The following is a 137386-nucleotide window of genomic DNA, read 5'->3' as shown; positions in this document are numbered from 1 at the left end:
AAAAAAAAAACATTCCATTTCTGCAACATTTGTATATCACTATTATCGCATTAGAAATAAACCACGTTTGAATTTTATTAGGGGGGCAACTGCCCCAAGTCCCCCCCCCCCACCATTACGCTAGTGCGAGGGAGCATAGTGAACGGGAGGGCGAAGGTGACGGAAGTGACTACCCTTTCACAGGTTTATGTAGTTTCGTTGTATTGTATTAAAAGAATTACATTCCTTAGCAAAACTAAAGTACAAAAAACAAACATTTATACTTTTCAAAACTTCACTTTTTCTAAAACATTTATTTATTTTTATTTATTTTAATTAGAATTGTAACAACAACAGAACACGATGTTACAAATGTATTCAAGTGGGTAAGAAACAAAAAACAAAAAAATGTCGTAGGCCTATACATATCCGGGTTACACAGAAAAAGAAAATATCATAGTTGAACCATAATTATGTACAAATTAAATTAATCATTATATCACGTCATATCAAACCTGTGAATCAGCTTTACTTAATAATACGTAGACATTTTGTGGCTGGAATTGAAATCACAGAGTTTCAATAGCGTATAAGTGATTCAAATAAAGGATATTTTTAAACTTAAAAATTTAAATGTTGTAAAGGGTCGAGAACCAAAAGTTAGCACGAGTGCTAGTCAGGATTGGTTCTCCGAGTTTTTAAAACTGTATATATGCAAATCCATATTAATATTTATTTTGTCTTAATATCATATTATTTGATCTTTATGATTCATCTTGCTTAGGAGTTTCATTCTGAGATTTTGACGAAATGATGATCTTGTTTTTCTTCTCTTACATTATTTCATGAGCAAATTATATTCACAGCTTTGCTCCAATGAAAGAATTGAAAAAGTACCATGTGTCGTACTAATTTGAGTTAATCGTAGCATTAAACGTTTTCTCCTTCTTATTCTATACATGTGATTCATTAAAACAAAGCAATCTTAGGAGCGTGGGAAATCATGTATTAATGAAGGAAAAACACTGTAACTCACTAACCATCATTACAAAAATAAAAAAAACGAGAGATTGATTATATTGGTATTTTCTACACGATTCGAAGCATGAATACTTGGATTGCAGAGAACCTTTAACGAATGTGGTAATGTCCTTTCTGCAGGTCATATACAAATGTCGATACTGAATGCTCGAACAGATCATGCACATCTAATATAGACGCACGAGCGATGCCTTTGAACTATTCTAAATGGGGGAATGTTATTACACGCATGGCCATTTTCTGTGCAAATAGTATGCAATTTAAATGACTTTTATAGCAACTCCCCAAACTTCAATACCATAAAGTAGTGCGGCTGGATAAAGGATTTATACAAGAGCATGATAATGTGCTTAGGAACATAGTGTCTCAACTTACACAGCAGTCCATCTTCCTCCGTATACACTTATTAATTTTCTGAATTTGCTCCTTCCACATCAAGGTTTCATCACTTGAATTCCTACGAAAGATGCTACACTGACTCTATCTATCACTGTATCACTGAGTTTTAAATACTCCTAATTTCACCAGATTGTTTTCTTTAAGTTTATTGTCAACTTGTTAACAAAACACCATTTTGGACTTCCACAAATTTGATATTTACTTCATTCATATCTATTTCTTTCTGTCTTTTATCAAAAGTAACTATGAAATAGGTTTTGAATCATTAGCAAATAATCTAAATCAAAAATAGTAGAGATGGTAAATAATTAATATATAATAAAAACAAAGTGGGCCCGAGGACTGAACCTTGAGGGACACCATACGTTATCCTTGTCCTACTTGATATTATTTCCTTGTAGCATAAGACTTGCGATCGATTTGAAAGGTAACTTTGAAACCATTGTAAACTATGCCTCGTATACCATAATTTGTTAACTTTCCTACAAAGATTTCATGATCAATAGTATCGAATGCTTTTTAAAGTCTATAAATACCTAGCGTTGGTTTACTTTATCCATTGATTTTATAAGTGTTTCTACATATTTATCAATTATAACTTCGTACTATATCGCTTGCGAAAACCGACTGGTGTTCATACAAAATCGTGTTAGTTTCTAAGAAATTAATTAGACGACCATTAGCTAATTTCTCAAAAACTTTTACAATGACCCGTAGAACAGAAATGGGTCTGTAATTTCCAGGGTCGGTCTTGGTCCTTTTTTTGTATGAAGGAGTCACTTTTGCTGTCTTCAATGCATCTGGGAACTCTCCCTTTCTAATGACAAATTGAACATGTACGTCAGTAGCGCAACAATTATAGGGTGTTGCATCCTCAATTAATCTTACTGGCAATTTGTCATATCCATGGGATTTCTTAGCATCAAGAGCATTTAGATTATCAAAAACTTCAGTTTCTTTTATGGGTTTCTCCAAAGAAGGAGTTTTCCTATCTTCTAGCTAAATAGTTTTCAAAATCAAGATTAACAGTTGGAGTCTTTTTTGCTTATGTTGATCCAATAGAAACAAAATTATTATTAAGTTCATTAGCTATGCCCTCATCTGAAGACACAACTTTATTCGTTCCCTCATCACAAATAACTAACTGTTCAATCTCTGTTTTCTTGTTTTTATCATTTCTACTATTATTAACTCTTTGATAATTCCCCAGGTCTTCCTCATATTATTTCTATTTTCGCTAAAGGAATCGCTGTAATACATTCTTTCAGCATTCTTTATAATAGTTACTAACATATTTCTATATTCTTGAATTCATATCCATACTCTTCATTAAAATTTGATGACCTATATTTGTTGTTATACAAATTATGCTTCTTCTTGATAGATTTTACAATACTGTTGATATCCAAGCTTTTTTGGTGTAGATCTCTTTGCTTTGAAGTGATAAATGTCAGAGTCGGTGCATGTTTATCACACACATTTACAAACATGTTATAAAAAATTCTCATAAAATACATTCACATTTTCATATATCTATATGCTCCCAATATATTTTTGACAGATCTTCTTGAAATAGACAGACCAGTGGCGGATCCAGGGGGGAGAGGGGGGGGGAGCGGGAAAAAAACGTGTAAAAACACGTGATTTTTACTTTTTTGGGAGGATGCCCCCCCCCCTGGCGCTCAAGGGGGGGGGGGGGGTGTGAAAATTTTCAAATTTTCGAGGCCAAAAAACAAAAAAATCTGCTCACTACCCCCTCCCACCTCCCCACCCCCCCCCCTCCCCCTCCACCCCCCCCCCCCCCCCCCCCTCCCCCCCCCCCCCACCCCCCCCCCCCCCCCCCCCCCCCACCACACTGAGCGACTTTTTGGCCGGCGCGATTTTCAATTTTTCGGGAGCAAAAAAAAAAATTTAAAAAAATGGGCCCCCTCCCCTTAGAAATCCTGAATCCGCGCCTGAGACAGACGTTGTACTTTCTATAATTAGGATCGAGTAACCTTCCTTACCAAAAAAGCTCTTTCCTGAACCATTTTTACCTTTAAAATAACAAAATGGGAAAATGATCTGAAACATCACTTTCAATAACGCCTGAATATGAATGGCGTAATTATGAACATTAGTATACACATGATCAATGAGAGACGAAGTCAAATTTGTTATCCTGGTTGGTGACGAAATAATCTGCTGCATTCTGTAGATTCTATTGCGCTCAAAAATCAGATATCTTTGGCGTACCTGTTAGTGAAAGATCAATATTGTAATCACCTATTAAACTACATTTGCTCTTCCAATATTTATATTTTCTAATACACCAAGTAAGCCATTTAGAAATCATGATCAATGTTCATATATTTGGTTTCCTATAAATCACACCTCCCAAAGTATCAATATTATTCTTAGACACTTTTAACCACAAACTTTCTGCATGAGGCAACGTTAAATTCAAGTATTTCATAATTCACTTGTTTGTGAATGTATGCTCCTACTCCACCTCCTCTCTCATTCCCCTGGCGACAGTTAACCTCCAAAACATAATCTGTCAATGGGAATGTGTCTACACTAGTAACATTCCAAAACTCTGAAAGGGAAATTATATCAAATTTGTGCTTTATAGAATGTAAATGCAATTCATTTATGTTTTATTCAATGATCTAATATTATTACGTGAGTGATGCTAAAAGAATTTTCAAATACATTTTGCAATGTACCGTCAATTTACTTGCACACTTTGAACGTACGAGAGGGAGCGTAGCTCGCGAGCGAGAAGATTGTTGCATTTTATTTGTCTAAACGCTGCACTATTCGGCCTTCAGAGCCTAAAAGTTTGTTGCAGTCTTTAGTCAGTATTTACTATACACTTTAATTTAGCACTTTTTCAAATTATCGGGGGGGGGGGGGACGATCCCCCTAAAAAAGTGAGGGGGAAGTGTTCCCCCCCCCCCCCCCCGCCCCGGATCTCCGCCTCGGGCCGCGGAGAATATTTTGTTCAACCTTTGAGAAAAAAATGCAAAAGGGAGGACAGCAGTGAGGAACCTTGATTTTAAGCTACGCAATCATTGTTCTGCCATTTCCTTTCAAATTGTATTTATTTGATAAAGCTGTTGCACTTGTTTGCATTAAATTCTATCGTAACTTATACATCAGTATCCCAAAGCATTCGCTTTGATTCAGCTGAAGCACGGGATTTTCATTGTTCAAACTCACTGCCCCATCTCCCTGCCCCAACAAAGGAATGAATAAAATTATGTGCATGTCACCGAATCCACTGTATCCATGGTCTAACAGATAATTAAGGCATCGTTCTAAGCCAGTGGTCCGGCGGAGACATTGTTGACATTTTGCAAACATTTCAAAAAGGAGGACAGCAATGGCGCACTTTGACTAAATATAGACAATTCAATTCAATTTATTTCAACCATATAAAAATACATATTCAACAATAATTCATGGCAATATAAAAACATGGGGTAAGGAGCCCCTAAAGAATTGTCAATACAAACTCATGGTTGGGGCAACAACCATGACACATTATTTATCGAGAAATTAGAGAAATCAACAAAAACAAAATTAACGGAAAAAACAAGAAAAAGATTATAAAGACCTATTATGTGAGCATAAAATATTTACAGCAAAGCACAAACGATGAGCGCACATAGGACACGGCGTCAAATTGTATTCGAATTATTAATATTATAAGCTCATTTCCTTTCGCATGATATATATAATTATGTATTAATTATATATACATATGAATTATATATGGTGTTTTTTTTTCCTTCTTTTTCCTTTGTCTTTTCTTTCATTTTCTTTAGGGGCGCGGATTTTTTTTCCAGTGATTTTAATGTACAGTGCTATTGTTGAGTCTGCATCAATTTCCTGATACACACAGATTCACATGGATTTATCAATTTTGATATTCAAAGTATCAATCTCCAAATATGATTTCAAGATAGTCATCATACTTCTGAAGTTTTAACGATCAAAACGTAAAATGCTGTTACTCTTTTACAAATTCTGGTTATTGAAGAACTTGTCGGGTAGTTTAAGCACTTGTGGTTCGATCCTCGACACGGCACTAATGTCCTTTGGTAAGGCATTAATCTACACATGCCACTCCAGGCGCGGATCCACGGGGAGAGGGCCGACGGGCCCGCCCCCCGCCCCCTAGCCCAAAAAATCCCGTTAAAACATAAGATGGTAACGTTAATTTTACCTTTTTTAAACCAAAAACTAAAGCGGCCCTCCCCTGGCAAAAAATAAAGTTTTTCCCCCCCCCCCCCCCGCTTATTCACTGGCTGGATGATTTGCTGCTAAATTTCCTCACAATTTGGACCCTCCCCCCCAAAAAAAAAGTGCTTAGAGACGATATACGGATCAAACCGCTATATAAATCCAAAATTAGTAGTAATTATTATCATTAACCCCACTGAAGCTCCACTGGGGCACTGTCGGAAACACACTAGCGAAACATTGTTCTGTGGTTTGTGTAAATACTAAATAGGCTAATACAACTTTGACAAAAGTTACAATCGAATATTCAATGAAAGATTGAGCAATATCCGATAAAAAATAGGAAAGAGTTGTTAAAGTTGTCATAAAATACAAATTGGCAATAATCAAATTCATGGGAAAATGTAATCAACTTTTAGTCACAAGGGCAAACGGGAGGGGAGGTCGTAAAATGCGTTTGTACAGAGCCGTTTTATTTTCTGATTGAATGAAAACCAATTCAGGGTGGACTCCCAGATTATCTTTAATTGTACATCTAGCATTGAAGTCAATACCACTTTCTCTCATCTGAACAATGCTATCTATACGCGTACTCATCTTTGTATACAATATATATACTTTAAAAACATATAAATATAATTACAAAAGAACATTTAAATATAAAACAAATATAATTACAAAAGAACATTTAAATATAAAACATATAAATGTAATTACAAAAGAACATTTAAATATAAACCATATAAATATAATTACAAAAGAACATTTATTATCATTTCACAGCATCATATCGACAAATCAAGCACAGAATCTAACCGATTTATCTCATGCAGTTAAGGCGTGCACATGAGGCTCTGTGTATGACTCATTCATCACTCAAACGACTTGCCCACAATCAACGTGCACATAATATCATACAGAGTCTCATACAGAGCTCTAATTTGAGACAAATTAAATTAACTGGCACAATTGTTAGTTGCCTTATCAAACCGATCACTTTAACATTGATGTAAAAAAACTCACCTCAGGTACTTTCTAGATAAATGTGTTGTAATATGATACAGAATGGGCGAAAACCGCAGGAAACAAACATTGGTTGAATTCTTTGTAGCAGCATGCTGTCTCTGTCTCTTAATTGAACTCGTATATTCATCTCACTATACGTACATTGTGAGCGTGTATGATGCCCATGCATATAGTATGCATATGAGACTCGTACAAGGCTCAACAGGATGGTTTGTGTGTGTGTGTCTGCTGTGTGGGGAGCATGGAGCACACACAAAATATCCGGTGTGGTTTCGATTGCGTGCGAGCGAACTCAAAGTGAGTGAAGTGTGCATAATGCATGATCAAGCACTCAGATTACGAGCGAGCTGCTCAAATAATTTATCGTACGGTCGTGGGGTGCTCGGAGTCTCGAAGCACCGATAATAGTCTTGATTTCCACACCTTTTAGTCTGAGGGCAAACAAATTCATCCAAGGAAGTAAGTTTGTCGGCAATACAATTATTAAACAGCGCATATTTAGGGAGATCGACACCATTTAATTTTAGGAGATATACTTCATAAGCGATAATATTAATAATAACGAAAATTAGTTTAATGTTACTTCTTGTAATAATAATAATAGTAATAATAATGAAACTATTTCATATCACAAACACCGGGCGCAAATATTAGCAAGGTGCCTATAGAATTATAATCTGTCTTAGGTAGCTTTGGAGAGAAAATCTGATGACATAATTATATCGACGGCATCCGGAGTTAAACTGTAAGCTTATCAACCGAGAGCTAGAGACGAGCAGAGTAGGCCTAAATACTTTGTTAATTATTAACTGAGTTTCTCGAAATGGGCATCGAATTACAAGAATATGGCGCCATGGACGTACGTATACGTGCGATGGCACCACTCTGTGAACATAATGGGACTAATTAGATGGGAATAGAATCTAGATAAAGGGAGTAATTATTACATTAAAGCCATGATCGAGAATGGCAATTAAGGGGTGATCAATGAGCCTACTCTCTAAAAAAAATCGAGTGATCACGGACGTCACTCCTCTAGAGAGTGAAAATGTAGTGAAAATAGAGTGAACATTCACTCTTTTCTTCTTAGAGAGCATTCTAAAATCAATCGATTTTCACTCCTAAACAAGTGATCACGGACGTCACTCCCAAGAAAGTGAAAATAAAGTGAAAATTCACTCTTTTTTTAAAGAGAGTATAAAGAGAGAGAGAGAGAGAGAGAGAGAGAGAGAGCTACATAGTCTCCATCTCTTCCCCGCTTCTATAGAAGAGGTATATTAAGCTTATAATCTCCATGGTCTCATTCTCTTACCGTTCTCCCTCCTATAATTGGCTTCATAATTTATATACCATAATCTCTCCTTTGATTCTCACTCTCTATATTTCCGATTATCTCCGTATCTCTGTATATATACCCCTCTCAATCTATTCCTGATCCCTCGATCCTCTCCCTTTCTCTTCTTCTTCTTCTTCTCTTCTTCTATACTTCTCTCTCCCTTCCCAGTCGTTCTTTCGATACCCCCCCCCCCTCTCTCTCTATCTCTTTTCCAGGTGAGGTTCTCGATGTGATCATTAAGATCGCACCTCAGAGAAAGGGTCTCGAGACGGAGAAATTTAAGAGAGAAAGAGACATACAGAGAGATAGAGAGTGTGAGAGAGAGAGGGAGAGAGATAGAGCGAGATAGAGAGAGAGAGAGAGGGAGCGAGAGAGAGTGAGAGGGGGAGGGAGGGAGGGGGAAGGGAATAATGCGTCTGATTTTGATTATACATGCGGTCTGATTGGAGGAACTTTTTTCTCTCGAAGATTTTCAATTTCAGGATTATGTATTTGGGAATGATCACAGAGCATTCCAACAATATACATCTTTTTTTAAAGACCAATTAAACGGGGAAAACTTAAATTATCCATAGGCCTACTTTTTTTTAAACGGTATTCTTTTCATTGCAGTTTGTTTTCACTAATGAGATGCTTCGAATAATTATGATTTGCTGAGTTTGATGCTCCGACCCTGTGCGTCTTTAGGATACCTTATAAAGACCTGGGCCCCGCCTTATAAAGAGTTGAAATTGATCGATCGCAACTTATTTGCGATTGATATCAATTATTGTAATCAATCGTAACAATTAATGTACATCAGAGATAGGGGACTGCAAACTTGCAATTGATTAGAGGATTTACGATTGTTTCGGATCAATCGCAACTCTTTGTACGACGGGGTCCAGTTTACTTATATATCTTAACGACTTCAGAGCTTTCCGGTTGCTCGCCTGATATAGCAACAACCGATGTTACATGTATGCATGTTAGATTATAATGCAAGTGATATCCCATCTTAATTAATTGCCATAAAGGATTCTTGGGAGAAATCTTCACAATTTAACAAAAATCTGAGTAATTAGGTGAAATTGAAGGAATGTCAATTCAAACTAAGAAAACAGGTGGTTATATCAACACTGTATAAATGAACTACATAATTATACTTTGTAAACATACTTATCGTTACTACGATCATCGACAGTCAATTACTCGTTCTTCTTTTTTTTAATTAGAGGGGGGGGGGGGGGGGGGCGGGGCTTCCCTGTCACCACACATCCTTCACAAATGAATCAAACCTCTCTTGTATCCGCCCCCCCCCCCGTCATTTTCCCTCTTTAATCTTGCCTGGAACACATCTCATTTCCTTGTCATATTCATTATTATGCTTACCATGTTTATTTTATTTCTACATATTCACTTTCCCTCATCTTTTCTTCCTTATTTCCCTATTTGGTACACACTCTTTAATCTGATCACAGTTCTTTCTCTCTTTTCCTCTTTCATTCCTCCTTTCAGCTCATATGTTTAATTCATTCAATTCATTCACCAATCAATTGATTATTATACAAATAATGAATGGTTATGAGTTCAATAGTGCGAATATGTTCATGAGTTGAAAGATTAACATTCTATTCAACGAGGCGTCAGCCGAGTTGAATAGAATTAACGTTAATCTTTCAACGAATGAAAATATTTGCACTATTAAACGAATGAAAAACATTCATTATTTGTTTTATACAACATCGAAGAAGACCTAATAGAACGTTAATCAACAAATAGTTCGAGTCAAGCCTTCTCAATTACATGCAGATTGCCTTCGCGTCAGATACACGCAGGGATACGCGCGCGCACATGCAGCAGAGAGGTACGCAGTCTGCATATAATTAACCAAAAATGCACGGCGCATATAACCAAAAATGCACGACCGTGCAATATACCATCTATTGAATATCATGTGACCAACAATCGTCCAATCAAATGACAAGGATCCACGTAGGTGTTGTATAACAATCAATCACTTAATTCATCTATTTGTTTATTTTCAACAAATATTTTCTACCCACGAGAATGTCCCTTTCACATCAATACAGAGTAACTCCTTCAAACATACATTCTTTCATATAACAAAGATCATATGTATTTGAAAACGAGTACAGTACCGTTATTTAACATATTTACATCTGATTAATATATTTATGTACAACAATAGAATAAAAAAGAACATTGTCATGGTAATATACAAAGGCAAAAACTATGTTGGCTTAAGACTCCCAACAATTTTAAAATCAATCTCAGTATAAAATACACATTGTTACAGTATGTAAAGCTATTCAAGGAACTATTTGAAGGTATGTTCCATTTAACATTCAACAGTTTTCCTTTTTCCTAATACTGTTTAGCAAACATAAAGAAACAAAACATGCTGAATTTACCTACACATTTTATATTTTAAACATAAAAAAGTGCTACATATTTCAGTGACCCTTCTATTCATCTTTGTAGTGCAGTATTCTATTACACTCACATCATGACATAAAAGCTTGAGGAATATCCATCTTGAGGAGCCACTTCGACCATGTTTCATGTTGTCACTGCAGGGTCTTTCGTGAAACATGGTAGCTCAGGGTAAGATTTAAAAGCTATTTTCATCTACACGAATCACTGAGAACTTTAATCTCTATGATACCGAAAACTCATTGTATGACACTGGTCATCTACAGGACTATCTGAAGTGTTTACTCTCTGGTTATGTGTTGACAGAATTTTTATGAAACTTGTTAAAGGTACTATGTCCCATTTGCAGGCCAAAAAAAATGAAAAAGTTAAATTCCAACTGCATTTGAAAGATAATACTAATTTAGAACTTCCCTAAAAAAGGTGGGGCTTGAAAATGTCTTCAAGTGGGAAAATAACGACTATTAGTTGTCAAATCGACTTTAGGGCTATAGAGCCCAAAAGTAATAGTCTTGATTTTCAGACAATAATTGTACCGAATGGTCATACGTTTTATGCTGCGCAAAGATTCAATCAGTTTAATCTTGGCCATCACAAGAAGTGGGTTATTGATGTAGACAAATGCTCATGTACCCTTTACAACTCTTTTCATGTATGTTATTACCAAAGAAGAAAAAAAGCCAGTCAGTCACTCAATAGTGTCTGACAGTGAAGTCTAGCAAGTAAACGGGTTTCCTTGCATAATTTGAATATGAGGACACTGCTAACGTTTAAATTTCACAGAAAGGACATACATGACATATTCATAATCCCTGCAAAGTTCTACAGCATTTGAGGTTGGCTATGCCGCTGCAAAAGGGACATAGTACCTTTAACTTAACCCTTTCGCGACAATCATTCCACATTGTACTTTTGATTCTGAGCCCTAAAAATATGCCACATGCATGAGAAGAAAGGGCAAAATGCACACATTCGAAAATAAACGATTATATTCTGTTTGACGCTAGGAATTTGAAAAAGGAAAATAAGCTGAACAATCCTTGAATTGGCAACCAGTTGAAAGATTCAAAGTCATTGTTTTTTTATCAAAATTGACAATTTTTTCAACTTTTTGATAACATTCTCGCCCAGGTATATTGTTTTGAGAGATATTGCATAATATTTGACCAATGTAGCAATAAAAGGAAAATATAAATAATTTTGAAGGACAGTGTATGATAAATTAAGCCCTAAATATAAATCCTGTCCTGGAAGGATGTTAAAGTATGACTTCAGAGCAGTGTTCATCTAAAAGAGTCACTGAGGACTTTACTGTCTGACCATGTCATGATCACTTTGTCGCTCCATGATACTGAAAACTCATTACAAAGAGTCATTATGACGCTGGTATTTGTCAGCTCACAGCATGACTTCTGAGCAACAATCATCTGAAGGTATCACTGAGGAATCTACTCTCTGATCATGTATCCTGTTGTCTCTACATTTAATGTCTATGAAAACTAAGTCAGACTCAGAGCCACTATATGTCTTAAGCAAAATGTTTCTGCCTAGAGTCTTTTATGAAGCTTATTAGCTCAGAGTAAAAGCTATTTCCATCGTGACAACTCACTGACAAGTCTATACTCTGACAATGTATCATGTTATCTCTGCATAGAGTCTCATACAATATTTAACTTGCAGTATGGCATCTGAACACTGCTCATCGAAAGGAATCACTGAGGACTTTACTTTCTGACCAAGTGTTATGTTGACGTTTCATGGAGTCTTCCATGATACTTACAAACTCACTGTAGGACTTCAGAGCAGAGCGACTCACTGAGGCTATAAGACAATATAGGAAAATGATTACATGTCAAGAAATCCATTGTTGAAAGCAAATTGTAGAGATATCTACATATGATCCTTGAGACAATGTGGTAATTTCATGGTTCTTTGTTTATCAACACTCAACTGAACTGCAACCATTTCCATACACCGGAATGTACAAAGTAGCAATAGTAGTAGTAGTTTAGTAGGTAAAACAAAGTTTTCCTTCCTTGAATCCGTGCCCACATCATATCATATCTGTAGTTTTCATGTGACAAGCCTAGCTACGTTTGTACAACAATTCCAGTCAATCTACGGTATCCTCAAAACAAAAACTAAATTTGGCTTCTTATATCTTTCCCCCCAGTTGCAGCTAGAGGATGCAACGATTAACATCTATTTAACCAAAACTTAATTGTCCACCACTGATGTACATTAACAAAATACCAACTGTTATCTACATGTATTATCAAATGTTTACAACCATTTTCTATATATTGTCTCATAACCTAGGTAAAATTAAATTCAAACATTTTCTATTTATATAATACCTAATTGTTTCCAAAACAGATCATAATCACAATGAGATGTAACACTTATTTCTCTATACTCTGCCAATTTCTACTATCTAAATGCACAGAATACACTAAATTCTGCAAAATCAAGCTTTATCCCTGGATTACTATAAACATTCCTGTATCAACTCAACAAAAGCATCCAATACAAGATAATCATGAATTAATGATAACTTTAAATCAAAATCAATGTTTACTCATAGCTGTCAAACTTTTGTCAAAATGTAATACCTCAAATTATCAAGAACACCATTTTCGTTATAATTGCCTTTCAAAAAATAACTCTGGAAATAAACCAGTAATATAAAATCCAAACACAAGAATTGTTCTTCCAAAAGAAGAATAATTAGTGGCTGTATTTACTACCTTTAACATTTTTCCTTTTGTTTTTACTCAAACATAAAACAATTTCTGAACACCTTCAATTGAACTGAACTGATGTACATGTACATCAACATAAAAGGAACATCGAAATAACGTAGATGCACATGTACTTTCAAACAATAGAGAAAAGGAAATATTTAGCATTGTGCATAATACCATCTTCATACATGTAATACATGACTCTTGTACTTCGACTTGAACATTAACCTTGTTCTTTCTATTTGTATATCAACCTGTCCAAAGTTTACCTGCATGTCTGAAGTCACATTGTGGATTGACTACTAAGCACATGCAAATATCCTTGCCATTTGCACATAAAACTAAATAACATTCCTTACTTCACTTAAACATGTTAATCCGGCCTCAATTTAAATATAACACAATCTGAACTTCCTTATAATGCTCTACACTGCAGAATGCAGACACATATATTTAAATCTTTTCATTCATGTTAATGTTCTGAACACCTAATGAAATGAAATTTCTAACTTTCTATGTGAACAAATACACTGTTTTCAAAACACTTTCTCCCTTTAACCCTATTTGAGTTCTCTCTTTCTGGTATGTTTTATATTAACAAAATGTATCTGATTTTAACTCTGAGGCTAATTCAATCATTACCTTGAACAAATTTTAAACAAAATATTCTCTTTTAATTATTTGTGTACATGTATGTTCAATCATCCTCAATTTTAACATCCCAATTGTGATAACACAAAAGAAATATTGAAACTCAACAAACTTACATATGTACATGTACATGTATGATTATAAAACATCAAATTTCAAAACAAACATTTCAGTCATGAATAGCATTTCACAGAGTTCAACTTAAACAGTTTGAAAGTTCACTAGTTCGTTCCAGTTCATGTTCATATCCTTTATCGTTCTTGCAAAGCATTAACAATATTCGGTGCTGACTTATCATAATTCAATGTCTTAAATTGACATCCTTTCATGGAAGTGTCCTCTCTTGAAATCGCGTAAAACTTTGCTCTCTTGCAATTCGCGTGTTGACAAAATCATCCTGTGTAAATTCGCGATATGACATGTGTTGATCCAATCCAAATTCGTGATTAAACATGTGTTGATCTAATCCAAATTCGCGATTAAACATGTGTTGATCCAATGCAAATTCGCGATTAAACATGTGTTGATCCAATGCAAATTCGTGATTAAACATGTGTTGATCCAATGCAAATTCGCAATTAAAGATGTGTTGATCAGATCCAAATTCACTATTAAACATGATTTGATCCTGTATTGGCTCATTATCACAAATGATTACCAATTATTAGCCAAAGGGCTATTAATATTTTACTTTTCACTTTAGCACAAACACAAATTTTCACTGGCGCTCTGAATTCCACTTGTTCGCTTGATCCAAACACAATTTGCTTCATTTGCTTGATATCCTCCTCCAATAATGATTCAAAGCACATCCACTTAAATGCACTTTCACATATTATACATGTAGATCCTTTCATAAATTTGAGACAAACTCCATTCAAATTTCCTGCTCCAGTAGAATACACAACTTGGTTACTGGCCTTACTAGCGATGTTGTTGCAGTTTTCACTTTCGCTCTGCGGAGGAACCCCTTGTGGTCTGGCATAACCTCTTGCACTCGGGCCATGGACCAGGAACATCTGTGCGCTGTTTCGTCTATGATGAGTACAATGTCCCCCACCTGAAGGTTACGACTTGGCTGCAGCCACTTTTGTCGGCGTTGTAGAGAAGGCAGGTACTCTCGTACCCACCTCTTCCAGAATAGGTCTGCCAAGTACTGCATCTGTTTCCACCTCTTCTTTGCGTAAATGTCCTTGTCGTCGAGGATCCCTGGAGGTAGCGTTGCTGAACCCTTCATAGTCAGCAAGCTGTTTGGTGAGATTACATCCAGATCATTTGGGTTGTCTGAACATAGGGTAAGAGGCCTACTATTTATGACGGCCTCCACTTCACACATGAATGTATGGAGCTGCTCCTCGTTCTGGTAGGACTTTAGATACTGCTCTCTCATGACTGCACACAGTATCTTTCTGACTGTTCTAATTTGGCGTTCCCATACTCCCCCCTGATGGGAAGCAGCAGGAGGATTGAAATGCCATTTCATGCCATGGTTTGCATGAAAGTTGATTAGCTGGTCTTGATTCAGCTCCTTTAATGCCTGCTTCAGTTCCCTAATTCAGTTCCCTTTCAGCTCCTACTAAATTTGTACCATTATCCGAGAACATCTCTTTCACAGGTCCTTGGCAGCTGATGAAGCAACGAATAGCCTCAATACAGGAGCTTGTGTCTAGACTCGATGCAACTTCAATGTGCACCCCTCTGCAGGACAGGCATGTGAAAATTACGCCATATCTTTTCCTTATGTTTCTTCCACACTTTATTTCAAAAGGACCAAAATAGTCCATGCCAACTCTGGTGAACGCCAGCTCGTCACTCTGAACTCTACTTCTTGGAAGTTCTGCCATTTTCTGATGACCAGCCTTTCCTTGGTTCTTTCTACAAATGATGCATTTCCTTGCTATGTTTCGTGCTAAAACTCCAGCCCCTACCACCCAGAATTTCTGTCGTAATTCAGCTACCACGGGATTTTGTCCCTGATGACCAACTCTCCTATGGATGTATTGCATTAAAAGAGTGGTTACATGGTGCTTCTTTGGTAGGATGTATTGATGTTTAGCACTGCTTGGAATCTGGGCATTCTGCAACCTTCCACCTACTTGAAGTAACCCATTGCTCAATTCTGGATCAAGTTTACTAAGGGTAGAGCGTTTTGGTACTCCTTTCTCTTCTCCGTGACCAGCCAGTCGTTTCATTTCCTCTGGGAATGATTCAAGTTACAATTGCGACTTCGGCATCTTCAACGTCCTTATTTGTCAGGCTGAACATTTCACTGGAATTGCCATCTACTCCTTTCCCCTTTCCTTGTAGCATTTTCTTGAACTTCAATATCCAGGCAACTCCTCGTTTCAGCTTATCCCAATCAGAATAGTGCGACAGGAGTGCACTTATTGGATCCTCTTTGTTTATCATTGTGGCATGAATGTGAGTCTCATCCAAATCTCCTGACATAGTATCATCAGCTTTCTCCATTCTTACTGGAGCTTTCACACCCTCAGATGGCCATATTTCTTCAGACTGCTTTAGGAATTCTGGGCCTTCAAACCATTCCTTCTTCTTGGTTAGTTCACTGGCATCCAATCCTCTGGATGCATGATCTGCCAGGTTTAACTTGGTAGGAATGTACTTCCACTGATTTGTCTCTGATCCATCTCGGATGATACTCAGTCTGTTTGTCACAAATACTGGATATCTGGCAGTTTCGTTGGCAATGTATTTCAGAACTGTTTGACTGTCCGTCCAAAATACTGTCTCATCCAACTCCATATTCATTTCCCTCTTGATCATACTGTCTTGCTTTACTGCGAGTGTTGCAGCAGTTAACTCCATCTTAACAATAGTGTGAGGCTTCAGTGGGGCAACCCTGGCTTTAGCTGTCAAAAATGCCACATGAACCTCTTCATTCTCATCTGTCTGTCTCAAGTAGGTCACAACACCATAGCCATCCATGCTAGCATCGGCAAAGTGGTGCAGCTGTCTGTTTGTCACTATACCAAAGTTCTTTGGTTTTAGACATCTTTCAGTCTTCACCTGGTCAAGATTTTGTAGCTCATTCATCCAATGTTCCCATTCCATTTTCTGCTTTTCAGGGATTGACTGGTCCCAGTCCAATTTAGCTTGGCACAATTCTTGCAGAATTATCTTAGCCTTCAGAACGAATGGTGCTGCTAGCCCGAAGGGATCATAGACTGAGCTCATTACTGATAGGATGTTTCGGCGAGTAGCCTTTTTTGACATTTCTTTCAGTTTGAAGCCTAACTGGTCATTTTCTGGATCCCATCTTACACCAAGAGCTCGTTCAATTGGAAGAACTTCCCTTTGTAAGTCCATATCCTTCAATTCCACGGCATGCTCCTCCTTTGGAATGGAATCCAAGACATCTCGTCTGTTGCTTGACCATTTGGTTAACTTGAAGCCTCCCTTGGACAACACTTGTCTTAATGATTCAGCTAGATCAATGCCTTCTTGGGGTGTTGATACTGACTTAAGAAAATCATCAACGTAGAAGTCTTTCTGTATGGCATCTCGGACTTCTTCCTTTGCACAACCTTCATTGTCCTTTGCTGTTCTTTTCAGGGCATAATTCGAACAACTGGGAGAAGATGTAGCCCCAAAAAGATGGACTAGCATTCTGTAGGCTACTGGCTCTTTGGTGATATCCCCCTCAGGACACCACAATTAACGCAGCATGTCGCATTGGTCTGGTGTAACTTTCACCTGATAGAACATAGACTGTATATCTGCCATTATAGCCACTTTCTCTTTCCTCCGCCTGAGGAGAACACCAAGCAATCTGTTGGTTAGATCTGGTCCTTGTAGGAGTTCCTGATTAAGAGACTTTCCTTTGTAGCTGATAGGACAATTGAAGGCTACTCTAATCTCTCTTGGCTTTTGGGGATGATACACCCCATGGTGAGGGATATACCATACCTTCCTATCATGTCTGTCCAAGTCTATCTCCTGATCGTATCTGCTCCCAGGCAATTGCCCTTTCCTTGTATGCATTTATTATGATACTCTGCTTTCCATAGTGTCTGTGAAGCATGGACTTGGCTGTCTCATATGCCCTGTTACTTGGTTGAATGTGGGGGCATTCTCGAATAAGCTCATGCGCTTCTCCTTGTGTGTATTTTAGTAGAAGCTCTAGTCTTCTGAAAGGTTCATCAGTTCTTTTTTCAACCACATAGTCGAAATTCCTTATAAAGGTAAGGTAATCAAGTGGATCCCCATTGAACGGCTCGAGATCTGGCGATGGTAGACTGTTTTCCGCAGTGAATCTAATCATCTCCCTAAGCATCTGTTTGGTGGTTCCTTCTTCATCACCCACAGGTTCCTTGCGAAAGGCTTGTTCTTGTTCTTGTTCTTGTCCACGATCACCGACAAAATCACCTCTAACTCGTTCTCGTTCTTGTCCACGATCACAGAAAGAATCACCTCTAACTTGTTCTCGTTCTTGTCCACGATCACGGAAAGAATCACCTATTACTTGTTCTCGTTCTTGTCCACGATCACGGAAAGAGTCACCTGTTACTCGTTCTCGTTCTTGTCCACGATCACGGAAAGAGTCACCTCTAACTTGATCTCGTTCTTGTCCACGATCACCGACAAAATCACCTCTAACTCGTTCTCGTTCTTGTCCACGATCACGGAAAGAGTCACCTCTAACTTGTCCTCGTTCTTGTCCACGATCACGGAAAGAGTCACCTCTAACTTGATCTCGTTCTTGTCCACGATCACGGAAAGAATCACCTCTTACTTGTTCTCGTTCTTGTCCACAATCACGGAAAGAATCACCTCTTACTTGTTCTCGTTCTTGTCCACGATCACGGAAAGAATCACCTTCCACTTTCCATTTCTGTAGCTCTTCCTCTGAGTCTTGTTGTAGAAGCTTTAATTCTGCTTGCAAGAGAATAGCAGTCTTTTGTCTTTCAATCTCCGCTTCTTCATCCTTCAAAAGCTGACTCTTTCTCAAATTCTCAGCCTGTTCTTTTGCAATTTGTATTTCTTGTTCGGCTTGTTCCATTTCATGTTGTTTTTGAAATGTTCTCAGTTTCTTCTCAAGTTCACTCGTTTGATGTAAGGCTATCAACTTTGCTTTAAGTTGTCTTTCCTTCTTTCTCTCTCTCTCTCTCTTCTTTGCAGTACTGGTAGAAGAGGCCGATGATCCACATAATGACAATGTGGATTCTGAGTCATCTCGATTATCTTTCCCATTCTCTAGATCTCTTTCTCTAGTAAAGCTCCTTGTTGCACCACTCTCCTTATCATCAACATGATTAATATCATTGCCATTGGCATTGCTCAGTTCCTTATCTTTCACGACATGATCAATACCATTGCCATTGGCATTGCTCAGTTCCTTATCTTTCACGACATGATCAATTTCATTGCCATTGGCATTGCTCAGTTCCTTATCTTTCCCATCTGGGGATTTGGGAGTAGTATTCCCATCCATAATTGCAATTTACTTGATAAACATTCCTTTCAAATCAGCAGTAACGTGTAGAGTCTAGCTGATTTCACTTCAAAGTTTCATTTCATTCAGCCGATTTCACTTCTGAGTTTCATTTCATTGAATTACTCACTGTGTCACGTCACGTCAGACTTTAGTACTTGTGCAGTGTTCGCGAGTATCACGCCCGGGGGCTTTGCCGTGTCGAATTCCTTCATCCATGCAGTATCCGTTGGAGAATCAACTTTGTTTTACTAATGTAGAGATATCTACATATGATCCTTGAGACAATGTGGTAATTTCATGGTTCTTTGTTTATTAACACTCAACTGAACTGCAACCATTTCCATACACCGGAATGTACAAAGTAGCAATAGTAGTAGTAGTTTAGTAGGTAATACAAAGTTTTCCTTCCTTGAATCCGTGCCCACATCATATCATATCTGTAGTTTTCATGTGACAAGCCTAGCTACGTTTGTACAACAATTCCAGTCAATCTACGGTATCCTCAAAACAAAAACTAAATTTGGCTTCTTATATCTTGATCCTTACACAAATATTTATGTGTCATCTACATATAATATGTGTATATTTTTTGACAAATGGCAAGACTTCTTTTTTTTACCGTAAATATATATTTAGTGGATCTTAAAAAATAGTATGTATTTATACAACTAATAACAAATCTATTTCCTCCCCCGCCTCCTTGTTCCTAACACACAACATTGGGATGTATAAATCTATGGTGTAGATGTCCAGTGGATAATTTCTTAATTAAGGGGAAGATTTGGGGGGGGGGGGGGAGGGGAAGGTAAATAGTCATGGGGTTAGTAGTACAGGAGGTAGTCGTCTGTGTCCAGGGGTGAGTAGTCAAGCCAGTGGTTAGTTTTCCAGGGATCTAGATGGAAGGTGTCCTAGAAACCTACTAAATGACTACTTCTTACCCATGAGATCTGCAGGTCGACTCTCTTCCGACTGGATCCCCTTGGTATTAACAATACTGTAGTAGGATGTGTGCATGGACTGTAGACTGGTCAGGAGCTACATCAAACAATTAATAAAAAGAACAAAAATAAAAATACATATAAATACGAACTGTACTATATATAGATATATCCTAAATTATCTTTACCTGTCTACAGAAGTGACAGGGCTTTACATGAAATGAAACTGTGGCTTAGCAGAAGACACAATTTAGTTAAAGTTTGAATTTCTAAATAAATGACTACCCTCCCCCCCCCCCCCCCAACATTGGTTATCATTACCAATGATTATTTGGCCCTCTCCTGGATCTGATATGGAAAACACATTCAAAATGAATGTCACTCTGGTGCCTTTGCACCATAACTAGTTGAAAAATACATATTTGCAAACTACGTCCATGAGACTTTCATCTTACTCCTTACAAAGAGTGTAGTGTTTCATGATTTGCATTAGGAGCATCTTTCAATACAGATGACTTCAATAACATGTGTACGAGAGACAAACCTTTGATCATAGTCTGGATACAATTCAGAGATGAAAAAAAATATGAGTGATTCAGACAGAGGAAAGAACGAGAGAGATCCTTACCCCTGAGAACTGTTGAAGCAGAGTGTGAACCCTCTTGATGGCTGGTCCTAGTTGAGTCAGCTGAGGCGGAGCCTTGTTGCAGAACTGACGCATCTCACTCTCAAACATGAAGGTGAAGCTTGTCACCAGCTGGACGAGCTCTGAGAGAACCAGCTTCATGGTCTGACAGACCTTGTTCAATGCCTTAGGATCAGGCGTGGGATAAGGATACTGCGAAAGGAGAAAGCAAAGGAGACAAAGTGGCTCAGTGAATACAGGAGTTGTCTCAAGAGAGCAAGAGGTCTCAGCTTCAAACCCAAGCCTATGTGCTAGAGAAGCAAAGATTATTTAGAACAAGGACAAACAAAAATGAACAATCAGTATGCACATAGGTCAGCAGGTCATATTTCTGAAGCTATGATATGAAAATAGAGCGATACTACTGGATGTTCTTCTTTCCAAAGTATCAGGTTTAGGTCTGAATTTAGACACAAACTGATACTGCAAATGGGCAGATGCAACAGAGTCAAAACACACTCACCGCTTTTTGAAGATCTTTGAGATGTTGATTTGCTTGCTGTAGTTCCATAGATAAGTGTGTGCTCATCTCTAAAAGTGCATCGATGCTGGGCGGAGCCGCTCTGAAATTCATAAGATATAGGAATAAAGGAATAAGAGACAAAGATGGTGATCATGCAGTGCTTGTGTTAGTTTAAGTTTACTACTATTTATACTGTTAATAGCACAAGTCTTAGCACAATGAGAAGGTGTATTTCACTTTAATACTATGCGAGGGTAGAGGAAGAATTTATAAAAGTCTTTGCTTACCCTAATGACATAGTAAGTTAGTTTATGTGATTACCCAGTCCTTAATTGGTTCAGGGAGAAATTTATAGCTACCTGCATGACATTGGACGGAGGTATCGTTATGAGTATCTTTCAAAAAAGCTATGATACGACTGGTCGCTATGCGCTCATAACTGACATACCTTTGTTCTTCATCTGCTGCCCTCTTGGCCAGAATGCGTGTGATATCTGGAGGAAAGAGATTCACCTTAGGTGACAAGGCCTCCTGCAGATCTCGTCCATGTGCCAGTGATGACACAAATTGACAGTCATGGCAAAACTGATCCCATAATGGTAAGCTCTCACTAATAAAAGTTAAAGGAGGAAATATCAAGCAGTTGAGTTAGGACTCATCACAATATGAATTCAGTATTTGAATTTACACCATTAAAAAATAAATGTTCTTCTTATAATCATATGCTCCTGAAATCAAAACTGTATGTAACCTTTCAATATCTTTAGGATGTTTTATTTTGACTAAAGAAAAAAAATATGCTCCAAGCCCATATTTCTCTCAATTTTGACTATGGCTGAACAATTTTCTGTGGAGAATCCTGCTGTTTGGTCATTCAGACCTACCTGACAATTCCTGGACTGGACGTGACATCTCGGTGTGTTTCTTCTGATGCATCACTTATGGTTACAATGTCGAGTAGCTTATCCCAGAATGATGCCTGCTTTGAATGAGATGTAGAGACTCCCTGAAGGTGAAAAAAAAAAAAGCTTAGCTCTTTATTATATCCAAACAGATAGATGACTATCACGACTATAGATTGAGTCATTGAAGAAAGAAATAAATAGTCTGATCAATATAAAAAAGACACATATGATTAGTCCACGAATAAATGACATGGAGCTGTAAAACATAGGAAAATGGTTGGTGTTACAAATACAAGACATGAAAATCAGATTTCTAATTTTGATAAGTTTAAGGAGAGGCAGTAACCCCCACCCCCCCCCCCCCCCTCCTCTGTCTCTCTCTGTCTCTCTCTCTCTCTCTCTCTCTCTCTGTCTCTCTCACTCTAATGGACCATCCAGACCTAGTGGAACAATCAGTATGATGAAAAGTAGTCCAGACTTTAATGAGTTTCCAGAAAGAAGGGGATAATCTATTTTTCATGCACTTGATTTACATGCTTCAGGAATAGAAATTATCCTCAAATTTTGATGAAGAGATGATGAGACTTACCCTGATAAGATCAACATCACCAGGTCTACAGAGCCCCAGACAGGAACACAGTTTGGTCATGGCTGCGCCCAAAAAATATACACAGGGAGGTTTCTACTATTAGTCAATAAATAAAAAGCATACATTCATTTCATAGGTGTTGAACAAATCACTCTGTATTGCAGCCATATACATGTAATATTTCCAATACTAGGAAAGATGTACAAAAATACAGACCTAGTTAACACATGATACCAAATATTGCATAGAAATAAACCGAAATTTTGCAATGCTTTACTATTCATTTCAGGGACTCCTCAGAAAAAGATAAATACATGCATTCTGGTATAGAACTATCACAGATTATAAGACTTAGTGAAATCATAAGCTGACCTCTACAATACTAACAAGTGACAATGAATCACTCACCCTGTATTCTGGTGTCCATTTTAGCTTCACTTGTCCAGTACTGGCTGTCAAGAATCTCTGCAAACTTTACATCATACCTAAAACAAAAAGAAAACACAAGCTGGTGAAAAGTAACTGTAACTGCCCTCTCCAGGACAGCGTTCACGCTTTTGGGAGAATAATTCTTCAAGGTTCAAGGTTTAACATAAATATATGTATATATATATATCTATTCTAGGGCTTGGAACGCTGGTAAGTAGCTTTCTCAAATAGGCTTCCATCAAAATATTCTAAAGTTAGAATAATTTAACATCAGTGCTAATTTTCATCATTCATGGGTATATTGAATATAGTAATCTTAATTTAAATAGTTTGTAGACCCCCTACATCATGAAGTATTCAGTACTCACATAATGCACCTAAAAATTGTGTAAGACTAGCTTTGATTTACACATATTTTGAACACATTTTTAGTTTTAAAAAAATAAAGAGACTGACACATACCTTGATAGTAACCATTGTAGTAATCTTATCCTTGCCTCTCCTGGTTGGTAAAGAAGCTCTGAGATCCACGTTTCATCTACTCCATCAACATAAGGACAGTCAAGGGCCTGTTGTTACCATATCAACAAATAAAGTTTAAAAATAATAATAATTTAATAAAACGAAATATGAATTGCATGTTAGATTTATATTTATGGTGTTACTAGGCACTGCATTGGTAAAGGTAAATTTAAACCACTTTCTGATCTTCATAAACAAAAACATAAAAGTTAACACTTTCCTACGAACAAAGAAGCTTCAAAGATATTATGGTCTACACTCTAGATTGCCTAGCTGTAGGCTGTATTTTTGAGAAATCACATGATATAATACAATTTTTGTATACAGTGACCTGTGATTAATAAGCATGTTTCTGTGTTCACTTTGTTTAAAAGAAATTAAGACAAAGTAAAAAAAAAAATCATAGAATTTTAGTAATTTAGAATTTAACATCTAATGTAGGCCTTCACAGATGTAGCCTGTAGGCCACTAGTTAGGCTGCACATAGATTTCTAGATTATAGTATTAGTATTGTGAAAAGAACTTGCTATCAATCATTCTTAATCCTATCCAGATATGTATCCCAATCATTTTATCTGGGATTAGTACAACTAGAAATAGAAACCATGGTTCTAATTCTCATAAACCTTTGATAACATAGATAATTTACCGGTAAAACTAATAGATAATACTTATTAGACGTCCTCTCTAGACTATTATAGTTAAACTTAATCTAGGTCAAACATCTGAATCAATGCCAATGACATTACTGTTACATTACAACTTTACAGTTATACATTCGTTAACAAGGAGACAAATAATAAGTAATCATTATTATTATAGTCTAGGGTCTATTCTTACTTAGGCCTAGGCCAATGATAGCAAGAAGTTATTGATCATTTGATGATAGCATCAACATCATCATCAACATGTTATTGTTATTTACTTTTTTAAGTTTTAGTTTTTTACTGACTCTTTGTTAAAATGTTACTTTATAGTGGACTAGAGTCTAGTCTTTAGTTTAGCTGTGGCCTAGACCGAATTGTCCGTCTCTTTCGTTCGTTAAGCCTCTTATTTAGGTAGGGTCGGCTCTCTACCCTACTCAAACCATGTCAAATAAGAGGCTTAAATAACTGTTTGGAATGCACTGAAATAGGGGAATCCCTTTATTTTCCTTCAAATTATCTTTTTTCCCCTTCTAAACAGACTAAAGTGGAGATAAGGACAAAACGAGGCCGAGGGCGCGAGGCCGCGGGCGAGGGCAAACTTGATTGAGCTCCGAGCCTGGAGGTAAGTGTGCACCGAAACGTATCAACGCTGGCTGGTCCTACCGTACCCCGCTATGAGCGGCTTGGCATGCTTGGTCGAAGTACTCGGCTCTGCCTCTAGCTCTAGCTCTCTGCTGCAGCCGAGTGCAGTTGGCACAAGGAATCATACATTTGGCAAAAATAATACAGGTTTAAGTTTCAATATGCTTACATCGAAACGTGTCTTGAAAGATCGAGCCAACTGTTCGGCTGAAGCACTATTTAGCCGAGACATTTTGATGACAATAATTTCTGTTTCAAAATAAACTTGCCGCGGGTGATCACAGCTGAACTTTTCGATTACATATCCAAGCATGAATTGAAAATGTGAGTGGCCGTTTTAGTAGCAAAAAGGATTTTGTTTTATAGCCCGATAAACTACTCCTAAAAAAAAAAAAAAAATTCTCTTTTTCTTTCTGTTTTCAAATTTTTAAAGTGAGAGTCTTCCTTTGCTCCTCTGTATCAATCAGAGATCTTTTCAGACTTGACCCCCCCCCCCCCACTAGATAATCCGCCATTGGTATTTCAGACACTTTTTGACCGTGCGTCGATCATGTCAAGTTCTATTATTAACTTCTAGGCCCAGTGGCGGATCAAGAGGGGCCCGGGGGGCCCGGCCCCCCCCCCCCTTGGAAAAAAAAACGTGTAAAAAAGTTTTACCTTTTTTGGTGATGGTCCCCCCTGGCGCTTAAGGGGGGGGTGCGATTTTTCAAATTTTCGAGGGCCCCCCCCCAAAAAAAAAAAAAAAAATTAGTGCTCACTACCAGGCGCGGACCCAGGATTTCTTAGGGGTGGGAGCCCAAATTTGAAAATCGTGCTGGCCAAAATTTTGCTCAGTGGGAGGGGGGGGGGGGTCCTCAAAAATTTGAAAAATCGGACTCCCCCCCCCTCTTAAGTGCTCAAGAGGGGGGGGGCCATCTCCAAAAAAAGGTAAAATTAACGTGTCTTTCACACGTTTTTTTCACAGGGGGGGGGGGGCCTGGATTCGCCACTGGGTCCAGGGGGTGGAGCCCTCAGAAGCTCAGGGGTTTTGGGCAATAAATTATCGTCAGATGAGCATACTTTATACCTTATTTGTGACACTGGCAGGACACAAATTGGTGTTGGGTCCAAAGGGGGGGGGGGAACCCTCAGAAGCTCAAGGGTTCATACATCAATTTATCGCCAGATGACCATAATTTTATACCTTATTTGTAACACTGGCAGGTCACGAATTGGCGTGGGGTCCAGGGGGCGGACCCGGAAGCTCAGGGGTTCTGGGCAATAAATTACGGTCAGATGAGCATTCAGGGGCCCGCTTTAGGGCCATTTGTTGGGTTCGGGGGGGGGGGGCAGAGCCTTGGAAGCTCAGGGCTTTAGGCATTTAATTACGTCAGATGAGCATAATTATACCTTATTTGTGACACTGGCAGGTAACTAATTGGCGGCGGTCCAGGGGGCGGAGCCCCCAGAAGCTCAGGGGTTTTAGGAATTTTATAACAGTCAGACAAGCATGCATGGGCCCGCCTTAGGGCCCTAGGTGGGGTCCAGGGGGCAGAGCCACCGGAAGTCAACGGGTTTAAGGCATTTAATTACGGTCAGATGAGCATATTTTGATACCTTTGATGATATCTTATCCATTTTATTTCCTTCTTTTTTTTCCATTTTTTTCCCCTTCTCTTTTTCCCTTCTTTTTATTTCCCTCTTTTTTTTCCCCATTTTTTTCCCCTTCTCTCTTTCCCTTCTTTTTACTTCCCTCTTTTTTTCCCTTCTTTTTTTGCCGGGGGGGGGGCGGGGCCCCCGCCCCCCCCCCCCACTGAGCAAATTATCGGCCGGCTATTTCACCGCTAAATATTTTCTCACAAATTGGGCCCCCTCCCCTGCCGCCGGCTGGATCCGCCCCTGTCCAGGCCTATATACCTGTAGCATTGTCTACTATTTATATTTCCACTGTGTTGGGATTGCTGGCGTAGGCTTAAAAGGACAATTCCCGCTGTGTATCCCTGATAAATTATCAGCCAATTAGACAAAAAGATAATGACTTTCTCATTGCTACAAAATAAACAAAAGTATAGTCAATATAAATGCAGTACCTCTCGTTTCAAACATAGTGTAATACCATATTGTATTGCTCTTCTTAATAATTGTTGATTATTTTAAGTTTGTCTTTACAAACCCAATTTTTTTATTAGTACATTTGAACAGTTGTCTTTTTATTCAGACCAGTATTTTATCTGTCATGGTTTCATTGTACAATTATGTAAATATGTTTTGTGACTGGGTCCTTTTCTATTATATGTATCCTCGATAAAGTTCAGCTTTTTAGCTGCAGCATGTGCATCATTGTATTCTATGTTTTTCGAAATAAACCTTGAATCGAATTGAATATGAAGACAATTTTCAAGACGATTGAGTCCTAAATATATGCCCTATTGCTAAACCTCATTTGAGACCTAAATATATGCCCTATTTAAAACCTCATAAATTATGGGTTCATAAATTATGTGTTTGCTTTGTTACGATCAACTCTGTAAAATACTAAAATGTAGTCTTAAATTAGCTTATACCAATTTTCAACAAATCCCGGGGGGGGGGGGGGACTCGGAGCACAAAAAGAGCACCAGCAAAAAAGCAAAATCGAAAAATGTAAAAAAAACTGTTCTTAAATTCTGGATGGAAATACAATCTGAAATAGCTGCCATACTACTAAGAAATTTGGGCTAGAATATTTGCTCACTCGATTTGCTTGTTTGCAAATCACTAAAGTCATGGCACGTTGCTAATGATATAACGTATATAATAATGCAAGAAAATCAATGATACTTTACAAAGTGATGAAGAGATGGATTATTGTAACATAGTAATGAAGCATGCGTTACGACTGCCCCCCCCCCCCTCCCCAGACTCAATTTTTTAGGGTTGCGATCAAGGGCGTCAATCCCGGGAGGGACAAGGGTACACAATATTTCCTAGGGGGGGGGGGACATCATTTCATAGTTTGCAAGAATCTTCAGTCAATTGAAGGAGGCATGCGCTCAAAAGAAGAAGAAGAAGAAACGATATTCAAGCATCCACTCAAGCATCCATGTGATTGAAGGTAGCTACCAGTACTTACCGGCTTCAATAGTTGTCAATTTGAAGTTGGAAATGGTGGACAATTTCAAAGAAAGTAGATCTAACCGAGATTAGGCTAAGTAGAAAACTAAAAATTATCAATAGATGTTCCAATTTAGTAAAATATTTTTGTAAAGATACACACTTTATTATGTAAATAAAGTCCCAAAATTTATGTTATCAATTTCAGTGAATTTCCTGTGAGTTGAACCACCGAAATGGCGTCAACAATAAGAGGAAGATTCTTTCAAACTCTCAAAGAATCTGGTGGATTGAGAGGATCTTTTTGGAAGATACTGAGGTAAAATAACCATATTATTGTTTTTAAAGATAGGCTATTATCTTCAAGTGAAAAACATGACCATAAATCCTCATTCACATCGTCGGGATTTGCTAACTCAGAGCCTTCACGATCACGGTCCCGTCGATAGAATATTACGTAGGGTTTGAAGTTTGAGTATTGGGTCAAACAAGTAAACTAAAGGAGCAATAAGATCTGGCGCGGCACCCGGCACTGGAATAGATCTACACAGCTGTATCGTAGGAGTAGCAATTGTTATGTTTGTAGCAAGTATGGTCCGCATTTTCGCAGACGTTTCTTATTTCCAATCAGCGCGTTGGCGATGAGAAAAGCGGATTTTCTTGATGCATTTCACATTTACTTTGTACACAGAGACTTTCACGTAATATGAGCGATAAATCCTCGGGAAGACGGACAACCCATAAAAGTAGATGGTGAACTGGGGGTATTTTATCATGCAGAATCCGTTTTCCCATTGCCAGCGCGCGGTTTGGGAACCCGAAACCTGCAGAGCAACGATGAAAAAAAGCGTCCGCGAAAATATGGACGATCCTTATTTTTTAGGTCGCAATTTGTACGCGTTTACGAGGATATCCTCATTTATGCGGATGATCCTCATTCTCAGACCAGCACCCCTACTGTTGACAAGGAGTGGAAGTGGTTGACCTTGAAGTGTTTGGAAAATATCTTTAAAAATTTGCAAGAATAAGTTCAACCTCAATTTCATTTTCAATTTCCACAATAAAAAGTGGGTGCCCCGCTTACCCGTCTGTGTCATTTCAACTTTGAAAAGAGAAGTATGTGGGCACATATCGTTGCCCGTATTCAATTTTTTTGAGTTGAATATTTTTTTTAGTAGACCATGTATTTATTTTCTAGTACAGCTACACAAGTGGAGAGATCATACTATGAGATTTGTTTCAGAGTGGTTTGGTTGAGCTTTCTGATTAGTTTTAAATCATGAATTCATACCTGGAGATATTATTTGGCACTTCCACCCACATGATTAGTAACCTATCTCTTTATTTCTATCATTTTTCTATCAACTATCATTGTTACAGGGGAGAAGACCTGAAGATTGGTGCTCTTGTTGGCGAGGACAGACATGGCAACAAGTACTATGAGAACGACAGGTTTTTCTTAGGTAAGGAAAAGAGATCAAATCTAGTATGCTGAAGTATTTTGTACCCTTTACATTGATGGTTATTGTAAGATTCCATGTCCTGATACTTACAGGATATTGGAAAGGTGATTTAGAGTTTAATTGCTTTGAAGGAGTTATTGAAAAGATGATCAGGATCATCCACCTGCAATTGACATGTAATGAATAGAGACTATGTTGAAATTGAAATGTCCAAACCAAAGTGTTTTGTCCATCACACAGGATAGAATATTTTGTAATTGGCAAAATTGCCATATTTATTGGTGAATTCTACATGATTCAATTGTAGAAAAGAAAAAAAGTTATGCAGAGGAAAGAAATTTATTGTCATCATACTTTTAGCAGGGAACTTCCCTTTTTGAAACATTTGTACCAAATTGTTTGGATAACCCAAATTATTGGACTCTGTACTGAAAAATGCTGGATGGTAGGCTTTGAAATATCAGTTAAAATCATAACAATGATGGAGATACATGTACATTGTAATACAAAGCCCTCTCAGAATCAGAATCGGAATCGCTTCAGAAATATGACATTATGCAATACTGTAAAGTACTATTTAAGTGGATTGTTCCTAAAATTGTGTTTCACCTATTCACTTTACGTTGTATTATATTTGTTGCCTTTTAGCCCGAAACAGATGGGTGCAATATCGTGCTGACCGTTACTGGAATTATGATGCAAGCATGGTTCCACCAGAATGGTAAGTGACAAGGGGTTCATTCAAACATTACAAGTGTGTTCAACGAGAGCCATATCATATCTATTTGTTCATTTGTGTACAACTAGAACATTACTTGTGAAACTTTGAATTCCTAGTATGACATAAAGCCCATTACTGGGAAAAGATTGGGGGGGGGGGGGGGGGAGAGGCTGCTACATTTTGCTTGCATGTATTGAAATGTGTAAAGGGCTTCTGAACCTGTATTTTAAGCAATTCCAATACTTTTTTCAAAGGGGCGATACATTTGTGATTGAGTTTGAGTATGCAACTGCCTTCTCTTTTGAATAAATATGTAGGTACTTACAAGTTATGATGCGTACAGATTTGATGGACTGATAAAAAATTGAAATTGAGTTTGAGCAGAAACATGGCTTCTATGGTGAAAATTATAAATGTAGAGCAAGTTATTTGCCCACCGTAAGCTACATTGACTTGATCTTTGCCTACTTCAGTATCCTGGGTCTTATTCATTCTTATTTTTCATTTTTTTGTATGTACAGGCACAGATGGCTTCACAACATCACAGACGACCCACCAACCAAGGTTCCACCCGTCCCTCGCAAGTTCATCTGGAAAGAACACAAGGAGAATTTTACTGGAAGCAACAAGGAATATGTACCTTTCTCGACCACAACTAAAAAGATTCATGAATGGGTACCTCCCAGTCATTAATGCTCATTTACTAATGAGATTTAAATATTTTATTATAAAAATGATTGTTCATTTGCCTGTTTTTGAGGTCTGCTTGTGGCATGAAAAAGTGAAGTCAATTTTTGAGGATGTTGCTTGAAAAAAAATTCTTGTTGCTGACAAAAAGACGATGGAAACTTTTGAAAAACTGAAGTGAAATCAAATTAGAATGTCATAAATTAATTAACCTGGAGAATCAACTTTCTCCATGGGAAACATTTTCTGGCATGTATTAATTACGGATTAGATCAAGAAGAAACCAGTTTTAACATAACAAAATGGTTCATCTACCACTCCAAGAAGAAAGAAGAGAAAAATAAGAGTAACTGTTCTACTAATTAAAGTTTACTCATACCAGTGTTATCAAGACTTCCAAAGAATGTCGATAACTATTGGGTCATTTTCACAGGAAAGTGCATCATGGAACGTTAGTAATGACTGCAGAATAGGTTACAAGGAATAGTATTTCCTTTCAATTTTGTTGTACATACATATTTCATCTGACAAGATGTAATAAATAAACTATATACTGATACAAATTTGTACGTGTTTAAACCTGGATTCATTGTCTTGTGTTGAGAGCTTCATTGTCTTAGAAAGTGCAAGCGGAGTAAAAGCCATCATGCAATATAGCATTGAATTTAAGATGGAATGCAAGTTCACAAGCTTGGTAATGTTGTGGGAGATTGTCTTTCTTTGAGATTTGCATCGACTAATTTTTGTGCCCCTCATTTGAAAAACAGTTTGTGAAGAAAATAAATAAAAAATAATGAGAGGATAATTATGATCCGTTATAACTATACATGTACAAATGAATTGATTCTATAAGATAGTATGTTATTGTAAGAGAGAACTGGGGAAGAGAGAGAGAACAAAGGGGGGGGGGGACAGAGCCAGACAGAGAGAGACGGAAATATTGATAGAGGGTGGGGGGAATATATTTCATTTCATTCTCAGAAGACAACAAAATCAATACTGACTGTTGAAAGGGTACAATTAAAGGTACATGAATGTGCCAAATAAGATGGATGAAATTGCACAATGTATAAAGAATGATGATTAAATTGGGGTCAATCAGGCCGATCACAAGGGTCTCTTGAATGAAAATTTGCAATCAAATTTCGGAAATTAAATGCAAATTCTGAATATTCTGATTTGTTTAAAGTCAAAGTTTCATTCCATCTAAAATAAAAACTTACAAATGTTCATGTGAGCAGTCAAAGAATGTGTAAAACATGTACTCTGAAAGCTTTTCAGTGACTGATACTTTCAGAAAGTTTTTGTATTACTGGTGAAAACGTCAAATTCGCTGCTCTATAATCATTTTTAACCATAAATATCCACTTTCTCTACATTACAATATCATTACTGTAACTCTAAATCACCAACTCCTTATTCATTGTATTAGGACAACACTTGCCTTCATTAAGCTAACATACAGTCTCCTCGGAGCCCAAAAGGACCTTATCTATGTACATGTATTAAGAAGATATAAGGAAGCGCCCTTCTGGCTCTCGGCAGACAATAGACTTTAGCTTTCCTTGCTCAAGTCAGTCTGGATAGAGTTTATGCGCCTTGGAATATAAGCTATAGTTAGATGGCGCAATACAATGCCTATCATTATTATTACAATTCTTATTATGTTGGAATTTCAAAAAAGTGACATGAACAACTCAAACAAATCGACAATGCAACAGTTTTAAATAAAATATTGATTTTTATTTTCAATATCATAACTTGCTAGCACTTGATAGGAATGATTTATGAGCCATCTACATCTTGTGCAGTCAAGTAAATTGTTTTTCAATATCCATTTACATTAATGATGATGCCATTCACAGAATACTGCCAATAATGATGGAATTAAATAGATCCTTTCATTCAGTTTCCAATCAAATACTGAGATGAGATGTCACATCAGAGTCAAATTCACATTTTCCCTTCTTCATTTAGAATGTGTATGGGTGCACCTGTTGAATAACTTTATAACTTACAGAAGCTTGCTAAAACATTGTGCAAATGTTGAGTTGAACCTTCAAATAAATTGGCAACAGTGAATTTGCATTAGTGCCTGGTGGTAAATACACTTCAGCTCCCTTATAATTAAACTCTAACTATTCAGGATTTTTTCCCCCCTTCTGTTTGAATATGAAATTGAGCGCATCAAGACCTTAAATGTACCTTAAATATAGCACAAGATCTGGGAATACATGGACATCAACAGTGATTATATTCAAAGACATTACAAATCAAATATAAGGTTAAGCTAATAACATTATTAACAGTTTTCCTTGCTTTCACAAGTTCAAGTTATTGCCATAATCCTCTTCCCTTATTACACATCAATTTTTCTACACTAAATTGAAGGCATTATCAAAAGCTTTTACATGTAGATACCTTATTGGTATAATTAATTATTGTCCAATATCCGCTAGAATCAATATTTCAGTGTTATTATTTTCCCTCGATTCTTGTGATCTTACATCGATTTTAACTGATTATTTTTTGGCAGCATGATCACATTTCTAACATTTATCTTTTCCAAAAGATTCTTTTGTTTAAAAAAATTAGGGAAATTACCATTCATGAGCGGCAATTACACATTTGAATTTAATCATAGAAGACTGATTCAGGGATTGAAATTAGAGTTATCTTCTTAATTATAAAAGCACAGAGACTGCTAAATATGCAACATATCTTCTGTATACTGTATATATATATATCTCTGCTTGTATCACAAAACACAAAAAGCCCAATCACATCAACATGAATACATGAATAAAAACTCATTGCTTTGGTTTTGCAACATGATAACGCCTACATTTTAAGAAAGCATTTAACACAGCACAAGCTAAGTTCACTTAGAGCTATTAGTACAGGAGCCAGGGGGGGTCAACCTAGCTGGGAAGGAAACCAATTTTCATGTGCACAGATGTGAAGATGGCATAGCTCCACATAACAAATTGACCGTCTGGCATGTTCTAAGTGGTGGGTGTGGCTAGGGGGACGCCCCCACCAAAAAAGTTGCCCTTTTGACGACAAAATAGTATTTTGTAAATAACATTTTAAGGAAACCTTGAACCACTATGGGTTTGGTGTCATATGAAAGAGAGTTAAATTATCTACATTTTGATACCAATTTCAAATAATTTGGGATTAATTAAAATCGCAAATTTAAGTAAAAAACATGATTTTTGTGATTTTTTTCCAAAAATTGAATTTTATCAAAAAACACTATTTTCCATAAATCAAAATCGGAAAATGGAATTTTTTCAAAACTTTCCAGGAATTTGCTTATGTACAACAAAAATATCCTGTGCGAAGGAGAAGTTTATATATTGTTTCAATAAAAAGTTATAGCAATCCAAAGTTATGGATTTGATTTCCACAAAAACAACATTTTTGCCCACTTGTGTATAAACTGTATGCAATATACATGCATTAGTGTGTTAAGGACCTGTTTGGTGTGTTTACATCGAGTTTTAAAGATAACTTTGAAGTAAAACCTCTAATCACCATGTATTTGGTGTCAAAAGAAGGATAATTAAAATACTTCATTCTGATAACAATTTTGATGAGTGATGTAGTGTTTGAAATATAAATTTTGAGCCAAAAAGGTGCTTTATGTAGATATTCCTCTGGTTTTGGCCAGTATATCGGTATATTAACTGGACAAGTGATTGGACATTTAGTAGTGCAGAAAGTTCAAAGGATTTAGAGCGCTGAATGCAATTGATCAGTTTTTCTCCTGTACTCTGGGATGTTTCAGGAAATGTAGACATTGGCAGTTCCCTCCCCGACCCCCCCCCCCCCCCCCCACCACACCCACCCCTTTCAGTCGCTTGTCATAATCTTTCCCATGACCAAGAAAAGTTAGTGCATCGATCAACATGAATATAATATAATATAATATCGCCATGTTTGGTTTAACGGTTTATTTTGCCTGACTACTAAGAAAACACATGTATGCTTGTAAGCAACCAATACTCTGCATAATCCCTATTGTGATTAGTTTAGAATGACATAAACTTTTATCATGAAATAGTTTTGGCTAGGTATGCAAAGTTATTTTTCCTCTGGATTACAAGTAATTCAGTACAAATATCGAAGGAACATTATGAAACTAATTGATTTGATTGAATCTCAGTTTTAGTCTTTGTGTGTTTCAAAGAGGAAGTTTCACAACTACTATTGAGATCAATTTGAAAAAAAGGAGGAAATAAAAGTGGAAAGATATCAAAGTTATCAAAATATGCTCATCTGACCGTAATTTAATGCCTAAAACCCCTTGACTTCCGGTGTCTCTGCCCCCTGGACCCCATCTAGGGTATGCAAAATTATTTTCCTCTGGATTACAAGTAATTCAGTACAAATATCGAAGGAACATTATGAAACTAATTGATTCGATTGAATCTCAGTTTTAGTCTTTGTGTGTTTCAAAGAGGAAGTTTCACAACTACTATTGAGATCAATTTGAAAAAAAAGGAGGAAATAATGGGATAGAGATCAAAATATGCTAATCTGACGGTAATTTAATGCTTAAAACCCCTGAGCTTCCGGAGGCTCTGCCCTCTGGACCCCACGCCAATTCGTGACCTGCCAGTGTCACAAATATGGTATAAAAATATGCTCATCTGACCGTTATTTATTGCCCAAAACTCCTGACCTTCCGGGGGCTCTGCCCCTGGACCCCACCCCAATTCGTGACCGGCTAGTGTCACAAATAAAGTATAAAATTATTCTCATCCGACGATAATTTGATGTATAAAACCCCTGAGCTTCTGAGGGCGCTGCCCTTCTTCTTTCTCTTTTTTCTTTCTGCCCTGGGAAAAAAATGTGTAAAAACACGTTAATTTTACCCTTTTTTTTAGCAGTTAGGCCCTCCCTCCCCCTGGCGCTCAATGGGGGGGGGGGGGGGGAGCTGATCTAGCTCGATATTGAGGTTGGGGTATTTTAGGGACATCTGACAGACACCCCACCCAGGCACGCCGGAAGCAGTTTGGGATTGGGGGAGGGGGCAAACATTCCAGGGGGCTCACCTTTCAGGGGCAGGGGCGTAATGAGTAAAAATGTTTTGGGGGGCTGAAGAAAAATCTGCACCACCATCACTCTTACACGTTACATGCCGGCCCCGCGGAACGTTTTTCAAAGTGGAGTATTAACAATCAGGTAGAGCAGAGTGAGTGCAGCGTAAATTAGCATGGGGTCCAATGTCTTTGCCCCGGCGGGGTCAAGGGGCGAAGCCCTCGGAAGCTGCACAAGTTTTAGGCATTAAATTATGGTCAGATAAGCATATTTAGATACATGTACCTTATTTGTGACACTGGCAGGCTGTGTCCTATGTAGGTCAGCATTTAAGGCATTCAATTATGGTCAGATGAGCAGTCAGGGACCAGTCTTGGGGCCCTTGGGGAGGTCCAGGGTGTGGAGCCCCCGGAAGCTCAGGGGTTTTAGGTATATAATTACGGTCAGAAGAGCATATTCTGATACCACATTTATGACACTGGCAATTCACTCATTCTTTCTTTCTCTCTCTCTCTTTTTCTTTTTAACATACTTTTTTCAAAAAAGTCAGGGGGGCTCGAGCCCTACCGTTCTGCAGGCCCTGACATGAAGGCTTCTAAATAAGCATATTTTTTTGCCTTATTGTAAATTTGGGAGACTTGTCATTTCCCAACAAAGGCATACAAAATTATAATTTACCCCCCCCCCCCAAAAAAAAGAGAAAAAATCACAGAAAATCATGTCATTTCAGCAACATGTTCAAAAAGACCATATTATTTATGCAACAGGCATGAGAGAACTCTAATGTAAACGGTGATTTGTTATCAAAATTATAAGCTGGTACCTAAGGACATTTTCCAATCATCAAATCGTTCAAGGAGTTAGTAACGCTTTTAAATTATTCATGGCTAAGCAGAAAAGATTTCAAATTGGGGTTGGGGTCAATTGTAGTTATGGAACTTCCTATTTAAAACAACACAAAGACTAAAACTGAGATTCAATCGAATCAATTAGTTTCATAATGTTTCTTGCATTTTTGTACCGAATTACTTGTAATCGAGAGAAAAAAAACTTTGCATACCTAGCCAAAACTATTTCATGAGAAAAGTTTATGTCATTCTAAATCTTATCACAATAGGAATTATGCAGAGTATTGGTTGCTTACATGTGTTTTCTTAGTAGTCAGGCAAAATAAACCATTAAACCAAACATGGCGATATTATATTATATTATATTCATGTTGATCGATGAACTAAATTTTCTTGGTCATGGGAAAAATTGTGACAAGCGACTGAAAGGGGGTGGGTGTGGTGGGGGGGGGGAGGGAACTGCCAATGTCCACATTTCCTGAAACATCCCAGAGTACAGGAGAAAAACTGATCAATTGCATTCAGCGCTCTAAATCCTTTGAACTTTCTGCACTACTAAATGTCCAATCACTTGTCCAGTTAATATACCGATATACTGGCCAAAACCAGAGGAATATCTACATAAAGCACCTTTTTGGCTCAAAATTTATATTTCAAACACTACATCACTCATCAAAATTGTTATCAGAATGAAGTATTTTAATTATCCTTCTTTTGACACCAAATACATGGTGATTAGAGGTTTTACTTCAAAGTTATCTTTAAAACTCGATGTAAACACACCAAACAGGTCCTTAACACACTAATGCATGTATATTGCATACAGTTTATACACAAGTGGGCAAAAATGTTGTTTTTGTGGAAATCAAATCCATAACTTTGGATTGCTATAACTTTTTATTGAAACAATATATAAACTTCTCCTTCGCACAGGATATTTTTGTTGTACATAAGCAAATTCCTGGAAAGTTTTGAAAAAATTCCATTTTCCGATTTTGATTTATGGAAAATAGTGTTTTTTGATAAAATTCAATTTTTGGAAAAAAATCACAAAAATCATGTTTTTTACTTAAATTTGCGATTTTAATTAATCTCAAATTATTTGAAATTGGTATCAAAATGTAAATAATTTAACTCTCTTTCATATGACACCAAACCCATAGTGGTTGAAGGTTTCGTTAAAATGTTATTTACAAAATACTATTTTGTAGTCAAAAGGGCCACTTTTTTGGTGGGGGGCGTCCCCCTAGCCACACCCACCACTTAGAACATGCCAGACGGTCAATTTGTTATGTGGAGCTATGCCATCTTCACATCTGTGCACATGAAAACTGGTTTCCTTCCCAGCTAGGTTGACCCCCCCTGGCTCCTGGTCTATATGTACAGTCTAACCTGCTTTAGGAATCACCTGTAGAGAAAGACATTTATCTAAAAAGATCACTTTTAGATTAAATATTGGACAGTGTTTCTATTAGAAACCAGTTCTAGACAGGTCCTGTTAACTTGGACTACCTGCTTATAAAGACCACTTCTCTTTGGGTGGTCTTCATATACAGGTATGACTATCACATGTCATAAAGTGATGGTATCTGTCCAAAATTGCTTCTAGTTCACACAAAGCGCAGTATCCCGTCTACAAAAACCCCACGCTGGCAAAATTGTGTGCAATTCAAATCTGTATATTATAACATATAGACAAGTGAGTATGATTTAGGGCCTGGACGCAGCTATTTATCTTTGAACCTCATTGGCCATTCATTTATATGTAAAGTGGTTTTTATTTTTACCGCAGCGACATTTTGGGGGCGGTTCATCATGCAATATGTGAACAAGACCTCAGCAAGTTCTTAGATCCAGTATGATTCCTAGTTCATGTCAAAGGGCCTTCCTACTATGTTGTTAATTAAGGCAAGCTACGGCTTTCTTGGCAGCATCTTCCAGATCTGCAGCAATCTTAATTGGAAGACCACTTTCGTGGAGGATGCTGGTAGCTTTCTCTACGTTGAACCCTGGCAAAATAAACATAAGAATATAGGTCACGATGAAAACATCTACTTCAGTTAGCTAAAAGTACAGACTAGATTTTTATAATCTAAATACAGAATAAGTATGTTAGAATGAACCCCCCCCCCCCCTCCCCCCAAATCAAGAGCTTCTACTGCTTTCAAAATATCCAGCCAATATGAGCTTAGCTAGTCTAAAATATTGACTAAAGGGGTCATCCAATGTCTTACTTACAAGATTTCTCATAGTAACGTTGCCCTGCAATGATACTTCATGAAATTGTTACAATTAGGAAATGTTAATAATTAATGATCTTTGAAAAACTTACTAAGTGTAAATAGTAACTTGTATTTTAAGACATATGAAGTAAGAATCTATTCAGATGATTCCAAGAAATCAACAGCCTTTGATTAGAAACAGTGAAAAATATTTTATCTAGATGATCAAATCAATATATTTACATTAGATAACATTAGTAATTTATGATAGGACTTCACCATATTAAGGTTCAGTTCACTCACCTGCTAACCTGACCACAAGGGGTACCTTGAGATCCATTCCCCTGCAAGCCGACGTGATGCCATTAGCAATGATGGAACAATCTACAATACCTCCAAATACATTCACTAGGATAGCCTTTACCTGTGAAGAGTGAACAAGTAGAGAAAGACAAGTATAATTCTGGTAAGTCTCCAAGCCTCACAACAACAAAAAAATCACCTCTTTTCAGATGCTAAATTAAAATTAATCAGAAATATTGAATAGAATATAAGAATAGCTGGCACATTAATAAAAGTGGAAATATTCCAAAGTATATTCTAAAGTAGCTCACATTTTCATCAGAACTGCTAAGCTTTGAAGGCTATTCATGTACTTGGTGTGACAACATGCGCTTTAGGGCAAGGTATAGTTCTGGTCAAAGGTTAAAATTAAGAATTCAGTTTGTGCAGAAATGGACCATGGAGCATTTGTAGACACGGCATGTATCGCAGGACCACACACAGCGGAAGAGAAGAAGGTCTACAACAACTCACATTTTCATCTGAGCTGATGAGTTTGAAGGCTTCAAAGACCTGCCCTTCTCCTACACCACCACCGCAATCAAGGAAGTTTGCCGGCTCTCCTCCATGTAGCTTGATGATATCCATGGTTGCCATGGCCAGACCAGCACCATTCACTGAAGCAAGAGGAAGAAAGGATTATGTTATACAGGGAGACCTCTATATAAAGACCACTCGTAGGAGAAAAGAGAACTGATCTTTACAGACAGGTTGCTAAAGGATATGATGGGAGCATTATTTTCAAGGGAGGTAAAATATAAGGTCTTCATAGATGTGATCTTTCTGTAAAGGTAATTGTTTAAGCAGGTTTGACTGCATTATATTCAGAGCTAGGGCTAAGGGCCCATATTAATGAAAGAGCACCAAAATGAAACCTGGTTTAACTTGAGCATAGCTGGAGATAAATCAAAGAACAGATCATCATATGATAGCCCTAAATTTTGGTGCCACTGTAGTTAGTTTTCAGGCTGTTTAGAGCCAAAGGCTGAAAGAGAAGGTTGGGTGTTGAAGAATAATTTGTGAGCCTTCTCCTCCTTGCTGTCCTTATGTGGAAAAAAATATACTAGTACCGTAATAATGTTCCAGGAACATTTGCCCTTAAAATGCTCACATATTTCAAACGTGACAAAAACAGCATACAACTTTGGACCAAATTGTCATGTCACATGTTTGTGTGGTCCCATGCATTCATATCTATGCCCACCTCTTTTCATTGATTTTTGCTTTTCAGCAAGATTTGGTAAATTTATTATGATTTTGATAATTCCATATCTTCATAAATAACAATAAACAGTTGGTTGATCTTTAATTACGTACTGTAATCAACCATTCAGCATTTTCTTTCACAATCAATTTAACAACCAATACTCAATAATATATTTAAGCTCATGACAACTGTTGTACCCCCAAGACACCCACATTACATGTGCTATCTACAGTAGACATGCCTTTCACACCTACCTAAGCATCCTATATTGCCATCCATACTGATGTAGTTCAGATTGTGCTCAGCTGCTAAGACTTCCTTGGGGTCGGCTTCTGTCATATCGTCCATGGCAAAGACCTCCTTCTGGCGGAACTCTGCGTTGTCGTCAAAGTTGATCTTGGCATCAAAGCATACCACTGATGGAGACAAAAGGACAAAGGTGAAGATGACATAAGTCTGAATCCTGAGAAAATACATGTAAGTATCTTGTTAAAATGATAGAAGGTGGTCTAGTGGATAATTCACCAACTGCAGGTCACAAGGTACAGGGTTCGAGTCCCACCACAGCACTAATGTCCTTTGGCAAGTTGTTAATCTACATTTGCCACTCTCCACCCAGGTATTAAATGGGTACCCGGTAGGATGCGAAAGTTAATGTGGTTGGATCTGCAAGTGTGCGCTTGTAAAATGGCAACTGGTCAGAATGTTTTCCAGGGAGTGGAGAATGTGCACAAATTGTGTGCGGGTAAGCCCTAATCTGATGACCGGGTAATTATATGTCTGTAAAAGCGCTTAAGACTCGTTTCGATGTATTGGCCGCTATATAAAAAGGCAGAATATGTATATAATATAGAAAGATTTCCTTCTGATGGAAGTCTGTACTATTATTTGAATCAATCTTGGCATCAAAGCACATCAATGGTGGCGACAAAAGATGGATCAGTTTTCTTGATGACTCATTACTGGCTTTACATGAGAATTAAAATATTCAAATAATGAATAAAATCATTGGTGAATGTTAGTGCAGCCTAACGAATCATAACATCACCCATCAAACAAGCAAAGGATACAACATACCTCTACCATCATCTGTTTCTCCAAATGGATTGACTTCAACTTGTGTGGCATCAACTCCAAGGAATAGCTCATATAAATTCTTGATTTGATCTGCGGCCTGTATAAACAATATTAAGATTACTGAATGATTAAAATGTGTTACTTACATAGCTGAATAATATTTTCAAAAGGGAATAAAATTAAACTGAATTATGTTAGTTTAAAAGAGGGTGAGAAGTGAGAAAATAATAAATTCTATAATAATAATACGCTAAGGCTCCGCGGGGGGCGCGACGTCTCGGCGAGCCTTTGTATCCTATTGTTTTTTAATGAGATCGCCGACCCAAGTTGGTGCGGCTATCTCCTCCCGAACCCTGCCCTCGGGGTACCCGTGCCCGGTGCCATCGTCCGCGGGAGAGTCTACTCTGTGGAATTGGCTATACTCCGCCCGAGGTCCTCCTCCGTGTCGACGTCCAGGGCGAAAACAGACGCGACATGCATAATGCAGGATATGCGTGACGACAGAGATACCTCATGGATATTCAACATGACATCCGTAGACACACGACCGATGACCATCCACTCACATTAAGTTGCGTATAAAATGCACGACGCACAGGCTCGGGCTTACCCGGGTAAAGCATCTTTCTATAGGATATCCTTTGTATAGTAGCTGCACAAGCCACAGAGATACACACAAAGCTTCCCGTCCACGTCCAAACTTAGGGACCTATTTCCATCATTATTGCCGCGATTTTTATATAGTTTTCATGAATGGAGGTATGACATCAAAGCTTATTTTGTGATTATTACGGCCATGCTACTAAATTTTGATTATCATTTTCTAAAGGAAAGTTTTCACAAGAAAACCATTGGACTGACAGTTCCAGTCGCAAGCTGCCTTCAGTCCTCACACATGCAGTGTAACACCGGCACCGCGCACCGCAGGCTTCCGAGGCCTGCGGCGTCGGTGTTCGAGCTTCATGGAGTTACGCTGGAGTGTGTGCGAGTTCGATCAGCTGAGCTGAGCTCGAGTCGAAGAGATTTGACACTTTGAAATTGTATCTGTTGGTTTGCATCACGATTTCAATATGGTTTCGTGAAATGATTTACGAAACCTGAGCTTAGAATTAGTAAAAGTATTACTAATGTCTACGTTTTTAAACGACTGTCTGATTTTCTTGTGAAAATTTTACTTTGAAAAATGATTATTGAAATTCATGGTCAGAAATAATCACAATCTAGATCTATTAATTATGTTACAGTTCTTGCATCAAAGCAATGCATGAAAACTTAGTTATTGAACTATAAAAATGTTGTTTTTTTAAATAGGCAATTAGACCTATGAAGTATTAAGCCTGAAACCTTCGCCTACTAAACAAATCTCAACAAAGTGTAGGCCTATCCTTTAATGAATTAATGAAAAAGTAGCCCCAGAAAAAAGAGCCCCCGAAAGTTGAAAAAGTAGCCCCCGAAAATTTACCAAAAATTTGAAATGGAGCCCCCGAAATGAAAAAACTTAATTTTTTGCCTGCGCCCCCCCCCCCCCCCCCTCTAGAATCCCGCGGATTTCCGCGGGTCCTGAGTTGAGTGTATATATAATATAGGCGTGGGGTCCACGGGTTTCAAGGGGCCATAAACCCCCAAAAGCTCGGGGGTTACGTTCTTCAAAGTTGGGGGGGGGAGAGATCAGATCGCGGCGAGTTGAGTGTATATACAATATAGGCGTGGGGTCCACGGGTTTCAAGGGGCCATAAACCCCTGAAAGCTTGGGGGTTTAGGCGTTTAGGGTCAGATGAGCATATTTTTAATACTTTATTTGTGACACTTGCGGGTCACTAATTGGCGTGGGGACAATACGTAGAGTTGCGTAGTGTTGCGTACCAACTACGCTGGCCTACGTCACTATATGCTGAGGGACGGAAAGAGGTACGCAAGATGAACGAAAACAATTCAACATGTTTAATTTTTTTCGCGTACTTTCGGCGTAGAAACTTGACGCAGAAAGTATGCCTTTTTACGCAACAGTACGCTACCCTACGCCAGATCGTCAAAGCAGTAAAAGCTTTCTACACAGTAAGCAACCATAAGCAAACCTGTACGCCAGCCTACGCATAACCTACGCAGGGACTATTTTCCCATTAATATGCAGCCTAATTTCTGCGTAGTCGGTACGCCACACTACGGAACTCTACGCAGTTCCAGTGGCTTAAAGAATAACTACAGGTACAGTTGGATCGTTTTTTGTTTTTTTTATATATAAGGCCAAATTAAAAAAAAAACATGTTTAGCGTCCTGTTTTTTCGAAAAATGGGAAGGAGGAGGCCCTTTTTTTCTTCTTTTTTTTTTTCAAAATGGCCGCTCCGTACATTTTCCCTGACACTCTGGCTATTTTTCAAGATGGCGGCCGACAATTTTTTTTTTTTTTTTTTTTTAAAACAGAAATACATTTTAGCAGTGCTTTTCATGTTTTTTTTCTTTCAAAAAAAATAAAAATAAAATAAAAATAGGAGGCGGCCCCCAAAAAGGAAGCAGGCGGGGACGCTGTTTTTTTTTTTCTTTAAAAAAACAAACAAAAAAAACAACAACAAAAATTAAACAATTACAAAAAAAATTTAAATTTTTTTTTAAAAAATTTAAAAAATTTAAAAAATAAATAGGAGGCGGTCCCCAAAAAGGAAGCAGGCGGGGACGCTGTTTTTTTTTCTTTCAAAAAAAAAAAAAAAAAAAAAAAATCAAAAAAATTTCAAAAAAAAAAAATAGGAGGCGGCCCCCAAAAAGGAATCGGGCGGGGACGCTCAACATGTATATTTTTTTAATGGCCTGAATGGCAAGCAAAGTTCTTGGTGGTTTTAATTTAGACAGTCTCTATATATCTATTTACACCCCCGCCCCCCTCTAGAATCCCGCGGATTTCCGCGGGTCCTGCTAGTAATAATAATAATAATGTAACTTATATCGCTCCAAATCCACTCTGTGGAGTGCTCAAGGCGCGTGTAAACAGGAAAAACGATCAAGACTTGAAAAGGAATGTTTTGAGAGGAAATTATAATATAATCTGTGGTCACTGGTCACTTAGATAAATTTTTTCAAAGCATGCCTCTTATACACATTTTCAAAATCATATTTTTGTATCTTACTAACCATATATATATAGGTAGACACGCCACACACATTCCACAACTCTCTTATATTTCTCTCTAAAATTAACAATAGAAAAAAACATATATATTCAACAGGTAAACTATAAACTGCAATTCCATTGTACCAGAACTCAAGATAGCATTTTAAATGAATGTCATCATCTGAGAGGAATTTTTGCAACTCACCACTCTGATGAGATCTCCTTTAAAGTCAAGATTTTTTGCCATTGTAAGAGCTTGCTCATCTGTGATGCCAATGGTGATGTCAATGGGTACCTAAAATAGACATCAATGCAAGATCGTATTATACAATTATATTTCACATATCACACATCTTTGAACATGACTGGTTAAAATGAGGTCACATGACATGATAGTTCTGCCTATCTTTGAATTCATAGGGATAGTAAGAACTATAAAAACAACATGTATCACATATGTAATAGTCTTTTATGCTGATAATGCAAAGATACATAAGCTTTGAGAGACAACGTGGTGGTGTTTTGTAACTGTCTGCTTACTCTCATAATGGATGAGAGACGTTCACAAATATCTCTAGATTTAAGCCAGTTTTGAGCATTCTTTGAAGATATATTAGATAAGTTTATGAAAGGACTAATCATTTCTTTACGGATTTTTTTTCTTTTCTTAATTGACACATTCCTATAAAATCAAATCATTACAGATTCTTTTTATCTAAGACCTTTTCAACATATAAAACTAAAATCATTCCCACAAAGAGTTATATCTAATCTAACCAGTTTCCGACACTATATATTGATTCTTTTTCAACTCATCTTCATCTCCTTCTGACACTAGCCTACCTTGAATATAAGCTCTGGTGTCTTCTCTGACACCTCTTCAATGTCCACTCCACCCGCTGGACTCCCAATAAGAACCGGACCCATCATTCCTCTGTCCATTAAAATGGCCAAATACGTCTCCCTCTCAATGTCCAGTGCTTCCGCTACCATCACCTAAATGACAAAAAATCAAAATTGTAAAATATTCATCAATTCAAAATCATCTTGAGAATGAAGCATAACTGTAACATGAGTGTACCATCAGCAACAACTACTCCGAAGATCAAGATTACAAATCTTGATCTAAGGAGACACGAACGAACGATCAGCAACACTGATTGTAAGGTATGACCATGAATCAAAATACAAAGAACACAAGTTCAATATTGCTATCAATGGAGAGCTGAAAGTCTGAAATATTCCTCTTTATGATGCAACTATGTCTTGCTTGATACCATTGGCACATTGTTGTAGATTACTCCCGTTTAAAAATTATCAACTACACATAATCCTAACCTAACTTTGGGTTTTACTCAATACAAAGCATGAAAATTTAATCTTCAGCAGTTTATAGCATATATTGCAAGTTTAACTGATATGTTGATAACAGTTCAACAATTCAAAACTGCTCTTGAAACATATTTATTTAAGTGATTAATTTATATTGGTACTCTTAAAGTCACAAGACATTTTACTGCAGCTTTTCTATTTGTCTCACTTCTTTCTTTTTATTCATAAAGCTTTTTGAGACCTTTAACAAAGGTATAATGTGCTAGTAAAGATATAAGAACTGTTCTATTGATTCAAATGATTTTATTTCTCATGCAAAACATAATACAATGAATACCGGTAATTATGTTACAAAATATGCAATGAATCGACAAATATAATAGAAAAAGCATAAGAAAAGAGGAAACAACTAGAAGCAGAGCTGGTTGAAGTGTTAGTTCCTCAGATGCTGTTTTACAATATAACATGAACAAAGTATGCTTAGAAATCAATAAATAGACAAATATTATTTTCATTATTACCTTTTTAACAAGGACACCATCCTTGGGAGTTTGCTTGGTGGTGAGTTTGGCTCCAATCATCTGTTCAACCAATGGACCAAGATCATTGGGGCTAGAAGATGCATCAAGAAGAAAAGTAATAGTTTTATAACATCTTGAATAATTTTTTTTTTTTAATCATATTTAAAAGGCATTCCTTATAGATACATCTCGTTACACATACTTTTCATTATATGAATTCATAAGACAAAATATTTAAAGTCTACAAAGGCACATTCCAACAATGACTTTAAGCAAAAAAAAATTATTTGCTTATGAAATAATACAAAATACAATCTGGATGAAATTTGATTTTGAAAAGTTTCTAAAGGTACACATTTGTCGAACTAAATGTAGGAATAAATAGGGGAAATAACTCAGAAAATAAAGCATGTTTTCAATATTTCGAATGACAATTTCTTACTTTTTGGTTAGATGAACTCCTCCTTTGAGACCACTAGTGAATGTTCCTTTACCCCTACCTCCTGCAAGTATCTGAGCCTTCAATACGATCTCCCTCACATCTATCACATACAAGAGAAACAAAAAGTATGAGGAAATGAGCAATGAAACATATAACACAATTTTTTAGTATAAGGCACACAAAAAATATCGATAAAAATATACTTGGGGGTTTAGCATTAAAAAGATCAACAACAGCTGTTGAGAATTTTCATATCAGACAATTAGGATATTTCTAACAAGGCATTTGGAGAGTTAGTTTTTGAAGAAATAATATACATTTCTTCTCTTCAATTTTCTCTGTAATAATACCTACGTCAGTCCTTGCAATAATTAGAGTCTCTTTAAAAACACCCACTTTTTAACTTCTATAAAGTGTATAGAAGTTAAAAAGCAGAAAAAAGAAATGTTCGTCAATGAACCTATTGCCTCTAGGAACTGAGTAGTCACCTGTATTAAAGGTAAAGACCAGTTTTGGAAATGCCCCCCTCTCAAAATATGGAATGGAGGCTCTTATTACCAATCATGAGAAAGAATATGTTTTGACTAATACGTGATGATACAAATTTTGCCGGGAAACCGCCTACTAATTGATATATTTGGTAAATTATTTTATCTATTTGGACCTGATAGATATCGCGCACGTGTCACGCACGTGTCGCATAGTCCCATATACATATTTCTGTTTACAGTGCTTGTAACTTTACCAAGACTGGGCTAAATTTTATCATTTTGATGATTCCAGAACCTTGCAGTACACACCAAAACTTATATACTAGATGATCAACCTTTACTGATCGATTCCACGTTTCTTTCACAATGCAATCGCATGATCATAACTAGTCTTTATCTTTAAGCTGAGGAGAAAAAGACAACTGAGGAGTCAAAGGGTCAACTCCTCCCTGACTGACTTACCCAAGTCTTTGCCTTGCTGGACTGCTTGTTGAGCATCATCGGCAACCATGAACTTCTGAACATTGACATCATACTGCTGCATTAACTTCTTACTCTGGTACTCCTGTAGATTGAGGTGTCTCACAGGGACTGCCCCAGCTACACCAGCCTGTTGAGAGGGAAAGAAATGAAGAGGGTCTAGGTACAGTCTAACCTGTCTATAGCGACCACCCAAGGGAAACACAAAAATTGCTCTTTGCCCGCCCCCCCCCCCCCACTCCGTGATCGGAGGGATACCATGCGCGTTACCAAAATGTCTGGTAAAGGGGTACTTTTCACGCACCAAAGTCCGGCTGGTAGTACACAAAAACCCGTTTTTTCAAAAGGAGGGAACATGCATATGCGTACCTTAAATAACACTGAGTGGGGGGCTCTTTGTAGACACGTTCCTTCAGTACATGTTTCAATGAGAAACCCTTTTCAAGGGGAAAAAACCATGTGGTCTTTGTGGACAGGTTTGACATAATAACAACTGAAAAGATGATTGAACTCACGGAGAACACAAAAAAATCTTTACATGTTCATGTGTGCTCATCTGTAGCTGTATCTTTAATTATTGAAATTTATGTCATTTGCATAATGGAAGTAGGAAGCACTGGCTAAAATGACGTCACTAAGTATGTTACACAATCAAATATGTGTTTTAAAGATAAGAATATTTGATACAAGTCTGGTATCCTTCAAACATTCTTTCAATGCAATACAAGTGCATAACGGCGGGCGCGTGCGCCTGCGTCGAGGCCGCCCACAATCTGTTTTATTTAGGGTAAGCATATATATGCTCCCTCTTTTTGAAAGCACCCCCCTATCTTTGGTGTGAAAGTCTATGGCGGGCCAGACGTCTTTGTCGCGCGAAAAAGTAACCCCTTTACCAGAGATTTTGGGAACACGCATGCAGTCCCTCCGACCCTGGAGTGGGGGTGGAGGCGCATGTGCCCCACCATCGTATGAGCACCCGAAAATCCCCATAGCCATAGGCCATACATTACCACTTACCAGACAGATATTTCTGCCAATTCGCATACGATTATGATTATTATGGACGATTGATTTGATCACTACAAACTTTATTTTCTGTCAAACTTTCACCGATCCTTTTCTGTAATTATCCAGCTTTTTATATAAAACCTACCGAATGTTATGGTGGACTTCCCCTTCAAGGTCATATATACAAACAAAAATCTACATTATCTAGCGTGCATTCGTTTCCAGGCCACGACATGTGAGGATATTGGGAAATTCTGAAAACGGGACATCGATTTGAACTTATGGGACTGTATTGAAATAAAGGCCTTGTGCAATATAGGCTTCCTAAACTATTATTTAATGCAAGAAATCATTACAAAACAAATTCTTTATAGTGGATGTATTAGTTAAACTTACATTCCGGTGAAGTATTGTCTGAAAAGAGTGGCGACAGCCTGATACTAGCCTTGCAACATTAGCCATTCTAGTGGATGGATATGGATATTGGTCGCTGAAAATATGGAAACACGAACACCAATGTACACGTACATGTCCGTCGCTAGCTCGTGTGGTGGCGCAACATAATTTTGTTTGCAAATGCATCAGCTCAGCCAACTTGCATGAACAAGTGCTCTAGAAAAAACAGATTTAACTATACGTGCATATTTATTTTATTGTTAATGTTTTTAATTACTATTATTAGCACGGCTGCACGGTAGTACATACTCTATTATTAGTAGTAGTTTTTCTTTCTTTTTTTTTTGGGGGGGGGGGGTGGGGCCTGGGGTGGGGCATCCGAACTGAAATAACTTTAGAGTATGGTCAGGGAAAAGGTGTGAGTGGATGCCACGCTCATTTCTTGCTCAAAATATGAAAGATTGATAAAATTCACGATTTTTTTCCTTCTAAACCCGATAACATATTCGGCCTATCTGAGGAAGAAATATTGTTATATTGACATTGAAGCAGTAAGCCGGCCTACGTGCCCGGAAACAAAAAAAATCAGAGAATGTGTTCCGAGGTATATTGCAATTTTAGAAAGTTTAATACACCTGTGTGTTAATTTTAACTATTGAACACTATGTTCAGTTAAAAATGAGTAGATATCTGAAGGTATAATTTCTTATTTGGGGGGGGGGGGGGTGTAAGAGAGTGTGTGAGACAAGCTAGAACGGGACGGGGAAGCATATATCTCTCGTCTCATTTTATTCCTGTTTTTCAATGCATTTATGTTATACGATTGAGGTTCTTATCTTTTTTTCTAAAGAATACATGATTGTATGATCGATTTTTTCCTAACAATTACAGAAGTATGCTTTGTCTATTTTAAAGTAAATTTAATACGAAATCATTGAGGAAGTAGGACCTTCTGTGCTTTTTATACATGTACCAAATTTAAGCAATTTCTTTATATTATATTGATGAGTTTATAAGTATAATTGTATTAGGTCTAGTGTAATATAATTTTGCACTATTTTGTATCTTATTGTGCAATGTATTCGATTTTGTTTCTTTTACGATAATTCTCAGTTAACATCTGATGTTCGTTTTGATTAATTTCCTCTCCATGGATGAACGTTAGTAGGTATCCGTATCCGTAACTATTCTAAGATTCTAAGATACGGATAACTTAAAGGTATTACAAAGTATTGGTAAAAATATTTAATTCATCTGAAACTCTTTGATGTTATAACAAGATGCTATAGGAATATCTTTAGCCAATCTCCACCGCTGAAATACTTTTTTTTTTTTTTTTAGTGAATTAAACAGTAATTAATAAATCAATTATTAGTTCCAAGCTGCCTGTATTTAAACCGGCTCATGTTGTTGTATACTAGCGCCATCTACTGTTGTAAATGGTTCATGGTATAATCGATATTGAAACTGTTAACCGCTCGGTGGCGCAAGCCGCATGGACAAAAGACGCTGACCCCGCTCCACAGCGGGAAGGCGACTGTATTCGCATGGCTTCGGTCCATGGTCTCTTTTATAGCTCCATGGTACCAGCATCATTCTGTGTGCGTTTGTGTGAGAGCTAGTACCGTTCAGGATTGTATCGCACAAATCAAGGGAGTTATAATCTCCTTGCAGAGTGAGTTTGACCATAATGTAAACATATGGTTTGACGTACCCGTAAACCCTCCTCCGCAACCGTCTCAATCTAGTCTCAGCTTCGACTGATCAGTCTTTTTGATATACATTTATAACAAACAATTTCAAGTAGGCCTACGGGATACATGAAGTCTTATCATTTTTTCCAATTATTATGTCCGTGAAATGCATTCAGAAAAGAATATCAGAAAGAAAGCAATTTGAAAATGAATGACCACATAATCGTTCAGATAAACATGAAAGAAATACAATAAATATGTCTATCCAGATACCGCTCTCTCTCTCTCTCTCTCTCTCTCTTTCCTACAGAAGTTCGTTGTAATGTTCATCATACCCTTGGAAGTTTCGAAAATAATCATTTTCACCACATGGACCCTCTCTCTCCGAAATATAGACCCAGGCTCTCTCTGTCTCTCTCTCTCTCTCTCTCTTGTTCCCTCTTTCCCTTCCTCTCGCACCCTCTCTTCGCCTGCCAGTGTGCTAACCTCTGCACTGAATGTTTGAATTGTTTTTATGATTATTATTTTCTTTCATCTTCATCTACATTATAACCCCATCAAAAAACTATGGTCCTATCACGTGAATGAAAACTTCTAACGTCTTTGTGATTATTATTATCTTTGTCATATATTTATATCATCCTCATTTACATACACCCCTACAGTGGTCCTATCGCGTGAATCGGAGAACTTCTATCGTTTTTACGATTATTATTATCTTTGCCAAACATACTGTATTATCATACTCATTTACATGAACCACAACCAAAAAATATGGTCCTGTTACGCGAATGAGAACTTCTATCGTTTTTATGATTATTATTATCCTTGTCATTAAATCCAACAAAAAACTACTGTCCTATCACGTGAATGAGAAGTTCTCTCGCATTTGTGATAATTATTATCTTTGTCATATATTTATATCACCCTCATTTACATAACCCCCACAAAAGAAATATGGTCCTATCACGCGAATGAGAACTTCTATCGTTTTTATGATTATTATTATCCTTGTCATTAAATCCAACAAAAAACTACTGTCCTATCACGTGAACGAGAAGTTCTCTCGCATTTGTGATAATTATTATCTTTGCCAAACATACTGTATTATCATACTCATTTACATGAACCACAACCAAAAAATATGGTCCTGTTACGCGAATGGGAACTTCTATCGTTTTTATGATTATTATTATCCTTGTCATTAAATCCAACAAAAAACTACTGTCCTATCACGTGAATTAGAAGTTCTCTCGCATTTGTGATAATTATTATCTTTGTCATATATTTATATCACCCTCATTTACATAACCCCCACAAAAGAAATATGGTCCTATCACGCGAATGAGAACTTCTATCGTCTTTATGACTATTATTATCCTTGTCATAAAATCGGCCAACCAAAAACTACTGTCCTATCACGTGAATGAGAACTTCTATCTTCTTTGTGATTATTATTATCTTTGTCATATAATTATATTACCCTCATTTACATAACCCCGACAAAAGAAATATGGTCCTATCACGCGAATGAGAACTCTTATCGTCTTTGTGATTATAATTATTCTTGTCATAAACTCCACCCAAAAGCTACTGTCCTATCGCGTGAATAAGAAGTTCTCTCGCATTTGTGATAATTATTATCTTTGTCATATATTTATATCACCCTCATTTACATAACCCCCACAAAAGAAATATGGTCCTATCACGCGAATGAGAACTTCTATCGTTTTTATGATTATAATTATTCTTGTCATTAAATCCAACAAAAAACTACTGTCCTATCACGTGAATGAGAAGTTCTCTCGCATTTGTGATAATTATTATCTTTGCCAAACATACTGTATTATCATACTCATTTACATGAACCACAACCAAAAAATATGGTCCTGTTACGCGAATGAGAACTTCTATCGTTTTTATGATTATTATTATCCTTGTCATTAAATCCAACAAAAAACTACTGTCCTATCACGTGAATGAGAAGTTCTCTCGCATTTGTGATAATTATTATCTTTGTCATATATTTATATCACCCTCATTTACATAACCCCCACAAAAGAAATATGGTCCTATCACGCGAATGAGAACTTCTATCGTCTTTATGACTATTATTATCCTTGTCATAAAATCGGCCAACCAAAAACTACTGTCCTATCACGTGAATGAGAACTTCTATCTTCTTTGTGATTATTATTATCTTTGTCATATAATTATATTACCCTCATTTACATAACCCCGACAAAAGAAATATGGTCCTATCACGCGAATGAGGACTTCTATCGTCTTTGTGATTATTATTATTCTTGTCATATATTTATATCACCCTCATTTACATAACCCCGACAAAAGAAATATGGTCCTATCACACGAATGAGAACTTCTATCGTCTTTGTGATTATTATTATTCTTGTCATAAACTCCACCCAAAAACTACTGTCCTATCGCGTGAATGAGAAGTGCTCTCGCATTTGTGATAATTATTATCTTTGTCATATATTTATATCACCCTCATTATTTTGAATAACCCCGACATAAGAAATATGGTCCTATCACGCGAATGAGAACTCTTATCGTCTTTGTGATTATAATTATTCTTGTCATAAACTCCACCCAAAAGCTACTGTCATATCGCGTGAATAAGAAGTTCTCTCGCATTTGTGATAATTATTATCTTTGTCATATATTTATATCACCCTCATTATTTTGAATAACCCCGACATAAGAAATATGGTCCTATCACGCGAATGAGAACTCTTATCGTCTTTGTGATTATTATTATTCTTGTCATAAACTCCAACCAAAAACTACTGTCCTATCACATGAATGCGAACTTCTCTCGTTTTTATAATAATGATTATCTTTGTCATATTATTATATCACCCTCATTTACATAACCCCGACAAAAGAAATATGGTCCTATCACGCGAATGAGGACTTCTATCGTCTTTGTGATTATTATTATTCTTGTCATAATTTATATCACCCTCATTTACATAACCCCGACAAAAGAAATATGGTCCTATCACGCGAATGAGAACTTCTATCGTCTTTGTGATTATTATTATCCTTGTCATAAACTCCACCCAAAAACTACTGTCCTATCGCGTGAATGAGAAGTTCTCTCGCATTTGTGATAATTATTATCTTTGTCATATATTTATATCACCCTCATTATTTTGAATAACCCCGACATAAGAAATATGGTCCTATCACGCGAATGAGAACTCTTATCGTCTTTGTGATTATAATTATTCTTGTCATAAACTCCAACCAAAAACTACTGTCCTATCACATGAATGCGAACTTCTCTCGTTTTTATAATAATGATTATCTTTGTCATATAATTATATCACCCTCATTTACATAACCCCAACAAAAGTATCACGCGAATGAGGACTTCTATCGTCTTTGTGATTATTATTATTCTTGTCATAATTTATATCACCCTCATTTACATAACCCCGACAAAAGAAATATGGTCCTATCACGCGAATGAGAACTTCTATCGTCTTTGTGATTATTATTATCCTTGTCATAAACTACAACCAAAAACTACTGTTCTATCACGTGAATGAAAGTTTTTATCGTATTTGTGATTATTATTATTCTTGTCATAAACTCCACCCAAAAACTACTGTCCTATCACGTGAATAAGAAGTTCTCTCGCATTTGTGATAATTATTATCTTTGTCATATATTTATATCACCCTCATTATTTTGAATAACCCCGACAAAAGAAATATGGTCCTATCACGCGAATGCGAACTTCTTTCGTTTTTATGTAATGATTATCTTTGTCATATATTTATATCACCCTCATTTACATAACCCCGACAAAAGAAATATGGTCCTATATATCACACGAATGAGAACTTCTGTCGTCTTTGTGATTATTATTATTCTTGTCATAAACTCCACCAAAAACTACTGTTCTATCACGCGAATGAGAACTTTTATCGTCTTTGTGATTATTATTATTCTTGTCATAAACTCCACCCAAAAACTACTGTCCTATCGCGTGAATGAGAAGATCTCTCGCATTTGTGATAATTATTATCTTTGTCATATATTTATATCACCCTCATTATTTTGAATAACCCCGACATAAGAAATATGGTCCTATCACGCGAATGAGAACTCTTATCGTCTTTGTGATTATAATTATTCTTGTCATAAACTCCAACCAAAAACTACTGTCCTATCACATGAATGCGAACTTCTCTCGTTTTTATAATAATGATTATCTTTGTCATATAATTATATCACCCTCATTTACATAACCCCAACAAAAGTATCACGCGAACGAGGACTTCTATCGTCTTTGTGATTATTATTATTCTTGTCATAATTTATATCACCCTCATTTACATAACCCCGACAAAAGAAATATGGTCCTATCACGCAAATGAGAACTCTTATCGTCTTTGTGATTATTATTATTCTTGTCATAAACTCCACCCCAAAACTACTGTCCTATCGCGTGAATAAGAAGTTCTCTCGCATTTGTGATAATTATTATCTTTGTCATATGTTTATATCACCCTCATTATTTTGAATAACCCCGACATAAGAAATATGGTCCTATCACGCGAATGAGAACTCTTATCGTCTTTGTGATTATTATTATTTTTGTCATAAACTCCAACCAAAAACTACTGTCCTATCACATGAATGCGAACTTCTCTCGTTTTTATTAAAATGATTATCTTTGTCATATATTTATACACTGGCGTACCTATGGGGGGGGGGCAGGGGGGCAGAGTGCCCCCCTGATGGGCTCCAGGAAAAAAAAGAAAAAGGGGAAAGAAAAGAAAAGAAAGGAAAGGAAAGATAAAGAAAAAAAGAAAAGGGAAGAAAAAAAGGAAAGAAAGAGAAAAAAGGAAAAAAAGGAAAAGGAAAGAAAAAGGGAAGGAAAAAAATGGGGAAATTAAAACAAAAAAGACCATGGCCGTACGCACCAGGGGGGGGGGGGGCAGTTGACCCCAGATATTTTGAAAACGTACAGTTTTTTTCCTGAAAATGTAGTGTAGGCCTATACCAAATCCTTCAATTCTACTTTTGAAAATGCAAAAGTACCCTCATGACCAGTTCGGTCGCTCGAACTCCCTTCACTCCTTTTGCTTTTGAGATTCTTCGAAAACTTTTAACGCATCTTTCCCCCTCCCCCACCAGGAAAATATTCCGCATACGGCCCTGAAAAATTAAGACAAATGAAAATAGGAAAATATAAGTGATATAACAAATTCGAAACTCTTCGCTGGCGCGAACTGCTTGCTAGCCTATTTTGTATTAAATGTTTTCACTTGCTCGTCCCCCTGAAAAAGAAAAGGATTAGCATTGCCTAGAATACAATTGTGCCTGCCCCGACGGGCCCCGACCTGCAACCATGGCAACAATAACACACAGTGTATGTACCAAATGTTACTAAAAGAGAGTAATTCATTTTTCTCGCTCGCTACACTTGCTCGCGAATAAAATGAATAGATATTGCTTTGGAAACAATTGTGCCCATCCTTGACCTGCAACAATATCATTAAAAATGGAAGAGTTTTTTCGCCCTCTCGCCAAAAAGGAATTGAATCGCGTTAAACGCTATTGCGTCCATCCTGACCTCCACCAATAAAAACAAGTTTATTTATTAATTTCTATTAAAAGAGAATTTTTTTTTTTGCTTGCTCGCTATGCTCGCTCGCCAAAATGGAATTGACACCGCTAACGTGCCCGCCCCAACCTGCAATAACCAGTTAATAATTATGTACCAAACGTTATTCAAAGAAGTTTTGGTGTGCTCGTGCTCGCCAAAACGGAATTAACATCACCTTAGACATGATTGTGTAAGCCCTGCCCTGCAACAAAAACATCTGAAATTTATGAACCAATTATCATTACAAAAATTTTGCTCGCTCGCTACGCTCGCTCGCCAAAATAGAAATAACCATGCTTTTAATAATCACGTCCCTGACATGGAACAATGAACCCAAGTTTATGTACCATATTTTCCCTATAAAAGAGAAGTGATTTTTTTGCTCGCTCGCTACGCTCGCTCGCTCGTGGAATTATGTGCCCACCACTAACTTGCTACAATATCATTAAAAAGAGAAATGTAGGGGGTTGCCTGCCCGCCAAAATGGGATTGACATTGCCTTAAACACGATTGTGCCCGCCCCCGACCTGCAACAATGAAACAAATTTTATATAGCAATTCATTGAGAGAAAGATGTATTTTGGCTCGGTAGCTTACATGGGTACAATCACCCTAAACACAATATTGTTCCCGCGCCCTGCATGGGACAATTGAACCAAGTTTAAGTGGCAATTATTAAAAAAGAAGTTTTTTTTTTTTCTTGCTCGCTACGCTCGTTTGCAAAAAAATGAAATTAACGTCGCTAACAAGTGAATGTTCCCACCCCCAACTTGCAACAATACCAGTTTATATACCAAACGTTACTTAAAGATTTTTTTTTGCTCGCTCGCTCGCCAGAAGTGAAAATTAGCATCGCCTTTTTTGTTTGTTTCGGTCGCTTGCCCCCCCTGACGGAGTACCCCAGGTACGCCACTGTATTTATATCACCCTCATTTACATAACCGCGACAAAAGATATATCCTATCACGCGAATGAGGACTTCTATCGTCTTTGTGATTATTATTATTCTTGTCATATATTTATATCACCCTCATTTATATAACCCCGACAAAAGAAATATGGTCCTTTCACAAGAATGAGAACTTCTATCGTCTTCATGATTATTATTATTCTTGTCATAAACTCCACCCCAAAACTACTGTCCTATCACGTGAATGCGAACTTCTCTCGTTTTTATGATAATGATTATTCTTGTCATATATTTATATCACCCTCATTTACATAAACCCGACAAAAGAAATATGGTCCTATTACGCGAATGAGAACTTCTATCGTCTTGGTGATTATTATTATCCTTGTCATAAACTACAACCAAAAACTACTGTTCTATCACGTGAATGAGAGTTTCTATCGTATTTGTGATAATTATTATTCTTGTCATAAACTCCACCCAAAAACTGTCCTATCACGTGAATAAGAAGTTCTCTCGCATTTGTGATAATTATTATTTTTGTAATATATTTATAATATCACCCTCATTTTACATAACCCCGACAAAAGAAATATGGTCCTATCACGCGAATGAGAACTCTTATCGTATTTGTGATTATTATTATTCTTGTCATAAAATCCAACCAAAAACTACTGTCCTATCACGTGAATGAGAACTTCTCTCGTTATTGTGATTATTATTATCTTTGTCATATATTTATACATCTACTCTCTAAAAAAATCGAGTGATCACGGACGTCACTCCTCTGGAGAGTGAAAATGTAGTGAAAATAGAGTGAACATTCACTCTTTTCTTCTTAGAGAGCACTCCATTTATAAAATCAATCGATTTTCACTCCTGAACAAGTGATCACGGACGTCACTCCCAAGAAAGTGAAAATAGAGTGAAAATTCACCTTTTTTTTTGAAAGAGAGATACATAACCCTAAACAAAAATAATATGGTCCTATATCACGCGAATGAGAACTTCTAGAGAGAGAGAGAAAGTTGGAGCGAAATAAAGTGGAAGGGGTGATATCATAGACGTAATACAAAGGTGATATAATGGACCTACTATGGTGATAGTAAGTGAGAGAGAGAGAGAGATGTGTGTATGATAAAGAGAGACAGTCATCAGACAGACGGTCACAGACCGACAGAGAGACAGACTAACAAGTGATATGGATATAGAAATATGATACAGAAGGGGATGAACGAGGTGGTGCGATGAGAGGGAGAGACAGATATATATACAATATACATCAAAAGAGAAATAAATAGAGAAAGGGTAGAATGGTATGGGGTAGAGAAATAAAGAGAGAGGGGAAGAAAATAGGAGAAATAAAGATAGCGAGAGAGAAGAGAGAGATAGAGAGAAAGGAAAGAAGGGATAGAGAGGGATACCAAAGAGAGATACAAGAGAGAGAGAGAGAGGGGGGGGGGGGGGTGAGAGGGATATAGAAGCGACAGAGAGAGAATATCAAGTGAGAGTGTTATAACATAGACGTAATAGACCTAATCAATGCAATGTTACATGCACCTACTACAGTAGTAGGTGCATGGTCATGAGGCGAAAGGATATAATTCAATTATACGGAGAGAGATTAGCCCATAACACGTGTAGCAATTACTGACCTCTATATGACCTCTACCAGAGGTCATACCGTAAAGTTACAAAGGGATGATCTCAAATTAAGAATGTGCAGTATACATGATGATCGAATGTTCGGGAAAACGTCTAGAGTCTAGTCAACCTTATTATTGATTAATCTTCGTTTGTAAGATTAAACGTATCTTCTTTACTTTTAATAAAGAAATGCAAAATAAATAATGTTACGTTCTGTCTAGATACCAAACTGTCCCTGTACAACGACTTTGGGGAGTATTTTGAGATTATCCCTAAAAAAAATGTGCTCGCAAATTCTTCGGGCCAATCCGGCCCAACGCACATAGACTCTAGACTAATAATACACGTAGGCCTACACACGCAACTGTCTCCCAAGTCCCTGCTGCATGTACTATATACGCAGGCCTAATACACATGCACGTCAGGGATCAATGCCAGATCATTGCAGTAACTGTTCATCACGACCACTTGACTTGACCAAAATACAGGCAATATGTGCGTTCGTTCACAGAGCTGGCGAACAACAATATTATCAAAGTCGAGCAATAACAAAATGCATTTCAAAGTTGAAAACACAGAAACGATTAAGAGAGGGAAATGGAAAAATGAGTTGAAGAGAACAACACAGAATATTCCGGCCCGCGCAGGAAATACATAGATTAACGTATGTAAGTACATAAAGATGGCGGCGGTCCGATCGATTATAAAATAATATATTGCGATTACAGTGTACAGACAAGTGTTTTTTTTCTTCAAATTTAGGAGACGGTATAAAAATCTTACACTAAGGCAACTCAACTTTAAAATAATTATCTTCATGATTATATATATTTTTTAAGTCTGGTAATATGATTTGGTGCCAAAACATGTTAATTATTACACTTTGACAATAGTGCTATATATGTGTTATGCTCTCAGATGGCATGTAAATTTTCGAACTGAGAGGGAGCTATACCAAATTTACCGGGAGTACCGGTAAATTTTTTTATTTTTTAAAATTTTAATTACTCCAAATCAAAAGCTTTTTAGAGCCCAATTTTTTTAGAGTTGGGTGTTCTAACACTATGTTTCACAATAGTAATGCAAATTTTAAATTTCATGATCCAATCCTGATGAAATATTCCCAAAACTTTGTATTACCTTTAATGTTCATTCAGGATGGATACGAATGCACGGTATGTTAAAATGAGAAATAATTCATTATAGAGCGATAATAAAATCTTTGACTTTGATTGATTCGTTCAATTTTACATGAATGCGGTGACTTGTCGGTTACAATCAGACTGATGGTCCCCGCCTGCGTGTGAATTATCCTGGCACCCCACTCATATCAGTATAATATCATGTTATAGCTATGGTACGCGTATGCACGTTCCCTCAGTTTCAAAGAACCCCCTTATTTCCCGTATGAAAGCCAAAGGCAGGCCGGAGATTTATTTATCGGAGATTTGGGAACGATTTTTCCGGTTCCTATGACCCCGGAGTGGGAGGGGGGGGGGGGGTTGGGGAGAGATTCGCATGGTACAGTAAAACTAAATTAATATACACTTCATGCACGAAAGAAAATAATGGTTGTAGCCGCGGAGGTAGTGATCCGACAATAATTATTGCCCCGGTGACAATATTGATGCGGACTTTATTTCGTCACTGAATTCATAGGGGCCCGTTAAAATCCCTTCTTCTGAAGCCTGCATGTCATTCCTCACCGAAGTAACAAAGTAAACAAAGAGGCCAACCAAATTATAGTTTCAGCGGCATTGTCTATATAGTAAAGGAACATTATTCAAAATAACAAAAAAACCTAAATCATGTGACAATAAAAGTCACACAAGGACGATCGGAAAAAAATATATATCGGGTATTTTATGGACAAATAGGAAATAGATAATGATATACAGAAGCCGGCTGAAATGACAATGATGTTGTTACATTTTTCAGGGCGTTTGTTATGCAGGATGCCAAAAGTGGAATGAAAAATCCACTACATTATTTTAATGAATTCTGAAGGCTGTCATTCCTCACCGAAGTAACAAAGCAAATAAAAAAATGAGGTCAAACCAAAATAATAGTTTCAGCGGCATTGTCTCAGTAAAGGAACATTATTCAACGAAAAATCACCTCATGATGTGACAATTAATTAAAAAGACTCACAAAGACAATCGGAAATACTATCAGGGAAGTAACAAAGTTATAAAAACAGAGGCCAATCAAATATCTAGTTTCAGCGGCATTGTCTCAGTAAAGGAACAAGGACGACCGGAAACACCATAATTATCGAGGAATTTTATAAACAAATATGAATTGGATGAATAGATACAAAAGCCGGCTGAAATGACAATGTTATTGTTATTTGTTTTCAGGGCATTTGTTATGCATGCAGGATGCCAAAAGTGGAATGAAATTTACACTACATTTAATGAACTTATTTAAGACTTGTGAGGCCCGGAACCTATTATGTAAACGTCAGTGTGTCTTATATAGGGGAGAATATGTAAAATAATCACTTCGATTATTCAATAATGTATATATCACAATGTTTTGGCGGGTTAACTGAACAAAAGAATGCAGAAGCCAAACAAAACGACATTATTATTCTTATTAGCATCGCGTTATTATTTTTTTTTAAAGTTCACGCTAAATGATTTTTTTTCCCTCTTCACTTTATCACATACCATAATCTCCCCCCCCCCCTCCATAATCCTCCTCATATTCCTTCGTCTTATATCACTCCCTGAACACACATGTAAGTCTCTTATGTTATAAGTATTTGATCTCTTTTTCTAGATTATCTGATCATCTTTCTATAATTGCATTATTACGAGTTTTGTATAATTCATATTAATTCATTTCACGCTATTCATTTTCCGTTATGCTATCCCTTAAATATTTTTCCCTCTCTCTCTCTCTCTCCCATGTGTTTTTCTTTCCTTTCTTTGATACTAGTGTCACTTTACATAATAGTACAGCTCTCTCAAGATGATTACATCAAACTAATTTCATGCACGATAAATATCTATTTTCAATGCAGACATTTCCAGGCTCACATACATTCTCGTGACTTCATTATTTTGCACGTCATGTTGTGCATTTTCCGTAATTACTATAACATATGTCTAAAAATACTGCTCATGATTTGCACTGTCTTGTGTTATTTACTTAATAATCTCATGCAGATGGGTCTAATATTTGCAAAAGCAATTTCAATAATGTTCGTTTCCATCTGTCAAACCCTTCAATCTGTTCGCTCTCTGTGTTGACGTTCGTGTTAATCCACCATCATGCATAATGACCCTATAATATTCGTTTGAATTGAATTGAATTGAATTATGTAAGCTCAAAACGAACATGGCTTTGAATAATCATGCTTAAAACTGAGTGTTTTTCATTAAACGACTACCAGGATTGTAATAACGATGAAACATCAGGGATGAAATCTGTAATACCGTAAATCTTTAAATAAAAAGAATTTGATATAATGATATAGGTTTAATTATTTTACTATAAAATTAGGCAACATACTCTCAGACCGATGAGCAGCCAGAGGGTCGATTGGTATGATTGATTCCTATCAGATGAACATTGAGGAAGGCTTAAAGCTTGTAGGCCTATTTGGTTTCGAACCCAAAGCCCCCCCCCCTTCCCCCACTATTCCAGGTACCCCAAAGTGCCCCTTTTTACATAGGACAGTGCCCCTTTTCCTTTCCAATACGTTTCCATTGTCCATTCTCATAATTGCCCCTTTTCATCTCTGGTAAGTGCCCCTTTTCACTACGAGAAGTACCGCTTACCATCTCTGAGAAGTGCCCCTTCACCTCTGTTAAAGGTACTATGTCCCTTTTGCAGACAACCTCAAATGCTGTAGAACTTTGCAGGAATTATGAATATGTCATGTATGTCCTATCTGTGAAATTTAAACGTTAGCAGTGTCCTCATATTCAAATTATGCAAGGAAACCCGTTTACTTGCTAGACTTTACTGTCAGACACTATTGAGTGAGTGACTGGCTTTTTTTTTCTTCTTTGGTAATAACATACATGAAAAGAGTTGTAAAGGGCACATGAGCAGTTGTCTACATCAATAACCCACTTCTTGTGATGGCCAAGATTAAACTGATTGAATCTTTGCGCAGCATAAAACGTATGACCATTCGGTACAATTGTCTGAAAATCAAGACTATTACTTTTGGGCTCTATAGCCCTAAAGTCGATTTGACAGCCAATAGTCGTTATTTTCCCACTTGAAGACATTTTCAAGCCCCACCTTTTTTAGGGAAGTTCTAAATTAGTATTATCTTTCAAATGCAGTTGGAATTTAACTTTTTCATTTTTTTGGCCTGCAAATGGGACATAGTACCTTTAACTGCCCCTATTAAAATCTGACAGTTACACGTTTTACTTTGACAAGTGCCACTTTTCCTTTGTAATAATTGCACTCTTCCCCTTCTGATAAGTGCTCCTTTTTTTCTTTGATGGGTGCCCGTGTTCACCTCTGATACGTGCCCCTTTTCCCTTTATAATAAGGGCCCATTTTCCATTCTCATCAGGCACGTAGCCAGAGTTCTATGTTGTTGGTTTTTTTTTTTTGGGGGGGGGGGTCACATACAGTCATGTAATCGATCGAGGTAAAAAAAAAGGGGTCTAAAAAGTTCAACCGATCTTGGAAATTTTAGGGGCACGTGCCCCCATGCCCCCCCCCCCCCCGTGGCTACGTGCCTGATTCTCATTAGTGCCCCTTTTTACCTATGATATGGGCCTATTTTAATTTGACACGAGGGCCTCATTTCCGTTTTAATAAGCGCACTTTTTCCTTCTGATAAGTGCCCGTATCCTTTTGTAATAGCCTAAGAAGCCCTTCCCTTTCTAACAAGTCAGATAAGTGCCCCTTTAACTTTTTATATGAACCCCTTCCCCTTTTCAAAATGCTCCTATTTACATCTGATAATGCTCCTATCAAAACATGAGAGTTGCCCTTTACCTTCCATTCAAACAAGACAGTGTCCTTTTCCGCTTGGACGTTGCAGCTGCCGCGCGTACCTGCTAGTCTTGATTATCAAGATTATCAAAGATATAGAATTTTGTTGAACGACTTCAATAGTACATTTTCTGAAATTTACCCCAACAAAAATCTCATCATTATAAGGCAATTCGGCCCTTCACCTGCATACAATCTATTTTGAAACTAATTATTGACCCTCTCAGCTTTGTGGTACTGGTCGATCATTATAAACCAATAAATACATTTTTTTTTTTAAAGTTTGTCTGCACAGCATAAAATGACTCCCCCCCCCCCCCCCAAAAAAAAATCAAATAAAAATCCACAAAAGTTATGATGACCATGTACCAATGAAATATGTAGTATATGAACATAATAATGAAGGCATTTGACCTTGATGATCACACCCTCCTTGTTGGGTAGATCATTAGCATATGAGTTCGTATAGGTCCATCTTTTCATATAGATTTTAGACTTTCTCCGCAACTGGCAACAGTGTGTCAGGTATTATGTTCTCTCAGATAATACAGGATGCATGGTTCCTCAGGGTAAAAAACTTGACCCAATCGATTTTTAATTTTAAGCAGCACTTAATTCTGGACTGGAAATATGTTGATGATTTGAGTTTTGCAGACATTTTATAATGGTAATGCATGAAACAAGAACACTGTAAAATGACCTCAATATCATCAAATGGGTTGTGGACAACCAATTAAAAAATTAAACCCTACAAAGCCTACCCGAGCACTCCAATGTGATATCAGAATGACCATCCCTCCGTGATTGGAACTTGCTGAATCACTTACATAACTACTGTTGGTCTGTGGCTCTAAAACAACCACTGACCAAGATGTTCATGCAGGTCAGTGGACAGTATGGAAGCTAATTCCCGGTTGTTTATGCCGTTGAAACTTTCACCACAGAGTCAGGAACTGCGGCTCGGTACATCTACCCAGGGGCGTTGCAAGCCCGGCCCCCCCCCCACTCGGTGTTATTTAGGGTACGCATATATATGCGTGTTCCAACCGACCCCCCCCCCCCTTTTCAGCAAAAGTCCGGTGTGTAAAGTCAATACGGCTCGACCTTTTTCTTTTGTATACGAGCCTTTTTCAGCACCCCCCCCCCCCTCCCTTTTCAGCAAAAGTCCGGTGTGTACTAGTCAATCGGGTCGACCTTTTTCTTTTGTTACGAAAAGGACATTTTGGCAACACGCATGGGGTCCGTCCGTTCTCGGAATTGGGGGGGGGGGGCCGGGGTTGCAAGAAAGTTGAGTTGCAATCGATTGCAAATATCAGTTGCAAATTTTGCAACTTGCAATCACAATTGCAACTTTCTTGCAACGCCCCATAAGTGCGAACCCCACCACCCCCGGGTCTACCGAGGTCCGAGTGAAGAGATCATTGAACAGGTCGACTCCCTATACCCTCAAGGACCCCTTCCCCCTTTGACTTCTCTTCTCTTCTCTTCTCTTTATTAATTATTTTCGGGGGGGGGGGGGGCTCATGGACACTTAAGCCCCCCCCCCCCCGGTAGTAAGCCTAGTGCTGTAATGGATGGTCAACATTTGAGGAGGCAGATTGACTTGGCCAGGAGGTGATATGCCCTTGGCCTTGCCTTTTTAGAGTCGGTAATTATTATTTTGTATTTTAAAGTGAAACGGACACATACATTATGCTCTGATAGTCTCTTTTCCAGTATGTCTTAGTACATTCACTCCTATAATTATATTCATTTCTTTTCTTCTCTGATGTCAGCTATATCAAGGACGAACATCGACAACAGATCATGACTTATTCTTTGAAGAAAGTTTTCGAGCAAATTACATCTTCTTAATAATATTATACGTACTTTTCCCTTTTCTGCATCTCGTCCCCTCTCTCACACACCTCATTTTTGTGTTGCCATTCGATGGGGGGGGGGGGGAGGGGGTGAGCCCCCTGTAGCCACGCCACTGCTGCACACGCCCATTTATACATAGTTTATTGATGAACAACATACATGCTGATGCATGATTAAAATGGTTCTCATTAAATAAATAAAAATTTGACATGTCTAATGCATCCTTAAAGGTAAAGACCAGTTATGGTCATGCGATTGCATTGTGAAAGAAACGTTGTGGAATCGATCAGAAAAGGTTGATCATCTAGCATCTAGCATCTGCAAGGTTCTGGAATCATCAAAATGATAAGAAATTTGGCCCATTCTTCGTAAAATTACAAGCACTATACACAAAAAGATGTATATGGGACTACCCTATATCTCTCACAGACCATGAGAGAAACAAATTTACCAAATATATGAATTAGTAGGCGGTTTCCCGGCAATTTTTTTTATCATCGTGTATTAGTCAAAACATATTCTTTCACATGATTGGTAATGAGAGCTTCCATTTCATTTTTTGAAATTGGGGCGTTTCCAATACTGGTCTTTACCTTTAACTTATGAAACTAGGCTCTTGATGACGCTATCGTGTAAGGCTATAAAAACTAAGGAGCAATGTGTTTCAATGTGATATTTTGAATTTAGTTTTTAAGCCGAGTCGCTTTTATATTTTCTGCATATTTGAATTGAAAAAAAAAAACGGGAAGTGGAATAAAATTAAAGATGACTGTGTGAGATGCCCGGGTCCAGGCGCGGATCCAGGGGGGGGGGGGGCCGAGCGGGCCTTGGCCCCCCCCCCCCCCCGCAAAAAAAAAAAAAAAAAAAGAGAGAAGAAAGGAAAAGAAGGGAAAGGGAAAGAGGAGAGAAAGGGAAAGAAAGAAGAGGAAGAAGAAAAGAAAAGGGGGAAGAAGGAGATCGGGGGGCCGAAAGGGCCTTGCCCCCCCCCCCAATAAAAAAAAATAATAGAAAATGAAGGAAAGGGAAAGAAAAAAGGAAAAGAGGAGATACTGGGGGGGGGGCTTGGGGAAAATCAAATTCAAACGTGGTTTATTTCTAATTTCACAAAGGTGGATTACAAATAATGCTGAAATGACATAATTTCCGAGATTTTTCCTCATTTTTTGTAAATTATACGTTTTTATGTGTTTGTTGGAAATGACAAATTCCTAAATTTACAGCCAGGCAGGAAATATGATTTTTGAGATTCCTACATGTCAGGGCCTGAGGAACGGCGGGGATCGGGAGCCTCGAGCTCCCCCCCCCCCCACTTTTTTTGAAAAAGTATATAAAAGAGAAATAAAATAGAATGAGAGCAAGAAAGAAAGAATAGTTAACTCCCAGTGTTAAAAAATAATGAGGCATCAAAATTATGCTCATCTGACCGTGATTAAAAGCCTAAAACCCTTAAACTTCCGGGGGCTCTGCCCCCTGAATTCCACCTAGGGCCTTACGGCGGGCCCTTAGATGCTCATCTGACGGTAATTTAATGCCTAAAACCCCTGATTTCGGGGGGGGGGGAAGCTCCGCCCCTTGGACCCCACGCCAAATAGTGACCTGCCAGTGTCACAAAATAATAAGGTATAAAAAAAAATGCTCATCTGACCTCAATTAAACGCCTAAAACTCCTGAGCTTGCGGGGTCGGACAAGGTATCAAAATGTGTTTATCTGCCACTATGACCCTCGCACTGACCCTCGCGCGAAGCCAGGGAGGGGGGGGGGGGGGGAGGCGGTCCCCCCAAATCGGAAGAGGACGTAGGAAGAAAAAGGAGCAGACAAAGAACATCTTAACAGTATAGAACACGGTACAAATTACGTCTATGGTACAACGCATCGTCTTCTTTCTCTAATAATTTAATGAAACGTCAAAGCTTCGCGTAGGAGGGGAGGGGTGGGGGACTGAATTCAGACAAGGATTAAGAATCGAGAACGGTACAACGAATCATCTTCTTTCTCTCATCATCTTATGAAACGTCAAAGCTTCCGCGCTTCGCGCGGGAGGGGTGAACCTGAATTCAGACAAGTATTCAAGAGGCGAGAACGGTAATACGAATTTTTAATGATTTAATGAAACGTAAAAGCTTCCGCGATTCGCGCGGGATGGAGGGGAAACTAAATTCCGACGAGGAATATTTTCGAGAACGCTACAGCGATTCGTCTTCTTTCTCTCATATTCTTATGAAACGTCAAAGCTTCCGCGCTTCGCGCGGGAGGGGGGGGGGAACCTGAATTCAGACGAGGATTCAGAGGCGAAAACTGTACCACGAATCATCTTGTTTCTCTAATGATTTAATGAAACGTAAAAGCTTTCGCGCTTCGCGCGGGAGGGGGGGGGGGGGGAGAATCAAAATTCAGACGAGGATTATTTTCGAAAACGGTTCAACGAATCGTCTACTTTCTCTAATGATTTAAGGAAACTTAAAAGCTTCCGCGTTTCGCGGAGGAGGGAAGGGGAAACTCGCCCCTCCCTGCACCGACCCCCCCCCCCCGAATTATCTGTCACTGTTGGTCACCATTACGTACCAATATTTGGCTCGCATAATTTCAAATTTGGCCCCCCCCCCCCCCCCCCCCCCCCTAAGAAATCCTGGATCCGCGCCTGCCCGTTGTCAGTGATAAGATCGAGAGCCACCCCCGTTTCCATCCATCCCACTCGCCTAGGGGTGCTCGGGGTGCTTTATTGATAACCCTTTATTATTGTGACATTATGGTGAAGGAAATTCCCTTCTTATTAGAAGTACCGGTAAAAATTAATGTTAAAATCGATATTGGTCCTAAAAATAATGTACTTTGCAAAGTTTGATCCATCTCAGGCGCTCGGCTTGCAGCGCCGTATCAAATTCATTTCGTACGCTATATACGTGGACGTTGCGCGCGCGCGGTACGGAACAACACGGAACACGTGAAAGTACATCGGATGATAATATCGTACATGGTGGCTTGAAGAATGTTGTCATTTGTGTCACGGATTGACAAAGAGCAAGACGATAATTTGGCTTCATATGGAAGAAGCTCATCTTCTTTTGACTGTGAATTCGCAAATCAACGCATACTACTACTAGATCTACTGATACTTCGTAAAATTAGATCGACACTGGAACTGTCATAGATCTACAGCATCATTAAACTTGAAGCCCTCGCCATCATCAGTTCACCGACCAGCGCCGGAGCAGCCGGGTTACAACTTCTCAAAATCGCGCCTAACTTCTCATCTCGATCTCCCGCAGTGTGAGCTTGCGCTTGTACGTCTTGCCAAGATTGTTCCTCTTCCTCAAAGAAAATTGCACAGGCATAGACCTATAGACTGCGAAAATATGGAAGGGGTCAATTTGAAGCCTGAAAGTTTGCAAGAACTTATTGAAACCCTTCACATCCTTTTTGCCACAGACAAAGTTAACATTGAAGATGTTCAAGCTGCAATGGAAAATTATGAAAGTAATGAAGATGACTGGGAAAAGTATGCAGTATTCGAACATTACAGGTAGGAATTGACTTGATCATTTAAAGTTATTACTTACACTTCTTCTTCTTCGTATCCTTCTTCTTAAATAAACTATTAGGAGACCAAAAGCTTCAGTCTCTGATATCGACTTTCCCGCTGAGATTACATCTGGCTCTTCTGACCGCCTCTATCAATAGACTGAAGTACGTTGTATGTGGAAGTGTGAGGAAGGAATGGCTCAGTTCGGCCAGACCTAGATGAATGAGATATGCAACAAGTTTTTTTTTTCACTCTTTACGTCTTCATTACAGATCCCTCTGTTCATCTTCCTCCATGCAACTAATTCTTGGACCACGAACAAAAACATGTTATGGTGACTGTTATGGTGACAATTTCGTCCCTTTAGACTCAATTTCAACCTTTAGACTCAATTTCAACCGCGACAACAATCCTTGAATATCGTAGGATCACTTAAAATATGCTTCCAATATGTTCATTTGAACCAAATTCATGACCCCATTCCAAAACTTTGTGTTACTTTAAGTCGTTAACATTCTGCCCAACTCGAGTCAAACTTCCATAACATCCTAAAATACCCTAAAATACCCTAAAATACCCTAAAATACCCTAAAATGACTAAAAAAGATACTAAAATGTTCAAATATAGGTCTACCTTCTTGATGCAGAATAACTACTCCTAGGACAAAATCGAAGCTTGTTTGGTCGAATATTAGGTGTTTTTTCAGGACAATGCAATCCTTTTTCCAACCTAAGTTGTATTAAGTCTTTGCGGCTGAGTAGTGGAGGTATCGCGATACAGACCGATAGTAATGAGTGGATAAAGACTTTATTTCCAAGCTATTTTTTCTCTTTTTGTGACTTTAGGGGTTTAGATTGAAATACATTTATAATTGTTTATTAGGTTTTCCTTTATGGTTCAATATTTTTAAATCATTATTTTGCACAGTTTACTCTGACAGAAATGTAGAATATAATCAATAAACCACACCTGTCATTCCTCCGTGATGATGGACTCTCTTTTGATTAACATGTACACTACATGTACATGTGTATATGCCTCATATTCATTATCATTTCAAGACAGTGTGCAAACACTGTATATTCAATGTACATACCTAATGTGATGATTTTTGGGGGGTAGTTTACCATAGTTGTATTATGATTTCCAGATTTTGGTTTTTGGTTTTTTGAAGGGCTTCCAATTTTTAGAGCTGAAGTGCTCTCTGCTCCATTGTATTCCTTTACTGCTAGTGCTAGAGTAGAAGGTTCATGAATCCTTCAGCTTTGTTCTTCTGATTTTTTTTCATTTGATATGTGTTCATTAAGTTGTGTTTGTTTCAGTACTATTATTATCTGCAATCAAATAAGCATGCTGGTTGTCACTACTATCCTTTCCTTGGAGAACTTTAAACTATGTTTTAATTATATGTATCCCTCTTTTTGCATTCGATAATGTCAATAGTATTTTGATGGAAGAAGTAGAAAATGGCTCAATGTATATGACTCCTGAAGAATTTTTGAATCAAGATTTAACCAAAAGCAATGCTTTTTCATTGTTACATATAAATTGCAGAAGCCTGCCTAAACATTATGATGACATAACATCTGTACTCTCAACTCTAGAACACTCTTTTGGTCTTGTAGCATTTAGTGAAACATGGTTAGATACTAAGGTAAGAAAGGAGTTTTATATTGAAGGCTATAATGTGGAGAGTAAATCCCGTAACGACAGGAGAGGAGGAGGAGTTGCATTTGCAATTAGGCATGACATAAGGTACATTGTACGCAATGACATTTCGGTCTTTAACCCTCTTTGTGAGAGTCTTTTTATAGAAGTTTTTAAGCCAGGTAAAAATGTTATTGTTGGCGTTTTTTATAGACCTCCAGATCAATCACAGGCTAATTTCATTGATATCATTAGGAACATCTTGTGCAAAGTGTACATAGAGAAAAAGGAGTGTATATTTCTTGGAGATTTTAATTTTGACTTGATGAAACTAGATGTGCAAAACCTGTGTAATGAGTTGGTGGAACTTTTTTATTCGTTTTGTTTTGCTCCTCTAATTACAAAGCCAACAAGAATAACAGATTCCACAGCAACCTTGATAGACAATATATTTACAAATAGTATCTGCAATATTTTTTCTGGTATATTGACCTCTGAAATATCTGATCATTTACCAATATTTGGAGTTTTTGATTTTAAAGGTATTCATGAAGAACAACCAGCGGTATTCAAACATCAAATTAATGATATGAATGTCAACTGTTTTCTTAGAGATCTCTCTACAACTGATTTTACCTGTTTGCTTTCTGTTTATCATGAGGAGCCAAACCTGATGTATGAGAAATTTATGGAGGTTTTTTCTGAGATCTATCGTACTTGTTTTCCACTCAAAAAAATAATTTATAAGAAAAATCATAAACCATGGTTTACTAAAGAACTGAAAAGGATGTGTTCAAGAAAAAATTACCTTTACAAAAAGTACATTAAAAATCCTACTGAACTCCGAAAAGATTGCTACAACAAATTCCGTAATCTTTACACAAACCAAATTCGTAGTGCCAAAAGAAATTATTACTTTTCAAAGTTTCGTACATTTAAAGGAAACATTAATAAAACCTGGAGAACTATTAATGATATTCTCCAGAGAAAGAAATATCAGAAAAATTCCTCTGTGTTTAAGTGTAACAATTCAGTAGTAAGTGATTCTAAAGAAATTGCTGAGAGCTTTAATGATTATTTTAAAGATGTTGGTCATAAATTAGCTAATATGAACAGGAACGTAACGAATATTAACTGTACCTCTTATTTAAATAGCAATTTTCCTCATACTGCATATTTCTTACCCATCACTGAAAAAGAAATAATTAATAATGCTCTATCTTTCAAAAATGGTAAAGCTCCTGGTTTTGACTCCATTGATTGTTCTGTAGTGAAAAAGGTTATTCATGTCATATGTAAACCGTTGTGCAATATTTTTAACTCATGTATTGAGCAAGGTGTTGTACCTGTTGACCTGAAAATTGCCAAAATTATTCCCATTCATAAAAAGGGACCTAAAGATATATTCTCAAATTACAGACCCATTTCATTACTTCCACTCTTCTCTAAAATCTTTGAAAAATGCATCTATACCAGACTACACGGTTTTCTTGATAAACATAGTATACTTTATAATAAGCAGTTTGGATTTAGGGCCAGGTATTCAACTGATCATGCTCTTTTAGATTTTTTAATACAAGTATCAAAGGCAATTGAAAACAAAGAAATCATTGTTGGTATATTTTTGGATTTTAAAAAAGCGTTTGATTCAATTAACCATGATATCCTCCTTTCAAAACTTTATTATTATGGAATTCGTGGTGTTACTCTTCAATTATTTCGCAGTTATCTAAATGATCGCAAACAATTCACTGTTTTCAATTCTAAAAATTCAAGTTTACAATTAGTTTCCTGTGGTATTCCGCAGGGGTCAATTATAGGCCCACTGCTCTTCTTAATTTATATAAATGATTTACATTCAGTCTCTCCCATTTTGAATTTTATACTGTTCGCGGATGATACAAATATATTTTATAAGCATAAAGATGTTGAATGCCTGACCAAAAATCTAAACACTGAGCTCTTAAAGGTTAGTGAGTGGATTAAAGCAAATAAACTGCAACTTAACTATGAAAAAACCAATGTTATGTTATTTAACTTTCCAAAGACGTGTGTTAGTGAAGTAAAAATATATATGAATGGAAATCTGATTGAACATACCAATTCAACCAAGTTCTTAGGCATTAATATTGATAAAGATCTTAAATGGAAAACACACGTCTATGAAGTTCTACGTAAAGTGTCTAGAACAATAGGAATTATGAGTAAACTTAAAGACATCTTGCCAACCAAAATTCTCATAATGTTATACAACTCACTAATCTTGCCTTATATATCCTACTGTAACATTATATGGGGTTTTTGTAAACAGCATTTACTTAATCGTATTTTCCTCCTACAAAAAAGAGCAGTTCGTATAATTTGCCACAAGCCATTTTTAAGTCCAAGCAGACCTCTTTTCTTGAAACTGAATATTCTCCCAATATCATTATTACATGATTTTCAACTCTGTGTTTTTATGTATTCATATTATCATAACCTATTACCAGAAATCTTTTCTAATATATTTCAGAGCAATAACGATATTCATAGATATAATACCAGGACTTCAGCAGACACTCGTGTAATATATGGTCATTCTTCATTTTCAAATAGTATCTTTTTATGCCAAGGACCCACTATTTGGAACAAACTACCCCCTAAACTTAAACAGTGTGCATCTTTAAACAGTTTTAAGCATCATTTAAAACTTCACCTGATACAGCAAATTTGAATTTGACAAACGCAATTTTTATGTGTGTAATTACCATTGTAGTATTGTATTTTCTTTGTCCCCTTTTTGTTTAGTTTTTTTTTGTGTACATTTTTAGGATCATCTACTTATAAGTTTTTGTAACTTTTTTGATGATCCAACCACTTCGTAATTTCCTTTAGTGTATTTTCCATTTTAGTGGTTTTTCTATGTTTGCAAAAAAGTATTGTATTCTTTGCCTTTGTATGTTTTTATGAAAGTGGTAAATAAATTCAATTCAAAATTCAAGATAATGTTTAATATACATGTACGGTATACTGTACAATGAAGCTTGTGATCTTAGTATATTACTGTTATTCTCACAATGTACATAGTACATACAAAATTATACTTTCTCTCTTTCTTTTTCAAGGTAACAGCCCAGATAATGTTTGGGATAATATTTTGTACATAAATATCTCATACAATTTCCTTTTCATTCCTACCATGGAGTGCAGAACAAACAGAAATGGGGTTGTGTCGTTTATTCGTTTTCCTACTTGAATTTGACTTCTTACCTTTTTGTGTTGAGTGTGCACGTACTGTAGTCCATACCTTTCAACTACATGTAATAGTCCATCAAATTTGTGTTTCAGGATTTGATTTTTTAACCAAATTCTTTACTCTATTATTCTCCATAAGCACAAATCTATTTAACGAATAGTTTGGATGAAGAGGGGGGGGGGGGGGGGGGGGGGGGGGGGAGGAGGGAGGGAGGGGGGGGGGCAGAAGCAGAAGCATGATGGGAAAGAAAAGAAGGCAGGGCTCACAGAAGCTTCTTTTGACTACAAATCAGAAGCTCTTTTAACCAACATGATTATCAGAGTAAGATATGGGAATCACTTATCCTTCATGTTACATATACCTGTATGTGCATTGTGTTTGTAGCGCAGAAGGGTTACTTATCAGATTAATTTTTTGAATGTTTGCATGAGGTGGGTGTGTATGTTTACTGAATAGTGAATAGTTCATGTAAACAAAAACACAACAACCAGCAAGCATGAAAGCAATTCAAAGCATACTACACTCTACAGTGGTATGTTCTAGGTGAAGATTTTGGGCTCAACATTATCAGATTTGATGTTTGTAATCTCACATTGAGACTGTAATTTCAGATTATGAATTACTTGCAGGGGCACATTTACTTTGAACTTAAATTTAACTGAGACAAATCAACAAGTGTCTAGTGGATTTCTGTTTGTACACCATAGATTAGAGCTAATATTGATATTCTGATAATAATCTGGATTTTTGCAGCACTAAGCACTTTATATCTTTAAGCATTGTTCAGATGTATTATTAATTTGGTCATGTGTTATTTAAGTGATAGAGCAACGGGACTCTGGGCAGTTTAAAAGTGACTTGGTAACATTGTTGAAGGTTGATGAAAAAACTGTGTAATTTTTGTATGAAATTTTACTTATTATTTTCCTTCATTTTGTTGAGACAGTTGAGACATATCACTTGCTACTTAGCCAAGCAAGATGCTAAATAAATTAAACTTGTAGGCTTTATCTTAAATAAATCACTGACTTAATCCCTGTGCTCAATTGAATACTGCCCCATATGTTCAATATGTTGACTGAAGTCAATGAATAAGAGAGGACATTAGGCTACACATACAGTATTGCTTGGAATAAAGTAGACACTCACACTGGGCCGTATGCATAAAAAGTAGCAATTGCTTGCAAGCAATTGCTTCAAGCACAAGCAATTGCTTGTCAAGCAAAAGATCAAGCTCGTGCTCAAACCTTTTGCTTGCCTCCAGCAAGCAATTGCTTACGATCTCAACAATAGCGACGTCACGCCGGTGCGAACATCATTCATGGGAGAACAAAGGCGGGTTTCGCATACTAGTAGTGTATTCAAATGTCATGCGTGTGGGGTAGCCTTTCCTGACATGGCAGTATAACATTCCAGGATGACATATTTCAGAACAAAATGAAAAAAAAACACCGATACATGCACAGTTTCCGATAGGTCTCGGGAGCAATTTCTTCTCGATTTATTCTACTCCTGTACAACTTTGGTTTTTCTCTAACGAGCATAAACATGATGCTTAACCGCGAACGTCCCGATTAAGCAAGAGCTCAAGCTGCTATGACGGAGCTTGAAAAAACGTAAGCAATTGCTTATAAGAACAAGCAAAAGGTTCGTTTTATGCATACGTTTTTAAGCAATTGCTTGATCTTTAAGCAATTGCTTGCGGACATCAAGCAATTGCTTGTGCTTGCTAGCAAAAGCATTTGCTTGCAAGCAATTGCTTATGTTTATGCATACGGATTCAAGTAAAAGGCTAGCACAAGCAATTGCTACTTTTATGCATACGGCCCACTGTGTCACACGTGACTGCATGTATTATCCCATAGGCTTTGGTGTGACTTGGTGGTAATGTGTCTACTTTATGTTTAGGGATAATAAGTTAGCATGGAAATCAAATATTAGATTACAGTATTGTTTATTTGACATTTAGACTGATGTAATGAGCATTGTGGAATATTTGCTTTGAGCCCAAAAGCAACTGATAAATATTGATCCACTCAGTCTAGACGACTAGACATATTATATTTTACAGGTTCTGCAACCTTCAAATAAGTTTTAGGATCTTATCGAAGGTTCCGCTTTGCAAATATTGATAATTTCTGTGGTGTGATGATAATGCTGCCTTCGTCAGCTAAAAGTGATATACTTGCAACTGACACAATGGATACATGCAGTATTGCAGTAGCAATCGTGTGGTCATGCAGAGCCTGTTCAAGGCAATGCACCCCCTCTCAAATAAAGAGATCTATAGAGAATGAAGTCAGCATTCTAGTACAAACATTTAATTAGTCAGGATAATGGGGTTTGTCATGGCAACAATACATATCTCAACATTTTGGGGGCTTCTGTAATCTGTATTGCTACATGTACAATGTATGCAGTCCAACATCCCTACAGTACAGTACATGTAAAATAAAAGTACCGGTATACGATCAAAATTTCATCAGGATTTTCATGCACTTTCTCATGGAACACAGATTCACAAAACTTGTTATTTGTCAGAAAATTCATTTTCTGTGGCTTGTTGTTTGAGTGTTTAACTGCTTAGAGGTGATGATACATGTACATGTAAATGTCATGAATACTTCAACATGGAACGAAAGAGAGAGAAAGATTTATAAAAAGGTATTTGAATGATTTGAATTTTTCTGAAGAAGGCTTTACCGTATCCTGTCTGGTTCTGTATAGCTCATAAGCACTTACATACAAAACATGTGATGAATAATGATACACAGTGGTTTAACTCCCATTGGAATATATTTTCTAGACTACAGCCTTCACATAAGTACTGGTAGTGAGCTATTGTAGAAAAGGGTGCAGTTCTGAACTTCTGATGTATAGTAATGAGCACAGTATTGCAGGAATTTTTTTCATTTCGCTTTAACTACACTCCTACACTACAGAAGGAAATAGGAATAGAATTCTTGTTATCCAAATTTTAAATCAACAGTTTTGTTTTTTAAGTTTTCATCTTCATAGTCTTTCCCCCCATATGAAATGTTCATTATCCTTGAAACTTTAAAGGAAGTTATTTGTTACTTCCTAAGACAAATGAATAAATAAACAATTCAACTATATTGCTGACCATGTGGGAATGGTCTGGCAAGGTCATAGACATACATACTGTAGTACTTTTGGGGGAGTCACTCTTGATATGCTTTGCAGGATATAATGTATGTCATGTGTACTGTATATATCTAAAGTTCCTGTGTACTTTACAGCACAGCACACAGAACTCCAACAATGTGTGTATTGTGTAAATTCTCAAATTCACTATGTCCACTCTGCTTGCATGGGAGTCATTTGTGTAGATTGAGGTTATGCCAGTGAACAAGCCCCTGACACACCTCTCCCATTTGACCTATCAGAGGGTGCCATTATCATAGATTTGGCAGAAAGCCAATATAAGAAGAGGGTAGTCATAGCTATCCTTTGCCACACTGCATTGTTTTATAGTCTGCAATTTCAGACCTTTCATACATGTGTTTTAATACGTATGAGATGCATTGTATTTTTTTTTTTTTTTATAAGTTTCTTTTGGGAGATAATTTCCTTTTCAGTTCATTGTTTAAATGTAAATGACAATCACCCTTGGCATGCCTCCAGACAGTACTTTTCATTACAGTAATCTTCCATTAGATGTAAAAGAGATATCTTGTCAGAGCTGTGTTAATCATGAGTCTTATTTTGTTGAGTAAAATCAGGGCATGTGAGTTAAATGGATTCCGCATCTAAGAGGGCCCTTTGAAGCAGTCCGTTGCACCGACAGTCTTTTTTCCCCCTATCATAATCCCCTTAATCCCCCACCCGGACCGCACAGCTCGTAAATCTCACTCCCGAAACTGAGTGACATAGGGCTCGCGAAATGCATTGTTGGAAATACACATCGGCTGCTATCGACAAAAATGGCGGCGTACAGTAGGGAAGAGTATTTGGTAGGCGACGATTTAGACTTTCTGACTGATTTTGAGGAAGATTTGATTCTTGAGCCTGGTGTACGGGAAGTTGGAGACCAATACAAGTTATGCACGTGTGAAATTCCATCAACGGAAAATCTTATTCGTTGCAGCGAACCGGAATGTACGGTTAAATGGTTGCATCGTGAATGCGTAGGCCGCTCCCTGCAAATAGGCAGCATTTGAATACATGAATAGTCGATACACTCACAACATACCACAAATGCACATAATCATCCCGATGCGGTTGATCGGCAAGTTTGACAGTAGACTCACAATTTTAATTTTTAAATTATTCTTTCTAACATCAGAAAGTTGAACAAATTGTATTTTAATGCTCTTTAGGTGTCATCAATCGTCACTATAGTACTGCCTTTGAATGAAATCAGTTGAGTTTTGTACAGTGGTGTTTGAAATGTTGAGAATCAATAGCACAACTTTGAATACACGGCCAGGGTAGTAATGCAGCTATGTGTGTTTCCACCAACAACATCCAGCACGTACAGCCCAGCGAGCACGGCGGCTTTCGCGTCGCCGGCCCGTACTCGGGGTGAAAAGTGGTGATGAATTGACAACTTCTAACCCTCATTAAACCAAATGCGCAAATATACAACACAGTTTCATTTAGTTATTTTAAGAGATAAACTTATGGACTACCTTCCTAGCTATGTAAAAATTTCGGAAACTTTCGGAAAATGTCAATAATTAGAAGAGAACGTGATGATGATGAGAAACTTGCATTCACTCTAACTCACGATTTCCTTGGTCGATTTCGCTGGTTCAGATGGCTACGTCTTCAGAAGAGTTATCCGAGCACAGCGAAAGCATTTGATAACCAATAGAAGGTTGCCTTGTGCCATAAGTTGTCGATTTTGTATTTTTGACTGTTATAGCTATATACATCTTCAATGAGTATGACGTCATTTTCTCGGTGACTCGCATGGCTTCAAAGCCTTTTTTTTACGACCAAGTGTTTGGAGAGCTTAGGGAAGCAGGCCGCGTTGCGTAACACTTCGTAACATTTGGATCGCCAGAGGGCATCTGTGGTCTGATAAGGGCGGCTGTTGATGGATTTGATGGCTGAAGAGGGTTAAATTACTTGTTGTTAAGCCAAGTTAATCTTGAATATCTTTCCCTCGGGAAATTCTTTCGAGACGGAATCTCCATTTAAAGTCTCACCTCCCTGGTAAAATCAAACACTGCAAACTTTAAACTGTTATGTAACAATTAAATACTCATAGGTAACACGATTGACTATTTCCTGAAAACACAAATACACAATAGAAGCAGCTGTATTGAGGAAAATCAGAACATGTCATCATAAGGCCTGTCTTCACTAGCTCGAAATTGCCAAATATCCCGCTATTTGAACTATCCCGATCGCAAACTATCCAGCTAATTTGCGTCGTCATCAGCCCGAAGTTGCAATTAGCGGGATATTTGGTCGGGATTATCATCCCAAAATATCTTGGGATAGTTTGCAAAATATCCAGCTATTTGTCTGGTGCGTCTTCACCAGACCGAAGTTTCAAGTTTCGAGGTCGAATCTCGAGCTGATGATGACGTGATTTGTAACTTCGGGATTATTTCCCAAATCAGAAATAGTGGGCTATTTGGCAATCTCGATGATTGAAGACGCGCCTATAAAGACTTTTTTTGCCTACAACATTAGTTGGTCTGTCACATAGGCCTATTTGGTGTACAGCTTTGAATGTCATGCAAAGGACTACCTATCAAAATGAGTCCCTCAGTGAAAATATCTCTATTATAGAAGGGAATTTTAAAGAAGTGGAGCAAATTTTGCCCATTATAGAAGGTGATCAGAAGAATGCTTTTACTTAGATTTTAAAGATTAAAAACATTTATTTTGAAAGGCAGTTGATCCTAAGATTACACAAGTGGTATAAATAGTGAAATGTAACTAGGAGATGTGTATACATGTTTATATGTTAGTTTGCGAATGGATAAATCTAACAAATGTGAACATTATGATCATTGTTAAAAATGTTGTAAAACATTGCTTCCCTATTTCCATGGTATTTGATCATGATCTTCTGCTTTCTTTTCATGTTTACACAAAGAATAAGGTTGTTTTCCCTAAATCATTAAATGTTCTGATGTAGAGCTTTATTCTTTGTTTGTGCAGGTACACAAGAAATCTTGTTGATGAAGGGAATGGCCGTTTTGATTTGATGGTGCTGTGCTGGTCAGAGGGCCAAGGAAGGTAAGGAAAAAAAACACCACTTCAATTAAAGGGAAAGTCCACCCTTATAAACATGAGAGAAACTAATTAGTGACAGTTTGATCAATACTCCATCAAAATTAGGAAATTTATAAAGTTTTGAAATTGTCATCAGTGAAACACAAATTGGCAACACTGTGACGTACATTGCGCCTTTGCAGGTTCCTCTCCATAAAGTTTCATTTTCTAATGGCTATTGATGACAGAATAGATTTTTTACATACAGGGGTTTGTATAAAAAAAATTAAAAAATCTATAATTATATTTAGGGTGAATGTACATGTATGGGTTTATAGCCATTTTGTCTACAACTAATTCCTACTCAATTAGTCTACCGTAATTAATGGTGTATTACCCGCACTTTTTTGCCGCCGAAAAAAATTCAAAGTCGGGGGTGCGTCTTATACACGGTACACACAAAAAAAAATATTAAAAAAATGAAAGTTTTGATTTATGCCCCTCCACCTGGCGCTATGCCTGGCAATGTCTCCCAGCTCAGTAATCGGTGTGTTGACTCACCACTCGGAAACTAGAACAACACTCAAATTTGTCTGTCATCTTGGTTTGAAAGTAATCTTTCTGATAGATCTCAATATGTAGTTTATAATAATAATTCCTCCAATTTTTCTTCTATTATATGGCGTACCACAAGGTTCTATTCTAGGTCCTCTACTGTTTTTAAATTTACATTAATGATCTTACACATTAAGCTGCACCTTGCAGTTAAATGAAAGGCCTTCCCGCATGGATTTTTTAACACGGACCTGGCTTGCTGCCGACATAGTTTTTTTTTTTTTTTTTTTTTTTAGGGCGAAAAAGAGGGGTGCGGTTAATATATGAGGGCGGTTTATACACCGTTTATTACGGTATTCCCATCTATTAGTCTACACTCTGCTAGTCTCCTATCCACATGGTCCAATAATCATTTCATCTATTTATTTAGGGTAATATTCATTTGATCTAATCTCCAATAAGTCTACTACCCATTTGGTCTATCACTCATTTGGCCTAACTGCCAGTCGGTCTAATTACCAGTTTGTCTAATGACCATTTCGCCTTCCATCCATAAGATCTAATAATCATTTTATGATCATTATTATTTATGATAAAATGATTATGAGACCATGTAGATAGTAGACAGGCTGGGTGTAACTGTTTTTTTAAATATTTTTATTATGGATGACAAAGTAGACCTTTCTAGTCCAAACATGTTCATTATTCAACATTTAAGTTTTCGGATGGCCTGAAACTGGAAGAGGTTAATTATAATTTTGTTATCATTTATCATTCACGAGTACTGTATTTTATTGCATTATTAAGAAATAATGGTACCTTCCTGAAGAGAAAAATCTAAGTTAGCAGTATTTGATGTGGTTCGTAGTAGATGCTGATCATTTTTACATGCTTACATGTAGTTTGATTGCAATGAAATGTAAATATCTAATAAAGAGTGAGGCTATTTGATATCCTATGTTTTCTTTTCTTATTCTTCTTTTTCTTCTTTGAAATTCCTAGCTCGATTCACAGTCATTCCGACGCACATTGTTTTATGAAGGTTCTCGATGGGACGTTGAAGGAATCTACGTTTGCTTGGCCAGAAGAATCAAAGAAAAAGAATGCCATGACTCAGCTAGCATCCAATACCTATGAGAGAGACCAAGTAGCTTACATAAATGGTATGTAAATCTTCCTACATCTTTATTCAATGGATAATATTGATCAGCATTTATCAGAATAACAACAATTTACAATTAAATTTCATGCCATAACTTTACATTTTTGGGCCATTTTCTCAACCTCATATTCTGAAAACTTATGCTATGTCAGAGAAAGGTATTTTGATTGTTACAACAAACTTGTATCAACACTTTTTTTTTCTTCTTCAACATTCGTTGTATTCATTCATTCAAACTCCAAAGCTTTCCCAAAATTCTGTGACAGATCAGCATAATGCACAATGTAATTACATGTACCTGTAAGTGATTTTATACATTGGAACCTTGTCATAACGTGGCACCCGACACAACAAGACAATTCTTACACCTCTTTGTCATTCAGCTTCGACACAATGAGAAATTTGACATTGCACATCAACCTGAATTGTCCCAAGGTGATCGCAATGACGAGGATCACCTGCATCAAGACATTGTTCAAATTTAAACGTAGTTTGATAATTGGTCTGGCAAATTATACAAAGTTTTTTTTTTAATTACTACTCTTGCGTTTTATTTCTTCCTGTTTCCTGAGTTCTGAACTTGAAATTTCAAAGAAATCTACGCCGTACAATGGTAGCTGCGACCATGAAAATCTCACAATATGTAGTTGTGATATATAATTTCCAAACGGGAATAGTTAATCTGTCGATTTTAGTCAAGAAACATTGTTTTATAGATTAATTAATATCTTGACCTTGAGAGGAAGCTATACAACATGAAGAGTTTATTATTTACAATTTCATAACTTTAGAATCGATTTCAACCGCGACAAGTATCACTGAATATTGTAGGATCGCATATGCTTCCAATATGTTAATTTGTATTAAATTTAAAGGGACTTTGTAACATTGTTCAGATGAGAGATAGTGGTGCTAAGACAGTGACTTCAATGCTAGATGTACAATTAAAGATAATCTGAAAATTTGGGCGAAAACAGACCATTATTCATGGTACAAATTGGGAAAAACTGATCCGATTGATTCCTTAATTCTTCCAACTATATTATTACAATTTAATTACATTTTAGGTGAATGGAAATCTCACAAAGCAATAAAATGGCTCTACATTCCATTCCAGACATTTAAGTGTTGACAGATTTTTTATAGCCTGTTTTTATGTCTTTTTTCCATGGAAAAAGGGTTGGGAAAATTCAAAAAATGGTTGGGAGAATTTAGATTCAGAAGCGCCGCACATCGACGCCCGTTCGAACACCTGTTGAACTTTGTTAAAAATCTTCATATTGCGTGAATTAATTTCGGATTTGGGGCATCGTAGTTGGATAATCCATACATACAAACATAATTTTACGTGTTTTGCATCCTGATTCAACAGATTTGTGAAATCAACCATCACAATGTTACTAAGTACCTTTAACATTTTTATTTTCAGAAAATATGCAACAACAAAAATTGAATTCTGGTGACTTACAAAAGTAGCATGGTTTTAAGCAGTGATACAGTACTGTACACAATTTCATTAAATCTGAACTTTTTCTACCCCTCTTCCATTTGAAATGTAAATGTAGTGTGTGTAAATACAGTAGATCGATTAATAATGTATAGAGTATACCTGTTTACTCATTTTACGCAAATTCCTGCTTTTTGAACAGTTGACATAGAAAAACAGTAAGTTGATAGTTCATCACGGGTACATGTAGAATCACCCAACCAAATAATCGGTCTACTATGGGTATTTGTTATTCTCTTGTTATAACTTGGCGCTTGTGAAGGTAAGGATTGTACGGATCGTACAAAAAATACAATACTGACACACCAATGAACTGCATTCCACTATTCTAGTCTCTGTTACCAGCCGTTTCTTTCAAAGAATTCACATTCTATTCTGTACAATGTAAAGGGCAAAATTTTAGGAGTGGTCCAGATACGCAAAGTTTCATGCTGCAAAAGAATGATTGTTACCCCATACAGCTATATACATTCCCATTTATGTATTACGCCTCCAATACCACAGCGATTTTGTAGATACACCAACTTCCGGTGATTCTAAAACACATATTCTACTATACTATGATATGCTAATAACTAATTATCTGCAATTCTTAATCTTGCTCTATACATATAGTTACACATTTTGAAAAATACACAAGCAGTACAGTAAGCTTATTTATTAGTTATAGGTAATAAATCAGCATTTGCAAATGCCAGCACTTGAGAAACTCTCTCAGAAAAACTTGGCATGCTGCAACAAACCAAGTGACTTCTTTTCCTATTGTCAGTAATTTTTTAGGAATTTCCCTTAAATACACCAGGGCGGGTATTCAATTCAATACTTAGACTAAGTAAATGGCTAAGCTAAGAAGTTTACTTATCTCATATCCAAATCGCATTTTAGACTTTTACTTCCCTTAGACAAAATCTAAGGTACTGATAAGCATTGTGATGTCACACGGTCAATTAAAAGTAATGTGCAATTAATGCGTTGCAATAAATGCGCGCTAATATAATTGTGCGCAGGTTATGATACTGCGTAAGAAAATTATATGCCTGCCAATCAAGGCCTCCAATTAATTGGCTTAGTCTGGTAGGGAGCTGTCTTAAATTTAGGGTTAAATACTTAGCCAAAAGTTTGAATTGAATACCAAAATTGGCAAAGTATTTTTTCTAAGCCAAGTACTAAGTAAAAAGCTTAAATTTTGTACTCAAGTATTGAATTGAATTATTGGATACAGACTAGTGCTGTAACATCACGGATATCTCCAATTCCGTTTAACCGCCAGTCAAAACCGGACGGTTTTCGGTTAAACGATTTAAAAAAAAAAAAAAAAAATCTGGAAAACGAAACCGTCCAATTGAAAACGGAATCCGCCATGGGCGGTCGGATACCGGACGGTTAAACGTTTGACTACAGCACTAATAAAGACCCTGGGTCACATATTTGAAGATATAGGAAGGTCTACATTAAAAAAAAACTTTAATCATTAGAGATTTAGGCAAAACTACATTTTCTCATTAGTCGTATTGACAGCAAAGTGTGAGTCCAATACTGTTTTGACGGTTTTGACTGGAAGTCATGTGACTAAATTAGACGAGATATATGAGGATCTTTTATGAACGAATTTCATGTTTTTTTTTCTATTTCTTTCTTGTACACGTCATATTGTGTAATGAAAAGTTCATTTGGTTCATATGTAGGCTCCTCAAACACAGTCTCTTCTGCCAAAAACATGTTTGTCTTTTAAAGCCCTTGTGATTGTAGACAAATAAGACAATACATGGAAGTGGTTTTAATCATAAAGAATGGCAAACACATTGTAGTAATTTTCATTGGGTTAAATAATGAAAGAAGTTTTTAAGTTGATTATTCTTACATTACTTGAGAAGATATAAAGAAGAAGAACAACAATCTGATTGGTTGGGTGAAAATATTTTACAATTGTTTCTTCTTTCCTTATATTTTGTACCGGTACTCAATATGTTTACAATGCAGTATCTAATACGACAATGAAATTAAAAAAGATATATTCAGTGATATCTTGCATTATTTTGTGACCTGTAAAGTGACAGTCTGTTCAAATAATGAAAAATTTTGTTTAATAGGTTACTTATTCATTACCTAAATGTTCTTTGATAATTTGTTATTTGGAGCATGATAGTACAGTGTACATGTACCTTGATTATGGAATTATATTTTGAATTTTCTTATACTCTTCTAGATGATCATCTCACTCTTAAAGAAGAAAAAAATCATTCTTAATTCTGAAAGGGGGAGGGGTGCACATAAACTTGTTTTCATATATATGCAGAAGGTACCGATTTATTTGTTTGGCTATTTACTCTATATTCTTATGGTATTCCCAGAATGATAGACTATTTTTCTTCTATTTTCTTGTAGAGCAAATCGAATTTTAGACCAAAAGCTTATTTTTAGGCTAAGAGCTTGTAACAAAAGATAGATGAAAAATACATATTCAGAATTTAAAATAGTTTAATAATATTTTCTGTTCTATTTTTTCACTGTTTAACTGACTAGTTTAAAGGTATTACAAAGCTTTGGTATGGGGTCATGAATTTGGTTTAAATTAACATATTAGAAGCATATGCGTTCCTACAATATTCATTGACCGTTGTCGCGGTTGAAATCGAGTCTAAAGTTATGAAATTATAAATAATAAACTCTTTATGTTGTATAGTTCCCTCTCAAGGTCAAGATATTAATTTAGCTATGAAACAATATTTATTGACTAAAATCGACCTATTACCTATTCCCGTTTGGAAATTATATTTCACAACTACATATTCTGAGATTTTCATGGTCGCAGCTACCATTGTACGGCCATATAGGCGCTATTTGAAATTTATCAAATTTTACCGGGAGCACCGGTAAATTGTTATATTCAATTTTTCTCGAAAACAGAAGTGTTTTAGGGGCTAATATTTTTAGTGCTTATAATACATCCACAGGGAAATCCAAATATATCAAAATTGTAAAGATTCACTATCCACCCAATTTTCAAATTTCCCAAAACTTTGTATTACCTTTAAGACAAATTTATTTTGACTAGGGTATATGTAGGTCTCAGCAAAAACATCTCCAACATACGTGCTTGCACGTCAGAACTGTCCATCATTCACTAATGGACAGGCTACGTACGTGTATAGCCTGAGTTATCACGTTTCATTATTAAATATCACTCTTGTAATCAAATTAAGCTTGGTATGCAGGCTTGTTCGCACGGCAAAAATTTGTAACAAATTAAGTTGACAACTTCAATTTCAATGACTTATTATATCTATAATTCCTAGATAAAAGAATGCAAAGAATGAATTTAGAGGCAATTTTCCCGTACATGAATAGGCTTCACTCGTAAAAACACACCTTTTACAAATTAAATAGTGATCTAATAGTGGGAACCTGACTTATTGGTTACTCTATGCATTTGGTTTTTCAGGAGAGTTTCCCTTGCTTAACTTGATTGTAAATCTAATTTGAATTATCGATCTAGAAGTTTGTAATTTTCTTAAGGGCTTTCAAGTCTGTTTATGGGGGGAGTTGTTTTGAGTATAATTTGTTTAATATTTCTTAATTCAATGATGGCATGCAGCTATTAAAAGTACACGTACAGTTGCTGTACATGTATAAACTACAACAGCCAGGAAATAAGTTAATTGATGTACATGTATATTGACGTAACAGGGAGAGTCACTTGATTTTACTCTTATGTAATTAGCTTGGTAGTCTGAAAGTCACGATGAGTAAGAAGGTGCTTGTACATGTACAGGTACCATTAACTTGATCGTCAAAGCCATGAAAAGCTTTGCATATGTATGCTCATTTATAATGTGATTAAAAAGATCCCAAAATGATTGAATTAATTAGTGGATGGATGAATGAATCAATCAATCAATCAATCGGTGGAAGGGTGGATGATTGAGTGAAGGAATGAAAAAATAATCAATGGATGGATTGAATGAATGAACAAATGACAGGATGGATAAATAGTTGGACAGAAAGATGGACAAATGAATAAATGAATTAATGAAAGAACAAATGAATGAATGGTTGAATGAAAGAAATGTAAATAACAACTTAAACCACAATAATTCAAAATTCTTTCAGTAAAATAAACATGTACTTCAGCAACCTGCATATTAAGACCATTTGCCTACAGATTCTGCTTCCCTGTTTTCCTTGAACAGTCTTTATACGCAGGTTTGATATAACCTGTAGCCCAAGTTCAAGTCATAGCTGAATACCAAAATTCAAGTTTTGTTTCTTCCATCTTTGTTTCTTCCATCTTACTAGATTCTAAGGGTCTTCATCGGGTGGAGAATCCCAGCCACAGTGACCGCGCCGCCAGTCTTCATCTCTACTCTCCACCATTCCAATCCTGCCAGTGCTTTGATCAGAGGACGGGTAAATCAAACACCAGTATGGTCACCTTCTGGTCTAAATACGGGGAGAGGACACCTTATGTAAGTCAGGCCTGATAATTCTTCCCGATTTTACCCCTATTTTCCTGATTTTTCCCTTATTTTCCCCAATTTTCTTACTCAAAAAGGGGGGGGGGGGAATGTTGTTAGATGCCATTTTCCCAACCCTGAATCCCTTTTTTTTTAACTCAAGAGAGGGGTGGTTTAGGGGGGGGGGGAGAATTTTTTTTAATTTTTAATTATTTTTTTTAGTGCTCAGTATCACCTCAGGTAAGTATACATGTATCATTGGGGAGAATCATTATGAACAGAAATAACCGTCAGGTCGGGGGTTCTTCATCAAAATTGATATACATGTAAGGCAACTTTCCCATAGATCTATAGGCCTTGTATACATGTACATGCAGCACCTTTGAGACTCAAACAATGGATTTTGTTTCAGACTAGCAACTACTTGGATTTCCCTACACTTAAAGTTCAAAATATGACAGGAATCATAGCTACATGTAAATGAGCTTCAAAATGTAATATTATGGGTCGACAATTTACTTGTATGACATGTTTGTGTTGGAATATAGCTCATTAATTTAGTCTAATACTAGGTTATTTCCATTCTATTTTTATTGTTATTACAAAGTTGACAAAATGAAAGCTTCAAATACCGGGTTATTATGATAGTGAAAAGCAATCGTGAATCAGAATCACTGCCAAAACCGCTCATCAAACGGGAGGAAGAAGAAATTTTCCCCTTTACCTTGAAAAGGTTCTAGAATCGGATATCTTGCCTGTAGTGGCGACCACCTGGCAGGTTGCCACCAAAAACACGTCACTCTTTAATGCCTGATGCAACCTATATCTGGTTCACTGTGTTCTATAGGCCATGTATGTGGGACACCTCATACATGGCCTACAGTGAATGCTAAAAATGGAATGTGTTCTAGAGGTCGAACCATTAGGTCCACATGCTTCAACTTTGATCATGGGATCTCATGCATGGTGTCATGATACTGATGGTAAACATTCATGGAAACATCCTGTAATGACAGCTCTGGGAAAAAAATATATGAGACTAAATAAAAATGTTTTAAAAAGAAAAAAAAAAAAAGGAAAAGAAAAGTGTATATCACCCTTGAGGATACTTTTTGTTAATAAAAACCTAATTTGAATATTTAATTATATACAATCACTTTGTGATTGTAATCAAAACCAAAGTATACCTCTCGGTGTTGGCGATCTTATTGCCTGTATGAAATCATAACATTTTCAACTGGTCCCATTCAAACAAGTTTATTCATATAGAAAAAGGAATTGAAGTAATTAGAATTAATAGGTAAATAGTTTTCTAGAACAATTTTTCCATCTTTCTCGATGTTGATAATAATACATACATTGATGTCAGCTATGCAAATCACACTTGATAAATCTTTGTTCCATGTCAAAATAGAAAAAGTGATATGAATATTTGTCTTCTTTGGCCCCGAAAATATCACAGTATACACACAGTATGAAATTAGGAAGTTTAATCAATTTGTGGCACTGAATGAGTTAAAAAGAATGAGTGAAAGACGGTGATAAATTTTGGCAAAAGGAATTTGCCTGTGCATAACTAGAGGATGACAATGAGTCACTGTAACTACAGGGGGGTGTTTCACAAAGACTAAGATTGACTTTAAGTTGGACTCAACTATAGCAGGTCATTCATGTCACTGTCTACTCTCACCAATATGATCTTTAGAAAATAATATTGTTTCCTTCAACAGTGAATTATCCAAAAATGAAAATTCTGTAGATTTGTGATCATGATCTGTACATCCTTTGAGAGACCAATGCCATTTAATGGTGAGAGCAAACAGTGGCATGACAGCCTGCCATAGTTAGGTCCAACTTAAAGTCGATCTTAGTCTTTGTGAAACACTCCCAGATGATATAGCATGTCATGTGTTGAGATGGATCAGGATGTGGAAAGGTCCTTCCCCTTCTTCTTTCCCATGTGACTGGTTCATGACATTTTTTTTCCACCTTCTTTCCGCCCTACAGAAACCCAGCCGCTCTACGTCTGTATGTCCTGAACCTGAACCTGAGAACAACTAGAAGTCAACCGGATCAGTTCCCCCATCCACGAGTGACTCATCAAGGAGGCGTAGAAGAGGAAGGGGCAAAATCACCAGTGTATTCTTAAAGACTTTGATATCAGAGAGACATGAGTTACATGTAGGCTACATCTAGTTTGATCTGGAATATGACTGAATTGCGCTGAAAAATTTGCAGTTTTAAAAATAAACATCCATTATGATTGTGAAGATTGTATGAAAAGTATTAGGGAATATCATTTCGAAATTTGCCCTTTTTATTTGTTTGTTTTTTGCCTGTGATCACCGCTGATTTGTAAGCTGAGACTGAAGGAAGCACTAGACAAGGGTGTAGCCAGCTATCTCTGCAGTATGGGAGCGGAGATTCTGTGGCTGCAACTCAAGTGGTTGCCTCCAAAAGAAAATATTTTTTGCATGTTGTTGTTTATTTTGCTCTATTCTTTCTTTATTCATAATCAGCTGTTGTACATATATCTTAAACAACTCTTAACTGATAACCCATGCCTCATTACATGTAAAAGAAATTCATCCTTGTACATAATACATAAAACTGAAATGTCACAATGATTTGTGACACCCAAAAAAAAAATCAAAACAATCATATTTGACTACAGCAATCGCGAATGTATTTTCCACAAGTGCCTTATTATATATTTTTTATTCCAGAAATAAAATGAAATGTATTTTATGAACAAAGATGGTGATGGAATATCAGATTGAAACCAATGTTGTAAAATCCAGCTCGGTGTATTGTAAACTTGGTTAAATTAGTTTCCTTACTCATGTAACTTTAACCTTTGTGGTAACAGTATCAAAATAGTTATATGTGGTCTAATTGCAACTACATGTATCTGCTCCTTTGTGTATTCTTTGTTCTTTCTTGTATCTTATTAAGTCCATGTTTGAACCCTGACAGAGTGGGCACAGTTCTTTTATTGATTTATGGAACTCCAGGTATCAACCTCTTTATCCTGTCAAAATTTCAGTCATTTTGAAAATTTATGAATTAACAAAAATCATGTCATTATGATTAAGAAATCAATGTCTTATTTTCACTTCATGACTTTATACTTTTTATGTATCATAATATTATAGTAATCCATATTTTAAAAAAGAGAAAGAGAGGAAGGGAGAGGGGTTGTGACAATTAAGGACTACAAATGGGTACAAATCAGGACTCCAAATTAGTTTTGTTTGTTCGTTTTCTTGTCGAGGTCATTTTAAAATCAGGTCACATTCGCCAAATGACTAATGGTTAAAATTGGTGGTTATTTGTCCCTGAAATCTAATTCAACTTGATCTCATCTCATCTGTATTGCTTTCACTTATCCATATTGCATTGAACCATTGCCTTGGTGTGCAAAACAGTTGATGTAATATGTAACAGATCAGCAGAATAGTGGAATGCTTTATTATCTTCAACTACAATTACCAGTATATCCCTTAAATCTAGTAAAATTTCAATCCATTCAATATAATTGATAGTGCAGTACCCTGCATAATCCGGTCTGTATTCAAACCAGTATTGTGTGGGTAGTATAGAACACTGGTGAGCCATATGATAATAATGTTACGCTTTCTTGCACATCAATTATTTATGTTAAAAATCTCCAATTCACCATCGTGCTAATTTAATGAGGACTGCAGGGTTTTATTATTCCTGAAGGTAGTAATCTCCATATTAAAAGTGAGGGTCATCTGAGCATATTGATATTTCCAAGTACCTGTATTTAGAATTGTGTTTATTATTTTACCATTTATTTTAGGACAAGCTGTATGGAAATAGGCTCCAACTTCCAAGTTATCCCATAGAATATTGTATTGTATAATTGTTTTTACAGTACAGCATAGTAGAAAGCTAGAAATTGTTTGGGCTATGGAGTTATCAATAGCATTTAACAAAATAAATATCTTGTTGCAGATCTTCCCCGAGAGTGTTCCTGATTAGGAGATGAATGAAGACATTATAACATATTATTATATAAATGTGCAGCTGAAGTTAAATGTTTTCATTTATTAACTTTGTTTGTGAATGATCTGCAGCAATTTTATGTACCGATTCTAGTATTCAATTTTGCCTTTCTATTATCTTTGATGACTTTTCTTGCGATGACGACACAATCGCATCAAAATGATCAGGTGAATTTGAAGCAGCAGTGTTTACATAATGGCTGAAATGTTGTGAGAGATTAAAAATTGGAGAAATATATTTATTTGATTCTCGACAATGTGCTCTTTGATGTATTCAAACTGCAGTACCGGGAATAATTCAGACCTATTTTCTTTCTTTCATTCATAATAGAGTATGCCTTATTCGGAGAAAGATTCCCCCTCTCTATGTTCTTTTTCACCCTGATGTTCCAATTCAATCAGTTTTATGAAGTATTGTATCATTTTATTATTTGCACATGGTATTTTTTATAGACTTGACGATTAGTTTGAGACACTCGTAAAAACCAGAGTCAAACATAACCTTGGGAGCTGAATTTCTGTTATTTCCGTTATGTGCTTGAGTTGATAATTCATGATAACATTGTATGTTATGTAAATTGACACAGATGGCACTGTTGTTGACTTTGCACATATGTATGTCATTGAACAAGTACCATATGGCTTTATTTGAATGATAAATCATGTAATGTAAAGGGTTAGACCAAGAGAATATGGATTACAACTATTTAATCTTCAAAATGGCAACATTTTAAGTTGACATTAGTATAATATTACATGCATATCAGAGCTGCCAACCTCCAGAACCGAAAATCAGTAATCACAAGGCTCAAAATCAGTAATTTTGGGTATAAATCAGTAATTTCCTATGCGGCGCTATGACTCTAATAAAAACGGCACGCCAACATTGCACAGACACATGATTATCTGACATTTTTGGTGATTTTACTCACACAAAGTTGTTAAATAATGAGTTTCATATCATCACAACACAGTCTTCCAGGAAAAATGGGGGAAAAAAAAAATATATATAATTTTTTTTTTTTTTTTTTTTAAATCCGTAATTTTAAACAACATTCCGTAATGGTCGTTAATTTCCGTACCAATTACGGGAAATCCGTACTAGTTGGCAGCTCTGCATATGTGACTTGCTAATGTATTTTATCTTTTTTTAAATTATTGTTTGAATCCAGTGATATAGCTTTGATGTTGAGGGCAAAATCTCCTTGGTTAGACCTAAAGACTGAATTATAACTATCTGATCTTTATGAAATCTCTAAAATGGTAACAAAGTTGATCAAGTAAAAGGATAAGACAACTTTTTAAAGTTCATAAGTTCAGTTTATTCTCCACAACAATAAAGTAAACAAGTAGACAAATAAATACAAAAAACCTATAAGGCGAACAACTATGACAAAAACAAAAACAAATTATGTGACCAGTGACTGTCATATTGTGTACCAAACAGTTGGACAATATTAATCATTTGCATATTTGACATGCCTTGTGTTATCAACGAGGGCCAACGCGTGTGTGATACAAAGATAAAGCAATTATAGTATGTGATTGGTAATTTCAATATGACAACGGTATTTGCATGTTTAACCAGACAATGAGATGTGTATTAAACTGGCAGAAAGCCCCCCCCCCCCCCCCCCAACAACAAAAAGAATAAACTGCAATGTTTTTTATTGTCATAGTTGATGCTTATTTACTGTTTTTCCTTCTGGTTATATACTCTCCATGTTGTATTTTATAAGAGCAGTATGAGATAAAGCAATGCAGATATTAATTTGTCTAATTTCCTGAAAAGTAAAGAATGTGCTTCCATCTCATGTAGTTTTGCAGGTATTCTGCAAAATGCACTTTGTATTACTGCATTGAAATTATCTGATATCTGCTATTATAAGGCAGAGGAGTCATCATTCTTTATTGTCATGGACTTGTGGTAAATGTAGTTGTTTGAATTTAATTATGTACTTCTTTTTGCCATTTGAGTTTCATAACTCAGATATTTGTTATTGTTCTCAAAAACACATATATGCTTCAAGCTATGAAGAAGAAAAAATTATGTGTAGTTACAGTGAAGTGTGCAGTGAAATATCAAATATTGATACATTTTGTATTGAAGAGAATTCACAAGTAAAAATCAAAATTTGTAATGCTTCCTAGAAGCTATGTAATGATGTTGTATTTGCCCCAAATTTACTTTGTAAAGATATATATGGTTATTATTAGGGAACAAGTGGAGAATGGGTTTAGGATCAGGTTTACGATCAGGTTTGTAGGCCTAGGTGTTGGGTGTAATAGAAAAAACAGTTACCCGGTAGATTTAGCATGCCTATAGTGTCTACAAGCCCAGTACTTGGGGCTGATGGTGTATTCAGTCATTTTGATAAAGAATGTCATCATTTTAGATCTTCCAGAAAAAAACCAAATAGAGACATCTCACAGAATTCACACAAAATTAGATTTTCCATGCATTAACAATATTAATCTTGGTACCTGTATATTAGCAGTGATAAATATTTACAACCGGTGCAGTGGGCAGACATTCAAAACATACTCTAACCAATTGCTTTCTTTCTCTGTAGAAATTATTTCATTGCTGTGGCAAGGCTATCTAAGAAATTCTGATCTACAAAAAAAGTTGATGATACCCTCTTAATGAAGAAAAAAAATGTAGAAAAGCAGACTTTCGCATTTAAAAATTATTAAGATGAGAGTACAATCTAATTCTGAAAAGGAAATTTTGGAGAAAAAAAAGAAGCTTGAATCGGACCTTAGGTCATTATGTTATTGCATATTATTATTATTTTTTTTTATTGTATCTTTGTTGTACTTCTCTTCTGCTGATGGAGAAGTAAATTGATGTATAATTACCTGAATGCTGATATGACAACTGAAATTATTGAATCGGCCTTAATATTCAGATTTTTTTCTTTCTTACAAAAACAAATCTATGTTATTCAGTTGACTGACATATTTGATTTATTGTTGGATTGTCAGTACTTATAAGTACGTTCTGCTTCACCCATCTCCTTTTTCCCCCTCTCCTTGTGCTTGTAGCACTCTTGTATATATATATATATATATATATATATATATATATTAACTCATCAACTATTCAAAGATATCTTCAACCAAAGGACGAGTGCTTGTTGTTATCGTAGAAGTGCCTGCTTGAAATTCAGTCTCGACTATGAAGTATTGAGGGCATATCAAAATGAGTACTTCTGTGCCTCTCAGATATATATTGCCTGAAGTATAATCTTCAAGATGTTTTATTTTTCATGTGTGTAAATATATTCCCATGTAGGGGAGAAGATGAAAATGCCTGAAGATATGAAAGCTCATATTTCATTTTTGTTTTTTGTTTTGAATCAACTCTACTACGAGTTCACTATATTCTGAAGTGTCTGGTAGCTCCAACATCTCTCTGTTTTATTTTTCACTTGTACTTCTTTCTTCTACTATCTACTATATATATGATCCTTGTCTCTTTTCTCTCAATGTATTCTTATTAGGATAAAGACTTGGTGTATTTTCAAATGTTGAATTATATTGGTACAATTTGTGAGATGATTTCATATCTGTACATATATATCCTGAAATTGGAGAGAAAATAAATTTTGCTGGAGGATACAAAGCTACACTATATATTTGTCTTTTTATCATTTTCTTATTTGATGGAATATTTCTAAATATTCTGAAGAGGTTTGAAGTAGATGTGATTTGTGACGTGTGACTGCATATGTTTTATATACTTTCATAAAGCTAATATCAACATTTGGTCATGAAACTTTTGCAAGAAACCATTTAAAAAAAAGTGTGCATTGTGCAGTATATTGGTTGTCTGGACAGGTAAAGTTTTATTGAATGTTTGCTGCACCTCCATGAAGTGAAGAAACAGCAGCACAGCATAGACAAGCTGGTATTATATATATATATATATATTTCATTTGGTGCCTGATAATCTAAGTGTCCCTATTCTTATCTTTTATTTAAACATTCAGTGGGACTTTGAAGAGATTCTGTGAAATTTGTGTTTTCATCAGAACTAGGTACATATAAGCTTAGCTCTTTTGGTCTTATATCTAATCTTTAGGTACATTTGTGACGCTCGTCTATGTTATTTACAAAGGTGATCTCTTATAAAAGTATTGTTGTTTGTAAAGACCTTTGGATCTTGTTACTTGCCCTGTAGGGGGAAAACAATACAAACAAATACAGGTACAACCTGGGAAACCTGGGAAAGAGAGAAACGTCTACAATGCCTTGACTTGGCTTGAATCCAGAGGAATTCAAATGCAAGGGGGTGTTCATTGTATGATCCGATAGATGCTATTCTTTTCATGTCAAACAAGCAGTTTGATTTGACTTTCTTTGTTTATGATGGGATCAGAAGGTTGAGAAAGAGAAGGCTGAGGAGGAAGGAAAGAAGAGGAGGAAGGAAAGAAGAGGAGAGGGAAAAAGTTAGATAGAAAAGGTGGAGGAGGGAGGAAAGAAGAGAAGGAGAAAGTTAAGACAATGAGGTGGACGAGGAAGGAAAGAAGGGGTGAAGAAAGAGAAGGTGGAGGAGGAAGGGAAGAAGAAGACGAGAAGGTTGAGAAAGGAGGAAGATCATGGGAAAAGGAGATAAAGGAGAAGTGGAGATTGACCAAAGGAGAACAAGGAGGGAGGGAGAAGGAGAAGGGGTAGGAGGAAGAGGAAGAGAAGAAGAATAAAAATAAGAAGGAAAATGGCTGAACCGTCCATGATGTGTCAGTTGCACTTAAATTGTTAAATTGTATTGACACCTATAATCTTTCCATTGTAATGCAGGAAGTGATTAGGCAGCAGTGGGGGTTCATTATTTAATGGAGTTTTATGTTTTCCTCATTTTGTGTACAGTGACAGTCAAGAGTCCTTCATAAAGAGTGATCGATGGCAGAATTTTATAGAATTACTTTTGCACATTCCAAAGAATGAATTGCAATGATTTGATCATGATTTACATCATGAAAAACATAATTACAATGTTCAGACAGTGCTCATTGATTATATTGAAAATTTAGTAATTCGATATGCCATCTTTTTAGAATTATAAGATGAGGAAGAGGTTTCATATAAATACAAACAAATCAATGAAATTGTAAAATCATATTTGGTAATAAGGAAGATATTTATTAAAATTGTTACAAGAATAGAAATAATTACAAAGTCGTACTCTTTATATTTTAGGGGGAAAAAAATCAAAGAAAGTTGACTTTAAAAAACAAAAAAGTTGGCATGCTTTCACTCATTCTGAAATCCTAAATATCATTAGTCACATGCAGAATAGCCTTTTATGTTCACAGGTCATCCTATAACTCTACCATGGGGTCATCCATTTCAGTTTAATTCAATTTATTATGTTTCCTGAAGTAAAATCCCCATCAAATAAGATTGTGATCCAAGAAAACACACCAAGGCAAAACAAAACTAATGAGAATTACATCATATAACCATCTAAAATCAACAATAGCTACACCAATAAAAAAACATATATGGGTCTAAGGTAATTTTCCATTCAATTTTTATTAGTTGATTCAATGTAATGACATGAGCAAACAGAAACATAAATCAAGAAATTTGTATAGTTTAGCACCATGTCAAGGCAAAACAAAACTACTTGTAATAAGAAGTACATAACCATCGAAAATCAACAATAGCTATACCAATAAAAAACATATATGGGTCGGGTCTAAGGTAATTTTCCATTCAGTTTTTAATAAATAATTCAATGAATGACATGAGCGTACGTAAATCAAGAAATTTGTATAGTTAAGCACCCTTGTCAAGCCAGGTTTTTATGGAGCTCACAGTTCAAAATGATACTTATGAAACACTCAAGAAGGATGTTTAATGTGATGAGGTCGTCATGTATAGGATCATGATAAACCTGGGGCCCGTCTTATAAAGGGTTGTGACTGATCCCAAGTGATCGCAAGTCCTCTCATCAATCGCAAGTTTGCAGTCTTCTATCTCTTAGGCCACAAACAAAAAATCCTTTGGTTGTCCTCGACCGCCCGCTCGTCATTTTCGGGCCGCTCCTATTTTTATTTTTTATTTTTTTAATTCAATTTTTTTATTTTTTATTCAATATTTTTTTATTTTTCTTTTGTATCTAATTTTTTTTGGGGGTGCAATCTTAAATGCCAAACATACCATTTTATGCATTTGCAAGGATCAAAATGAGTCCCGTTGCCAGTTTGGTCTTTTCAGTACGCAATTGTGTATTTGCCATTTTTATTTTTCTATGTCAAAATGCCGTTCATTCAAATCAGGTTCTGGGCATTCTTAAACTCATTGTAAAGCCCATCTGTACTAGTTTACAGGAGGGATTAGACCATCCTGGACAGGTGGTTATCTCATAAAATCAGCTCTCAGTTAACATAAGATAAAGAGGATCATGGGGGAGCAATGGTCACCGATTAGAGGGCGCAAGTAGCTATTAGTAGTACAATGGAGATTTAAAAGGTGCTGTATTTCAAAGCCAAAAATACTTTCTGTGTTGGTCTTGATATTCATAATTGTAGATTAAACTAGTCTTTTACCATATTAAAGTGTTTTATAGACTTTGCTTGACATCCCAATGATTGTTTTTCTTCTTCATGGAAAACAAATTATTAAAAAAATATTTAAAAAATTGGGGGGGAAAAAAAATCAAAAAAAGACACAAACAAAAAATGAAGTTTAAAAAAAAAAAAAAAAAAAAAAAATCCGCCCGCCCGCCCCTACTCCAGAAAAGCAATCGAGGACAACCAAAATATTTTTTTTGTTTGGCCTTATGTACATAGTTAAGATTGAAGTCGCGATCAATACAAACTCTTTGTAAGACAGGCCTCTAAAGCCATAACTTAATTGAATGCTATGATTTTTAAATCATTGCAGTTTTTAGGCATTTATTATGCTCTCCCAACCCCCTCTCCTCATCCACCCCCCAAAAATATGCTATGATATGGAATGGTTAAACATGACACATAATCATTCAGAAAGGTGATTAGGCTCACCTTGCATTAGATGTACAACACTGAGAGATGTAGTACATAAAACTGATATTATATGAAGCCATAAGTTAATTAAATGCTATCATTTTTAAATCATTGCATTTATTAGGCATTTATTATGCTCTCCCAACCCCCTCTCCCCATCCAGTACCACCCCCCCCCCCCAAAAAAAAAAAAAAATGACATGAAATTGTTAAACACGACACATAATCATTCAGAAAGATGATCAGGCTCACTTTCCATTAGATGCACAACACTGAGAGATGTAGTGCATAAAACTTTTTTTTTTTTAAATGAATTTGTGATTACTTACAAGAACTGTGGGAGAGCCAGTAGGCAAACAATTACAACCAACATACATATTGGCCCAAATTCACAAAGGAGGTTTAAATTTAACCCATGGTTTAAACCTTCATTTACATAACCCATGGTTTAAAAATAGTGCAAAATAAGCACAACACAGTCAAGAGGTCCAATATTAGACGCGCACAAGGCAAGGTATGCTTATTTTGCGCTAATTTTTAAACCATGGGTTATGTAAATGAAGGTTTAAACCATGGGTTAAATGTAAACCTCCTTTGTGAATACGGGCCATTATGGTTAAGATTTTTGCTTCACATTTTCTTTTTTGCAAAGTGCTCATCTTATCACTATAATAGCAGGTGAATGAAATACTTCATCGCCACACACTGTGGGAAGGAAGCATCCATACTTGATAAATGACTTTGCATAAGATACGTCACACTATCAAGAAAATGGCGATGCCCATGCCGTGCTTAGAAACTGCACACTATGCTAAGAGTATCATGCTTTATGCAAGAATCTTGTAGATTAATGGGCAAGAATACAATAAATCTCTCGGGATAACTTTTATTGTTTACTCAAATGGTTAATGAATCAGTTAGGAGATTGGCCAATCCTCCAACCATATCAGCAAATTTTTGAACATGTGACATATGGCCTCTCGTCGTCTCTTTGGTGTTCTTGTCCCTGCCATTCTTTGCTGTCAAGTGGACCTTGAAATGATGGAGGACGTACTCTGTTTCTATTTTGGACAAAATATTTTATTAGAAAATTAAAATATCACAACTTAATGCAATATGACATATATAGATTAAATTTGGGATGGGAGGTTGATAAGTTCAGAACAAATAATTTTTTTAAATTTCCAAGTTTCAAACATAGTCACGTTGGATCAAACTATAACCTGATTGAATATTCCATTGGTTAATTGATTGACAGATCACGCAAAGAGAGGAAGAAATGGACTGATGAGTGCTGAAAGAAACTTTTCCATTGACTGGAAAGGGAGAAGGACTGGAAAATCTTACTAAGTTTGAAAGAAAGTTTTTTTTAAAGCACTCTTGAAAAGGCTACACAAAATAGGAATAACTGGCACGAGAGAGAAAGACAAATCGTGATGTGTTTTTCACAAACTTTAATAAAGAAATGAATGTTGAACTATCAAGGTTTGGGTACGTAAAATGTGACAAAATTAAGAAACCCCTGCATTATTTAAATAAACTGTAATAAGAGCCCAGGGAGTTTAACGCTCACCTGAATTCACTTTTTTTTAATGCAACATTCTTGTGGGACCTCTAAGGGGTATGTTATCTATTTGAACAAATGTTAAGCCGTAACTGGATCTAGTTTCCACACCTGCTTTTCAACCTCCTTTGTCACAGGTGAGCTTAAAAAGAACAATTCATAATATGCTTACCCCTAATGAACATTTGGAGACTTAATCTCTTGTTTGAATTGGATGAGGCCTAATCATTATTGCACTTATTTGGCTGAATTTCTAGGAATCGTGTGTTTTGTTGACAAGGTGGTTATCCAGGCGTTGCACCGTCTGGAACAGCGCAGAATGGACACTTTCTCAATTTGGGGGTCTTTGACTTGTGAGAGATAGGTTTGCTGCAAGCAAAAAGAACATCAATTGATTTCACTAGTTTTACATGTACCTGATTAAATCAATAACATCAAAACAATCTGAAATAAAATTGAACATTGAATTTGCGATGGGAAAATCAATCTATTTTAAATGATGTGTTATTGTACATATATGTATACATCTACATGTACTCTCTAGAATTCATAGAACATGAGGAAATCCATATTTTTTGGTGAAATGAGTCAAACTTGTAAGTTTTCTCCTTGAAGTGTGATATTGTAAGTTACATTTGATGAAAACTTAACAGCTCACTATTGAAACTACCATTGAATTTTAGAATATAAAATACAAGTGGTTTAATGGTGCATTAATATATACTGCTTAAAATTTGCACATACCAGTATTACAATTTCAGGCTAAAGTGCCTGATGAAATGTCAAATGAAAGTTCTTTTGTATCTCTTGTATTGAACTTCTTGCACCATTTTGTAAACACACTTTGGGAAGTATGCCTTATTTACCTTATTACTTATTCTTTAATATAGAAATAGGGTAGTGCAGGCAAGTCCAATCGCATTCAACTTTTTCAGGTTATCTTCTACCTCTCTCTTTTTGCTCTGTGCACTATTAAAGGGACTTGGTAACATTGTTCAGATGAGAGAAAATGGGGCTAAGGTAGTGACTTCAATGAAAGATAATCTGAAAGTTTGAGTGAAAACAGACCATTATTAATGATAAAAAATGGGGAAAACTGATCTGATCGATTCCTTAATTCTCCCAACTATATATTAGTATAATTTCATTAAAATTTTAGGTGAATGTTAATCGTCACAAAGCAATAAATCGGCTCTATAATCCATTCCAGACATTTAAGTGTCTTATTTTCATTGTAAAAACAGTTGGGGAAAATTCAAAAATGGTTGGGAGAATTTACTGTTAGAGTGTGTCGCACAGTGATGCCTTCAAAGAAAACCATCAATATCTTTGTGGTTTGAGAATTTGTTCAAGATTGTTTGCATGTTAGAGGGCAAGTACAGCAGAAGGAATACAATAATTAGTAACATTTCATACAAAAATTACTCATTTATTTCATCAACCTTCTACAAAATGAATGTTACAGAGTCACTTCAAAGAAATTTTCAAACACATTTACAGCTTAAATTGTAATATGATATCAAGCATTCATGAAAGACAGTCCACCTAAGTTTTAGTGTACGTGCAATATCAAAAATGTATTTAGGCCATTCCATAAATTCTGCCAAATATCAACTTGAAAGAATTGAAAGACATCAGTGGCTTTAACATTTGACTTACTAAACTTCAACCAGACTGATAATTATGTCAACATCAATGTATTTTCAAGGTCCAAGGCCAGGTAAGCTAGGTTTATGTAATTTTTTATTTGTGAAATGTAATCATTAAACATTGTATCATTTTATATCTATCTAATGTGTTCATATACAAACAAAAAGACTGTTATCTTAATCTTAATGCATTTTCAAAGTCCAATGTTAACTTGGAAAAGACCCAGGTTCTATGTATCTTTTTATTTGTATAATATATTAGCCAAGGCCAGCACATAAATCTGTTCCATATCTGACAATTCTCGATGCAATCGGAAGGACATGTTTTAATTACAATTATCTTTTATGCTTTGACAAGACTGATATCTCAATCTGAACATATCTTCTGAATCAAAAGCCACGTAAACTAAGTGTCAAGTAGTTCTGTCAGTGTATTTAGAAGGAGTGGTTCTTTTTATATCATCAGTTTGCTGTTCTTAAAGCTAAAGACCAGTTATGGTCATGCGATTGCATTGTGAAAGAAACATTGTGAAATCGATCAGAAAAGGTTGATCATCTAGCATAGATGTACTGCAAGTTTCTGGAATCATCAAAATGATAAGAAATTTGGCCAAGTCTTCATAAAGTTAGAATCACTGTACACAGAAAGATGTATATGGGACTACACACACGTGCGCGACACGTGCATTTGTATCTCTCAACAGGCAAGAGATACACTATTTTACCAAATATATCAATTAGTAGGCGGTTTCCCGTCAATATTTTTATCATCATGTATTATTCAAAACATATTCTTTCACATGATTGGTAATAAGAGCTTCCATTTCATTTTTTGAAATTGGGGCATTTCCAATACTAGTCTTTACCTTTAACATTTTCATCCACAAATGTTAAAAGGAATTTATTAAATAACATTCCTGATAACAATTATGAATATTTGGAATTCCATTTGGATAAGTCAAGCTAACAATTAAATTAAATACAAATTTGTATAGGCACATATAAATGAAATAATGAATCGTAAAAGAGAAAGTCTAATAACACCTATTGTACATTATAAACCAATTCTTGAAAAAGTGAGTTTCAATCATGGTAATAATGGATATAAAACAATGTTTTGTTTTAATGAGGCAAGAGCTAGACTAGTGTGTAATGAGCAGTTTAAATAGAGCAACACCAATTATTGCACTTTTGTTGCACATGGTCATAAAACAAAGCCTCCAACAAGGTAGGAAGTCAATGTTGAACACTAGATGGCAGCAGAGCATATGAGACTCTAGCATGAAAGAGTAGTACTAGTGCATTTGTTGTGTGAAGGGGTGATTGAATTTACCAGTGCATTATTATCCAACTGTGTCCACTGAAACTGAGTTTGCTAAATCATCTCATCTCATTATATTATATAACAAAATCATTCATGCCTCTTATAAAGTTGATTTTGTTTTTGTATTTTGGGAAATAAAGGTGGACTGGTTCAATACGTTAGATGTAAGCTTTAATGCGGGAATGCACTACTTGTAGCCCTCAATATAGCCAACGATGCCTAAGCCCCATGGCCCCCATGGTCCCCTTTTTCTTATGTTAATTGAGAGCTGATTTGATGAGATAACCACCTGCCAGTGACCAAGTAGGGAGGTCTAATCCCTCTATTTATTGATTTGTCTGTGTTAAACATACAAGGTGCCCGGTAAGTGTAGGAAATAGAAAATCATGCCAATGTTTGACAACTATAGCATGATTTGAAACATAAACCAAGGTTCACCTTTCAACACCTCTTAGAATGGCACCATGGTCTTTCACGGTCATTTTATCTAAAGTAGAACATCTTTGGGGGACCAGTCCAACATCAGTCCCCCAGGTCTCCAACCAGCTCAATGATGTTGAAAGACACTCACCTGTAAGAGATAAGAGACTCATATAAAACAAGAATTCTCTCACTGCTGATGACAATGATATTTATTACTATAAATTTAGGTGTGTTTATATGAACATATGTTTGACCCTAATTGATCACTAGTTTTCTGCTTTTGTTCAATTTCTTTCTTGTTCATTTCTAGTGTAAACATACATAGACCTACAGAAGACATGGTAACATAGGTAATCATCAGAAAACCTGGAAATGCTTTTTTAGCTCAAATATTTTACAATAATAATTTCAATCTATGATTCATTTGGAGGAAGATCAAATGAGACACAATGGAGGGGAAGAACCCAAACAGAGAAGGTAATCAGTATGTATACATTACCTCCAAATATTTTGTAATGGTCTTACATATATTCCATCATCCCTGTTGTTTTACAGAGTACATGTATGTATTTTATAAAATGGGGCATTGCCTCTCTGAACAATGTTCTCTAATAATTAATTAATTAGATCTCTATTGATGTTCCTATTTTGTTGTCATGTCGTGCCCATTTCATATTGTAGAAATTTCATGGTTACGGTAGTCTTTTGACTACAACAATTTAATATTTGTTGTCTTAAGAAAACCAAAATGAAATTTGATTTACTTTAATAAACATTTACCTAGGTGGCGGCAGTTTTTCTAATATTCGTAGGAAGAAACTTCCCTGGGAGATTGTAGGACTTCCACATCTGTCCAGGATTTGAGAGTCGTCCCCCAGTCTTCCCCATCAAGTACGGCTCATTGGGGTCCGGTGAGATGGTTGCCTTGTACCCTGGTGTGAAATCTCTCATTTTTGAGTAGGTATCCACCAGGGTACAACCATAATCATCCAGGAGGACAGCATCCCCATAGGTAGTTTTCGTCTTGTGGTCTGCAACCTGTTGTAATTAAATCATAAATTAAATCATCCAAAATTAATTTCATGTTATTGTCATCTTCTACAGTGCAAATCATATTGAGTGGTTTGGATTTATCTTAAACATAGATTGCATCATATCAGTCAGTCTAATAAAGTGGTATTAAAGTTTCTGAATTTTTCTGTTTAAGATATTGCCTATTATGGTTTATCTGTGGTTGATGAGCTGGCCTATTCCACGGAAAATGTTCCCTTTTCAAAAATCATAAAATGAGCAATATCTTCAGAAATATTTGTGTTACAATGTCGATTCTGGAGTCTAACCAATGACCTAATAGAATATCTTTGAATTGAGTGGAATGCTATTGTTATTGAAGTATTTCCATATCAGGACAATTACCCCTGAAAATTACCCCTCCCCCTGGAAAATTACCCCCGTGGACATTAAAGGGAAAGTTTACCCTGATACTAATTCTTTTTTTTTTGGGGGGGGGGGGGTAATTGTCCTAGAACCATGTACATGTATTCCTATTGAAGAAGAAAAATGGCACCAATTTTGGTCAAAAACAAAATCTGTGGGTCTCATTATTGATATGAATAAGCTGAAACCAGGGTGACTGACAACCAAACAAAAATTGTTTGTAATTGCTACAAAATATGCATAATAATGTACCTGAGGCTGATATGAATAACGATTATATTGGATAACTAAATATGTCTAACGACTCAGGGCAGTATGATTCTGTTGTGAGGAATATATTCTGATATCCCCCTACCCTCAATTCTATCTGATATTAAATATAATTCCTAACTTTTCTTTCATATTCCTTTCAGATTACCCATATAAGTATTAATTTAGTTGCTGTCTGTAAAATAGGTAGTCATGAAGAGCCCTGCATCTCTGGACCAAGAATCTTATGGTAGATTCAAAAATAAAGCTTGCCCATTAGGGGAAGACTATTGTGAAAGCCATCCATCACTTCATACAAATTTAAGTATTCTGACTACAGTATTTGTAATACATGTAGAAAGAAAAAATTATTGACAAATGATGTCAATTCAATATTTTTACAGTCATGCCAAAAGTTTAATATACAAATAGAAGCATTTAGGGTAACTAAAGAATAAAATAACATGTACTTTTTTAATTCCAAGAACTCTCTCTTTCCATCAAGGGTTGAATTTCTTTCTACCTCAGCTCTTTTGAGGGTGGCACACAGCCCCCCTCGTCCAGCATTCTGTCACTCCGACTCCAAAATGAGGGTGTCCCTCACAGTACAGCCTTGACAGTCTCCCATGATGAATCGCCTTGATTGAATTTGTCTGTGTGAAATTAATCAAACAGCTGATTATTGAAATCATATGGTAAACTGAATTTAAATTCAAATTGGAAGTTTTCCTTGACATTATCTATGAAGGTTCCAATTTCCTGATTGTTGATGAAGAAATACATCTAATCCATAGAGGTATTTAGAAAATCCCGGATAAATGTATAATTGATGTTTACTTCATGAGACTATATATACATGTATATATTTGTTTGTTCTTTAATACAGAGCAAGTGTATGAGGGGCTCCCAAGATATGTCACAATGTCATATCATTTGTCTGATTTTCTTAATTCCAGTCTAGTATCAAGGTGGACCTTAAAGCTGCAGAAATATGATTCTTGAGGAGAATACTGAGAATATCATGGAGTGACAGATTGTCAAAGGAGGAAGAGCTTTTGTGTGTTGATAGATCTCTTCAAAACCTCCTAAGATAAAGACAACTTCATTTGGCACAGAAAATAGGGCATTGACTGGGAAAATTTGGGGGAGAAGAAGCATAGGGACGTAGCGTATCAAATAAATGTAACTACCATGGAAACCTTGATTTTGATTGGCTGATGAGCCCTGTTACCATGGTAGTTACCAATAATGGCAAAGTTACCATCAATGGTAAGTTTTATGCAACGAGGCCTAGTTGACTGGTAACTTTACTACCAGTATATTAGAATAACCAGGGACATGATTACTAGTGCAATTGTCAGCACAGTGCAGTTGTATGAAAAGATAGTAAATGGTCCATTGCTTGGGAGATGGGGTCTCACTCTCAGTAGTTAAATGGAGCAACAACAAATCAATTATTACTGATCTAATGTGAAATGGTTGCAAGTGTTACAAATTGTAGTTATTCATATTCATATTCATATTCAAATTTATTGTCCAATGATTGGAAATTTGTTTCATTTGCATGTCGGTACAAGGTTACACATTATAAACATCAATAAGATACATATGGGTACAGAGTAGAACATTTAACTTGGACATAGGTAACAACAAATGCGATAGTTCAACATGCAGACTAAAATTCGATTCATAAATTAAGTAGTTAAATTCAGTTCAAGTTCGGATTAAATTCATTCGCAATTCAGATTAAATACAATTAAAAATTTAAACCAATTCAATTCGTAATTCAGATCAAATCCATTTCAAATCCCGATCACATTCAGTTCGTAATTCAAATTAAAATATAATTAAAATCAAATCACATTCAGTTTATAATTCAAACTAAGTAATAAAATTAAATTCATAATTCGGGTTAAGTTAAGTTCACAATTCAAATTCAATACAGTTCATGATTCAGACAGATTCAATTCATATTTCAGGAAATAATTCAATTCAAATCCCGATCGCGTACAATTCATAATTCAGATTAAATTAAATTGACAATTCAGGTTAAATAAATTCATAATTCAGATTACTACAATCTATAATTCACATCAATTCAATTTGTAGGTCAGATTAATATAAAATTAACAATTCAAATCAAATTCAATATATAATTCAAACTAAGTAATTAGATTATATTCATATTTCGGGTTAAATTAAATTCACAATTCAAATGCAATACAATTTATTCTTCAAACCAGTTCAGTTCATATTTCATAATATAATTCAACTCAAGTTCCGATCACCTAGAATTCATAATTCAAATTAAATTAGTTTACAATTCAGATTAAATGCAAGTTATAATTCAAAAATAGGTGATTACATTCAGTCATAATTCAGATTAAGTTAGGTTCACAGTTCAAATTAAATTCACAATTCAGATTAAATTCAGTTTATTATTCAGACTTAGATTAAACCCTCCTCGTTCATCAGCCTGATTGAGCTTGGCACAAATGAATTTAGAAACCTGCTCGTTCTGGACCTTAGAGATCTTAACCTGTTTCCTGACCTCAGGGCTACATAATTATTATTTAAGGGGTGACGGCTGTTATGGTAGATTGATTTCGCCTTGTCGAGTACTCTATTTCTACATATATCTTCGAAGTCTAGATTCTTCCCTACAATTTTTTCCGCTTGTTTAACAATTCTTTTTAGCATAGAAAAGTCTACTTTTCGACATGCTGTGTACCACACAACGCAGTCGTTTACTATTATGCTCTCTATCACAGACTTGTAGAAAAGGTACATTATAGTGCGGTCTACGTGAAAGGAATTGAGTTTACGAAGGAAATATAACCGTTGCTGCCCTTTCTTGTACAGCTCCCTACAGTTGTCATCCCATTTCAGCTTGTCATTAATTACAGTGCCAAGGTATTTGTATGATTTCACTATCTCTATTTCTTTTCCGTTTATTTTCATTGGGCAGCTACTTGGATCTACGGGTCTTACTTTCCTAAAGTCAATTATCATCTCTTTTGTTTTCGTAGTATTGAAGTCCAGAAAGTTTTCATTGCACCACTCAGTAAACCAGTTTAGATAATCTTCGTATTCAGTCTCACTTCCTCTAATATTCCCAACAATAACAGTATCGTCCGCGTATTTCAAGACTGAGACATTTTCCGAAGATGAGCGGCAGTCGTTGGTATACAACACGAACAGGATGGCCGAGAGCACGCACCCTTGAGGAGACCCGATGTTGGTAACAATGGACTCACTCATTGTGTTCTGCACCCGTACTTTCTGCGTTCGGTTCTGCAAGAAGTCCACGATCCAAAGTATGAGCGATGGCCTTACTTCAAGACGCTTCAACTTCTCAACAAGCACATGAGGGCGGATGGTATTGAACGCAGAAGAGAAGTCCACGAACAATGCTCGTACGTACGATTTCGTCTCTTCTGTGTGCTTGTATAGCAGATGTGTTAGATAAAGGGTAGCGTCTTGAACAGATTTGTTTTGTTGGTATGCATACTGATGAGGATCAATCAGCTCTCTGATTGGCTGAAGAAGACTCTTTAATATGATACGCTCAAAGCACTTCTTATTCATTATGTAAATAAATGATATGTGTGTATGTTGTGTGCACAAACAAGCGATGTAGAGTTCATCAATGTAACTCCAATCAGGGAAAACATTACTCTTAGTAAAAAAATAAAATAAAAAATATCTTGTGAGCTGTTGTGTGAGAAGATGATCAGTCAGTCAAATAAAATTGTAATGTTTTTTACTAATACCTTGCCAATTCTGGGGACTATTAATATGTTAAGTCGCTTTAATGATGGTCCCTCCTTATTCTACTTATTCATATGAATTTATTTAATGCGTGTTTTGTTTTAACTTTGAAATGCTTTGTATATATTTAAATGTTAGCATGGTTGTTTTTAAAGTGAAGAATGAATAAAGACTGAACAGAAATAGTAGAATTATTTGACTTTTAGATTAAATAATGAGATATAGAGTATTTACCGATGGCATTTTCTGCTTCCTGCTTCATGTTTCTTCTGAATCTTTGCACGTCTTTGGCTGGGAGTATTTGATCTATTATCAATCAAAGATAAAATATATTAATTACAGGACGTTGTATTTCATATACATTTAACTTATATACTCTAGTTGAATCTATTTGTCAAAATAAAATATTTGTAATTATTATCTATATAAGGCTTCCAAGTGGTACAATCAATCAGTATATTTAATATCTTTAGCGCAGTACTCGGATGACTGATCAATATTTTTTTTGTAGTGCTCTGTCATCCGGGAACTTCAACTGTCGATACTATATTGCTTGATTATCGAATTTTGTTATTTCGCTAGTCAGCCTGAAATAGATAATAATAATAATATTGTATGGCTCTGTTTTCATGTGATACAAGAATAAGAATATATTGCTCTCGCTAAGACAATATATTCTTGTATCACACTCAAAGCCATCCAATATTATATAAGTATTCTATTGGATTCCTGTTACATAATGAATTCATAACTGGGTATAATTAGTTGAATACATATTTATTTTTGTGAATTGGTATGACTTAAAAACATGAGCTTCCCAAGAGCATTTTTATAATTAGAAATTAGAAAGTTAGAATTGTAATAACATACCTTCCAATAGCATATGACACATTTACACCTTTCAAAATATTCTTTGTAATTCTGTAGAAAATATATATTTGTACTTTCTCAAGATATTTTTTTTGTAGTGCATGTAATTGATCCAATATAAATTTGTGTCGAGATGAAAAAATAGAATCTAAAAGACATGCTGATCTTATTGCCTACCAAAATCACCTTGTCATTATAATCAGCAGATAAAATATAATATCAGAGGGAACCATTTCAGCAGTTTTGTTGTTGGCCATCTCTCACTTTTTGATGTCAAGTCGAAGGCCGGACATGAAGGTGGTGACCCTTAAGAGGGTTCTGGTCACATCTTCTGCTCTTCCATACTGCCCTGAGTATCTGGCCTCCGACAAAAGAAAGTGACCAAATTTCTTCAGTGTGTCAAGATATTTGTGCCTTGTCTTTGGCATATGGTCATCCTTGAGACTTTAAACGATACTGTTTGAAAATAAATGTATGAAATACATGTTATACAGGGTTAACAACTTATTTTTTTACTTATTAATTTTATTTAATTTCCTATTTTCCAACAAGAAGATTTTTAACTTTAATCTGAAATGAAAGATGCTGTTAAAATACATGTGTAATATAATTTGCATGAATTATATAGTTCTTGGAAAAAGCTGGGGGGGGGGGGGGAGAAGAAAATGTTATGATTACTACCCAGCCCCCCCCCCCACTCCGTGAACGTAGGGATACCATGCGTGTTTCCAAACTCTCCAGCTCGTATTGACTTTACACACCAGACTTTTGCTGAAAAGGGGGGGGGGGGGGGGGTCGCTGGGAACATGCATATGCGTACCTTAAATAACACTGAGTGGGGGGGGGCCGGGGTTTACTTTCTACATTAGTTATGGGTTGTTTGCATAATTATTAAAACAGTGCATTGGCAATTCTTCAGATCTTTCCATATATAAATGGAAGTTTTCAGGCTGTAAAGATCTGAAGGTGCCAACTCCTTTCTGGGATAAGTAATGTATGTACATATTTCATTTTAAATTTTCTTGTTTATGTATGTGAAAGGAAAATGTAAGGTGCAGTTGATCATTAAATATGAATTAAATATCAAACTGTATATATTGTTTTCTGTAAAGTGTTTAAAATCACTACCTTCAGTAGCACTTTAGAGTCAGTGAAGACCGACTTCAGGGATCCACCTGCCATATCTTAGATTCTGTTCAACATCCCACAATGTGCGATGGCACTGCTCCCTGCAATGCCTGAAAAGACTTACTTCAGAAGCACTTTAGAGTCAGTGAAGACTGACTTCAGGGATCCACCTGCCATATCTTGGATTCTTTTCAACATTCCACGATGTGCGATGGCACTGCTCCCTGCAATGCCTGAAATGACTTACTTCAAAAGCACTTTAGATTCAGTAAAAACCGACTTCAGGGATCCACCTGCCATATCTTGGATTCTGTTCAACATGCCACAATGTGCAAAGGCACTGCTCCCTGCAATTCCTGATGCATGCTCTAGATATCCAGTAAATGCGAGCATCATCTCTTCTGGAGTCTCCTCTATTGGAATATTTGATTCAGATAGAAACAGAGTAATAAGCCAACTAATATCTCTTAAATTTGAGGGTACAGATAATTTTTTTAAATAATTGTCGAAAAGTATTAAAAGTGAAACTTGGTACACAAGCATAAAGACGTAAAATCAATAAGAATGTTAACATTTCATTTACATTTCAAATTTAGCACAAATGAATATGTGAGTTTATTGATATTTTCTGATTTATGTTTTGTTTATGTTGAAAGTTGTCAAGATCTATAACTTATAATATGATACTATTGAAGTAATTACTAACAATGTTATGTTATGTTATGCTATGAATAAGTAGGGAATACTGGGGTAATGGCCCTGTGGAAATTTTCAATGTTCCAATCAGTTTAATTAAAGATAGTAACCAAAAACAAGCATAGCTTTATAAGCATATTCTACCATATTCATTATTTAAAAAAACACCAGAATAGTCACCCATTTGTTATTACACAATAAATCTGGATATTAGTGCATCCTGATCCTGTTGTTGATGCAAGTGTTCTCACATATTCAACCTCATATCACTTTGGAATTTAATAACAATTGAATACAAAATGAAAATTGAATACAAAATAAAAAGTGAACTGCAAATACCCCAGGGTTTCTCATCACACTTGACCTAAGCCCACCTCTCAAATCAGCGCAAATTATGAATTCAATAAATTTAACTTCTATCTGATCTTTCACTAGTGATTGAAAAGAAAGCAAACCTTTTGCTTCTGTTCCTCTCTTGTAGTTATGCTTACTGACAAGGTGGCTATCTACTCTCCCAACATGCCAACATGTATTCCGCAGACGGGGCATTCTTTGACGGCTTTGGGGCTGGGAGTGTTTAGGTGACGAATGGGCTCTCTATAAAAATGGTAAATTAAAGAAGACATTGAAGATTAATTTTCCTATCATGTCATATGAAATAATGACGAAAATATCTCCATATCGTGTCATATGTACTATTGCAGGGAATGCTCCATATACATGTATAAGACAAGTATAAAAAAAAGTGTACCCAACTTTGGTAAATTCTTATCAAAGAGTTATAACTTATACACAGAGATTTAAAGGCATTCATTTATTGATAAATTTACATATTTATTCCATCAATCTATCTACATATATCTATCTATCTATTTACCGTATTTGCCGGTGATAAGGCCGCAGCGCCGTAAAGGCCGCATCCCCGATTTTGACATTTAAAAAAAAAAAAAAAAAAAAAAATTGTTTTGTTTTTTGTTTTGTTGTTGTTGTTTTGCTGCCGAAAACCCACGCGTGGAAGGACCTTCATTTAACATCGAGGTGCAGTTAAATAGTAACAATGTCGTTTTTAGAAGAATGTGTAAGATCATTAATGTGAATTAAAAACAATAAAGTACCTATGGTACCAGTGGTGTACCTATGGTACCAGTGGTGTACCTTGTGGTACACCATTTGTTATAGAAAAAAATTTGAGGAACTATTATTATAAACTACATATTGAGATCTATTAGAAAGATTACTTTCAAACCAAGATGACAGTCAAATTTTAGTGTTGTTGTAGTTTCCGAGTGGTGAGTCAACATACTGATTAATGAGCTGGGAGACATTGCCAGGCATAGCGCCATAAATCGAAACTAAAAAAAAAAAAAAAAAAAAAAACTTTTTTTACTCTTTCGCCGTATAGGCCGCACCCCGACTTTTTGATATTTTCTCTTCCAAAAATACTGCGGCCTATACGCCGGCAAATACGGTACTTATATACTGATATGTGTATTTATTCATTCATTTATAGTATGTATCTTTTAGTGGGGGGGGGGGGGGGGCTGGCCTCGTCATTTCACCTGCTTCACTGGTTAGTGAGTGTATATAACACAATGTTTATTTTACATTTGTCAAGCCAGAAAATCTGTGATAAAGGAACTAACATCAAAATAAGCCCTCATTTTATTCTCCAATACACATATTTAAGGGTGCCTGATTTACATCCATTTATAAAGTACATGCCTGTGTTCTCTTTATTGAGTTTATTCCACTTTTAAGGAACTCTGTGACCCTGGAGCTCTTAAGCAAGGAACACACATCGAGGGGTGTTGATGGACTTGGGTGGGGCTAGCTGGTCTGATATTTGACCTTATAGTGAGTCAAGCCTGGTGTTTTTGTTTTGCGATTCATTATTTTGCAAGGATCCAGTAAAAAAGAGAGATACAGACAATGGCATTGGTCTGTAATAACTAAATAATATTATAAACAATAATAATTTTTTTTAAACATGTGGTGTTTGAATATGAATATTTATATTGTAAAATATGTTTAATACAAATTTCATTTTTTAGAATACATAGAGAAAAGTAAACGAGAGGGAGGATAAGGAAAACATGGAAGAGAAATGAGGAGAAAGAGAGATGTACAGAAAATGGACAGAAACAGACAGAATAAGAGAGAGAGAGAGAGAGAGAGAGAGAAAGAAAGAAAAAGAACGGGAGACATGGAAAAGGTTAGAAATGGAAATGGAGAAAACAGAATGCAAATAAAGAGATGGGTAGAGGGGTAAACAATGATACAGAAAAAAAAAGAAAGAAAGAAATTAATGAATGAATGTAGGATGTAGACAGTGTACGTAGTAATGAGATGTGATCAGTCAAGCACACTAGATTGGATGAAGCTAATTTGGGATGCAACCAGATTATGAGATGATGTAACCACATTATGAGATAATGTGGTATGGTGGAGATCCAAGCAAGAGTTATCTTAAAGGTACTACCCAACACTTCAATTCGTATGACGCAAAAATAATTTCTAAACAACTTCACTATTTTCTTCCCTTTCTTTCTTTTTTAAAATTTGTTATTACACTTAATTTGTATAATTTTTTCACCCTGCAATTCAGATTTTAGCTGCATGAAGCTTATCTCCCCTTATTGTTGTATATTATCATATGTATTTGCATGTTTACATAATAAACCTTTGGTTGAACTGAATAGATTTTTAATCAAATTCTGTGGGCAGTATCATGCAATAGTTGAGATGAAATTGATATTACAGGAACCACCCAGTATTATTAATTTCAATTGATATTGATGTTAACTTAATGACTACCCCAAAAATAGTGATTAACAAATTTCTCACCAAAACTATATTTTTGTAGATGGATAAGTGCAAATTTCAATGAAGAATTTTCTACATGGAAATGGAGATTAATGCAGTACAACATACCTGATGATATAGGGAGCTGACAATCCTCTTCCAGTCATGGAGTGGAGGAGTATTTCAATTCAATCCACCTGTAAATAATGAACATATAACAAATGTTAGGTGGACACTAATACCAAGGCAGATCCAAGATAATTTGTAGTTTTGTTTGTAATTAAATGAAATTGTAATAATCAACAACAAAAAGAGAGGAAAAGAATAAAAAATGGGTTAGTTTCAGATACTGTTATTTAAATGTAAATTGTGCCAAAATAGATAGTCTTGGTAGGTTACTACTGTTAAAGACAGAATGAGAGAGAGAGAGAGAGAGAGAGAGAGAGGGGGAGGGAGGGAGGGAGGGAGGGAGGGAGGGAGGGAGGGAGGGAGGGAGGGAGAGAGAGAGAGAGAGAGAGAATTAAAAGAAACTTTAAAAATATATATACATTTGCTTCTCTAAAATTCTAGTGTGCAATAGCTACTTCGAATACACATTTGCTTAAAATATAACATATAAGAATGTGTCCCACTCTGAAGCTTTTGTACCACTAAAACCACAGTTAAAATATATATTGACCCCCTCTCCTCCATCCCTGCCTCCCCTGACATACATTTTGGTTCCTTACCATCTAATCAACTTGGGTTTCCATCAAATCCTTGATGCAACAGACCAGCAGCTTGAAGCTTAAATTAGAGTATCGGCAGCTCCTAGAACGGGGGCACGGAATCCTGCTTCCGCCTCATCCGGCATCAAAAGCTCTTCCAGTGTACAAGCTCCCGGATCTTGATGCCTGTCTGGCGATATTAAACGAGAAGAAAAGAGGAGTTTGGGATGAGTCATGAGAGTAAACATACCATCTTAGTCCTCATGACTCCAATCTCCAATTATTACCCCCCTCTATACCTTGTAACATTTGAAGGGTAATTGATGGATACTCTGATTCATCAAGTTCGGCATTTAAGTGGAAAATGGGGTTTGTTCTGCGGGTGAGAGGGAATTAACTGTAGTGGAGAGCTCCTGGTCATAGCAGTTATCAAGAGAATTATGGAGATGACCACACCTGTCAGGCTGTGCACAAACTTGATAAATTAAACCCTCCGTTTTATAGATGATAAAATGCTTCCATTACAGATTTTATCATGGTTCTCTGGCAATCATATCTGACCTAATAAATACATTATTCTTGAGCATCCCCCATGTACTTACTCGCCCAGGCACATAGAACATACAAGAAATCCAAGAAAACCATGCTGTTGTGCATTCTACTTTCTATGGGTACCGTGACTTCTCCTTTTTCCGTAGAGTGTACTGGTACATGCACATACGGCTACATGAAAAACATAAAATGAAAACGTTTATTTATGAGGAAGGCAAGGGAGTTGATGTGTGGTATCTATACTGTGATTTGAATAAATCTATAAATATGTTTGAATAGATTGCTACCACCACTTAATATGCACTTCCTATAGATAATTGTCAAAAGAAAGACAGGATTTATTTTCTGATCTAATAATTGGAATTATTTCCATTTTCTAATGCACTGTACAGGTAGTTTTCAGTAAGATCTTTTATCTACAGGGCGAGTCAGAAAAAATGTCCCACTTTTTAAAAGTTGTATTGTTTGAAGTATGAATATTTTATCATGGGTTCATGATATGTCTTGATAGAGTTATCCTCCAAGTACATTTAGGTGCCATTTTCATTTGAATCTCTGCATGCATGACTGAACATTAGACAATCTTTACAAGACTGCAAGATCAAACAATACAACTTTTAAAAAGTGGGACATTTTTCTGACTCACCCTGTAGAGTAGTCTACCTGGAATTTCAGTAGCGATTTTGTTTTGGAAACGAAAGGAGACAAAGTGGGGAAAGAGTGAGAGCAAAATGGATGCAGAGAGGGAGGGAGAGAGGGAGACAGAGAGAGAGAGAGAGAGAGAGAGAGAAGAAAAAAAGGGGGGGGGGGAGGGGATGGACAACATATGTAAATTGGCTGAGATTGGGTTTGGGAGGGGAGATAAAATCATTAAAAAAAGATTTTTCAACCACAACTGCCAAAAGGGAAAATATAAACAGTAAGGCATCCACTTTCAGCGTCATATGCAGAACATTCTGATACCTATTACGTGTACCTGTTGTTGAATACATGAAACATTGCATGTGGTAAGTTGTACAACTCATCTTACATATAATATATCTACATTATCTACATGAAAGTGCTAAAGGTTGAATTCCATGAGGGTAACATATCTCTGATCCATGCAAAACAACAGAAACTCATCTTGGCGCAGATGCATACATGCCTGTAATAGATATATGTTCATGTACATGTTTCCAATGTGCAAGTTTCACCCCCAGATCCAGCCTCAGCTAAAGAGACTACTTGACATTCAACTGCTTGGCAGGCTATTTTTTTCCTCTGTGAATAAAGATGAGATAAGAGCAACATTTAATTTAAAAAATATATAAAAAATACAAATAATTTCAATTTTTTGAGAGAGAGCAAGGGGTGGTGTCATAAATGCAAATAAAAAAGAAATGTCAAAAAAGATATTCATTTAAATAATGATTGAATTCATCGTATGTTATTCATTCTTTTCATTATACCCTCCTAAACTATATCACAATATATTTGAACATTCAAAGGTAATGACTTATTCTAATACCTGTATGTATCTTCAATTATGGATATATATGAGATTGCAATGCCAATTTGAAGGAAAAAAAGTATAATTAGTTGCAGGAACAATACATCCTATGCTATAATTTCTTTTCATCATCATAATATACATACTTTAAAAGTAATTACTTATCTTATAGTGTAAACTCTATCATGGATATAAATGTAAAATCCCCACTTCCATTTCTTCTGTATTTGCACGTATACCACCACAACTATGACTATGTAAATGATTTCATGTTGGTATTCACATCAGAGTAAGGAAAAAGGTCTTAGCAAGCAGAATCCAGTGAATATGTTGCTTGGGAGAAAGTAAAAGATTTCTTCCATCTCCTGAGTTTACCAATGTCTGTAGTTTGAATTTCATGTTGGTATTCACATCAGAGTAAGGAAAAAGATCTTAGCAAGCAGAATCCAGTGAATATGTTGCTTGGGAGAGAGTAAAAGATTTCTTCCATCTCCTGAGTTTACCAATGTCTGTAGTTTGAACTTAGAAGTATGCTAAAACCATTCAAACCTTGTGAAGTTCAATGCCAGGGCAAAGTCCCTCTATTATGCCTGGTGGCCCGGTGAAAGTGGAAACAAGAATGGTGTTGTTTGGTTTGCCTCCTATAACAGCTAGCTCGCTGCTCAAATAACCTTATTACCAGGGCTGTAAAATAACCTGTAGGAATGGAAGACTGGATCTGAATAATATAGCTCATCAGAAATGGAAATTAACAAGATAGAAGTAAGCAAAAGGGGAATAGGAGGGGTTAAGGGAAAAAGAGAAAAGGAGACATATTGAGAAAGAAGAGACAGTAAGAAGAGAAGAAAAATTAAAAAAAGTCGGAGAGAAGGATAAAGAGAGAGAGAGAGAGAGAGATCGGGGAAAGATGAAGAGATAGAAAAAGCATGTAATTTAAATAAGAGAGAAATGCATATTATATAGAAAGTAATAGGGAACAATGATGGAAATAGAAGGGAAAAGAGAACATATATAAACATATATTTTAAGTGGGAGATTAAGATAAAGAAATGAAGAGAGAAATATAAACAAAGGGAGAATGGAGAGAGAGAGAGAGGGAGATACAGAGAGAGGGAGATACAGAGAGAGAGAGAGAGATCAAAGAGAGAGAGAGAGAGAGAGAGAGAGAGAGCAAGCGAGAAAGAGAGAGATAAATATGCAGAGAGGAGACTATAATTATCTGTAATGGACATTGAAGATAGGATATTTGTAGACTATAATATTAATTATTCAAAGAACAACAAACTGCAATAATATAAATCATTTTACTTTTACAAAGTTAAGTTGTAAGCTTTTGTAAGAAATAAAAGTATGCATATCTCACTGGAATTAAATTGAAAGGATTCAACCAAAAAAAGTAAGGATTAGAATAAATAATGTACCGTATGTACTATGTAATATGGAATAAAGCCTATATGTGCATTGCACTGTCAGGCTTCATTATTTCAGAGAAATGCTTTCAGCCCTTTTGGAATTTCCTGCTGTTAATTACTCAGAAAAGGGCAAATGTGCATTAGCGAATAAGTAAAACACAGACAGTTGCCATCAGTATTGTTTCCTGTCCTTTGATAATCAATCGTTGCAGTATACACCAGTGGTAGGGTGTGGCCCATTGTATCACTTCCTTTTGTATACAGATTTAAAGATATAATGTAAGTATGTAACTCTAGTACTGTGAGAGCTATAATTTCTTAGCCAGCAAGTAAAATCAGATAGTGGGTGAACTATTTCACTGGAAAGGACAAATGAATGTTATACTTATGCAACTAGCATACATCGGCTTACAGAGACATTACGGATTGTTTCAGAGAAAATATTTAATGTGGTAAAAGACAATTTTAAGTTTCTTTGTATAATATCATCGGACTGATGCTATTTTGACATAAAAATTCACTGTTCAATTGACTAAATTCTGCACATCATTTTCTGTGAAGAAATGTTACACTATTTTATTGTCTTGCTGTCCTTAAAGGTAATACAAAGTTTTGGGAAATTTGAAAATTGGGTGGAAAGTGATTCTTTACCATTTTGATATATTTGGATGCCCCTGTAGATGTATTATAAGCACAAGAAAAATTAGCCTCTAAAACATTTCTCCTTTCGAGAAAAATTGAATATAAAAATTTACTGGTGCTCCCGGTAAATTTTTATAAATGTCAAATAGCGCCTACAGCCGCACAATGGTAGCTGTGACCATGAAAATCTCAGAATATGTAGTTGTTATATATAATTTCCAAACGGAAATAGCTAATTGGTGGATTTTAGTCAAGAAACATTGTTTTATAGCTTAATTAATATCTTGACCTTGAGAGGGAGCTATATAATATAAAGAGTTTATTATTTACAATTTCATAACTTTAGACTCGATTTCAACCGCAACAACGATCCCTGAATATTGTAGGATCGCATATGCTTCCAATATGTTTATTTGAACCAAATTCATGACCCCATCCCAAAACTTTGTATTACCTTTAATATTAAATATTGATTCTGCATCAACTCTCCCAAACGTTAATAAATCCCTTCAACCACAAATAATTGGCTACCTGCAGATCTCCAAACCACAGTCGGTTCAATGGTTGTATAGTATGTATACATGGAAACTGCATGTGCACATGATCAACACAAAAGATATAGTTTTAAAAACTGTGATATGTTGTTTTAAATCATATATCTAAGTTTTAAATGCAGAGAAACTTCCTACTCCCATGCAGTCTCAAAGTGACATTGTTCAATATTTTGTTGAATTTACCTGTGAATCATTTGTGTAACAGAGGAGGAAGTTCATTGTTTCCTCTTCTCTATTTTTCTGTATATCCTACCATATCCTATCCACCCCTCTCTCTCTCTCTCTCTCTCTCTCTCTCTCTCTCTCTCTCTCTCTCTCTTTATACTTACTAAAGAAGGAAATCTGGTTTCAACTACTTACCTGGGGTTATTGGAAGGCCTATATTAATTTGGTATAAACAATGCTGGGAGAATGAAGAAAAGAAACAAGGCTGAGATTTAGTAAATAAAATATGCAATAAAAATGTAGGTTACAAAAAGAGACAGAAAAGAGAGATTGCATTGTAAATTGGAAGAGAATTAGAAAAGAAAACCAGGAAGAGGAAAGAGAAAGTGAAATATTAATTATAGCATGAGATAAGAACAAGAGAAATAAGCCAAAAGTTTTGAAAAGTTCTCAATAATAATAATAATAATAATAGTGGGTTCACGATGAATGTCCATCTGATTTGACACTTCTGGGGCTCTAAAATTATCTCCCAGGGTTTCACCATCACATAGCTATATATACTCTTTAATGTGAATAGAACCTCAACTGGACGAATCACATAGCTTTATCCAGATCAATTCTTCATGTGATAAGGGTCTAAAGTGAAGAATGCTCCACATGTATAAACTGGAAGTATGTTGCCATCACATATAAATTTGATCAGGTCAACTCTTTCATATGAATAGGATCTAGAGGGGATGGATACCGGTACTCCATATCTAATTCGCCAGCATGTCACACTGTAACATACCTTTATTCCAGATTAATGCTTTCATGTGAAGAGGATCCGAAGAGGAGGATGACTGCTCTACATCTGACTGGTAGAAGGTTGCTAACCCCACCGGAATGTAGAACTCCACATCCTCATCATGCATGGCATGTGATGCAAATTAAATCATGGCTGCATGTCAACAGCACACACTAGGTAGTGTCATCTCAACAGCAGTCTCAAATATATCAAATTGCATTTGTCTATTTTTTGTTATTGTACATGTTTGGTGAAGGCATTTTCTTGTGTTTTTTGTTGTTGCATTTCTAGTTCCCCCACCCCCCCCCCCCTCTCTCTCTCTCTCTCTTTTATATATATATATATATATATATATATATATATATATACAGATATATATTTCTATCTCTACCTATCATTCTCTCCCTCTCTCTCTCTCCCTCTCTCTCTCTCTCTCTCTCTCTCTCTATCTCTCCTCCTTTCTCCCTTACTATCTTTAGCTGTCATTCTCTGGCTGTGTCTGTCTTTCTCTCGCTCTGTGATGAAGATACATGTATTAATGGTATTGTCAATCATTGTCAATATTTGCAAAATTAATTATTGCAAAGATTCAGATCTATCAGATAAGTATAAGTAAATCAATAAACACAAAATGAATTTAAGAAATAGACCATACAATACATAACTATGTGAGTCACAAATCTTCAGCCTACCCCCCCCCCCCCCCCCCCCCCCCCCCCAACCTTTGGATTATACAACTTTGCAGCTTGCTGTTTACCAGTACATAGATCTACATTGTACCTTCAAGTCCCAGCCCAGGCCAGTGCCTAGTGATTATCTGTTCATCAAGATAGATAGGCATTGACCTGGGCATGCATGTATGCATGACGTTTTAACGGGACCACACCCTTTCCTGGGTTAATTACATATCGTCGGCTGAGAGCCAGAGGGTCATTAACTCTGAGCGTTAAAACACAGACAGGCATTAACTCTAGCAGAACACCTTCCTGGTTCTCAGTGGACAATATAATCTGTTTGGAGCCAGAAAGGTGTTTAGTCACTATAATTACAGAGAGTTAACACCCTCTCAACAGATATCACTTGTTTGGATCCAGAAGGGCACTACTTACTCATAACACTTAACACAGAGTTAACACTCTTCTAGCTCTCATAAAATATCAGTCGTTTGGAGCCAGAAGGGCACTAACTCATAACACTAGTTAACAGCAACACAGAGTTAACACCCTTCTGGCTCGCAACAGATGATTTTGTCAACTGGAAACCAGAAGGGTGTAACTCTATGTAAATTAATTGAGCTAAAACCCTTCTGGTTCTATTAAAACAGATAACATCATATCAACAAATCATAAGCCCAAACCCAGACCATTCTGCAATCACAAATATACTCGCGCTAGAATCCATGCTGTAATACGTGACAGACAGACACAGTTCTCCCCACTGTGGGAAAGCCCCACAAGATGCAGGTCTGTATAATGAGTGTGGAGGCTTGATTGGTTTCCAGGCTGTGCAAACTGGCTATTGATATGTAGCCCATAAAAGCATAAAATTATATTATAGGCTACTATAAACACTCGCTCTCTCGACAAAAACATGTGTAATGAGGTAATGGTAAAAATGAATAAATAAATATTAATATTTTTTTGAAAATCTATCTAAACTTCTAGAAAGTCGAAAGTCTTGAACATGTTATTTGTTGAAGACCTTCCCCTGCAGGTATGTCTAAAGGATACTATACAATGTATAGTTTGACTTTAAAGACTAAGACCCCGTTCTCACTCACTTCGTTGGAGCGCTCTGGAGCGCTCTAACTAAGACCCGCTCCTCAGGAGCGGTTCTTAGGTGAGTGAGAACGCTCAAAGTGGTCCAGGAAGCGGACTTCTGGACCGCTCCAGAAGTCCACCTTTCGAGGTGGTCTTGAGGAGCGGGTCTTATTAAGAGCGCTCCAGAGCGCTCTAACGTGCAATGTGAACGGAAAGCGTACTTTGAACGGAAGTGACGTTCCGCGCGATGAGCGATCGGGCAGGCACTACACATATACATGTATACTGGACGCGTCGCGAACGGGACATCAGGTGACATAGGGTTTGGATTCCGCACGCGAAAAAATTGACCCGCCTACCTGAGCTGCCATAGCAACAAGACCACTTTGACTCGTGGAGCGGTTTGAGCCATAAAAACTGCTCGGAGTGTGAACGCTCGCAAACCGTTCCTCAAGACCCGTTCCTCTGGAGCGGTCTGGAGCGGTCTAACTAAGACCACTTTCAAAGTGAGTGAGAACGGGGTCTAATACAGTGAAGATGCCCTTTCCTGACAATGCACTTCATCACATCACATACCGGTACTGAAGTTCAAGATCACACTTTGACACCTCTCAAGTAGTCTGCACAATTCAACATTTAAACAAAAGAGCAGATTACCTGGAAAGTAAACACATGATTAAACATTTCTTACTGAATTAGAAAATGTCAAATTACTGATATGATGAGCTTAGGCATAAAACAGATAGGCTGGCATGTAATTTAACCTGATAAATGCAAAGCTCAGCCTAAACTAAACAGCATCCTTTATCACACTATCTAATTCTTGCTAAATGGCAAATGTTTAAACTTTCAAATACCACCTAACCTTTGCAACGATCAAGAGTAGATTCATAAGCAATTCAACTTCAAATGATTTTCAATTCAAATATATTTGATAATTCCTTTATGTGCTGAAAAAGTTCATTGTAAAATATCATTTGCCGAGAAGCAAACAGGGTGTGTAAAAACTAATGAGTTAACAGTAACACCCTTCTCGCTCTCATCAAAATGATAACTCATCTGTTTGGAGCCAGAAGTGCATTGACCCATATGTAAAGCACATAGAGACATACCTTGTATAATGCGCTATAGAAATTTATATACTTTAATACAGAGTTAATGCCCTTCTGCTTCTAAACAGATGATATAAAGTTCATGTCTGTCTGCATGAAGAGGAAAGAAACCACATCAGTTTGTGTCCAGATTATCTGAAGCATCTGCAATACACGATAGAGGCCTGTAATAATACAAGGAGGAAGCTGTATATTGAAAGTTAACCTTCAGTTATTTTCATTATCCACGATATACACACCGATGACAATGGCAGGAAATTGTTAATTAATTCAAGTTTGACTACCTCTGAAGTCGTTGGGATGAGGTTAAGATTAGCTTGTTTCAGAATACTCAAAATACACACATACAAGCATAAAGTGATTGGTTCAGAGTATCAATGACAGATCTCTATAAAGTTGCTAAACATTTTTAAATTGGTTAATAATTAAGTGCCATATTTTTTCTTAATTAATGCATACAGTTTGTAATATTTCTACATAAAATTCTAGAGTGGTTCTAGGTATAATTGCACATTGAAACCTGCATTTTTATGTTACACTTCCTGCGAAGTGCAGACATATCAGTAAAGTGTAAACTAATATTACAGATAAATGAACAATATTTATTGTCTGAGACAGTGATTGAAAAATAATCCACAAAATCAATACAAAATAAATCATTTTTAAAGAACAACGCGTTTCAAAAATCTATCTAAAAAAATCAAAGTAAATCATTAAATGTAGTCAACCTAAAGTGCTTCTTTGCTGGCTTGTTTTTGTTTTCATTGCAATTATTTTCATTTCGTTTTTTGCTGATAGAGGATGAGAGTCACTAATATTTTGAAGTTCCTAATTTCTAATGTGAAAACTTATTTCACTATTCCCCTCTGATCCTCGATTGAATCAGAGCCAAGTCATGCAGGACAACATTAATCAGCGTTTAATCTATGATTGGGCTACAGAGGAAATCAGATTTATAACTCCTGATCCAAACCCAGTTTGGTCTTCCGCAGTACACAGCTGGAGCTATAAAGACTTGTGCAGTAATCATATACTTACCATCAGACATGTTTTCAATCACATTTACCCTGTAACTAAAACTAATGAATACCGGAACATAATTATTTTTCAACACATACTTTTTTGTTATGGTGTTAAAGGGAAATCCAACCTTGATAGCGAACTACTCAGGAAAGCAGACATATCAAAGAAGTAGACTGGTTAGATTTTGATTTTGAATGAAATCTGACAAAATATTAAATAGTTATGAATTTAAAAAAAGTTGTAATCACTATAGGTATGGGCTCTTTAAATTGGCTAAATCGGTAATGTCTCAGTGATGAAGTGGCAGCAAATTTTCCCATTTGTTCCAACACACAAAATGACTAAAATTTCCATTTATCAAACATGTATGACTCGGGAGGGTCTTTTTGCTCTAGAAGACTTATCATAAAATGCTACCCATAATATATTTTGAGTAGTGCCCCAAAGGAGAAAAGTTAATGGTATTTTTGTACATGACAAACATGAAAGTTATCCGCCACTACATCGCAATCTACTGACCAAACTGCCCATTTGAGATTCGCATATTTCAAACATCATTTGTTTCTTGTTATTGATCTGATTTATTTAAAACTTTTGTCATTCAGTTTATCTGATTTTTCTGCTTTCATACAAATGAGTTATTACAAGGGTTAGATTTCCCTTTAAGAGTAAGAGTAATGGGTAGGAGAGACTAGAGACCATGGGTCTAGATAAACACAATCACAAACAGTATCCCATGTTTTTACTCTATATTTAGTCAATGAGTAATACAATTAATGTTTGATTTAAACAAATACTGGCAATCATGCTAACAATATTTATATCCGAACAACAACATAATATGGGTTAGGTCATTTCCAGGTTTGATTGAAATAAACAATCATATATAATTTGCAATACCATTCAGTGTGCCTATGGTACATTAGCTCTGAAATTAAATGCTGGAAAATTCTTCATTCTCCTTTGATTACCTCATTGGAGATTTCCGCATATAAATTTAGACGTTTTCTACCTGAATCCTGTCGAAATTGGAAAAAAACAATATGTACTCTAATGCAATCTGATCCAATGTTGTTTTTAAATACATGTAACTCAATAAAATCTGGGACAGTTAAAAATTAGTGTTCCCACAAATTTAGTTCTTGTCACCATCTAAATCTTAAATTCCTGAAAAAATTAGGATATAGAGGTGTAGGCTATAGTTAGTTGTGATAGTAATCAGCTATGAAAACCTATCAAGGAAATTAAAACAAAATAATGGCCAAATTTCAGTCTACACTCTATGACATGGGGAAGGATGTTATAAATCACACTCCCATTAGAGATATTCGAGGGCCAACATAGGGCCAACACCCAATATCTCTTAATACTAATGGCCTGTTTACTAATTGTTAACAGATTAACTCAGCCCAATTGTAAACATCGTTAAAGATAAATCCAGTGGGTTTGGGCGTTTTGCCATACCTCTAGTTAACCTCAAACTCAACGCCCTGTACATTCATTGGGGCAGTCAGTCGTCCTTCTAATCTGGCATGGCCGCTATGTACGGTGAATCGCCGTTTGGTCTACACCCAGTTGGTCTACTACCCATTTAGTCTATACCCGTATGGTCTACACCTAGTCTGTCTACTATCCACATGGTCTAATGATCGTTTCATCTACTTATCATTTGGTCTATTCTCCAAGTAGTCTATTACCCATTTGGTCTATTGTTTATTTAGTCTAATAACCAGTTAGCCTAATCCCAGTTAGTATAATGCCCATTTCAACTACCATCTACCCCCCTGTCCACACACAACATTTTCCGTGATTAGGCGTGATTAGCTATAACGTTTCGCGATAGTGATACCGTTTCGCGATAGTTTTACGATGAAAATTGTGTGTGTGGACGCTCACTAACGATACGTCGTATAACGAAACTAGTCTAACGAAACGCAGGTTTGGGCATCGTTTCGAACTGAAACTCAATAAAGAATCACGCCTAATCACGGAAAATGTTGTGTGTGGACAGGGGGAGTGTAACTAGTGTAACTAACTGGGCGGGGCTTAACGTGACCCCATTTTCGCTTCCATTTCATGACCGCAGTAGCAAACTGCGCACCTCTCCGACATTTCGCTGTAGAGTTTCAGGATTACTTTCTTCTGTGTGTGGACATCCTGGAATTTATACGATGATTATTTATACGACGTTTCTTGTGTGTGGACACTCTGAAATTAATACGATGATTCTTTATACGACGTTTCGAGTTAGAGTTTCAGGATAAATTGTTTTGTGTGTGGACACGCTGTACAATGTATAAGGTCTATTATAAAATGTTATTATGTATATTTACATAATGATTCCAAGAGGCTCCATACCAAAGAAAGGTAACTTAATGATTTTATTTCTCAAAAACTTGATGATAAGAAAGTTGACAAGCATGACCTTTCAGTAAAATTATGGAAAATGTTATAATCTGCACTAAAACCATTGCATGGTTACAACATGGCATGCCTAGTGGGACTAAAGTCAAATATTGATTTGATCAATAATCATGACAAAGCACATCCTCTTTGTAAGGCATGAGGGAGATTTAGTGTGGCCAATTCATGTATACTGTATGCAATTTGTAGGACTTCACAGGATTCTACGCATAACAATAATCAACCCTTAAATCCTTTCCCCATCATGGAACCACATCGTTTCGGGATTGTATAATCTACCAGCAGATAGTTGAAAAGGCACCTAAAGTACAAGGCACATGTATACAAGATAAATCACGAACCGAAACAAAACTGTGAACTGTATGTACATTTGTAAACCACAACATCTCACATTCAATTATCCTATTGCAGAAACACCGTTCTTTAGATACACCATGCGTACACTATACCCTTGACTTTTTGCTCCTGGGTATTTCCATTATGCTAGTTATTTCACCAATCCCTCACATATGGGAGACGGTAGAAGAAGGCCTGTCCTCATCAGCTCGAGATTGACAAATATCCAGCTATTTCAACTATCCCGATCGCAAACTAACTGGATAATTTGCGTCTTCATCAGCCCAAAGTTGCAATTAGCAGGATATTTGGTCGGGATAATCATCTTAAGATATCTTGGGATAGTTTGCAAAATATCCTGCTATTTGTCACGTGCGTCTTCACCAGCCCGAAGACTAGCACTACGCGCGAACGCTAAGCAAAATATCTCGAGCTAATTTCTCAAGGTCGAGTTTCAAGTTATCTCGAGCTGATGAAGACGCGATTTGTAACTTCAGGATTATTTCCCAAATCAGAAATAGTGGGCTATTTGGCAATCTCAGGCTGATGAAAACATGCCTAGAGAAAAAAAAAACCCAAAGCATGCAGATGATAAATAGCTTGACAATTGGCAGCGGAGGCAGAAAATCAATACTGTTTGTGGCCAGATTGAATTATTTAAGCTTCATGAGACGTATCTTGAAAAAATTGTGTGCCTCGCACAATGACAAACGACATGTAGTTATTGACAGGATTCAGAAAATGAATTTTTAACCTGGCTGGCACACAAATAATGTCCTCTGGTATAAATGTAATTGTATTATTTCTTACATTCACATATATACCATCAATCAAGAAATACCACTTGAATTTAATTTAATTTTGGATGAATTTTGTGACTGTATTGCAAAGTCCCAACCCACATTTCTAGAATGAATGAAACAGTCTTATATTGCCTCATACCCTTTACAAGCTACAAAGCTAAATTTATAAACTCATCATTTTCAAATAATTATTTAAATACAATGTACATGCAGACTAAACGTGCATGTGTGTTTATGTTCTATGCTACAGGAATACCTGCTCCCCCCCCCCCCAAAAAAAGAAAGAAATCTTTGAAATGTTCATTCTCTGTATGGTGGGAATTTTATAATATCATATCATCATATATACGGGATTACAGTTAATCTGTTGAAATTCAAGATAAGTCTAAATTTCACTTATAAATCAACTAGCTAAAGAAAGCAGATATCAAAATGTCTTGAGTTCAATGTAATATCTTTATGGCCTGAACAATGCAAAGTATTGTACACATAGACAAAGAAAATCACTCCTGTAATCTGTATTGATTGGCTTTCAAAACAACATTCAAGTTCATTGCTAGGTTGAGATTGCTAGGTTGAGAATGATGAGGAAAGAAGCCTAGTTTCCAATCATCTCAGGTTATTTCCTCCTCTGCCTGGCTTTCTCCCACGCTCACAAGTGCGTTTACCTTTTGCCTACATATATATGTTGGCCTATCATCAACGTCTTGTCTTCGGTCGTTTGCCCGCTAGGAATGACCTCGCAGGGATGTCCCCATACAGTGACTCAACCATGTGTGTACCAATCACGGCTGCATTCACATCGTGTCATGACATAGTTCACACATGCTGATCTCGACAATGTATGTACGAATCACGGCTGCATTCATAAGGTGTCATGGCATAGCTCACACATTTCCCTTGGCACGATTCACACATTCTGATCTGACCTCAACCTTTTGTGTATCCTTAATTCACATACATGTATGGGTGCCAATTATGCCAATCATAATCTTTGAAATCTTATCACAAAATAAACATCCATTTTTTGTGCAATCAAGATCTGTGTACATAAACCAACCTATGTACTATAATGTATACCCAGGGAGTTGGGATTCACCTTTCAAAATCATGATTAATATTTACGGTTTGACAAGCATTTTGGAGATTTTATATCTTCCCTTCCTTTCTCTCCCTTCTTGTATATCTCCCTTTTTTTCATCTCCCGGTATCTAGGCATTGTTCTCCATCTTTCTCTGCCATCACCATTTCACTCTCGTTTACTCTCCCTCTTTGGGATTTAAATACATGTCTACCACAAATCCAACGACCATCTGCCAGTATGAATTATATATAGGCCTACATATTTTGTATTCTTTTAGCAACGTAAAATTTCCATCATGCATTATTACAGGGTATTGACAAAAAACACAAAGCACAACAAGGAATCGTACCCCCTACAACGTAAAGATCATAATCTAGTGGGAACACAGCATTCGATGCATGCACAACATGCCTGGGGAAAGGGCATTCCCAATCAAATTCTTGTGCATGTAGGCCTTCCAGTGCACAAGCATCCCAAAGCAATTTAAAATGTAGGGCTTCACTTTACAAGCTGGCTACATGTAATGTATTATTGCGCTAAGCGTACAGCTGATAAGACACTGAGATGTATCACACACATGTAATGTACATAAACAGTTCTCGGTCATGCTGAGTGAACTGACTTGAAAAATATATTTTATGGTACCTTTTGTTTCCATTTTTATTTTAAAATGCTTTTAAAATCTACCAAATTTTCTTATGAAAGAAAATGCAGATAAATTATACACAGTAGCTATCAAACCATGTATTCTTAAAATCTTTGAAAAAGGGCGATTTATTGACAACTACTGTTATACAGTGTATGATATCGTCTGTATAGACCCAGAAGGGCATTAACTCATATACTTTAACACAGAGGTTAACTTCCTTCTGGCTGTGAACAGACATTTACATTTAAATACAGAAAATAGTGTTTCAAGGACACTAGGCCTGCTGGTACATAGTTTTCGGCCAAGAAACACCACATGAAATATTGCTATGATAAAAGCTTTTCAAAGGTATCAAACATTTCATTCTCAGAAAATGTGTGAACTTTCTCTCATTTTTTTTCCCCCAGGGGTGGGGGGGGGGGGGGTGGAGGACTGGAGGTTTGCAGTAAATAATATACACGCAGGTCAGGGGTCTCCCAAAGATATTATACGCAGCAATAGAAAGGCCAACCAGATACCATCTATTGTATACAGCACTGACCTATGCATAAAATGCTTTATTCATGTACCAATCATTGGATGCTTTCTTCTCTCTACAAACCTTGAGACGACCAAAACACTGTTAGTTGATGGCTAGTACACAAGGCTGCATACATAATGTTCTCCAACAGAAAAATACAATTTGTTAACCCATTGCGATTCAAAGTTTTCTTATTTTCCAAGTCATTCAGTTTCATTGGCAACAATAAATTCTTTTTTCCACTCCTACATAGTGTGAAAAGAAATGTGAATCAACATTGCAAAATTTAACCCCCAAAATTGTACTCCAAAATAGTGATTTTATACCATGTTACCAATTTAGAGGCTTGGATGATTACTGTAGTTTCTTTCAGCCAGACTAGCCAGCGCACTGACCTGACAGATGTTTGACATTATAGTGAAGCAATAGAAGAAGAAAAAATCAATCACATTAACAATCTGTTGTTGGATGACGTTTTGCCCTTTGCATTAGAGTCCAAATGAGACTTGAATAGGAGTCTGTGTAATGTATTTCATATTCGTTAGCTGATATCGACAATGGTGTTTCACTGTATAACAATCATTTGATACATGTATGCTAAACTTTGGTTGCGTTTATCGACCAGATTTTTGGCTAGAATCAGGTTTCTCAAACGTCTTTCAGGCAAATTTAGAAGGTGATAAACGCAAAGCCTCTTTCAAACGTCTTTAGATATGGGCATATCTAAAGACGCAAAAAGGTGAGTTTTGAATGTGACATACAGCCAGAATCACGTTTCTGAGAGATCGATAAACGCAAAGCTGTTTTGAACCTCACATACAAATAGGACCACCCAGGTGTTGTGTACAAGCATGTGTGTGAAGTTGACCTCCGAAAAACTGTCTGCTTCCCGGGTCAAAACAGCTGGGCAGACACAAGGCCTTTATTTTTAATCGTAAAGTGACGATAAACGCGACATCCCGCAAATCACGATCGTAAAGTGTGGTTCGATAGTGGGGTTTGATAGTGGGGTACGATATGTACATATCTAGTGGCAAGCCCCAATAAACGCGCCCTTTAATATGTATGTGGTCAAACTATGAGCTGTTCAAAGTTTCCTGCAAGATATTTTATCAATCTTTTATGTTGCTGAGCAACTACAGAACAGGGCAGCCTATTGAGTGCAGTCAACATACATGTACATCATACAGTGTACATGTACAGTAGTTGCACAGTTTACCGGTAGATATATTTAAAACGTCTTTGGTTTAGACCCGCTGCTATGCCTTGTGACTGAAAAGGGTTAATACCTGCAAAGCAAAATCATTTTTACACATGAAATAAGATCTTACATTTTGACACTTTAAAATGGCCTTTTCTCTTCCGGATTCATTCAAATTCATACACTATATTTTAAGTAGTAAATTAATTGTTATTAACTTTAGCCACTTATAAAATTTCTTTTCTTTTCCAGATTCATTCAAATCCATACAATATATTTTTAGTAGTAAATTAATTCTTATTAAATTTAGCCACTTATAAAATTTCTTTTCTTTTCCAGATTCATTCAAATTCATGCACTATATTTTTAGTAATAAAGTTGATTTTTGTACAAAATGGCTTCGACAGGGCCACACTTAATCCTGCAAGCCACTAATACAATTTGATGCCCACTGAGAATGAGAGTGGCTTGATTGCTTCTGTGTATCGATCACAGCAGGCAAGGGATCTTACCACAAGGATTACCCAATTTCAAGTGACGTCTTTCATCAATAGTATCCTCCTCCACCCACTTAGGACACACCAAGAAAATTCTGACATATTTTTTTTTCATCTTTCTTTTTGGTACACCAAAAATTGCTCTATTGACCACATTGTCACATCCCACTCACTGCATGTACATGGAGGTTTATTCTTTCATTTCCTTGGGGGCAGGGAGAGAAGATTCATCTTAATGGCATGCACAATTTTAGTAAGAGTCATAACCCAAGATGAAATGGACATATTTTGGGTTACTCTGATTATATTAGATTTCAACGAACCGCAGACAACTTCTACAATGCTACTCACTTGAAATCTAATGTGAGTAGGTTTTACAAGACTTACAACTTTGATATGATTGAATTACAAAGAAGAACATACCTTGGCGAAATACAAAAAAAATCATCTTCAATCTGTTAATTGTGTTATTACTCTGTATTAGAATTAGAAGAGACAATTCATGTATAAAAAGAAACCAGCTTTGCAGTCAAAATGTATCACGGTAGTTAGTTCTCACATATAGTTTTTTAAATATTTTTTTATAAATAGCATACTGTGTAATGGTAATTGAGCTCACCAATACCGAAAGTGGGATGACAATAACCTTCAAGTCTTCAACAATATCAAATTCAATGTAAGTTCTTGATTCTTCAACATACACTGTATGCCTTGGTTAGATGCTTTTTAAAGTCTGAGCTTGCATTAACAAGGCTAGCTACATGTACAGGTAGTAGTAAGTGCTGGAAGATGGATAGCTGCATCAATAGAATGTAGATGACCCTAGTGTCCATCGTTTGTGGGATAGGGAAACACTGTGTTCCAGAAGAAAATTGATGTACAGGAGAACACAACATTGATGATAAAAGTCATAGATCTTGTGAACTTGACATATATGATGATCAAGATGAAAATGTGTGCAAATCAATTTAAAAATATACTTTCTTAACAATGCCTCAATATTCATTACATGGTTTTTAAATGAAAACTGTACGCAAATAGGCAGGCCTTATCATGAACACACTGATATCGCCATCAAGCTGTCATTTCGTATATTTGAGCAATGCCAATAAAGGCTATGACATACATGTAAGCCAACACTAAATATATGTATTGTAAAGTAGACTCTCCCCAAACTTGTTCCTTTACACAAATTTCTTCATAAATACATATTCTTATCCCATATGCATTCCTCTTTTGCTACACCATTTTAATTCAATGTTTCTTTCTCTAAATTTTGTAGCAATATCCTCCTGTGTGAAGGCCCTGTCAGATTGGCTCAGCACCATGATACATCAACAATGCTTCAAACACCCTATCATAAATCCTTCCTGACAAATGAGTTCCTTGGGGTTTATGAAGGGACTGTCTTAAGCAGATAAATGGGTGTGTCCCGAGACTGTCACAGTGAGACAAGCATGACAGAATACTCCCTGGGAAACAGGATCGAGTCAAGGCCAGTCATCTACTCATTTAGTTTATTTCTCCTTTTTTTTCTTCTTTGACATCCTAGAATGCACATGTACAGTTATAGCAGAGAGTTTATACATTTTGTAATTAAAGGTAAAGACCAGTATTGGAAACGCACCAATTTCAAAAAATGAAATGGAAGCTCTCATTACCAATCATGTAAAAGAATATGTTTTGACTAATACATGATGATACAAAATTTGCCGGGAAACCGCCTACTAATTCATATATTTGGTAAATTTGTTTCTCTCATGGTCTGTGAGAGATATAGGGTAGTCCCATATACATCTTTCTGTGTATAGTGCTTGTAACTTTACGAAGAATGGGCCAAATTTCTTATCATTTTGATGATTCCAGAACCTTGCAGATGCTAGATGCTAGATGATCAACCTTTTCTGATCGATTCCACAACGTTTCTTTCACAATGCAATCGCATGACCATAACTGGTCTTTACCTTTAAGCTTGTTTTGGTGTCCTGTACTCAACATCATGTGTACCTTTCAAGATAATTGGAAAAGAAATGAATAGTTCAAAACCCTTTTCTCTTCTCTCTCCCTCCCTTTCTCCCTCCTTTTCTCTCTCCATTTCTCTCTAATCTCACTATTTCTCTCACTCTCTCACACTCTCTCTATCTGTCTGTGTGTCTGTCTCTCTCTCTCTCTCTCTCTCTCTCTCTCTCTCTCTCTCTCTCTCTTGTCATTCTTTGACTGTTACTTTAGTATCATTACATCCTTACAAATATCATATATCATTATCATGTGAATCTCTTCAATAAAAACTATGATACCACTGATACCAGTATATCATTTGATTTCAAGTGGATTCAGCGCCTTACAGATCTCAATATCATTATTCTCAATATCATTATCATCATGTGAATCTCTTCAATAGAAACTATGATATCAATATAATCTGTTTGGAGTTACATGGCACTTAAGTCTGTATTGAAGAAGTATTGCCCTTCTGGCTTTGAACAGACAATACTTGTATACATGTTAATGTTGTTTGTATGAATTTTTCCATTCCCCATATCTTTTCTGGCCTTCAAACCATCAACCACAGTGTCAACAGCCAACCTCCTAATGCTAGGTGTCACGCTAATCTACCATGACTAATTTGTTAATTGCAAACAGAAGCAATTGGTACATCCCAACTTCCGCCCCTAGATCCCCAAAGATCTCACTGCCAATGACTGCCCATGACAGGGTTGGCCGTGACTTACGACTGACAAGAACCAAGTGACAAGATTTGGAAGTGGGGTAATTGCATTGACGGACACAGTAATGACATTCGTAAGATCCAGGGCCTCATGTAAAAATGGAACCCCTTTGACAATTTTCTGAAGTTAAAAAAGGTGGAGTAAGCAAATGCATGGCTAATTTTGTTTTTATGTTGAAAAAAAGGGTGTATTTGCTTTCTGCCAACTTCAATTTTATTTTACGACTGATAAAGAATAATTGGGTTTTCCTGCGTACATTTTCAGTAATGTTTAAAATTTGCGAAACTCTGTATATACTTGTATACCGGTAAAATCTAGGGTTCATACTGTACATCAGAGGTCCTTGATATATTGTGATTTTTTTTTGTTTTAATGTGATTTTCACCAACATTGACCCACGACCCTTGACCTGCTAACAAGAACTATTAAGACACATTTTACTTTGCTTAAAACAACAAAAACCATTAAGACACATGAGTGATTTTACCAAGACAAAGCTTTATTGCTGTCTCTCTTGTATCATCAAACCAAGTACAGTAAGTCATCAATATCTAAGAACATATAACTTATCTCTCTTTATACAGTATGCAATGCTGATATGGTATCCGGAAGCAATCCCATTTTTTGTGTGTATCAATGAACCGGAAGCATTAAATATTTCAATAACGATGAAATAATCAGAAGAAACTTGAATGCAACAACAAATAATCAATAATCTTCTGTACATTTGTCTATTAAAAGCGTATGTAAGCTTGGGAATGAACTGTGCATGACAATATTTCAGGCAACATACTCTTAATCTATCAATCTTGTACATCATCATGCTTTTGTAGGTACAGTACTAGAAAAAAGAAAGGGGTATTTGGTAAAAACAGGCAGGTTCTGAATCTTAAGGGGGTAAAGAGTTTGTTATGTATTCAGAAACAGCAATTACACTGTAAACTCATTGGCCAATAATAATACAGTTATACATTAACCATTCATATATAAATATTATCATATGGCAGTTAAATTATGATTATTATAGTATGAGGCTAGTGGACTATTAAGAAATCTATACATATCACTGATACAAATTTGTACAAATGAATATCTGGGACTATGGACATTGAGTACACTGTAGAAATGTCAAATAATGTATGGTACTGGGTATTGATATTGTACATTCAGTGCAAGCCAAGGAATCATTCAGTTCATAACTCTTCCATATTCTGAATAAAATACTGACTGTTGATAATATGAATGTGCTTAGAGTATGCACATTTCTCAACAGTATGTCTCCGTCAGAAATACACTTCAAAACTTTCATTTTTTTTTTTAATAACTAAGCAACCTCATAAATTTACATCCAAAGAAATCATCCAATAACTTGACGTAAAATATGCATGGGCTTTAATTTCACCTCTACAATT

At 36.3% G+C, this 137386-nt stretch overlaps 7 protein-coding genes and 2 long non-coding RNA genes across 9 annotated transcripts in view; 2 read left to right on the top strand and 7 right to left on the bottom strand.

Annotated features, from left to right (window-relative positions):
* The window catches only part of LOC100888904, a 17487-nt gene extending 10408 nt beyond the window's left edge, over positions 1–7079 (bottom strand). Inside the window, exon 1 of the mRNA XM_030972971.1 lies at positions 6673–7079. The gene's annotated coding sequence lies outside the window, so the exon portion shown is untranslated. The remainder of the gene's footprint in view (positions 1–6672) is intronic.
* A 4222-nt stretch (positions 7080–11301) lies between these two features.
* LOC581318 lies at positions 11302–25447 on the bottom strand. Its single transcript, XM_030972552.1, has 10 exons — positions 25287–25447; positions 23769–23875; positions 23286–23362; positions 22878–22939; positions 22268–22389; positions 21832–21993; positions 21384–21483; positions 20864–21073; positions 20236–20332; positions 11302–12268 (listed from the first exon to the last, which is right to left on the bottom strand). The coding sequence occupies exons 1-10, from the start codon at positions 25428–25430 to the stop codon at positions 12147–12149; spliced, it is 1203 nt and encodes a 400-aa protein (XP_030828412.1). The 5' UTR covers positions 25431–25447; the 3' UTR covers positions 11302–12146.
* Positions 17224–20227, bottom strand: LOC115919240 (RNA-binding protein 25-like). The gene is made up of 2 exons (XM_030972551.1): positions 18679–20227; positions 17224–18588 (listed from the first exon to the last, which is right to left on the bottom strand). Exons 1-2 carry the CDS (start codon positions 19292–19294, stop codon positions 17777–17779), a joined length of 1428 nt encoding a protein of 475 aa, XP_030828411.1. The 5' UTR covers positions 19295–20227; the 3' UTR covers positions 17224–17776.
* A 2930-nt stretch (positions 25448–28377) lies between the features above and the next one.
* LOC581375 (NADH dehydrogenase [ubiquinone] 1 alpha subcomplex subunit 12) lies at positions 28378–31623 on the top strand. Its single transcript, XM_781381.4, has 4 exons — positions 28378–28508; positions 29570–29652; positions 30301–30373; positions 30895–31623. The coding sequence occupies exons 1-4, from the start codon at positions 28426–28428 to the stop codon at positions 31064–31066; spliced, it is 411 nt and encodes a 136-aa protein (XP_786474.1). The 5' UTR covers positions 28378–28425; the 3' UTR covers positions 31067–31623.
* Positions 31624–38579: 6956 nt separating this feature from the next.
* Positions 38580–49699, bottom strand: LOC581428 (succinate--CoA ligase [GDP-forming] subunit beta, mitochondrial). The gene is made up of 11 exons (XM_030972256.1): positions 49579–49699; positions 48157–48304; positions 47204–47303; positions 46762–46852; positions 45752–45904; positions 45114–45203; positions 41806–41902; positions 40983–41144; positions 39996–40138; positions 39483–39603; positions 38580–38966 (listed from the first exon to the last, which is right to left on the bottom strand). Exons 1-11 carry the CDS (start codon positions 49642–49644, stop codon positions 38857–38859), a joined length of 1281 nt encoding a protein of 426 aa, XP_030828116.1. The 5' UTR covers positions 49645–49699; the 3' UTR covers positions 38580–38856.
* Positions 49700–69227: 19528 nt separating this feature from the next.
* Positions 69228–93619, top strand: LOC575999 (cysteine dioxygenase type 1). The gene is made up of 5 exons (XM_011681870.2): positions 69228–69828; positions 80853–80930; positions 82464–82624; positions 88427–88596; positions 90592–93619. The coding sequence occupies exons 1-5, from the start codon at positions 69662–69664 to the stop codon at positions 90643–90645; spliced, it is 630 nt and encodes a 209-aa protein (XP_011680172.1). The 5' UTR covers positions 69228–69661; the 3' UTR covers positions 90646–93619.
* Positions 93620–100182: 6563 nt separating this feature from the next.
* On the bottom strand, positions 100183–110319 carry LOC105445826. The gene is made up of 6 exons (XR_973525.2): positions 110261–110319; positions 106726–106908; positions 105350–105607; positions 104585–104717; positions 101346–101542; positions 100183–100670 (listed from the first exon to the last, which is right to left on the bottom strand). It is a non-coding gene; the product is annotated as an uncharacterized LOC105445826 (long non-coding RNA).
* Positions 110320–111775: 1456 nt separating this feature from the next.
* On the bottom strand, positions 111776–116413 carry LOC115919409. Its single transcript, XR_004061834.1, has 4 exons — positions 116251–116413; positions 115652–115719; positions 113176–113317; positions 111776–112437 (listed from the first exon to the last, which is right to left on the bottom strand). It is a non-coding gene; the product is annotated as an uncharacterized LOC115919409 (long non-coding RNA).
* A 20039-nt stretch (positions 116414–136452) lies between these two features.
* The window catches only part of LOC589638 (talin rod domain-containing protein 1), a 9947-nt gene continuing 9013 nt past the window's right edge, over positions 136453–137386 (bottom strand). The window contains exon 2 of the mRNA XM_789274.5: positions 136453–137386. This exon is cut by the window's right edge and continues 4541 nt beyond it. The gene's annotated coding sequence lies outside the window, so the exon portion shown is untranslated.

This window comes from Strongylocentrotus purpuratus, unplaced genomic scaffold (assembly GCF_000002235.5).
Source record: "Strongylocentrotus purpuratus isolate Spur 01 unplaced genomic scaffold, Spur_5.0 spur5_scaffold_6, whole genome shotgun sequence".
In the NCBI taxonomy this organism is placed as follows: Eukaryota; Metazoa; Echinodermata; class Echinoidea; order Camarodonta; family Strongylocentrotidae; genus Strongylocentrotus; species Strongylocentrotus purpuratus.
This window is presented reverse-complemented; position numbering and strand designations above follow the sequence as displayed.

Bases quoted from the DNA above. Each gene is read 5' to 3' on its own strand.
- LOC115919240 (XM_030972551.1), bottom strand. From the start codon at position 19,294: ATGGATGGGAATACTACTCCCAAATCCCCAGATGGGAAAGATAAGGAA. The intron at 18,589-18,678 runs GTGATTCTTTCC...AACAAGTAAGAG, and splicing joins ACAGAAATGGAAAGTGGAAG to GTGATTCTTTCCGTGATCGT.
- LOC581318 (XM_030972552.1), bottom strand. From the start codon at position 25,430: ATGCTTGGATATGTAATCGAAAAGTTCAGCTGTGATCACCCGCGGCAA. The intron at 22,940-23,285 runs GTGAGTGATTCA...TTTTGGGCGCAG, and splicing joins AATGGACACCAGAATACAGG to CCATGACCAAACTGTGTTCC. The intron at 20,333-20,863 runs GTAAGGATCTCT...TGTTTGATGTAG, and splicing joins TGCTTCAACAGTTCTCAGGG to CTCCTGACCAGTCTACAGTC.
- LOC581375 (XM_781381.4), top strand. From the start codon at position 28,426: ATGGCGTCAACAATAAGAGGAAGATTCTTTCAAACTCTCAAAGAATCT. The intron at 29,653-30,300 runs GTAAGGAAAAGA...GTTGCCTTTTAG, and splicing joins GAACGACAGGTTTTTCTTAG to CCCGAAACAGATGGGTGCAA. The intron at 30,374-30,894 runs GTAAGTGACAAG...TTGTATGTACAG, and splicing joins AGCATGGTTCCACCAGAATG to GCACAGATGGCTTCACAACA.
- LOC581428 (XM_030972256.1), bottom strand. From the start codon at position 49,644: ATGGCTAATGTTGCAAGGCTAGTATCAGGCTGTCGCCACTCTTTTCAG. The intron at 46,853-47,203 runs GTAAGAAATTGT...TGCATCTTCTAG, and splicing joins GGAGTTCATCTAACCAAAAA to CCCCAATGATCTTGGTCCAT. The intron at 38,967-39,482 runs GTGAGTGAACTG...TTATTTTGCCAG, and splicing joins CCTTGTGGTCAGGTTAGCAG to GGTTCAACGTAGAGAAAGCT.
- LOC575999 (XM_011681870.2), top strand. From the start codon at position 69,662: ATGGAAGGGGTCAATTTGAAGCCTGAAAGTTTGCAAGAACTTATTGAA. The intron at 80,931-82,463 runs GTAAGGAAAAAA...TGAAATTCCTAG, and splicing joins TGGTCAGAGGGCCAAGGAAG to CTCGATTCACAGTCATTCCG. The intron at 82,625-88,426 runs GTATGTAAATCT...CCATCTTACTAG, and splicing joins CCAAGTAGCTTACATAAATG to ATTCTAAGGGTCTTCATCGG.